Here is a 144,179-nt window from a genome sequence, read left to right as displayed (position 1 = left end):
GCTACCCTGCAGTATACAAAGTCATTCAAACTAGCTGCACCTTTACCAGCTTTGGGAACACTTTAATGATCAATCATTATAAAACATATCGTATATTATTCTGAAATGGACCAATCTGCACAATGACTACTTTTACTGGGGTTATTTTCACTATATTTTGATGCCAATACTTTTATACTTTTACTTGAGGAACATTTTGAATGCAGGATTATTCCTACACTCTGGTACTTCTACTTTGACTCAAACCTGAGTACTTATACTTTTACTCAAGTACAAGATTTGAGTACTTAGATCTTGTACTTTAGTACAAGTATGAGTACTTGTACTTTTATTCAAGTACAAGATCTGAGTACTTCTACTTTTCCTCAAGTACAAGATCTGAGTACTTCTACTTTTACTCAAGTACAAGATCTGAGTACTTCTACTTTTACTCTAGTACAAGATCTGAGTACTTCTACTTTTACTCAAGTACAAGATCTGAGTGCTTATACTTTTACTCAAGTACAAGATCTGAGTGCTTATACTTTTACTCAAGTACAAGATCTGAGTACTTCTACTTTTACTCAAATACAAGATCTGAGTGCTTATACTTTTACTCAAGTACAAGATATGAGTACTTATACTTTTACTCAAGTACAAGATCTGAGTACTTATACTTTTACTCAAGTTGACAAGAGAGCCCACCTCCGAAGATCGTGACTGGCTGAGGGACAGACTCGGGGGCAGGTTCTCAGGAATGTCTTGGCTTCTCTCCCCCGAGCCAGAAGAGGAACACTACAACTTGAAAACACTTACTGTTCCTGAAATTCTCAAATCTGTTGGGCATCAGGGACCTGAGGCAATTGTGGCAAGCATGGCATAGTCTGAGGAGCAACAGAGGGCAATTCAGGTGGCTACCACTGGTCAGCGAACCAACCCAAACTGGCATTTGTTCAGGAAAGAAAGGTTGACTGCCAGCAACTTTGGAGCTGTCCTGAGGTCAAAGCGTGTGACTGCTTCCCTTATTGCCAGGGTGCTAGGCAGTGTGAGAAAAAGTTTTTAGAGAGTACTTGTCCATGGACAAGTGAGTTTGGCAATCTACTTGTCCGAATACATTTTTCACTTGTCCAGAATTGGCAACAATTGGGGCCACTGGAATCTTCTTCTTCGTCATCGTATTTTTTACATTTTCCCACGGTTTTTACGACACCGCTAACGTAAGTGAGCGGTAAGATTTTACTGCATCACACATAGGGTTGGGTATCGTTTGGATTTTAACGATTGCGGTTCTGCTTTTCGATTCTGGTTATTTTCGGTTCTCGATTCCGGTTCTTGGAGAGGGTAAATCAGTCCCATGACAAACTGGGAGAAAAATATATTTATGAAAACATTAAGTCAAATCTGTATTCCTATTTACGAATCACTTCATACTGTTGAATTTCTTACGGTTATTGAATACAATTATATAAAAATAATCTCTGCATTGTTTAGTTAGTCCTAAGTGGTGCAGTTTGAGAATGTACAAAGACTCCAGCTCATTCAAAACTCTGCAGCTAGACTACTAACGAATACCAAAAGGAGGGAACACGTTAGTCCTGTCTTAGCTACTCTACACTGGCTTCCTGTAACTCTTAGAATTGATTTGAAGGGGCTTCTCCTCACATACAAAGCTCTAAATGGACAAGGACCCAGCTACATGGCTGACTCTCTAATGAACTACACACCCGCCAGAACACTGAGATCATCAGATGCAGGTCTACTAGAGGTCACCAGAAAGAGTCCTAAGAAGATCGGTGATGCAGCCTTTGTAAACTACGTCCCAAAACTGTGGAACACGTTACCCAACAATATTAGGAAAGCCAATACATTAGGCATTTTTAAAAGGCAGCTTAAAACCTCTCTTTACCAAAGCACTTGACTGATTTTACACTATTATACTGCACTATTCTCTGTGATTGACATTGCACTATTTCTCTATGTTTTATTCCCCATGTTTTTATTTTTAATTATTTTATCCCACTTTATGCTTTGCTCTTGCTGCTTGTTTTACACTGATTGTATGTCTTATTTTTTACTGATGTAAAGCACTTTGAACTGCAATCCCCTGTATGAAAGGTGCTATACAAATAAAGTTATTATTATCATTATTATATTTATAGCCTATAGGCCTAGCGCTTTTCTACAACTCAAAGACACTTGCACGCTTACACATGTCCTGTAATACACATGCTGGCAGCTGCCCAGCTACTCACTGTTTGTAAAAGTTAATAAATAGTATAAATAGCATTTCAATAATGTACTTTCTATACCCTGCTTCATAAACAATACTGACATCCCTGCTCCTCCGAGTCTGGGGGTCCGGGGATGTGAGGACAGCGCGAGGACACAGACAGGGAGGCTGCTTCACTTCATAAAGGAAATGGCGGTCAATATTAACACAGGAGCTCAAACGCTTAATAACCTTCATTACGTGTTAGAGAGAGAACATAAGTTTGACAAAGATGAGGCTGTTATACGGGCAGCGGATCCGCTGTGTGTAGAAAGAGAGAGAGACGCTGAGCTGCACCGTGCAGCGATCAGCTGATACGGAGCATAGAGAGAGAGAGCTGCAGTCCGCGGGGCTCGGCCTCTCCTCCTGTCCTCACAACTCTTATTAATCCCGGGACCGGACAATTGTTATTTGTTCCTACTCGGAACCGAGTTTTGCTTCCCAGCCCAGCCACTGTGCTACACTTCCCGCCCCGTCTAACTGTACAGAAAGCGGCGAGATGCATTTCCTTAGGAATCGACAAGCAGAACCAAAACTAACACTTCTAAACGAACAATGGCGGACACGGACAATTTGCGAATGAGTTCTGCCTTTTGTAAACTCAATGTATCAATAATTTGTCAATAAATCGGGGCGAAAAACGTCACTTGTCCGCCGGACAAGTCAATTGAAAGATCTACTTGTCCGATATTGTAAATAACACGTCCCGGACGGTGGGACGTGTACTTTTTCGCACACTGGCTAGGGCAACAACAGGCCCTTGATGGTGTTTTGTCTGTACAGTGGGGGACTATGAATGAATGTGAGGGCGTCAGGGCATTCACCACTGCATCCCAGATGCAGGTCCATGAGTCAGGTTTGTGGCTTTCCCAATCAGGAGTGTTGGGGGCATCTCCAGATGGTCTGGTAGGGTCTTCCGCTGTGCTGGAGGTAAAGTGTCCCTACGGAGCCAGGGAAATGACAATTAGTGAAGCATTGCAAATCAAGGGCTTCTGTGCCAGTAAGGAGGGAGAAACATTCAGCCTGTGTGAGGAGCATCCTTACTGGCACCAAGTGCAAGGTCAGCTTCACCTCACTGCAAGAAAGAAGAAGAAATTAAAAAATTGTGAATCGTTTTTAAATTTACATTTGCTCGCCTTTGCAATGTTGTTGTTACATTACATTGCATTTAGCTGACGCTTTTATCCAAAGCGACTTACAATAAGTGCGTTCGACCAACAAAATACAAACTTGAAGAAAACAGAATCATATAAGTACATCAGGCTTCATAGAGCAAAAACATTTCAAGTGCTACTCAATTGGCTTTAGATAAGCCAGCCCTTTATTAGTATATAAGTGCTTTGTTAATAGTTCTATCGCTCGAAGTGGAGTCGAAAGAGATGAGTTTTCAGTCTGCGCCGGAAGGTGTGTAAGCTATCTGCTGTCCTGATGTCAATGGGGAGCTCATTTCACCATTTTGGAGCCAGGATAGCAAACCCACGTGTTTTTGCTGATGGGAACTAGGTGGGCAATAGTATTATAAGTATTTCATACACATTATTCCATTTTTGATATATATAAAACACTAAAAGCCAGAATATAGTGCAGAAGGCTAATTATGGTGCTACATTTGATGTTTGTAAAAACATAGAGAACAGACTAATTTAATTGTTGTTCAGCATCACAAACCGACAAAACTCCTGTTTAGTCATTTCCATTTGGCATCCGACATATTAACCCTTAATAACTATAATTGAATACTCAATCTATTGTTGACAGTTTACAGGATATAACCTTTAAGAAACTAGGCAAGTAGAAAATAAATGTGTATCTTTATGTAGTTACTTATGCTGTTGACCTCTAACTGTGTTGTTTTGAACTGACTCACCTGATGAATTCTCATCGTCCCAAGTACTGCCTTCAGCGCCGGTGGTACTAATTCAGCACTTTTGTTGATATCCTCCTCAGTTATTTTGAACAGCCTTACAGAAGAATTGAGCTTCAGCTGCTCAAAAAGAGTGTTGGCATCGGGAATGCTAGTGCCAGAGGACACGATTCTGTCTGCTAGGTTCTTAAGGGCTCCACCCACTCCATCAGGAGCACCCTTTCCATGTGACGCCTCTGTGAAATTCCACGTCACTTTTTCAAACCCTTGCATGAAGGGCACTGTAGAGGCCAGGTAAAAGTTGGTTCTATTTCGATATTGCGAAGTGGGACCATCAGAGATGAAGTGGATGTTCCTGACATTTGGATGCTCCTTTCGAATGCTCTGAAGCACTGGGATAAGGTGTGCCCATGTGGCTATGGCATCATGCTGAAGACAGGCCGACAGAGATGCAAATGACTCCACCCTGCCACTACCAAGATAGATTACTCCAGTATGGAGGGTTACCTGCTCGTTGCCACCTCCAAAGTGAGTTTCTTTTATTTCCCTTGTGTATTTACAAGCATAGTTCTCACTGTAGTCAATGTGAACCACTACATCATTTTGGGTCAGGGTCTCTCAATTTCCTCAGTCTTTCAAACTGGTGCTTTATGTTGTATATGTGTCGTGAGAAGTTTGAGAGGTGGTCCTGTGTGAGTTCCACTAGTTTGTCAATGGAGGTATGCCTCTTTTCAGGAAACACCTTTCTCACCTCCCTCTCTTGAGTGGACCCATCTTTGCTTTTCTGTGCTACAAGTACAGATGTATTGATCCACTCCTCCCAAACAATGATGTTACCTTTTGTGGAAGGATCCAGTGTTGTTTGTATTGTCTTATCCTTGCAATTGCTGCATGTTCTGTATATGCAGGACTTTTCCTCATCACTACAGACAATAGTCTGTACTATGTCTCTTGGGGATGATGTTCCTATAAACTATAACCCCAAGTTGGTGCAGCTTCTTTATTTTTAAGCCAACGTTTTCATGTATTTTGCAAGCACAAGTTTCTCTGTCTGTAACTTTTTTCTGGCCAATCCAAAATGGTCTAAGTTTAAAAAATTGGGACTTTGAAAGGCTGTGCCTGGGATTCTCTGACAGAAATCGTTTATACAAATTTGCCATTGTGTCTGTTAAGGCTCTCTTCCGAAATATCTGGCCCTTTCTCCTAATCTCCCCAGATTTCCCATTTATAATGATGGTGACTTCATCGTGATGAAGAAAGCGGCTAACCAGAGTGCGCATTAGTCTTCTCTTGCTGTTACAAGCCAAAGTCCTCTGAGGACCTCTCTTTGCAACATTTTTCTGCACCACTCTGCCTTCATTGCTGCAGAATGCCTGCTTTCTCTTGGGCATATTTTCAAGTCTCTTGAGTATTTTCCTGAGATTGACCATCTCATTGGTCCTCTCCAGAAGCTTTTCTTCCGTGTGACGCAACTTTGACCTCAATCTCGAAAGGGTTTTCTTTCTTTTGCTCCTATTTTTGTGCAATTTCTTTGGTGTTGACATCATTTTTTTTTTGCATGCTGAGTTTGTTTCAGGGGCATTGATTGCTGGTTGATGATGTTGTTCATCCTCTTCCTCAATGGGTGGTGTTATATCCAATACAGTGCTTAGCTGTTTCTTTCTTTTGTAATATTGTTCAGAGTTTTTCCTCCACTGTTTTTTCTTCCTTTCATGTTGCTTCTTTGTCAGATCTTGAGTTCTTTTATTTGACCATTTTGTTTTCGTTTTTGATATCTGAAAATGGAAATGGAGCATGACATCAAATGAGCATGTCTTCAAAAATAGGAAAACATTTATATGACACAAATATATAATCCTACAGTCGAGCTGAATGGCTTTCAGACTGTGTGAACATCCTATGGTTCAAACTTGCACACAAACTAGCTTCAATGTGTAGACATGGATATGTGTAAACTTCCTAGCTTTTTTTATATTGACTTCCTAGACTATACTCTTGCTATAACCTCTCAAACCCCTAACCTTTCTCACTCCTTCCTTCTGTATTCTTCCAGCAGTTCTGGGTCGCTGTAAATCCTTTCTCTGAATTTTGTCAGCCTAGCCTTTACTAAAGATTTATTTTTGTCATTTGCTGACGTCTGCAATGAAACAACACATTAGTCACATTTCAAAAGTTGGTAGAAATATTTAAATAAAAAGGTACAACATGTCATTTTTGCCACTATGGGACTGTCAATCCAACCAATAACAAAAGAAAGCAAAGCAGACCCTGGGAACTTGTACACTGAACAACCTAAATGCTAACCTTAGCTTTGCTCATCATTATATTTAACTTAGGCCTAATTATTTTCAGAATAAGCAAGTAAATCTGGTAAATAAATAATGACTCACTTAATAAAGCCCTTTAAAAAAATGTTTAAATACTGTATGGTCAACTTCTCATTACCGATACAGAAGTTCTCTCTACCACAACTGGCCTTAAATTGTAGCGGTAAGTGAGAAAGGTGTTGCGGTGTATGAGGAGCATTAGCATGTCTTGCTAACAATAGGGAAGCCATGATGAGTAAGCACATTTTTACTCAATGTACATTATTGGACATAACTTAAGTATATTTTCATAAAAAATTATAAATGTAACTTTTTTCTGAATGTTTAAAAACAACTGTTTCAGTAATGAGAAACGATATTGTCGTGTACATAGTCTTACTAGAGAAAGTAAGACTTAAGTAGAGAAATGAAAAGAGATATGCTTACCTGGTAGCCATCTTGAATGAACTTGCAGATGTGCTCCTTCATTCAAAATCAAACTTTATTTAAAATGATCTTTGTGTCTGTAAACAGGCACTCAAAAATGTTGCGGAGGATGAGAATACCAGTCATGGACACTTCATGTTTGCACAATATTTTTATTATTATTGTACATGAAATCTTAGTCCATTCTTTTTCTATCAGTTGAAAGTATGTGGTAGAACATGCATGCCTCTTTTTCAGAACATTTTCATTTTAATCAGGTTAAATTAAGACATAACATACATTCAGACAGAGCTGGACGCATTGCGGTAATGAGAATTCAAGGCAAAAATGCAATTATTTACAAAAATATTTCCTTCCTATGTTTAAATTACTCTATGTTCCAATTAGAGACCACTATACTCTTTATAATACTATTTTGTTATATCACTAAATCACATGTTTTATATTTAAAATCATTCGTGCCATTGTATTGTGTCAGTTTCGTGAGAATGACCCAGGCTAAAACAAAACATCTAAAGATATAACCTTGCACTTTGTCTCGTGAACATTTTCACTATTTTGACATTTTTATAGATGAAAATTGAACTAAAGAAATAAAGGTAGATTAATCCATATTGAAAATAGGTGTCAGCTGCTACACTAATTATAGTTATATTTCTTAATTAATTAAGATATTACTGTATTGATCCCAATTTGGGAAATGTTTGTGTTGCAGCAGCATAACAAGAAAAACAAAATATAAGTTATTATATATACAAAAGTATGTTAGGGATGGAATATTAAATTGAATATAAATGTAAAATGTACATGTGATTTTACGTCCAAGAGAAGCTATGGAGCAGAGTTCTCTGCCAGCCAGATTTGTTATTAGTTCAATATGTCAAACTGATTTCCCTGACTACAATCTTTCACATGGTGAAACGTTATGCTGCTTGTACTAATTAGACTTATCATATAAGCCACACAGGTTTTAATAGGATGTATTCATTATCTTTACTTATGTTGCGGTCTTTTCAGCAGCGCCATCTCTAAAACGGCGATACAGTCACTACCCATCATTTATATTTCACCGTGACATGAACAAAAATGTAACGTCAGCTTACCTCATGACACGAATCCAGACTCTCCTTTGGAAAACATTGGCCGGGAAACGATAGAACGAGCACGTTTCATGCAAAGACCTGTGGCTGCAACCCGGAGCAAAGCAACAAACCATTGCGTAGCTAACTAGTAGCGCTAGCTTTAGCTAACGTTAGCTAACGAAACGAACTGCCGAGTAAAATTGGAAAACACTGGTAATTAATTATTCTATAATTTGTAAAACTACGGTGTTAAAAACGACAATTTCAAAAATACAGATTCTAATGGTCAGATATAGATACAGATACTAAAGATAGGCAGGTACTTGCTTTCAAGCAGAACACAGGGGAAAACAAACTTAGCGGGAGTGTTTACGTGTTAGGCAGTCTATGGTTAGGCGTAATGACCTCGACCATTTCTGTAGTCCTATTCAGCCACTCTGTAACAACCATCGTTTTTCAGACACGTAAACTCTTCAAAAATCACCAGTGGGGTCACTGCTGATGGATTTAATGTCGTAGAACAAAAACGTGATTTATCTCTTAAATTTGTGTCAACCACAGACCTGGGCTGAAGTCGAATAGTCCATTTAGCTTAGGAACCTTCCTAAAGGAGTGAAATGACCCGGAAGTGCCGTTCGAATTCTCTAGAATGATGAAAATGATAGGAAAGGAGGTTTCAAACTTCCTTTATAACCTCCTTTAGCTTAGGAACCACTGGACCTCCCTAACCGACAGGAGAAGCGAAAATGCTGCCCCACAATGCCTTGCAGCCGCAGCATTTGCCGTCACTCAACAGTCGGCCGTTCACGGAAACAACCGATTATGACCGAGAAATTATATCATGAAAGTTACGGTGCTTATTAAGCATTTTAAAACATAGGTGGTAAGTTGCCAAAGTGCTTTGTTTTGAACGTTCATCAGTATTATAATCAAAAAGAGAAATATGAACGTTAGTTTTTACTGAAATGATCAAATAAAGTCAACATTTCAGTCTTTACTGAGCTGTGTGGGGTTTGTTCAACTTTTAAAAGATGTTTGAATGGTGATATACACAGTGATAGATGTTAAGGACTAACGTTTATAATAAATACATCTGTATTAATTTTAAGATCTTTAGTTCATACAATCATACGTATTGGGATCATTGGTATTAATGTGGACCGGAGGGAGAGGGTGACAAGCATAAGTTTCACTTTCCTTTTTTATTTCAATTCCAACTTTGGTCATGAAGAATATGTTTCTCTGTTGTCCACGTTCATAAAGCATAAAGCAGCAGCATCAGAGCACGGTGCAGAGTCTCTAGATGAGTTTACAGTAGTCCCTCGTTCTTATTAAACATCCATGTTGTAGTCCGCTGTATAGAAAACTGTAGTTTCCATAGTTCCCCCACAGCAGCAGACGAACATTGATGACGTCCACTGGCGCATCATAAACACGTCGGATAGTGAAAGTGCATTCGGATTCTCTAAAGTACCGCAGTCTCTTCTCCTAAGTCCTTTTGAATTCTCCTGTCCACTATCCCTTAACCCCGTGACGTTTCACTCAGAGGTCAAGGAATAGACGATAGGGTTAGAACTTAGGAGCTGATCTTTGGACTATTCGACTGCAGCCCTTATTTCGAGCTATTTTCCAAAACCCTATGGAGAAAATGCATTGCTTTTTGACGAAGGAACCGGAAGTGCTAAAAATGCTAACTTACTTCCGGGTTTTACGACGCGTATACAGATACAGGGAGAACAAGCGAAACTCATCTTGAGCATGCGCGAGCGCACACACACACACATACCATGTATACATCACTTCAGGGGACATTACATTGACTTACATGCATTTCCTGGAGACTTATCCTAACCTTAACCATAACCAACACATGCCTAACCCCAGGGACGTGCACAGGTACGGGTTAATGTTGCCAGGGCAACGGCCCGTTTGGCCTTTTTGGCTGACCTGCCCCTCTGGAGAGAGCGAGAGTTTATTTTATTTTTTCTGTTTTGGCCGAATTAACATGATAAGCCCACAATTAGTAGCGTCTCGCTGCGGGAACACACTTTGTCAGCGCTGTCATCTGCCGGTGCAGACCACCTCAGTGTCGGATTTTGGAAACTTGATTTTGAGTTGTCTCATGGCAGTATAGGGAATAAGGGACAAACCAGGGGACTTTACTTCCTCTTGATACCGTTGGTTATTTACAAAAAAAACACCTAAATATAGCCTACTTGTTGTGATTGTGTGTCTTTTCATCTGTAAACTCCTTCAACGGGGCCGCTCACTCTCTCAGAGGTCGAGGATCTCATTATTTGACCTTAAGGGATATAGGCCTACACTGTGGCCCAAAAGCAACTGCTCCATTATCTGTATAAAATGCAGACATTGATGCCACCAAATGTCACAATAAAAATAGAAAGTACAAATAAACTAGAATTCATTTACATCTTAAATTATGAATATATAAAAAGGTTTACAAATATCCAACCTTCAAATTGCTTTTTTAAATCAACACTGCTCTGCACACTTGTTAAAGAACATTTGTGTGGAAATCTCAATTCATTTGTAGGGCTGCGTGAGTATGGCCAAAAGTATGGGAGTAAATCTCACTGTAAACTATTTAATCATCACCAAATTCTGTGTTATTATGACCGATCATAACTCAGCTTTATGCAGACATACATTTAGCATGGTGTACAGGGCCGGTTCTTGGCATAGCCTAGGGCGCCAGATCTGTGGGGGGCGCTGCGCTGGCAGCTCTGGGAGGGAAAAAAACATTTTGACTATTCAAATGTAAACCAATCTTTTTCATATGGGTGTTTAGAGTTGTACCCCCTAGGTCAGGTCTAATGTGTGCTCAAAGTGCACCCGATTGAAGCATTTTACTTTAAATGTTCAAACATTTCTTCCTGGGGGGCCATACCCCCGGACCCCCCTAGAGGATGTGACGTCCACACCCCAATTCAAACATGTTCATACAATACCGAATACATTTGAAGCCTTTTTGATGTACATTACCAACATGTCAATACGTTTCTGTTTTTGTAGTATATTGGTCTTTTGTAGAGATTTTTTATTTATTCTTTATATATTCTATTTCCTTGGGTACTTTTATCTTTTCTATTGTACGATTGAAGTAAATGTGGGAAGCGTTTAACAACAGCCATTTACTTCAAAGATTGTTCTCAATGTTATTCTTATTTTTGTTAATCCTGGAAGAATGCCAGAAAAAAATACATTCTCTTCAAGAATAAAAAAAAACATGACATTAGTAATTGTGAAAACAAATTAAATAAGTTGTTAGGTTAAGTCAGGGCCGGTTTTTGGCATAGGCGACATAGGCGGTTGCCTAGGGCGCCAGATCTGGGGGGGGCGCTGCGCTGGCAGCTCTGGGAGGGAAAAAAACATTTTGACTGTTTGCGCTCATCCTAATTTTCGGCCTTGATGTAACAACATTCATAATTAAGTCAAGGTAACACCCTTTTCACCCCGGTTACACTTTTCATTTGCCCTGTACGATGGGCGCTGTAAGTGATGAAAGCGGGGGGTGTTGGCTTATCAGGCGTCCGCAGCTCACAGCCAAAGTGGGTGTGGGATCGAGCGAGAGAGATAAATGCAATTTATGTAAACAAATATTTCCAAGGCACTCTTTTATAATTATTGGGGTAAACAGGTTTGAAATCATTTCAATGTATACTATAGGACAGTAAACCAAACATTTCGTTTAAAACTTGAGATACAAAAATATGCATAAATAAATGTTAACTAGGTAAAATAAAATATGAATGAACAACAAAAATAAAATAAGTTGCATTTATTTGCTATTGGCTATGGTAGGTTATTCGTTATGTTCACATACTTATTTGATTATTAAAATGTAAACCAATCTTTTTCATATGGGTGTTTTACGGCCCGTCCACACAGCGGCGTGCGTTGAAAGCTTCACCATTCACTTTGAATGGGGTGACGTCACTTTGCTGGCGTGGCTCGCTGCAAAAGTTGAGCAATGTTCAAGTTTTGAAGCCACGACAGAAGCGTAAGCCAATCGAATCATATGCCAGTACAAGCTCTAGCCAATCAAACCGCTGCTTGTATGTCAGGGGTGGGAGATTCATGTGATTGATTCGAGCCATCGAATGCAAGTAGTCGCCTTTGCTTATTTTGTTATGAGATGTGAATTACTGTTCAATTTAGTTGATGTAATAATCATTTGGTTTCTTTTACATTAAAAAAAGGTCTTGTGTTTTTTTTCGGGGGGAGGCCCTTTTTCCAGTTTAGAGTAATAGCCCCTCCAAATGTCTGTGCACGTCCCTGCCTAACCCTAATCCTAACCAAGTCTTCACCCTAAAATTAATGATTCCCCTCATGGGGACCTCCAATTTGTCCCCATGGGAGGCGAGTCCCCACACGTGACTATGTAAACAGATTTAGGTCCCCACAAGTATAGTAATGCTAGGCCACACACACACACACACACACACACACACACACACACACACACACACACACACACACACACACACACACACACACACACACACACACACACACACACACACACACACACACACACACACACACACACACACACACACACACACACACACACACTCCGAAGTAAAAACAATAAGTGTGGCTTGATATTGAGTAAGAAAAAGGTTTATAACGCTGTGAGCATGGGTCTGCGGAGAGCATTTCTCCGCGATCCCAACGTAGTAGCCCGAAAAACGTTTACCCATTTAAACAGTCGTGGTCGATACCTTGTTTGTTTTGAACATCATAAATGCACAAACAATTAATACTTACAGGTTGTGAATCCGAATCTCCCGCTGGTCCAAACAAAGTAGGAACAGCATCGTTATTCAGTGCCCTACGCCCAGGCCCGGACTGGCCATCGGGAGCACCGGGAGGTTTCCCGATGGCCTGGCCTGCTAAGTGGCCTGCTGGCCTGAGGATTTTTTTTATGTAGCCTATGTATTGTGAACGCAACGCTGCGTGGGTCTGACTCTGCCTCACAGAGGGTGACTGGCTGTCTACATGATGTGGCCTGCCGACATGGCCACTTTCATACACCATACACTAATGCCCTCGATTGGTCTCTGTGTGTCATTCAAGCTCGGGAGGGTGTGTGTGTATGTGTGGCGCAAGTGAGCAAGAGAGAGAAAGCGCGCGCACCGGTTACGTGTAGGCTATTGTTGTTGTTAGCATCTGGTGCTAGCTAGCTGCGCTAACGGCTGTTTCAACAACAAGGTGGAGGAGAGTCCTCTCCAGTCAGACTGAGAGACTGATAACTACAGCTCAGGTGAGGTAAAGGACTCTGCTGAGTGTTTAGATAGTTAACTTAGTTCTCAGTGGGTCTCACGGTTTGGTCACCATTCACGTAAACACATATTTCCATTTGAAGGGGGAGTGATTAGTAAAATATGCATGAATAATAAAAAATAAAACGTTAACTAGGTGAAAGAAGGTAAGATACACTTTAAAAAGTGTTGAGAGCTAAAACTAGTCTTTGCTGCTGCCTCAAAGAGGAGCAGGGGGAGAGGAGGGAGACAGGTGAGGCTGGTTCAGGAGCACAGACACACTCACAACTATAAATGAACCAAAAACAAATAAATAAACAAGTTTCAATGTTTTTCATATGGGATATGGTATGTTATTGGTTATGGCCATGTACTTATGATTTTATGATTAATTAAATGTATACAGTTCTGTTTCATGTGGGTGTAGTCTCTCTCTTTATTTCCCCCTCAAAGTGAACCAGATTGATGCATTTAAGTCCAACATTAAAAACAAAATCTTACCGGGGGAGAATGCCCCCGGACCCCCCTATAGGATTTGAGGTCCACCCCCACTTAAAATATGTTCACATGAATAGGTTCCTAAATAGATTTGCACATTTTTTTAAATAGTAACCCATCTCCTCCATATGTTTATTTTTTGGTAGTAGATTTAGGGCTATCACGGGCAGCAACGCAGCAACGCTGTAAATATTGACAAATAAATCCAGCAAAATAGCACAAACTGGTAGTGGCCTGGCTGGGTGTATAATTCCCGGCCTGACTTATTGTCCCAGTCCGGCCCTGCCTACGCCAGGGCTATTCAAGTAGTTTGGAATGGGGGCCGGTTGATGAAAATGATCCAAAGCAAGGGGCCGGGAAAAAAATGACTTGAAATATGAGCAATCATATTAAGAGCTTCAGATACAGTAAATACTACAGAAGGTCACCCTTGAAAAAGAGATCAATGATCTCAATGGGATTCACCTGCATAAATAAAGGTTTGCAATTAAATTAAATGACTACAACAGCATAGTGGAGTGCATATATTTTGTTTAATTAAATCAAACATAGCCCCAAGGGCCAAGGCCTTTATAAATGGCAAGTTCAGAACTCAGTATACATGTGAAGCTAATATAACCATCAACATCATTAGATTTAGATTAAATGATCTAATAATTCACACAAAATAGCAATTTAGGGCCATACACAAACAACAGTGCATATAACAATAAAGACAAGTGAGCCATACCACATCAATTGCTTAATTAAAAGCAAAAACAATTGTCAAAAGAATTGTATTAATTACCAAACCACAACACACAGCCTTTTAAAACTCAAACCTTTTTTGATTAACATAGTGTGCAACCAACTTGGCAGATATGTGCCATGAGAGAAATGGCATTTTTTCAATTTAGCAAGAGCAGGGAAGTCGGGAGTATACATTGTCATGGCAATACGCATACAGTGATGCAGATGCTGGTCGGAGAGGGATGCGCGATTATTAGTTTTTATGGCCTTCATGTGTGAGAATGCCGATTCGCACGTGAACATTGTGAGGACAAAAAGTGCAAGACCCCTTGAATGAGGGAATTTCTCGTGTCTGACTTCATGAGTCCAGAACTTTTCAGAACCTGCCAGCTGAAATGACTGTCGCAGGCCATCTGATGACTGAATGTCTATGAGTTCAAGTTGTAAAGACGCCTCATTTAATGTCACGATCAGCTCCTTTGCTTTCAGTGCAAACTCCCCCTCTACATTCACAGAGAAAGGGTCCTTCACAAATCTCATCACTTCAGTCGGGAGACTGAAATGTTCAAACCTCGTGGCAAAGTTGGTTTCAATGCGTCCATAAATCCAGTCATCACCTCGGTGATTTGTAAACCTGCAGTGTTGGAAAATGGATCATTTTGCCTGGACATAAATCCGCAAAAAAAAGTGTGAGCTTTTTTTGAAACGCATGGAGTCTCTCCACAAGTTGTGTAACCATTTTATCTCTGCCCTGCAGCTCCAAATTGAGTTGGTTCAGATGTTGGAAAATGTTGCTCAAAAAGCAAACAGCAGCGTAAAACTCATCATTCTCTATCAGACACAGAAAGGCGTTGGCTTTTTTATGTTTTGAATTGCGGAGAAACGCCATGATCTCCTTCTTAAGTTCACAAAATCGTTTCAAGACGTGTCCTTTGCTTAGCCATCTAATGGCACTGTGCATGAGCAAATCATTATATTGAGCTGACATGTCTGACAACATCTGGCGGAAACTGGAGTTACAACGAATAAAGTTAATAATTGCCATGACAGAGTCCATTGTGTTTTTTAACTCACCACTCAGTTCTGCGCACAGGAGGCTTTGGTGGATGAGGCAATGCAGCGATCTCAGCTGTGGAGCCACATCTGCCAGCCTAGCGCACAGTCCCTGTGTTCGGCCCGACATCGCAGGGGCCCCATCCGTTACAAGCATGTTAATACGATCCAATCCCAATTTGTGCTCCTTGAAAAACGAAACCACTTTCACCGGTCGTGTGTCCATCCAAAGGAATTAATCCAAGGAGATCCTCCCGAAAGCATGCACTCACCATCAAAGAATCTAACAGAGGCACAGCTGTGCAACATCGCTGCTGTCAGTGGATTCATCAATAGCTAGCGACATAACCTCCGCCTTTCACAGTTTGTCCAAGAGAACCTCAAAAACGTCCGATGCAAGGGTCTCCACTCTCCTTGATGTTCACGTGTCAGAAATCGGAATGTTCTTAATTGAGTCAATAATGCTTTTTCTGATTTGCAGACGCTTTTATCCAAAGATACTTACAATACAGGTAAGAGCAATTAACCACACGAACTCAGAACAGCAAGAAACATGCAGGTATACATTCACTTCATCGTAAGTGCCAGTGCATTAGCTTCAAATAGGCTAAACCTTGTAAGTGCTACTAATTGTGTGTTTTTTTATCAAGGCAAGGCAATTTGACTGTCTCTGCGTCCATAAAAGGCCTTTTATTTTTGCCTAATATCCAGGCCACTTGTAGGGACGCTGCGGTAGCTCTCTCTTGGTCAGTGCAAGCCCGAAACAGTGAGCTACGTCTTTGAGCACGAAGTTATCCCCAAAATCTTCTGGCGGCGAGCATCAGAGCCCGCTGGAAAAGTGGCGTCAAAGTTGGCGTGAGCTGTCTTAAAATGCCTTCTCAAGATGTACTCTTTACACACCGATAAACACTCATTGCAGATTAAACACACGGGCTTCCCACTGACATTTACACACAAGTACTTCTCTTTCCACTCGCTGTTGAATTGCCGGTTTTCGGTGTCAACCTTTCGTTTTTTTAACGTAGAAAGAGACATTTTGATATCCAACTATGCTGACCAGGTTTGATTAATCGTTCCATTGGCGCGAAACCGTCGAAGGTGCGCGAGCTTGTAGTGAAGGGCAGCGCGAGCCGCGAGGACGCCCGCAGAGACGCAATAAATGACAGGAGTTGGTAGTAGGTGAGCTCGAAACCCGAGCCCGCCAAAGTTTTCAGGCAATGTCTTCCCCTCTATCTCTCAATGTAACACCCTCTCAGGAATAAAGGCACTCTGGTCCAAAACATTTTTTTTTTTTTTTAAATGTTTTACTTTTTAACATTATACTCAAAGGGCCAGTAAATATCACCCGGGGGCCTGATTTGGCCCGCGGGCCGCCAGTTGAATAGCCCTGCCCTACGCTGTACTTATCCGGCATGAATCGCTGAAAGGTTTGGGAAGCTTTGTTTCGTGAAAGGCCGGCAGCATGGATGTATAAATAAGAACTGGATACAGCGTGGGAGGCGGGGCCTCATTCATTCCTATGAGAGTTGCTCAATAGAGAACCACAGTGACGCGTCGTAAAACCCGGAAGTAAGTTAGCATTTTTAGCACTTCCGGTTCCTTCGTCAAAAAAGCAATGCATTTTCTCCATAGGGTTTTGGAAAATAGCTCGAAATAAGGTCTGTGGTTGACACAAATTTAAGAGATAAATCACGTTTTGTTCTACGACAGTAGATACATCAGCAGTGACCCCCACTGGTGATTTTTGAAGAGTTTACGTGTCTGAAAAACGATGGTTGTTACCGAGTGGCTGAATAGGACTACAGAAATTGTCGAGGCCGTTGTACGTCATTACGCCTACACACGTAAACACTCCCGCTAAATTTGTTTTCCCCTGTGTTCTGCTTGAAAGCAAGTAGGCATACCTGCCTATCTTTAGTATCTGTATCTATATCTGACCATTAGAATCTGTATTTTTGAAATTGTCGTTTTTAACACCGTAGTTTTACAAATGATAGAATAATTAATTACCAGTGTTTTCCAATTTTACTCGGCAGTTCGTTTCGTTAGCTAAAGCTAGCGCTACTAGTTAGCTACGCAATGGTTTGTTGCTTTGCTCCGGGTTGCAGCCACAGGTCTTTGCATGAAACGTGCTCGTTCTATCGTTTCCCGGCCAATGTTTTCCAAAGGAGAGTCTGGATTCGTGCCATGAGGTAAGCTGACGTTACATTTTTGTCCATCTCACGGTGAAATGTAAATGATGGGTAGTGACTGTATCGCTACATAAGTAAAGATAATGAATACATCCTATTAAAACCTGTGTGGCTTATATGATAAGTCTAATTAGTACAAGCAGCATAACGTTTCACCATGTGAAAGATTGTAGTCAGGGAAATCAGTTTGACATATTGAACTAATAACAAATCACCTCTGGCTGGCAGAGAACTCTCTGCTCCATAGCTTCTCTTGGACGTAAAATCACATGTACATTTTACATTTATATTCAATTTAATATTCCATCCCTCACATACTTTTGTATATATAATAACTTATATTTTGTTTTTCTTGTTATGCTGCTGCAACACAAACATTTCCCAAATTGGGATCAATACAGTAATATCTTATCTTAATTAAAGGGATAGTGGAAATCCGCGAATTTTGGGTTTAACTTATGTATTTTTATTAAAAATAAGCATAATAAACAATTTTTTTAAATTTCATACGCCTAGTTTCATTTTATTTTCAATTTTACTGCTCCCGACCACGCCCTCTCAATGAAACGAAATACTTCGGGAATCGTCGGGAATCTTCGGGTGATGACGAAAACAAAGGAAGACGGGCACAAACAATGGCGGACATTCAATAGAATTTTCATGTGAATAGCCGACCTTTATTATGGTGAATAGATGTGTTTTGTATGGCTGTAGTGCGACAGCAAATGCAGAGAATGGCGTTTCGACGCATGCGTTTCCAAGAAACCCAGCCATTCGTCGTCAGTGGGTGAAATTTGTTCAGATAACACGGGCAAACTTCACGAAGCCGAAGCTGACGAGTACTTCGGCAGTCGTGTGCTCCCGTCATTTTACTGACGATTGTTTCGAGATTCCTCTGTCTCTAGCTCAAATTGAAAGTGGAATACATAAGAAGTGAGTATTTTATTATGTTTTCTGGCTGATTTAATGCATCATTAGCCTGTACCATTGTGTACAACACCATTTATTGCCTGTCGATTAGGCGACCGGAGGCCTCGTCATCCGATAATCCGGTACACAGTGTTGAATGTGTACACTACAGTCATCATATAGACATGATAGACTAACAGTACTGTGAGTACAGCCTACACTTGACAGGCAGCCTGGCTAGCCTAGGATTAGGACCCTACTACGTCAAAAGACCGATTGGCTCTAGCTGTATATCATGCTAGTATACAATTCATTTCAATTTATTCATGTAATTAATGCCCATAAGGCTGTTACATATACAATAATAAATGTGACAAGATAATTTATGTGAACCTGACCCTGGTATATTATGAAATGTACCCTACATGCAGTCATCCTCGGGCATAGCCATAGGCCTACAGTACATGCATGCCAACTTTTGCAATATATAATATAGCGCCTAGCGTGAGCTATGCTTAGGGACCTACCAGTCAAGATTATTTGTACGTAGGGGTGCATCATCTGGCGCCTGGTCCTGGTCATCCTCGCCATTGCCCATGCCGTGAACTAACTCCATCACCTCGGGCTCGGGCTCGAACAAATAAGGACGTAATGGTCCATCGTCTGGCTCAATATTCTCACCATCGTCGCTTACTGAACCGGATTCAGATTCAGTTCCTAAAACGACATCTTCGTAGGAAAGCCGAGAGGATGTTTCTGACTCGCTATCATCACTGGATACCTCGTACAATCCTTCTTCTTTGTCTGGTATATTTGCCCTTCCACGTTCATTCTGCATAGACGCCATTGTTTGTTATCGTTTCGTCTTCCTGAGTTTTCCTCACTTCCGGTTTGGCTGAATCGATAATTTCGTTTCTAAAAAAGTTCGGAGAAGCTGCAATAAAGTGCTTCTAACATGCGTAAGGCAATTATTATATTTGTTTAATCAGGTGTGATTGTTTTGGTATGTAATTATGCTTGTATATAAGTTAAAACGAAACTATTTGGGGTTCAATTTCCACTATCCCTTTAATTAAGAAATATAACTATTATAATTAGTGTAGCAGCTGACACCTATTTTCAATATGGATTAATCTACCTTTATTTCTTTAGTTCAATTTTCATCTATAAAAATGTCAAAATAGTGAAAATGTTCACGAGACAAAGTGCAAGGTTATATCTTTAGATGTTTTGTTTTAGCCTATGTACTGTATGTTTTAATGCTCTTATATGTGACGGTGTGACTTCCATGAAACTAATATTTCATATTTTCCAAACAGACGAGCTGACAGGAAGCCTAACACTCTAACAACCACAACATTGCAAAGGTGAGTAAATGTAAATTAAAAACGATTCACAATTTTTTAATTTCTTCTTCTTTCTTGCAGTGAGGTGAAGCTGACCTTGCACTTGGTGCCAGTAAGGATGCTCCTCACGCAGGCTGAATGTTTCTCCCTCCTTACTGACACAGAAGCACTTGATTTGCAATGCTTCACTAATTGTCATTTCCCTGGCTCCGTAGGGACACTTTACCTCCAGCACAGCGGGAGACCCTACCAGACCATCTGGAGATGCCCCCAACACTCCTGATTGGGAGAGCCACAAACCTGACTCATGGACCTGCATCTGGGTTGCAGTGGTGAATGCCCTGACGCCCTCACATTCATTCATAGTCCCGCACTGTACAGACAAAACACCATCAAGGGCCTGTTGTTGCCCTAGCACCCTGGCAATAAGGGAAGCAGTCACACGCTTTGACCTCAGGACAGCTCCAAAGTTGCTGGCAGTCAACCTTCCTTTCCTGAACAAATGCCAGTTTGGGTTGGTTCGCTGACCAGTGGTAGCCACCTGAATTGCCCTCTGTTGCTCCTCAGACTATGCCATGCTTGCCACAATTGCCTCAGGTCCCTGATGCCCAACAGATTTGAGAATTTCAGGAACAGTAAGTGTTTCCAAACTGTAGTGTTCCTCTTCTGGCTCGGGGGAGAGAAGCCAAGACATTCCTGAGAACCTGCCCCCGAGTCTGTCCCTCAGCCAGTCACGATCTTCGGAGGTGGGCTCTCTTGTCAGTGGGTTGAATGAGTTATTGGTTTGAGGAAATAGCTCCTCCACTGAATGCGTACGTTTAGCTGCCTTTGGCTTCTTCCACTGACAGGGGGTGTCAGTGCAGCTGAAATTGTGGATGGCAAAGATGGCTAATGCAGCCGCATGACTGCATTTCCATTCTCCACGTGGGCATTCACATTCTGTGGAGAGAATTCCCTCTTCTCCTGTAGATACCTGTGGTGGTGGGATTGTTTTATTATTTAAAATATATTTACATTTGTAATGCCTCTTCTCTTTAACGTCTACATGCTACCACTGGCTCAGATAATGAAGAACAACAACATAAGTTACCATAGCTATGCGGATGACACATACATTTACGTAACCATTTCACCAGGAGACTATGCTCCAATTCAAACACTGAGTAAGTGCATTGAACAAATCAATGACTGGATGTGTCAGAACTTTCTCCAATTAAACAAAGATAAAACTGAGGTAATGGTTTTTGGAGCCAAGGCAGAACGTATAAAAGTTAGCGCTGAGCTTCAGTCTGCAATGTTCAAAACAACAGATAAAGCCAGACATCTAGGTGTAGTCATGGACTCTGACCTGAGTTTCAACAGTCACATTAAAACAGTTACTAAATCAGCCTACTATCACCTAAAGAACATATCTAGGATTAAAAGACTAGGATTTGGAAAAACTTGTCCATGCTTTTATCTTCAGTAGACTCGACTACTGCAATGGTGTCTTCACAGGTCTCACTAAAAAATCTATTAGGAAGCTGCAGCTGATTCAGAACGCCGCTGCTCGAGTCCTCACTAACACTAAGAAAGTGGATCACATCACTCCAGTTCTGAAGTCTTTACACTGGCTTCCTGTGTGTCAAAGAATAGATTTCAAAATACTGCTGCTGGTTTATAAAGCACTGAATGGTTTAGGCCCAAAATACATTACTGACCTCCTGCTAAACTATGAACCATCCAGATCTCTCAGGTCTTCAGGGACTGGTCAGCTTTCTGTCCCCAGAGTCAGAACTAAACATGGAAAAGCAGCGTTCAGTTATTATGCTCCAAATATCTGGAACAAACTCCCAGAAACCTGCAAGTCCGCTGCAACTCTGACTACTTTTAAATCCAGACTAAAGACTTTTCTTTTTGCCACTGCTTTTAATTGAACTATTCATATCTTAAACTGCACTGTAACTTTTATCCATGTATTTTTTCTTTTAAGATAAGATAAGATAAGACTTTATTCATCCCGAAGGAAATTGTTGTGCCAGAGCAGCAGTAACAGTAACAAAATACAACAAACACAATAAACACAGCAGAAAAAGAGCAATCAAACATCCACCGACAACATGAAACATAGAAACATAGATGGTCACACAATCAATGCAATCATTATTAGCAGTATTCAGTAGTTTTCAGTTGTTAGTAGTGCAAAAATTAAAACGTAGTGGCAGTTACGTAATTGCACATTATCATAGCATTATTAATAATAATACTAATTTTAATGTTTATTTTATTAGCTTTTCTTTTTAATGACTGATTTTAAATGCCATTTCTTAATGTCTTTCATTTTTTGTAAAGCACTTTGAATTGCCTTGTGTTGAAAAGTGCTATATAAATAAACTTGCCTTGCCTAATAAAGATTTCATGTGACACATAAAATGGATTTGTTGATGGGAATTAATGTGAATAAATTAACTCTAGGTTAATGGTACTCTTGCTATAACTACTCACCGACACTCTATAAACCTTGTCCCTCATGCTAGCCCAGTGACAACACCGGTAAGCACACCTTCATCTAGGCTGCACTGTTTTACGTGTCCTGACTTGTAGTGGTTCTCTCCTCTATCTCCAATCTTCTTGTCATCTTTGTAAAACGATATCAGACTGGTAATTGACACAGCCATGACTTCTAGTTAAATTCAGTGTGGCTAAAATGAAAAGCTTTGTTAAAATATGCAAGCACGCGGAAGTCAAAGTCAGCTTTATTGTAAAAAAAATCTACATGTGTTATACATCCAGAAATATCGAAATATCGTTTCCCACAGTGTGACATGTATACATAAAACAAAACGGGCCTAGATAAACGTGGTATACATAAAACAAAACAAAAAGGGCCTAGATAAACGGGGTATACGGTTTAAAATGTTAATATATTTAAAGCGTTCAAAGTGCAGTTTCAGTGCAAGTCAGTTGAAACGATCTTAAGTTGGCGTGACGTTGAAGTCGTGCGACCCTGCTGCTGTACTGGCTTGTAGTTCGTTTATAGCATAACGTTAGCATTTCGCTTTTGGCGACTAGATTTATGATTAAAAAATTATAAAAGTAGGGGAGACATGTGGAGAAGATTATCCGGCTGAACAAAACATGATCCCTCTCTTAAATGTGTGTCAACCACAGACCTTATTTCGAGCTATTTTCCAAAATCCTATGGAGAAATTGCGTTGCGTTTTTGATGAAGGAAGCAGAAGGAGTTTACATCCGGGTTTTAGGACGCGTCACTGCGGTTCTCAATGGCGCATGATGACAAAATGGCCCAACTTTTGAGAGAGCGAAACGTCACAGATTACCCGACATGCCTGAGAAGTACCCGTATGTGCACGCATAGAGCATGCGCAACTTTAACCACGCCGCCCAAAAGGCTCGTTCACATTAAGCACGTGAATTTGCGTACACGTAACAGCATCGCGCGTTCATGACAGCATGGTACTGGATTTATATTAACGAGGCGGCAGTTAGCAGATAGCTAGTAAATTATGCTAAATTACACATCAATCGTTATGTACTTTTATATTACGCTGACATCAGGATCTAGTGATATCCAAGCAACAGAGCTTCATTTAGCATGATACTTGTGTGGGTTGTACATGAAACCACTTGGTAATATATAAAAATGTGTATGTTGAAGCCTGTTATGATCAATTGTGAGTTGAAACTGTATCTAAAAAGTAAAGCTGATGATGGATTACTGTGGTGGAGTTAAAATAACAATAGCCTATTTCTTTTTGAAATGTGATGGAGTACAAGGATAGTAACTGTGATTATTCATGTTAAGTAGCCCACAAGTAACTAAAACAATTGCAAGTGCAATAAGAAGCTACAGGAACGTTAATCTACGTAATATTAACTTTATTTAATACAACATTTACGGTACAAGATGTACATCATACAGCCCATGTAGTAGAATATTTTACAAATGATGAATTACAGCAAACATGTGCAATATATCCAGTGATGTACCTGAACGCGTTCAATGAACGATCGTTCATGAACGCGTTCATATTTTGGGCGAACGTGAACTGAACGTACTGTATTTCCGCTAGATGAACGTAATTGAGAACGCGTTCATTCTCAGCGCTGTATAACGGCGTTCAAACGTGCGTTCATTCTCAGCACTGTATTATAACGGCGTTCAAAAGTGTGCCAGATTTCATATGCCTTTCAGCCGAAAACCCAGTTAAAACACACCGTAAACAGGCTTCAAAATAATGCGGAAAACCACCCAATCTGGCAACAGCAAGCTGCCTGTGACGCGTACGCGCCTGTCACCCCTGGCTGTCGCACTAAAATATAAATATACTAAATATATCAGACTCCTCACAACAAACAATGTGGAACCGCGGAACCGGCGAGCATTGAATGAATGAATGAATGAATGAATGAATTAGTATGGACCAGGCCGAGAGCAGCTGCAGCAGCACTCGCTCAGAGTGAGACTCTACGGCAGGGGTGGGGAACCTCCGGCCTCCGGCCGTATACGGCCAGCGAGACAATTTGGTACGGCCCTCGAGGTAATTTATAAACACACGCAAAAAATAAAAAAATGAAAGAAATCTAGACCGCAAAAAAATTAAACAAGCGAGTACCTGTTTTTCCTGGCCAAGGTCAGGGTCCTTGAACACAACACGAGCCTAACGTGTCATCACGTGGTATATGTCTCGACTGACAGGGGTGCAGTTCTGACGGAGAGCACCAGAACGCCACTCCAGCACTTCAGAAATTGCAGTACCGATAAGTCCGTACACATGCCACAGTTTCTGCGTGTCTGTGTCTTTAGTTGTAAGCCCAGTGGCGATCTGCTCATCTGTCATACTATAATAACTGTGTTGTTGTCATTAGCATCTGGTTAGCTAGCTATGCTAACGAATATAAGAAGCTTTGTCTACAACCAGTGAGGTAAAGGCACATCTTTATATGATCATTATAGTTATAAAAAAAATAAGAGAATAAAGTAAACAGGTATAACATACTATAAGACAGTTATTAATAAAGAAGAATACAGTTTGAAAGGGTAGTGATTTGTCAAATATCCATAAATTAAAAGAAAATCTGCTTACAGTTGTGTTTGGGTGTTGAGAGATGTGTCCATAGATCTCCTAATGTTGCTCTCAAAGTGCAACACATCTTGCCAGGGGAGCATGCCCCCCGGACCCCTCTAGAGGAGGTTAGGTCCCCCCCACTTAAACCATGTTCACATGGATAGGAAACTAAATACATTTGCACACATCTTGTGTCCATAAATTATCTTTCTGTTTAGGTGGTCACGCCACACCCTGCACGTGCATGCATACGCGAGTCATGGTGAGATATCTGGATTAGGAGGTTGCTTTTTCTTTGCACAGAATGAAATGAATGAGCTGTGATTTTAGTTTTTTTAAGCAGAGGTCAATAACTTGTACGGCCCTCTGAGGATATTGTAAAAATTGAAATGGCCCATTAACATCGTACAGGAGACAAATAATAGCTCGCAGCAACGTATTGAAAAAAGAACTATGAACTATAAATTAGTTCATTTTTGAAACCATGAACTTTAGTTCAAAATTTTGAATTATGAACTATGAACTGAACTAGTTCATTTTAAAATATGTGAACTGTGAACTGAACTAGTTCATGTAGAAAGTGAACTTTCCCAACACTGAATATATCCATTATTACAGCTCCGTGGGCTGGCAGTAAGGCGATATGGTCCGTTGTTATTGTGCATCCATGGGTAAAGAGAAACTCATGTAGTACTGAACACGTAACATGAACGTGCCGGGGGGCGCGGTCCCGTGGGTTAGATGCGCGTTCATAATGCAGAGGGAAATAACTCTCAGAATAACGTTATTAGCAGATTTGTACAACTTGAGGAACGAATGTTTTTAATAAGGGCTATATAAACGTTCATACTGGGTAGTTTATTTAGTTTAAAAAAAATTATCCAACGAGTTACAGACCACTCTTTCCCCATGTAAGTCAATGGGAAAAAGTGTTTCCGGGCCCAGCAAACTAAAGGAAGTGTAGTACCGCCGTTTGACCAGCACGAATATTCTCATCAGACTCCGGCGCACTTCCTGGGGGCTTGGGCTGGCAGAGGGTGCGGCCATAGCTCTGGGCGTGGCTACTGGGTATCCCTACGTAGCGATACCCAGAGTCCTAGAGATACTAATCTAATATTATATTACTAATATTATCTCTATGGCTCTGGCGATACCCAGAGCCTTACGGCCCGTCCACACAGCGGCGTGCGTTGACGCTTCCCCATTCACTTTGAATGGGGTGACGTCACTTTTAGCCGAAATGCATCGTGGGATCGAATCATATGCCAGTACAAGCTCTAGCCAATCAAACCGCTGCTTGTGTGTCAGGGGCGGGAGATTCATGTGATTGGTTGTTGGTCGAGTTTCAGACACGCCCGCCGGCAAGCGTCAGCGCACGCCGCTGTGTGGACGGGCCGTTAGTATACCTTCCGATACCCAGGAAGAAAATTAGAAATCTCACATCTCCAACGAGGCGTTTTGGAGAGTTATTTTCTGTGTTAGAGTTTTACAGGGCACGTACTTTGAGGGTTTTTGACTCTGTAGACCGTTTACATGCATACAAACCTTCATAACACACAAGGGGACGGGTAATAACCGGAAAAGCATGACATGGGACCTTTAAGGTGGCATTAATTGAAACATCTCGTCATTTTCAATAGCTTCTGTTACCCAGTGACTCCAATCACTTTTGTACATGTCATGATGGATAAATAGCAACCGTATAGTAAAATAAATCTTTGCATACACTAATTATAATGAACGAAATAGAAACAAACAAGTATTTGGTGACAGGAAATTTTATTGGAAGGATAATGTACCTGATTGAGCTGATAGACCTGTTTAAGAGTGATAAGTAAAATAAAAAAAACCACTTACATTTGGTTTACAACTTGATATGAAGGGTCTAACAAGCCGTATTGACGCAGTTCCACACAATAAAAATAAAGATCAGGCTTCTGACATTCAAACAACTCAGAATCTTTGGTTCTTTCTCAGTTATAAAACGTATTTACAAAGCATTCACAGCAAACACCAGTGCAATTTAAATGTCTCTAAAACCCTTAACCTCATTGTGCTTAAACATAGTAGGAACATATTAAAGTGCGTTCTTGCTCAGTAGTAAGTGCATAGGGGAGTCAGATCTAAATCAACACAAACTTTATACAAACATGTCCGAGTAATTTTTAGGCAAGCCAGTGACTACACTTACACAACTGATCAGCAGGACTACAACTTTCTCTTGAATCATTATGTATTGTCAACAAAAACACAATGTTAAGTATTAATAAGACAACTGAATCAGGTATACACAGAAAATAAAACTACCCAGTGGCTTAATATCTCCCATCTCTTCTGAATTATGATATGAAAAAGGCACAGTGAGTGACATTTTCATCAATCATACATTTTCTTACTTATTTAAAAAGGCACAATCCAATAAAAAACCAAATATAGTTTCTTGACCAGAGTGCAAGCTCTTAATCCAGATAGTTTTAACTTGATTTACTGAGGTTTGAAAAAGATAGATGTTGCTCAGGCCAATGAAGTGCAGCTTAGTAAAACAACTTAAACAATATAGAGAACTCAAAAGCCAAGTTTCTTATCAAACATAATCACACATTTACATTTTACAGTCTTTAGTTTCTTCCTTTTTGCTCATAGATCGGTATGGGATGGGGCATACCTTTGTAGAAAACCAGCTCTCAAACGATTCAGATCTGGGCCGTATTGTGAGTATTTAAACGAAAATTATCTCAATATAAATACAACTCCAAGTGGAAGAAAAACAGGTCTAATATAATTATAGGTGAATTGGCCTTTTAGTCTATTATTGTATTAATTAACTAAAGCCACATTGGAATAGATTGAGTAATGGTATATACAGTACATTATGTTCTGTTACTGATAGCTTGGAGTCACTTATACATCAGTGCAATGTAACCCCTGTTATAGGGCCTGAATGGGAGTGTCTTTTCTGGTTGCATATTTTAACTCCTAATCTTTGTACAATTTAAAAACAAAAACATCGCACTAATGTCAATGATCAACATTTACCAGAGAACAACCCCAGTATGTTCATAACGCTTCACTCTTCATCAACACAATCTAGAGTATCCCAGAAAAGAGTTGAATTGGCAGATATTCACAATATATTTACAGTTTTAGACATCATTTGAGAAAGTTTGCAGGCTTGAACATGATAAATAAATAACTTAAAAAAGGGAAAGGCTGCATCTGCTTTTGCTGAATAGTACTAAAATGCACACAAGGCACATAAACACTCCCTGAGGCTGATACTTATTCAGCTTCTGTGATAATACTGGTGCTGTCTGATTCATCAAAGGTTCTCTTGTAGCGGACGGTGGAAGAGAAGTGGGCTCTTTTCTTCTTGTAGAGGATGAAGCCGATGGCTAAAACGAGAGTGATGATGACCACGATGAAGAGACCCAACGCCACAGGAGAGCCTCCGGACTCTGAGGACGCAAAAGTGAAGTTGATAAGTCATCAATCAGTTTTCAACAAGACGTTTTTGTGTTTCCACTTTCCGTCATGATTCAGGTCATGCAGCTTTTATTTGAGTTTAGACTCGCTGTGCGAGTGTAAGTAATTTTAAGGCCCCTATTATACTATTTTTTAACAATAAATTAAAGGTCTCATATGCAAAACATGTCTCTGAAGTGTTTGGCTCGAAATACCGAACAGATCATGCATTGTAGCATCCCATAAACCCCTGTTTCAAAAGTGCTGATTCTGGATCTATAGCTTTAAATGCTAATGACCTGCTGCTGCTGCTGCTGCTGCTGCTGGCCACGCCTTGGTTGGTTATTGGCTAATGGTTTCACAACCCCAAACACAATCACAAAGTGGCCAAAATCTGATCAGCTCCTATTCAGAGATGTTTTTATATACAGTAGAGTAGATGGATCAGGACAAAAAGAGAGAATATTTTTTCCTGAAACTTTCCGAATTTAGGGGACAAATATTTATATGTAAAATACATGAAAAACAACGCCTGTCAATTAACTTATGTAAAAAATATACTTGGTCAGCTTCATATTAAAGTAATTCTGAAGCTTCAGTGAGCAGACAGGTTAGTTTAGCACAGAGACTTTTTTGTGTACCTTGTACCTTTGCTTGGCCAGGATCAGCAACCTCCTGGCTAACTTTCCTCTTGTTTCTTTGTGCCAAGTTAAGCTAACGAGCTGCCGCCTCGGGATATATTTTCACACACATTTATAATTACCATACACATATGAGAACAGCGTCTTTCTTTCTCTTAGCAAGAGAGGAAATAAGTGCATTTCCCAAAATCGCAATACCTACTTGTTTGAGTTTTGCAGACAACCCGACTGTAGCTCGTGTTGCAGCTGGCGCGGGTCCACATTCCTTCATCTCCTGCCACCATGACGGCACAGTGGGGCTCCGACTTCTTCCCAGCAACCAAAGCCTCAGACTTCCAGTTGGAGTAATCCAGAGCTGAGCCGTCCTGCCAGGACAGAGGCTGACCTGAGAGGAATAAGCAAGATGGTGGGACGTGAAGGGAGAAGGACTAGCACCGCAAATGTCCCAAATAATGTGTTTCTATGTGATGTTGAGGAGAAATATCTGACTAGACTCATCGGATATCACACGGATCAATTGAAACAACATCATTCATTTTTTTGCCACTTGGAGCAGCGTACTTTAAGATTATGATGATGTTTACATTCTTTAAATCAATACAACATTATAATTTGAAAGTGGATTGGAATCAGCTTTCACTCCCACATTAATTAACAGGTTTCTTAATACTCAGATTTGAGTACCTTAAACATTCAAAATCCAAGTAAGTAATGTTTTCAGTTGACCATTTTTTGTAAGCAATGCAAAAAAGCAAAAACACAACATGCTGATTTCTTATCTATAATGCCAGCTCGACCTAAATGATAGGCAATAGAATAATTATTTGGTGGTCAAAATGTCCGTTAAAGTTTAAATCTTCCGGACAAAATTAGAAAAGTGCCGGTCAAAGGTCTTCTTTGTTATTTATTGAGCTTTGTAACAAATTGATATGATTCGATATTAAACAAACTAATTATATTAGATTAATTAACTATTAAAAACGTGTTCAGTAATTTACAATAACACAGGAATAATAAACGGAGCGCTCTCCCTCTCCTGACAGCCCGTCAGTATCATGCAGCTCGAGGATCAGTAATGAGTGACCCGACAGTAAAACTAAACATATCTATAACTAGTTTAGGTAGTTTGAGAGGTCATTAAAATAGCTATGTGTGATATTCTAACCTGAATTTTGTTCCGCTCACCGCTGCGTGTGATCATGCAGAGCTGCGTGTCAACTCGTCAGCAGCAGCTGATCTCTCTCTGCCGTCAGATTAGACTTCACTCGCGTTTATGTCCATATCGATCAGATCCAGCTAGTTCTAGCTAATGATATGACTACCTGCTTATTAAAAGACACCTAAACAATAAGTGTCGCTATGCAACCGGGTGAGGCCACAAAGTATAGTACAGCATTATGCATTTATTTACATGCCCACCGAAACCCAGAGGCATTACCAACAGATCAACGCACAATCAACCCATACAGGACATCTCTTTCTCCACATTAAGTGTTAGACATTAGAATTGACTATTCTTGTCTGTCACATACTCTTTTGTCTGTCACATAAGTGGCGCAACTGATGCAGTATTTTGCTAAGGGGAAATTATTTTTGACCGGACATTTTGACCGGAGAGATTTAGATTTGCCGGTCTTCAGCATATTACCGGCTAACGGGAACTCTGAATAGCATATAACCAGAATTGAGATATGGCCCTGTAAACTATATTTTATGTGTCACTGTCTTTATTCCCTTTAAAGTGCTGGGGTGTACCTTGAGTATCGAGCTCCATGTCGAGCCACACTCGGCTGGTGATTAGGGGGTCATCGACCACGTGCTTCGACACAAAGTCCTTCTCCTCTTTGCTTTTGAGGGTCAGCAGTTGAGCATCTGTGAAAATAATTAAAATCAATAAGCGGACTGCAGTTGATCAGATGAATACGGATTATGACCCTTCATACACAGAACAACGTCTCACCCAGGTTCTGGCAGATGCTCCGTGCCTGCTGCATGCTGTACACGCTGAAGTTGTAGAAGCTCATGTGGAAGGCGTAGCAGTGGTCCTGGTGCTGCACCCACATGGACATGCCGTTGCTCTGAGGGCAGTGATTGGCCACCGGGGAAAACAGCTGTCTGGCTCCTGATTCATAACACAGAAACAACAACGCTCAATGCCACTATAACACAAACAAGAAGATGTTTAAAGCCTTAATATATCATAATATTGCTTTTTCCTCTGAAGGATTTCTGTAGACTAAACCATTCAACACAAATTCTGCATTCATGTAGTGTCGGGAAAAGAGTTTCAACTGGGAAAATTCATGTGAAAGTTCCTCTGAAAACTTAGTTTGAAGTTTGTTAACATTTTGATCATGACTATGCAAGTAAACCTTTATTCATTCACCTGCTGTATATCAATAATAGCAATAACCCTGATAACTAGTCAGGTATATTCATATTTCATTAGTTTTAGGGAGCAGCAACAAGTCGTGGACAAAATAACATAGATCTCTTTTCATTGTTCTTTGATGTCACACTAATATTGTAAACAGATAACATGATGTTTAAACTTTGAGCAAAAAAAACTGTCTTTGTAGAATCCAACAAAAAAAACTTCTTTGGAGAGTCAAACAAAACAAACATTTCAAATAGAAGATCATGAACATATTGAAGTCGTAAGAATGACTTGCCGATTGGCCAAATAAGACCATCTCAGTCACTTCCCTTTTCCTACATAAGAATGTGGCTCTTGTGGTAAAAGTTATTGCTGTCTTACTTTGGGAGGTGGTGGTGATGGAGGTGGTGTAGCAGATGGCTCCTTGTAGCACCGTGCTGCAGCTGGTCCTCACCCAGGCCCCAGCAGGGGTTACCATAACACAGCTGGGCTCTTGTTTGTCTGAGCTGGGGGCCTCCAGTGAGTCAGAGATGCTGGCTTTGTAGTCAAATCTCGTTCCATCGGACCACTCAAAGGTTGATCCACTAACCTGCACAGAGAAAGAGACACTAATGTTATCCCATGAAATATTGCGCAAAAACATGCGAGATAAATCCAAATGAGATAAACTTGGGATGTACTCAGTGTAAGCTATGAGAATATTTGGGTTCAGTAATGTTCTTACTTCCTGGTTCGATAGGCCGATCCAGAGCGGGAATCCGTCTGTCTTGGCGATGAGCTTCACATGAGCGCTATGCTGGAGGTCGTGCACACTGGCCAGGTGGCCCCCCCGCTCACTACACTCCTCCAGAGCCTGGTGCCAGCTCATCTTAAGGGTCAGCACCTGATAGGTTAAGTTGCCGTAATGTTGGAAGTCGGTGGATGACTGGTTGTACTCGTGTTTTGGTTCTTGGGAGGGAAGGATTAAAAAACGAAAGATCATGACGACAGAGTTGGACAGAGAAATAAAGATCATGATTTGAAGTGTTATAAACCAACCGTTGTCCAGTTTGCAGGTCACGATGCTCCTCTGTTTGAACTCTGAGAATAATCTTTGCTTTGAGATGAGAATCCAGTAGCTGTCGACCGTGAGGCCGGCCATAAACGGTCCTTTTACTTCTGGTCTGCCGTTGGCCCAGTTGGAATATTGGACATTGGTGCCATCATACCACTTCATCTGGTTATCTAGAGCGTATCCAAACATGACTATTAACCCTTGCAATGTGACATAAATACTCACAAATTAAAAGCCACTATTAATGTCGATATAATGAATAAACAAGAGAGACTAATAATCCTATTCAAAAGCCAACCAAAACCCTGTAACATAACCTTATGAAGAAAAAAGAACCTGCCATCTGTCAATTATTGCCACTTCAGTTACACTAAGATACATTTCATATAAGTATTGTGCATCGGTACTACAACAAAGCCACCCAGCAGAAGGCTAGAGCAGAACTTCACAGCATCCATAAAAACGTCAACGAGCTCCGTGAGTGATGATGTCAGTCTCAGCTTGCGAACACACGCAAGGAATTTGATACAAAAGACAAAACATATCTCTCTCTGGTGTCAGCCGATACCATCTAGCTTAGGTTTTTGAGATCTGTATTAGAGAAGAATTGTCTTCTTCTGTAACGTAACAAACTTTTTGCAGCCTTAAAAGCAACAGAGAAAAAAGACAAATGTGCAGAAATGACCTACCATTTTCATCTTTGAACATCCCCAGCCAAACAAACTGGACCAAGTTTCTAAAGGGTATGAGTTGCTGCTTAATGAACTCGTTCTCCTCTGCATTTCGAATGGTTACGATGTCTGCATCTGCATCTGGAACATAAATGCATCATCTGCTATAGAAACGTTTCTCCCAACAGATCTCCAAATAACAGCGCATGCCCGATGTTGTTTGAAATTCTTACGAAGTTTTTTGCAGGTTTCCTCGATCTGTCCCTGGTTAAACTGGTCCCATCTGGTGGCGACCAGCTGGAAGGAGTAGCAGTTGTTATTGAAGGGGATCCAGTTGGGACCATTAATCTTATGGGGGCACTTCACAGCGACATCCTCTGGTGTGGTGATGATCTCTTCTGTAATACATACGTTTAAGATAGTTTCAAATGATTGAACTTGCAAGAATAACGATGCATGCCAACAAGGGAAGGAAGAGCTTTGAACTGGAGAGGAAACCTGTGAAACCACAAGACTAAACAGAAAATGGTGTACATGAAGAAGAACATTTATTATGAAGAATTATGAAGTCTACTAACCATCATATGTTATCAAACTTAAGAAAGATTAAATACAAAATATAACAATGGTGACAAAAAGGGATTTGAAAAAAAAGAAAGATAATTCCTACATAAAATCAGTATCCTTTCTTTTTTAACAGAAAACCCCTTGATGTTCCATAGTTTCATATTAAAAGCCTCTATTATCCTAAAACTCCACAACTCTTTCCACAATAACGGCCAAATGTTGCTTGTGCTTTGTTTCGCCATCAGACCGAATAGCCTATGGCTTTATTTTCTATGTTTTAAATGTTCTTTTACAACAGACTTTGCATCCTGTTACCACAGAGGACTCCATAGCAGGGTTATAAAACCATTTGCCATAAAACTAGAGCTAGAACTGGCAACGCTACAGCATAACCTCTAAATGTTGGTACGCCACCACTAGAAGGAATTAGCTGCCATGGTGAGAAACACAGGGCATTTCTGTTTGTCAGATCTTCTCTCACCATGCGGTTTGTGGCAGATCGCGCCTCCTAGCATCTCCTCACACTGGGTGGCTTTCCAGAAGCCATCGGTGTCGAGGTAGACACACGAGCCGCTGGTGACATCAGAGGACCAGCGACTGAACACGGTGTGGCTGTGGTCCGTCCAGCGGTAGTGGATTCCATCCTAAAAACAAAAGAAGTACGATTTCAGTCTAATGCTGTAATGGTTGTTGTATTTACGGCAGCCCTTCGTTGGCACACTCACGTCTTCACTGAAGAGGCCGATCCACATGGGTGTTTGTGCACGGCTCACATGCACAGTGAGGGTGGCCTGCAACAAGGTGTCGGCCACACTGGCCAGGTCCATTTTGTGTTTTCCGCACTGCTCCAAGGCCTCAAACCAGGTGAGATTTTGTGCGAGCAGCAGGAAGGTGTGGTTATTGACGTGGAAGGGCTCTGTTGAGACGTGGGGCCCCTCCATTTTATCTGAAATGAGTAAGCCTTTGTGTTCAAAATTCATCATGTCATGTGAATTGTGCCAGTGAAATATGTTGCTCCAAAAGCTTTTTTTTTATGAAAGAAAATGGAGGGCAGGACATGAAGAGAATGACATGCAATGGTAGGCCCTTTAACACCCTTTAAGTTGTTTAAGCCATGTTTTATTTACAGCCCTTAATAAAACGATAATCAAGAACAAATCTTAAGAGGGACCTTAGCATGCCACTGTGACTTTTTGGTTACAAAGGTAGCATTACTGTAAGTGTTTGAAGCGGGGGTGTACCTGCATAGTGCTGACAAAATGCCAGATTTTGATAATCTGTGCAGGAAGAATAGTCCCAGGTACCGAGCATGGCCGAGTTTGGGTTGTTGATCATAAACACACACAACTCCATACTCTCTTTGTCCCATCTCTGTCAAGAAAAAAACAGAGAATTGTGAATTTAAACGTGTTAAAGGCTTTTTTCTTGTGATACCACTGGCCAATGCTATCCGTAAAGAACAGGCTTCAGCCGTTTGGTAACCTCACTTGATTGTAACTGAACATCCACATATTTTTCAATTCCAAATGTTTCCTTCGGCCTAACACACATCACTTTAATTATATCAGATGTTGTACACCTCCCCCTGGAGGCTTTATACCACTTTTTTATAAACATACAATATTTCCCCCCAATGACCTGTGAAATTAGATTTGTTAAATTCATATTTGATTCTGCAGTTAAGGGGAACTCACGTTGACTTTTATAGACCTGTGCATGCCCAGGAGCAGGGGGTTAAAGTTGATGTAGTGAACTGGGGACTGGTCCGCCCACTCTGGGTCGTCATGTTTGATTTTCAGACCAATCCATGTCCTTGCCATGTTTCTCAAACTTGGCAAAAGGGTGGTGATGAAGTCTAAAAGGAACACATTTAGTACAACAATGCCTTGTGTTCAGTACAGGATGCATTTTGGCTACATGTCTTATACAACAAGCTTTGACCTTAACCACACATAAGGATCACGGTAATAATCATCATCTGACAGGCATGTATGGTTGTCTTGGTGATTAAACAGAAGCACAACTAAAGGTCCTCACCTTGCTCCACCTGGTCTGATATAGTCACCAGGGTTCCCTTCACCGACTGGCAGTCCTCATTGGCATATCCGAACGACACAGGCTTCAGGCTTGACATCACAGTGTAGCACTACAAGACATTATTAGATTCAGATGACTTTGTCATTGGACAACATGCTATTCAATGACCCTGTTTTTACTTGTCACAGAGATAATGTATCTCAAGAGACTTAAATGGAGGTTGAATAAAATTAACAAAGAGATATAGAGCGGGCACATGCCAAGCACATTTTTGTTTTAATGTGGATTCATCTTGCTAAGATATTATTCTTAATTTGCAAACAACCCGAGTGACAAATGAGTGGAGTGTTAAATATTAGATATTGAAACTTCTATTTAACTGCACATGATTTGACACACTATACAAATGGTCTGTTTTCAGCCTTTTTTTATGTAAACTCACAATTATCAGTCTATGTTGAAAGAGTGTCCAGGCTGATTTTAGTTTGAAATAAATTCTCCTAGCCCTAATCTCTTGTTAGCTTTTTTATTTTTTAACGTCATGCACTTACTAAAATGTAGATATCAAATGTGTTCAAGGATCAGACCTTATTTCTGAACAGCTGAGATTGATTTCCGCAGGGCTGTCCTTCAGGCCGAGGCTCCAGAGGGTTTATCTCCACTGACGTGATGTTCTGTCTCTCGCACACAAAAGAAAACCGCTGACTGCAGCTGAGCTCGCGGCCTGCAGGTAAACAGGACAGTCAATGTGTACGTTAGTAAAAGAGTCTGTGGGCATGTCAGTTATCAATCAAACAAGGTATGTGCATCAGAGCTCTCTGAAGGATTCCATTCAGATACAATCGTGTACTTAATGATACTCTTATACTATACAATTACAGAAATATTTAATTATTTAGCAATTTCTCATGTCATAGTTGTTATCCCAGTAACCTACCAATACCTTGTTTTTACATGTTACTCCTAACAAAAGAGCAGTCAAAATAAATCCAAATGTAATGGCCCTAAAAATGTGTTTTCAAATATTAGAAATGTCTTAATAACATGAAATATAGAACTTTAATTTATGTTTTCACATAGGAACCTTTCTGTCATGGTAAGAAACTAATTGGGGAGAATAGGATTTCTGGTTATGTTATTTTAGGGATTAGACCTGCTGGGAGCTTTGTTTCTGGTTTTATGTTGACTCAATCAAGTTTTTATTAAAGTTTCATACTGATCAAGATAACAAAGAATTTGTACATTTGCCTGCTCTTATGTTTAAAGCATATCCTTGACTCCCAAAGCTGTGTGATACTAAAACCAAACAATGACTCCCGAAATGTCTGATAAGCAGTATTATAAAACTAAGGCAAAAGTAGCTGTGACCAATATGTAAGATTATTTTAACTGATGGAAGTTTGAGTGAGTTAGAATTAGCTTTCTTACGTTACAATATATTAAAAAATAATAAAATACAACTTCTCGTCCAAAGCTGTCTAGAAACACTATGATGATGACTCACTTTGAAATAAGGATTCAGAACTCATGTAGGAGCATCTGCCCAGGAAGGCTTTATGATAAAAGTGAAAGGGTTGCCTAGAACACACAGAGTATCAGTTAGCATCAACATGACATTTCATCACATACACACAGTGATGTGTGCAGATATTCTCTTTTTATTGTGCTTGTACAATAACAGATTACTGTATGATAGTGTGACTATGCTGGCTTACGACAGTATCCATCCAGGGTCTTCCAAATCGACCCACCAGCTTTCTTTTGCAGAACTTGACAACTGTTGAAAACACACAAGCTTTACTAGCGACCTTTTTTCACTAAAAGTAAATAATGTCATCAATATAACATATGGTATTCAACAAATATTTTGCTGCTTGTCCGAAGTTCAAGTATGTGTCAGAAACGTATTTGGGAGCCCTCCAGTGATTTAGTATTGCACTTCCATTTAGATGGGGGACTCACAAAAGACAGAATAAAAACATCAACATTTATGCAGCTGAGGCCGAGATGTGAAATTAATTTAACAACGCTTTTAAGAAATTAGTATTTTTTTAAGAGGTTAGCTAGGAGGCAGAAGAAGAGGGTACATTCTTGTAACTATACAATAAATATCAAAACATCACCTGGAGACCACTTAAACCACAGTTTTAGGGTTAGCTTATGCTAGGTGTCTGCAGTTGATTAGGTTTAGGGTTAGTGCCTGACAGTTGTCATAGTATCAGTACAAAAGCCACAGTTAGAAATGAGAAAACATTTGAAAACTTACTTCGCTTATGTGCTTCCGGATCTTTTCAACAGCAGATGAGCTGCTTGGTATAGCCAGGTTACTGCCATTGCCATTGCAAAAGAGCTGTGCCTCGTCAAAAGTTAGCTTAGGCTCCTTTACAAACCAGAACTCTGCTCCATCTATGAAGATAGATGTCTCATGGTGTCCGTCTGAAAAGCACAAAAGACATGCCTCAAAACAAGGACATATCTTAGACCGTGACAATAAACATCATCATACACACAGAAATGCAAGGATGATATAATTTCATACTCTCAACACAGAATCTATAAAGATTTGGTCATTACCTGGATTGTACCAGCTCGGGGTCTTTGGTGTCTTTCCTGTCCAAGCATTAACAAAGACTGAGTTAGAGGAAGAATGTAACCGTAAACGTTCTTCGAGTTCCATGTGGAGAAATCGCTTTCTTAAACTTTGTTATTGTGATTTATAAACCTGTATAAATAAGTCAAATACAGTTTGGACCACAGAATTCTAGTGACATTACACATCCCTCTTGTTAAGCAGCCTTGATGAGAGGTGCCTTCACAAACAACAGCCTTTGCTTTGTGCACACTGAGGTGCTTATTATATGTGTATTCTTACCGCGGGGTATTTGGCAGACCCACTCCAGCCTGGCGTCACAGTGAAACGGCGTGGCAAAGTAGGGTATGGGAGATAAGTCGTGCATCAGGTACACAATGAGGTGCTTCAAGCTGCTCTTCGATGTCTGATGAACACACAGATTGTTTGCACACATTATCAAGAAGGAAATATACAACAAAAGCCGTTTCATATCTGTGACATGGCACATCTTGTTTTTTCCTGGACTTCAGTGATAGTTTGAGAAGAGAGTGTCTTTCCTTCTGACAACACAATCACTAACTGAAACAAGGCATTGTAAGACCTAAAACAAATAAACAATATTTCTGCAACGCAATATCTGCGCAAACTCCGGCTTTCCGGTCATCCGAAGCTGGTTCTCTTTTTAGCAGGCTAGATCTCCATGGTAACTTATGCTTAGCGGCTAACCTGGTCGGGACCAGGTTAGGTTGCAGGCTAAGAGCTCAACTCAGTGAAAGCACCGCCTGCTGACCAATCAGAGCTCAGTGTGCGGAGTTTAAAGCGATCAAGTCATATTACAGGAGAAAGGAAATACAGAAAAACTGCCGTCGCAGGAAAGACGGCCGGCAAAAATCACCGACTGTGTGAACGTGAACATTAATAGAATATCACCTCCATCTTCAGAGCAATCTGACTGTTATAACATTAGCGTTAAGAAAGCTTACTTAAATATCGGCCACAACAAGTAACCGGATCAGAGTACATTAAGTACAGTCCGCGGCATATCACTTCATAATGTATCATATATCTCCTGATCTGAGTCAGCTGAGCCGTATCTGGCCGTGCAACACTCACAGTGTCACATACTGTATGCAGAAGTATTATTTTAAGCAACACATAAAGTTGACGAAACACTCGAGACAAATGTAATTAAAGTCAGATCGTGTCTTAGACGGGGCCGTGATATCATAAACCTGTTAATGTACGCATTCAAACACTTTTTCTGTTCCCAGCTGTATTCACCTTGCAGGTGCAGCTATGTGGCTTTGATCCTGGATAAAGTGTTTAAGTCATGGATGTTTAAAGTTTAACTTCTTCATATGTCTAATATTATAGTTGACTTTTCATTCAGGAAGTATGACGCTGCGCTGTCAGTACGCTTCTCCATGTCTGTGATTGGTCGAATGCTCCAAATACCACCCCTTTTATGTAAACACGCACCTAACTAGATAGGACACGGCTGGCTTGAGCGATCCACTTGATAACCCGCGTCGTAGTACAGTTTAGCGAGAGCGCGTATGTTTTGGATTAGGCCAACCGGCTAACTCAAACATATCCAGGTTAGGTTGAACCAGCTTCGTAGTACAGGCCTCAGATATTACTATACCATAACAAAACACATGCAAAAAGATAAGATAAGAAAAACATAAGTCGTGGGTGGAGAAGTGAAAATATGTTTTTCATAATACGTCCTCTTGAAAGTCTCCTTTTACCAGTAAACATCTTTGCAGCCCACCTTGAATGCAGTGCAGTCCCGACTGTATGCATCATCCTCATGGAAATCTCGTTGTAAAACATCCATAGATACCTGTTGTGAAAACATTCATACAGTGCAATGAATATAAATGTAAATCAGCAATGTTAAGATTAACAAATGTGCAGTTTGAGCTCCAACATTATACACTATGACTCTTGAAAGTTGTTTAATCCAGCACAGAATGTATTTGTTTGACATACCAACAATATAATATTGTAAATATATCATATGATAATATTCTCTTAAAGTTTTTAAAGGCTAAACATATTGACACAAACTGATCTGACAGGACGATACAAAAAAGAAACAGAAACAGACTGGATGCCTGGAACTCCCCTGCTTGGCTGCTTCTCTTCAACTCTACAAATGATACCAAAGTGACTCATTGACCACATTTACATTATTTATTTTTCTAGGCTTGTCTTAGCTTTTTCTTTCCCGTTTGTATGCCATAAAATGTAAAAAGAAAAGAAAAGGGAGGCGTTCAGGGTTGGGTTTACACTCACAGGCTTGCCGTCGCTCCACTGCCAGGAGCGATCATTCGGGTTCCTCCTGTTCAGGCCAACCCAGAAGTACCTATTATCACTGCAACACCAGAGAAAACCAATTATTATTCACAACACGCAAGGTAATAAAACATCCTTTAGAGCACTAACATTTTTAAAAGGGATGTTGGCATTTTATTTTGAGACACAGCTGTTGACTCACGGGTCAAGTGAAGTGTCGAATGTTTATGCCAACAATGAGAGGAGGTTTAGCTCTGCGGTATGCGCTTATGAAGACACACCGCATGTTTAGCATTCATCTTACCCGTGGATCTTAGAACAGCCAACTCCCTTGAAATGGTTCAAAGCAAATTAAAAACCTATCTTTTTAATATGGCTTTTAATTTGGGTTAACTTTCAATTCTCACTAGTATCATTGTCCATGTTTTACTGTATTTTTTCTGTTTTGCTTTTAATTTACATTTTTATTTAATTTTAACATTTGTATTTCTTGTCAGCTTCAATTCACAGGAATTTCATTCGGATCACTGTTGATGTTTTATCTTGTTCTGTATTTATTTTAATATTGTTGTTATGTTTTCTGTAAAGCACTTACAAATACAGTGTATTATTACAAATACAGTGTATTATTATTATTATTATTATTATTATTATTATTATTCTCTTACTGGTAACTTAAGTCACTGGTAGGGATGTCCTTTTCCAGTTTTTTTTTTTTCATGAAGTGTGTATAAAAGTTGAAGCCAAATTAAGGCAACAATGACTTTGTATGTGTTTATGTCACAACAGTCCAAAAACAAACAAGGAAAAATAAATGCTAATAGTGCTTGAAACCAGGAGTATGTGTATACCTGATGCTGTCCCTCATGATGCTGTGCAGGGCCCTCATCTCGTTGTTGTTTGTGAAGCTGGGCAGGTGGGCTCCCAGGGCCTCACAGAACCTGTGAGCCTCCTCCCAGGAGCACTTCCTGCTCAGCCTCTCCTCATGAAACACCTGACAAGGTGAAACAAATATTTACAACAGCTGCTAAAACAATGCCAGTAAAGTGACAGACCGGATTGTAAAAAAAGCCAATTCAACGATCCGCTCGTGTGATTTAGAGTGTAGTTACAATGTTTACGATAAGAAAACCATGGGAAAAACACAAGACGGATAATTGTTGTGATTTGTCCAATGAAAAAGCAGAACATACTCAAAATGTACTTTATATACGACTTTATGGTAAACTGAATACAACAATCTGTTCCCAATGAACACATGATAATAGATTTAGAAACATTAGAGTCAGAAATATAGTCTTCTTCTGTCTTGTCATAACCTGCTGACGACATTACCCACAAGGCAACCCCAAGGTGAATTGTGCTAGTAGCAGCTAATGTTGCCTCGAGCTGCTAGCCTTGAGCAGAGACAGGAGCAGGATTACTTACTTTGTACATTTTAAAACAACACTGACTCAAATTACATCACTTGAGGGATTTTATCACAAGGCTTAACACAACCTTTTTTTGCACATCAGCAAATCTTTAAACAGATATTGATGCATAAAATGTTTGCGTGAACACACATGAACTGTGACAGTACACACACCTTGTAGCAGTGTTTGCTGTTTCGTGTGGAGACCCATCCATTAGCACACGTTGCATTGGGGTTTGGTTCTGGCTCTGGTTCTGGTGCTGGAGGAGGACTGAGGTCTCTTCTACAGATGCTGCCGGCTTTAAAGTTGGTACAGTTCATCGACCTCCACTTGCCCAGCGGTTTTTCAGTTGAAATCACTGCACAGCCTCCATGCTGATCTGAATTACACAGAAAGTTAAATCAAGTGAGTATAGTATTAGTATTGCTAATATAGTTCATTCCTGACCATATGAATTGCATGTCTTTTTGAAAATATACCATCAAAGCACTTGACTGCTAGATTAAGATTTCTAAATAATGCATATTTTAGCTCATTCAATTGTGGGCCTGTTGTCCTGATGCAAGTTAACCTTTAGAGCAGGGGTCAGCAACCCCTGGCACGCGTGCCACCATTGGCACGCTGCACCGTAACCAGTGGCACACTAGGAATAAGGGTGCAAAATATTTAAATTTTATTTTCGGATCCTGAACGAGACCGCCGCCAGAGCGCGTCCCCCCGTTACCTGCAGAAGGAAGCCATGCACGCATCGCAGCCCCGCTCTCTTTATCTCCAGGTGACTTTCTGCCGCTTCCCTCCATGGTGCAGTGCTGATCGTTTCACCACGGAGGAAAGCACTTCACAAATTGCAGTACCCACAAGGAGCTGTACAAATGCCGCAGTTTTTGCGTGGCTGTGTATTTAGTTGAAAGCCCAGTGGCGATCTGCTCATCTCTCATCGAAATAATATGCTACAAAGGGGCGGACTGGCTGTCTGTGTGTTGAACCTTCCTGTCGGCTCCCAGACCGTAGTCGAGGAGGGCAGAAGCAACAAGCTTCAGGTTCAATAACCCACTTTAGCTTCAATGACTGGAGAGAGGCGAGCTCTTCTTGGGAGGCCGTTGCATTTATTTAGCTGTTCTTCTGTTTCACAAAATACATCACAGACCTCTGTTTTTCTGCTTCCTCGTTTCACTTCCAGAAACATACACACGCTCGCTCACTGTCGCTCTACCACACACATCTCTCTCTCTCTCTCTCTAAGGGACAGCGATCTCATCTCACTCTGCATGATCCTAATATCATAACACGTGTGTCCTGGATAATCACAGAACGGACGATCGTCCTTATTATTATGCTTATTATGTTTAAACCCATTATTTAAATGTGTTTGTTAAATTCTGCATCATGTAAGTTGCGCTGACAGGTCCACACACTGCTTCCCCACAGCGAGGCTCCCCCCGCCCTCCTGTTGACAGTTCACGAGCGTCATTCACATGCCTACAGTTAATATACTGCACGTGAAAAAGAGAATGATAAAAGGTTTTTATTGTATGAGTAAATCTGAACCTCCATATTTTTGAGAGCTCCGAATTGAAATGCAGCCCATAATAATATCATTAGCCATGAGTCTCACACACCCAGAATTAACTCTTTATCTGCTTTGTTTTCAACTTGATTCACTAAGCAATCACTAATGTGAGAAGTTACATTTGATGTGACTCTCAAAAGCGACACTTAGTAATATTATGTCTATATGCAGGATAATATGGAGGAAAGCTTCTGTGTGTAATGTCAAGGTGAGAGAGGGGGCAGGCAGATGGAAAATGCCTCTGTTGATTAAACATTTAAATGTAGCTGACGCTTTTATCCAATGTGATTTACAATAAGTGCAATAAACAAAATAAAAACTCAGAACAACAAGAATAATGCAGGAATATTTGCTTCAACTAAGCCAAACTATTGTAAGTGCTGGTGTTAAAGTCTAAACCCTTTAAGTTTCAATTAATACATTCTGTTGAATAAATAAAAGAAACATTATTCTGTTAAACCAGGGCTTGTCCTCCAGTCTTGTGCTATGTATGTAGTATGTACCAAGAGAAGCATAAGCGAGTTTTACTAACCTGGTTCGAACCAGCCCCAGTTGGTGTATGTGACGACCCCCGAGGACCCGTTCTGACCCATCCACTGGTACTCTCCTGAGTTCTTAATGTCCTGCAGCCCAATCCAGAAAAACGGAGGACCCTTGGTGATGTGCTCTCCAAGTAGACGGCTGATAAAGGCCTGCTCAAACCTGGAAAGAGAAGACAAACATGAGAATACTGGAAATAAAGATATTTTTGATCAGGCAGTAGAGTTACCAGCTGAACTCTTACCTGTTGTTTATAGTGACGTTGCAGCGATCTTTGAAAGACACCTGTTTGGTGTTCACTTGATAACAGGAGTTTCCGTGTCGACTCCAACCCTGGGGACAGGTGACAGGAATAAGACTTCAGCTACATTTAATTTACAAGCACGACATTTTCATGCAAAGTACAAGTTCTTATTCACATCCAGTCCTGGTGGTGGGACTGTAATAATTAAGATCAATAGTCAACCATGATAGTTTTGTTTTCGCTTTAACACATTCTTTACGTTCAGGCAATAGCTGCTGATACAGCCAAGATTTATCTATAGCCTCTTTATAACTCAAAAACAGACCATTTGTCATATCATAATGACAGCAAGTAATCCTTAAAATAAACTGTTGGATGGCCACACCATTCTTTAGCCATGACTTCATTATTATTTGCACCTAAATTGCAAGATGTTCATGTGTGGAAGTAAAGATATCACTTGCAAACATCATGGATATGAATTAGGGCTGTCCAGATATCAGATTTTCCTCAAAGCATTATCGTGGCCAAGATAACAATATTATTTCTATATCTTTACAAAACAAGAGAAAAAATAGAAGGCAATCAGTCTGCGCCGGAAGGTGTGTAAGCTATCTGCTGTCCTGATTTCAATGGGGGGCTCATTCCACCATTTTGGAGCCAGGATAGCAAACCCACGTGTTTTTGCTGATGGGAACTACATACCCTGCAGTACACCAACGTACCCATAGGGGTCCGCGTAGCCCCATTTGAGAATCACTGATTTAGACAATACTCACATCCTCAGGACATCCGGCCTGTTTCGCTGATTCGTTGAACTTCCCTTTCTTCTGACACATAAAAGGTAGCCTCTGTGTGCAGTCCCCGACCCGCCAACCATGAGCCTGTGGACACTCATTTCATGTTGCAGGCGTTATACAAACAAACTTGCACAGCACATCTTAAGAAGACAAGCCCCAAGAGGCACTGGCCCGACACAAGAAGCCTGCCACACACACACACACACACACACACACACACACACACACACACACACACACACACACACACACACACACACACACACACACACACACACACACACACACACACACACACACACACACACACACACACCACACACACACACACACACACACACACACACACACACACACACACACACACACACACACACACACACACACACACACACACACACACACACACACACACACACACACACACACACACACACACCTGTCCAGAGTAGAAGACACAGCTGGTATCCACAGTGGGCTGGATTGGTTGGTTCTGGTCCCAGTATGTGAATGTGACGGGGGCCAGGTCAATCCACTTGAACACAGTGTGGTTCATGCCGGCCCCGACCAGACCGATCCACACATCCAACATCTGGCCACCTGATGCAAACATAGCAACATTAAAGGTCTCCTATTATACTACTTTTAGGCATGTATTATAGGTCTCGGATATATAAAAAAACATGTATATGAAGTGTTTTGCTCAAAATACCAAACAGATCACCCATTCTAGCCATGCCTCATACCCCTCTATTTCAGCCCTGTTACTAAAGTGCTGATTCTGGGTCCATAATTGAAAAAAAGCTAAAATCATGTTCAAATCCACATCAAGGATTATTTCTGGAACAGTATGGAGCTCAAATGCTTTTACTTTCACGGGTTTACCACAAGGCGAGTAAACCCGCATAATTTTTACACAAACTTTCTCCAGTACAGCGTCAGCTCTGAGTGTTAGCGATGCTTGCTAATGTAAATAAAGACCATATTACTTCCAAAACACGTCGGGCATTGCTTCTGATAGCGACGTTTCTGCGTTTCTGATAGGGCCGTGGGTGTAAAGCCAGCCATAGAGAATTTTGTTTAAATGTACCTGCGTTGAAATTAGTGCTGATCATCTCTTTGCTGTCAATTGAGTGAAAGCTGGCCAGAGAGCCTCCCCCCTCTGTGTGGTTGCAGTGCATCTGGGCATCGGCAAAGTTCTGAGGGTTATCCTTTAATAACTTGTAACACCAGCCATTCCACGGGACCCAACCTTCTGCACACTCTGTTTCACTGTAATCAAAAGAGCCTGTAGAGAGGGAGCGAGACAGATAGAGGCTGTTAGGGGAAGTCAGGTCGATGTTGTCTCCAGAAATCACAAATTTGGATCAAAGGAGACAAAAGAGTCACAGAGCTATTGCAAAAATGCGGTCACAGGCACATATAATGGAATTTAAAAGAGAGAAAATGCAGCACTGACACTATATAAAGTGAGCAAAAATACAGAAGGCTTTTTGCACCTGATATACTGATATAATTACAAAATAAAAAGGAGAAGCAAAACAACAGCATTTCCTAAAGTATTCATATCAATTTTGCCCTTAACCTTCCAGGGAATGTGGGGACAAACCCACTTTGGTGATGTTGGATGAATTATAGCTACAAGCTGCATGGAACATCTGCATCTGACACAGTGGCCCTGTTGTATTGGACAGTATAATACTCAAATAACTATTGGATGGTTCATGAAGTTGACATTTTATGGCTTTGAATCACATTTGTATTGAACTATTGGACAGATTGCGAGGAAAAAACAGACATAATGACATCAGCTGCACTTGAACATAACATCTGCCTAACATATCAACATTAGCATTATCAGCATGCATTTACAGCCTTAAAGAGCAACTAGCATGATTGTAGACTCCTAATAATACTTATATGATTCAGAAGAGACAGAGAGTGCGGGTGGCAGCTTACTCACCTGTGGTTTCCGGTCCAGAGGCGTTGAAACTCTTCTTGCAGATGTATGGTAGTTGTTGGTTGCACGACTCAGATTCGTAGTTCTGTTTAGAGTTCAGGACTCCGCAGTCATACTCACGAAAGATGGGGAGGTACGGCATTCCTGTGAAAACACAGTCACACACACAATGAATACAAATAAAATCCCAGGACTTGCATTTACATCTGGGTATCTTGCTTTTTTAAACAAAAGTGTTTCACAAAGAGATGTGGAATTAAAAAAGACTAAATGTCACAATAACGGTGACACACAGTGCTGCTTGTTGAGAAACTGACACGTTTCAACCACAATGAGCTCGTATCAGCAGAAGACCAGCTGGCTACCGTAGCCTTCAGGTTCACACTGCAGTGTAAGAACAACATCTTCCCTTTGACAAGAAAACACTAACATATTACAATAGCTAGAGGGCCTTATAAAGCCTTCCATTCAGTACTATTAATGAGTTATTCAGCAACAGTAACAATCCCAATGCCACACTGCGCCCAAAAAACAGGCACAACGAGCTGCTTTACAACACAGGCCCCTTTGTTTCTCTGACTGACACCAAGTCCCAGTTTATAGAAGGACATCGGCAGCAGCACATCACAACACGATGCAGGGTGTAATATCCACAAGTTAAGTTGCTACATCTAAGTAAGTAAAACTTTATTTATATAGCACCCTTCTCAACACGGATGTACAAAGTGCTTTACAGTACAGTACACAGGACACAATTCACAGTACAACTATAAAATGTAGAATAAAAGGTATAAAACAGCAGCAGGTAATACATAGGATAAAACATACGACAAAACACCAATAAAAAAAAGACACTAACTCACCTCCTCCGACGACCCAAAGGCCTGTCGGAAAAGGTGGGTCTTTAACTGCCCCTTAAAAATCTCTATTGAGGCCGAGGTTTTTATTATCTGGGGGAGTTTGTTCCAAAGCCTTGGGGCCACCGCCTCAAAGGCACGGTCACCCTTAGTCTTTAGCTTGGTTCGGGGCACGCTTAGGAGGCCTTGCTCAGAGGATCTGTTCTTGTTTGCAGGACTGTTGACCTTTATATCCGTTCTTTATTCATTTTGTACATCTTAGATCGCTGTGGTTACATGCAATTTATTTAGAGAAAAAAATAGACATTTCCAGCTTCACCTGTTTCCCAGCGCAGGGTGGAGAGAGGGGAACCATCGGACCACTGCCAGCCGTGAGACGTGTCTAACTGGTGCAGGCCGATCCACATCCTCTCAGGCATTCTGTCGAGGCCTTCCAAAACTGCACAATGCAACCACACAGCACAAAGGGAAAGACATTTTTACATAAACAATGATTAGTCTACTTCGACAAAATGAATCATGAAGATCATGCGGTCTGATGATTGTTGAGGAGAAAAGTACATACAGCTAACAAGCCAAACAAGAACATAAAACTGACACTTGTTGATGGATGTTTCAATAAACTTGGGTTGCACAGAGTTAAATGTAGCTTCAGAATAGACAGCCTGATAAAGGGAACTAGTTTGGCTGTGGTTTAACTTTCAGGTAGTTTTCAACTTCCTGAAACAAGTCAACAGCAAAATGGAAATGGAGCATGCTGCTTCCAACTGATGCTGCTCTCTAAACAGTTAAGGGCTTTATCTTAAGAACATGAGATATGTTGGATGATCTTAAACAAAAGAAACAGCTAGTACAGTCTACATGACTAATGATTCAAATGTATCCTTCAGCCTACAACACTGGTTAAAACATTCAACCGATCTAAATTGTTCTCAGCGGATGAGTGAGACAGTGAACAGAAGACAAAAGATAAAAGAAAACTCAAGTCACACAAACACGTGGGTAAAGAGATTTAACCTTATATTTGGAAAACATGATGTACTGTAAAGAAATACTGTAATGAAAGACTATTCACTGAGATAATTTGATATTTAGCAATAATAACAATACATTTTATAACTCATATCATTGCTAATCTTGAACCTGTTTTGTTTGAATAAAAAATATGTAGATCTATTTGACTCTTTCTGTTTTGTTTCCTAAAATAGACAAACAGATGGTGGAGGGGTTGCCTTCAAAATGAAACAATATCAATGAAACCATAAATATAATGTCTCATCTTCGACAGATCGAGGCCAGTAGATATATATAAGATAGGATTTATTTTTATTTTTTAAACCACCAAGCGTAGTAAGGTAGTTTGTAGCCCAGACAGCTTGGAGGTTATTTTTTATAATTTTTACAAAATCTGTGGGGAAGCATTCCTCTCATATCAGAGCGTTTCATTACGAGCCAATTGCTTTGACTATTTTGAGTTTCTGAATTTGTTCAGCTTGTAAGTGGACAAAGAAAAGATGATGACGGTGAAGAAGAAGAAGCACTGAGCAGCGCATCACTCTTACTGGTCTTGGAGTGGAGGTCATTGGGCTCAGACACACTGAGCAGATCAGCTCCTTGACTGCGACATGAATCCAGAGCCTCATGCCAGCTCACTGCCACACTGGAAACAAACTCATAGCAGGAATCCCCTTCCGGTCCGGCAAACAAGGTCTGGCAACCCGTCTCTGCAGGGTCAAAGAGACAGTGAGGGTGTCAATGTGAAGATCTAAGTACTGTTGACTTTCTCTGTAGTCAATGTCTAGTAAAAAGGCCAACAATTGTGAAATATATATAAAAAACATGCCAGGTATTAGACAGTGTCCCCTCTTTTTTTGGAGGTCATAGTCCGGTGAGGTTGCACACCAGGACAGTCCGGGGGAATCTGCATCTGGGAGGCAGCCGTGATGCCAGCTGCCGTTGTGTCTGAAGGGGAAGACACAGGGAGAGCCGGCAGAGTTCCCATCGGTGGTGTGGACAACTGCACAGAGAGAGAGGGGAGCAAAGTCAACCACTAGTTTCTAGCCTCTCTGGTATGGGTGTAATTTCTAAGAAAAAACTAAAACATGTCAGGACAGTGTGTTAAGGGGAAGCTTTGTGTCTTGTTGCACACACACAGAGTTCTAATAATAGGAAATGAGAACCGTCTCTTTCATGCATCGTCAATGCTAGTCCATTTCCCTTACAGTATTAAGGTTTAGTTATAAAGAGCATGCGCCACTTATAATCATACTCATATTCTGGGTCCTCGGAAATTAGTGTACATCTAAATACTGTAAGTGATATTTTCAATGAGTGAGTTTTTTTCAGTTCTTGATACAGACATCAGCTTTAATATTTTAACAAAAAACTATATTTATTGACAAAGAATTAGCAATATAAAGATGCAATTATTTTTATATTATTATAGCTGTCACTTAAAATTCAGCAATTCTATCAAAGTCAGTTAACTACCATTGATAGTAAAAATATGCAGTTTTCAAAAATATAAAATGATTACCCCTCAAACGTTACCTGTATGATCATTTGGAATGTAATATACAGATAACCTACATATTTAGGTGTAGTTGTTTTCATTAAATCTGTTTTATCTCACATTTAAAACATGCAGTGAGCAGTTCAGATGAAACAAAAGCAAAAGGAAGCTTTACAGTTGTGCCACATACACCCTCTGTATAGTTATATCATAAAGCACTGCAAAAGAAATTCCCCAAAAATTCAAACAACACAGATTCACTTCGGTTTCAGAAGAATTCATGTTCCTTAAACTAGAATTTGACACACAATGGGTGTTGACATACAATGGGTGTGTCAAATTCTTGTTACCGAGCATAAAGTAGTACAAATTGACAGGAACGCTAATTAAAATGCACAAGAGCCTGTTTGATGTGACTCAACCAGTCAGTAAAAGCTCAACCAGTCAGTAAAAGCTGTAACATATCACAAGGTTCATATGAGGAAGTGGATTCTGATCAAATGTAATGGAGATTCACATTCAACACAAAGTGCCTTCAACACATCTTTCACCTCTCAGATGATAACTCAGTCAGAGCTCCATTATGGAAAGCAAGAAGCACTTAGGCAGATCTATAGTCTGTAAGCATCTTCTCTCTCAGATGGGACAAAATAACCAGCACTCACCACGGTACGGCTTCTGGCAGATGTTGTCCTGGGATCCTCCCCTTACCCAACTGTCATTAGCGTCCCGTTTGGCTACCACTATCCCGCCGCTGACCGCCAGGCCCATCTGATAAACAGTGTGAACAGCCCCATCCAGGCAGCGCCACCACAGCAGGATGGTGGAGCCACAGTCGGCCAGGTACAGCGACTTGGAGCTCACGTTGAACGCTAAGCAGAGGGACGAGTCTAAGTGGAACAGCCGATGACCTGAACCCCACTTCCAGCGCTGGGACTTGCTCTGTGGGTCGCAGGAGGCAATACTCAATTGTGTCAAATCAACTGTGTCCAGACAGTCGTCTGAGTGCTGGATGGAGAAAGCATCCTCGTCTGCGGTGATGGGAAAGAAATTGAGAACATTACAGTTTGAAATCAGACAGATTTTGTTACCATGAAGATGCAGAGAGTATTGGTTTTCAAGTCTATAGTGATCGGTGCATTATTGTGATCGTGTAAGGCCATCAGGACTCAATCACATACTGAGATCCATAATACAAATTCAAAAAAACTCTAAATACTTACAGCAGCTACAATTAAGTATATTGAAATAATTTATTTTAGGAGGATTTTAGAACATTTAGCAGTAAAGAGGGGAGACCACACAACTAATGGCAATTTTCTTATTTCCCATTATTGTCTTTTACTTCCTTTAAATTGGGAAGAGATTGTCTTGCCAAAGAGATTATAAAGATTATTTGTAATAGAAGTTGGTGGACATCATAAAATAAAATACATGTTAGAGCCACCCTAAGGAAATGTCTGCAGGTTGACAATGATGCGTTTGTCAACAAAGTAAACTCTATGGAGAAACTGCCCATCAATCTGAGGATTTAACTAAATGTAAAACAGTGGAAATAATTGACTTAAACATATGGGCACTATATTAAAAACTCACACTTGAAGGTCATGTGTTAAGGTCAATTCCAATTTGGAATGTAATATATAGATAACCTACATATTTAGGTGTAGTTGTTTTTCATTAAATCTGTTTTATCTCACATTTAAACATGCAGTGAGCAGTTCAGATGAAACAAAAGCAAAAGGAAGCTTTACAGTTGCGCCACATACACCCTCTCTGTATATTTATATCAGATATATTATTATACGACGCGTAAAAACTTAAATGAAAAACATCGATTGCTTGGGTAATCCAAAGTCACTTGAATCAATAAAACAATTAACCGTAAATAGAGCCATATAATAACCTGGGTGAATATGGTTTATAACAGCTCAACGTGGAGCATAAAGACACACTGTAAACTGTATCTCAGCCGACATGATAGACTACACATGACTCCCACAGAGCTACTATGGGGAGGGAGGGATGAGTATGCAATTTGCTTGACCTGTCAAAAATATAACCAAGCTTAAAACTAACTGGGGGATGGGAACAAATTCAAACTTCTAATTAAGTCCTGAACTAAATGCTGTGTTTTGTGTGTGCCGTGTGGCTGCGGCAGGTTTGACGCTATTGTCCTCGGACTCATTGTCGCGCTTCTGTGGACGAACTTAAAATATCATGCAGAGCCGAAAAACTGAGAGGCAGAAACGGCTTTTCAATTAAGAAAAAGGACACACGAAATGAAAGCAAAATGTCGGAGTAGGGTGAGGTAGGTAACGTTACTTACCGAAACCTTTAAGGTTAGCCTCCGATGAGCAAGTTCCCAAGAAAACAGTTCCCAACACAGTCAACAAACAAAGGCAAAGTGTGGATGTGTTCAGCATGGTGACGGCAGAGTCTCTTTGTTAGATTCATAAAGAATCTGCCCTCTCGGAGTGTTGAACTGGGAATATAGGACGATCGATAAATGAACTACAGTGTGAAAGTGTTCAGACAACTAACCTAGCCCAGTTCTACCAACTGTCAGCTGTGTTATCCGGACTCCGGAGTCCCGCTCCGACCCCACCGTGAAGCTGTACCCGGCACGAGGAACACACACTTCCGGTTAAACCTACAAAATAAAATGAACAAGTCATTATGAGTGAGAGATTTAAAAATGATTGTTATGATGTTTATTTGTTTTAGATTACAATTGTTATTATACTGCATCATGTATTCACTTAGTTATCAAAGCAGGCGTATTGGTATAGGTCTTCTGTAAATGATCTGGCTGCCAAGAAAAAATACAAAAATAAAGCAAAAAAAATGTAAATCTAAATTATGACAGTAAGTAAGAAACTTCAGATACTGCTCCATAATAACAACTTACCTAATCAATCTTATGGTTGCAGAAACACAGTTAGGCCACTCAAAATGTCAGTTAATTATGAGGCATTACCATAAGTTAGATGTTAAGGCAAAATTGCAACTTACTGGGTCAAATGATTTTGAGTTAGTAGATACAAATCAAACTAAAATTAAACTTGTGTTTTTAAGTATGTATTTAATGCACCTTGTAGCACGTTTGGATTGCTTTTAGCAATGAAAGGTGCTTTACAAATAACATTTATTATTATTATTCAAATCAGATATAATGTCAAAATTATTAATTTGGACTTCTTAAGCCAATAATGACGTCTTCAAATAAGCATTTTAAACGACATGCCAAGTTTAGGTTTTACTATGGAGTACTTTAGGAAGCCTTTTGTTAAACCTTGGCCAAGGGCCCTCAAACAAATGTCATTTTGGTCAATTCTAGCATTTTAGTTTTACCATGTGTAGGCTTTTATTATGTATCACTGTCCCTTCTTGGAATATAATAGAATTTCTGAAATACTACATCAAAACAACATGAGGGTCAAAGTAAAACTCAGGACATTAAATCAAATTGAAGACTCACCAGGTCAACACAATTTGGAGATATTAGTGAAAAGTATTAATAAAAGTAAAATACATTGAGACACATTTTAACCAGATCACAACTTTGACTTAGTATCTCATTACTTTTTTTACTGAGCATATAAATATTTTGAGTTTGAGGCTATTTCATGAAATATACTTATTTAATGATTTTAACAGCAGATTTCACGAAACGCTTTTATTTTGAAGGCAAAATTAACCCTTTTCCGTCTTTGCATTGTTTCGTACTTCTAGCGGGTGCCTGGGTTCCTCCCCTTGAAATTCCCAGAAAGCCCGGACATTTTCTCAAATTACCCACTTCACGCCCACTCGGTTGTTTCTTTCAACTGAAACGCCAGCACGTTGTTTTTCAAGCACCATTCTGCAGTGAATTGTAGCTGCGTATTCATAATTTATTTTGAAGGCTGCGTAGTGCGTACAACGGCACTTAATGTTTGTATTTGTAAATGTAACATTTTGTGTGAATTATTAATCACCTTGACAGCTATTATTGACAGCAGGGGCGGACTGGGACTACAAATCAGCCCGGGACTCTCGACCGGCCCACTTCGGTACCGCCGACCCACCGCGGTACCGCAAGTAAATACCGCTAGTAAATACCGCTAGTAAATACCGCTAGTAAATTGTCGGGGGACTGGGGGGGTAGACAATTTACTAGCGGTAGACATTAAGGGTAAATAATGTCTACCTCCGGGCCGGTGGACTTGTATTATCACTGGCCCCACCATTGTAACCACTGGCCCGGAGCATTCCTCCAAAAAAAAAATCGACTAATAATGAAGAAAATTAACACATTTGTTGCAATAGTAAAGTATGCACTAACTACATTACTACTTGTAGCCTACTACAACATTTTAATCATCAGTTCTTCCTCATTTTCCTCAATTGTTCATATTTGGTTTATTAAAATAATGATATTGTGGTCATTGTTAAAAAATGTCTGCTATTATTATTATTTGTATAATGCACTTTCTGCCTTCCTGTCATTAGGAGTTAGACATGTAATGGCTATATGTAATAGATTTGATTAGAACCTTCATTATCCTAAACTGGTGGGACATTTGGCCAATACCTTTATATTGTCTACTCTTCACTTACTTGTCAGCATAGGTCGGCATTGATGTACAGAGCCGACAGAAGACCTTGTTTATATTGGCATCATATTGAGAGGTGCAGCCAGTGACGCGTCCTAAAACCAGGAAGTAAGCTGCTGGTTCCCTCGACAAGGGGTTTGGAAAATAGCTGGAAATAAGGTCTGTGGAAAACAAACCCGTTTGATAAATGCACGTTTTGTTCAGCCGGGTAATCTCCACATGTCTACCCTACTTTTATAATTTTCGAATCATAAATCTAATCGATAAAAGGGTTTTAGGACGCGTCACTGCAGCCAACTCCATCGATCAAGCTGGCTGAAACTTTCTCTCCCTCTTCTTCTCATACTCCCTGTCACTCTCCTTTAACTCCTCCGGTGACTTTCTTTTATTTGAAGATTGTTTTTTGCCCGGCGCTTGGCCGGTTACCGCTGGTATTAAAAACATTTGGCGAATGGTTAGGTGGCGCGATAGTCTGTAGTGAAGGAGCGCGCTCCCGCCCACCGGAGCCTGCTCCCGCTGCGCTCCGGAGCAAACAGCTGTTTGCTTTTCACCCAACAACAACGACAACCGACTCACGGAACGCTATGTTGTAGCGTTGATAAACGAAACAATTTAACTAAATTGCTAGTCAAAATACCAATACCACAGGACAATTTTTATATTTTTAGTGGCCCGAGAGGGCAAGTGGAAAGTACGTTATGCTGACCCGGGGTGTCGAAATAGTGCTTCCGGGCCAGCGGGCCATTTAATAGGCTTGTTTGAGACAAGCAAGACCTGCGCAGACCTGCGCAGACCTGCGCAGTTGCGATCAACGTCTTGCTAGTGCGTTGCATGATGGTTAGTCATTTTGTCCGACTTGCTCTGGAGTCCCGCCCACATGAGACTTTGAAATCTCGCGGGACAAAGACGCCCGCAGCCTTGAGAGCGAGGCGAGTTGGCGCAGTTGCTCTCCACGAGCTGCGGAAGCGAAATGCTTGATGGGAAACGGCTCGCTGGTATCTCGAGCTGAGCGCTCATTGGTGGTTTATACCACGTGCTGCTGATGAAACTCTCCAATTGGCTGGCAAAAGTTCTATTTCGTCCCTACTGACCGCCAGAGGCGGTGCTTTAGCACTGGATATGTCCATCGCGCGCATGCGCAGCTCGAGTACCAATAACAACAAAGTCACCTGTGACCCACGTGACACCGGCTACATCAGCCGGTGTCGACAGAGGATCTGTTCCTTTTCATCTTCTCGCTGCGCGAGAGTACCTTGGCTACATTTTTTGTAGCCTACAGCGTTCGTTCGTTCGGAACATTTGTTAAGGATTCTCTGCAAACAGCTGGCTGCGTGTAGCTTCGCGACTCATCCAGTCGGGGCCGCTGGATTACCCATCCTCCAGGAGCTGCGGCTGGCTGCGCAGAGACTTCGTTCGGACAGGTTGGTGTCGGCTTGGTTGGCGACGGCAGTGTTTCTACTCCCTCTTCCAGCCTAGTTGTCCTGATTTCTGTCTGTTTGCTGAGTCTTTTGGTGACGGAGGTGTTTTCGCTCCCTCTCCCAGGAGTATTGCTGTGCTTTTGTACTGTTTTGGCCGCGGCGCTGAGCCAAACGTCATTAGCATTGAGCTAAACCTCATTAGCATTGAGCTAAACTTCATTAGCATTGAGCTAAACTTCATTAGCATTGAGCTAAACTTCATTGGCATTGAGCTGTACTGGCTAGTTAGCAGTAGCGGCTGCAGCCACTCGGCTGACGCCGGGTTGAGCACCGGAGTTTCCCGTGCCGTTCTTTTTTCTTTAGCTACAGCTGGCATTCGCCTTTGATTTAACGTTGCCGTGATTTGCCGTGTTTATCCTGTTAAACAAGTAGCTGGTGAAGTCTGTGTTCCCACACCCGCTCCCGGTTACGCTGCATCTGGCGTTCATCTTCAGTTTAACCAGTGAAGGCAGTGTTTGCGCCCCCGCTCCTGGTAGGCGCTAAACGGCCTGGTTTTTTCCGTTAAGCAGGTAGCTGGTGAAGGCTGTGCTCCCGCACCCGCTCCCGGTTACGCTGCGTCTGGCATTCGTCTGTAAATTAACCAGTGAAGGCAGTGTTCTCGCCCCCGCTCCTGGTAGACGCTAAACTGCCTGGTGTTTTCTGTTAAGCAGGTAGCTGGTGAAGGCTGTGTTCCCGCACCCGCTCCCGGTTACGTTGCATCTGGCATTTGTCTGTAAATTAACCAGTGAAGGCAGTGTTCTCGCCCCCGCTCCTGGTAGACGCTAAACTGCCTTGTGTTTTCTGTTTAGCAGGTAGCTGGTGAAGGCTGTGTTCCCGCACCCGCTCCCGGTTACGCTGCATCAGGCATTCGTCTGTAAATTAACCAGTGAAGGCAGTGTTCTCGCCCCCGCTCCTGGTAGACGCTAACTGCCTTGTGTTTTGGTTTAAGCAGGTAGCTGGTGAAGGCTGCGTTCCCGCTCCCGGTTACGCTGCATCTGGCACTCGCCTCGGCTCAGCCAGTGAAGGGCAGGTAGCTGGTGAAGGCTGTGTTCCCGCACCCGCTCCCGGCTTCTCTGCATCTGGCTACCTACAGAATGGCTCATTCATGTAGCGCCTGTATGGCTTCTCTCAAGCCCGAGGACGGCCACGACCGTTGCCCCTCTTGCCTCGGCCTCGAGCATCTAAGGGAAGCTCTCACAGTAGGGGCCTGCATGAACTGTAGCTGCATGCCCCGGGCACTCAGAGTGGCTAGAATCACTGAGGTGGAACGTCAGGCGGCAGCCAACGGACACCTCTCTTGGTCACATCCTCCCCCAGATCAGTTCGACCGTCCCTGGCGACTTGAGGGAGCGATGGCCATGGGTGCACCCCCCAATAAGAGGACTAGGAACATGCTGTCCTCTAAAGTGGATCAGCTAGCTACCGACATGGACACGATGAAGTCGCTCCTCGTGGCCCTTCAGCCGGGGCCCGGTATAGGGGCTGCTAGCGGGCCGCCTGCCCCTCCTTCGGTTGCTGCCCCTCCTTCGGTTGCCGCCCCTCCTTCGGTTGCCGCACCTCTGTACGAGGATGCCTTGTCGCTAGCGGCTTCGGCTAACCTGTTCAATGAAGAGACGGAGGACGAGGTCCCGCTCGAGGAGTTTTCCCTCTGCTCAGGGGTCTCTGCAGGACAGGGAGGACGGCTCCATGGCGGCCATCATTCGTACAGCCTTGGCGCACCTGCAGATTCCGGTTCCGCAGACCAACTTGGCTCCGGCTAGTGCCTTCTTCAGGCGTAACCCAGCCCGTGTCCCCCTCACCGTTCCTCCTTCAGAGGAGTACCTGAGGGAGCTCCAGGCATGCTGGAGGGACACCAGGGCCTTTAGCCGCACTGGTTCCGATGCCCGGACCTTGGCTGCCATGCAGGACCCGGCGAGGGCGGGGCTGGGTGGCATGCCACCCATTGAGCCTGCCATCGCCTCCCTGATTCTGGCTCCTGACGAAGCTTTAAGGCCTGAGGTCAGGTGCCCTCAGCCTCAGTGCAGGGTCACGGATGGGCTGCTCTGTAGGGCCTACGACGCAGCGGCACGCATGGGTCGTATCGGGAACTCCCTCTCCCATCTAATGCTGACCGTCTCCGCCTCGCTGCAGCAGGCTCCGGCCGAGCCTTCTTTGCTGGGCCTCAGCGATGCATCACTGCAGGCCTTTGCCCTAATGACTAGGGAATTGGGACGAGTTATGTCTTTTCTGGTACAGACTCGTCGCCAGGTTTGGCTGGCCCAGTCACCACTGACGGAGACATGTAGGAGAGTCCTACGTAGCGTGCCAGTCGAGCCAGGGGAGCTGTTTGGGTCAGCTGCCCTGGAGACACTGGAGCGCGCTGCCCAAGCGAGGCAGACCAGGCAGCAGCTCTCGGGTCTTCGCAGTCCCGCGGCCGCTCCCGGCAGGCCCAGGGGCCGCTCTAGCAGCCGCGCTCAGCCACCGGCTTACTGGGGTGGTCGGCAGAGTTCCCAGCGGCCCACTCAACCGGCCAATGACTTTCGTGCCCCAGGTCGCCTGGCTTCCAGGCGGCCTCGCGCTTCAGAGCCTTACCGGCGCCCCCCGAGGGGCTCCAGGGGCCGGGGGGCTAGGCCCTGAAGTCCCGGGGCCGGTCGTCGGCTGTTTTTCCCAGCAGCAGCTCAGCTACTGGGCTGCCTGTATTTCCGACCCCTGGGTGGTTTCCACACTAACCCGGGGCTACGAGTTGCAGTTCCGACGCCGGCCCCTAGCCTTCGGCCGGGTCAGAATGACAGTTGTCAAGGACCCGGCGAAGGCCTTAGCGCTAGCCCAAGAGTTGTCCGTCCTCTTGGCCAAAGGCGCAATCGAGCCAGTGGACCCCCTGCATCAGAGCGGGGGGTTCTACTTGACGTACTTTCTTGTGAGCAAGAAAGTTGGCGGATTCCGTCCAGTTCTGGACCTCAGAGGAATCAACAGATTCCTGAGGGTACTACCCTTCCATATGCTAACCACAGCAGACACCCTTCGTGTTGTCACACAGGGGGAGTGGTTCACAACCGTGGACTTGAGGGACGCCTACTTCCACGTGCCAATTGCATCCCATCACCGGAGGTTCTTGAGGTTCGCCTTTCAGGGTCGACATTATCAGTTTCGGGTGCTTCCCTTTGGTCTCTCCCTCTCCCCAAGGGTGTTCACCAGGGTTGTTGCGGCAGCACTCGCTCCCCTGCAGGCACAGGGCATGAAGGTCCTGCCATACCTGGACGACTGGCTGGTTTGCGCGCCGTCCCGGGCCCAAGGGGCCCAGGATACGGCGCGCCTCTCATCCCACGTTGCCCGGTTGGGCCTGACAGTGAACACCGGGAAGAGTTGCCTGGACCCTTCCCAGCAGGTCACTTATCTGGGGATGGTCCTAGATTCGGTCACCATGAGGGCCTACTTGACACCTCGTCGTGTGGACGACATTTCCCACCATCTTCGCATCTTCAGACTAGGCAAGAGGGTGCCTTACATACAGTTCCTCCGGCTCTTAGGCAGACTGACAGCTGCCTCAGCCGTCGTGCCCTTGGGCCTGTTGTCACTGCGCCCCATGCAGATGTGGCTGAACAGCCGTCACTTGGACGCCAAGCGGCACAGGCACAAGAGAGTCAGGGTGTCTCAGCGGTGCCTCCACTCTATGTCCCGCTGGAGGGACAGGGCCTATCTCCTGAGGGGTGTGCCCATGGGCACCATCCCATCCCGCCGGGAGACTGTCACTGTGGATGCGTGTCTCTCGGGGTGGGGTGCGGTGTGGCAGGGCAGGACTGTGCAGGGTCAGTGGTCTGCCCAGGAAGGTGCACGCCATATCAATGTGCTGGAGCTTCGAGCGGTGTTGCTCGCACTCATGCACTTTTTACCCCAACTGGCGGGCAGGCATGTGCTCGTTCGTTCGGACAACATGTCCGCAGTTGCCCAAATGCAGTTGCATCAGGCATTCGTCTGTAAATTAACCAGTGAAGGCAGTGTTCTCGCCCCCGCTCCTGGTAGACGCTAACTGCCTTGTGTTTTGGTTTAAGCAGGTAGCTGGTGAAGGCTGCGTTCCCGCTCCCGGTTACGCTGCATCTGGCACTCGCCTCGGCTCAGCCAGTGAAGGGCAGGTAGCTGGTGAAGGCTGTGTTCCCGCACCCGCTCCCGGCTTCTCTGCATCTGGCTACCTACAGAATGGCTCATTCATGTAGCGCCTGTATGGCTTCTCTCAAGCCCGAGGACGGCCACGACCGTTGCCCCTCTTGCCTCGGCCTCGAGCATCTAAGGGAAGCTCTCACAGTAGGGGCCTGCATGAACTGTAGCTGCATGCCCCGGGCACTCAGAGTGGCTAGAATCACTGAGGTGGAACGTCAGGCGGCAGCCAACGGACACCTCTCTTGGTCACATCCTCCCCCAGATCAGTTCGACCGTCCCTGGCGACTTGAGGGAGCGATGGCCATGGGTGCACCCCCCAATAAGAGGACTAGGAACATGCTGTCCTCTAAAGTGGATCAGCTAGCTACCGACATGGACACGATGAAGTCGCTCCTCGTGGCCCTTCAGCCGGGGCCCGGTATAGGGGCTGCTAGCGGGCCGCCTGCCCCTCCTTCGGTTGCTGCCCCTCCTTCGGTTGCCGCCCCTCCTTCGGTTGCCGCACCTCTGTACGAGGATGCCTTGTCGCTAGCGGCTTCGGCTAACCTGTTCAATGAAGAGACGGAGGACGAGGTCCCGCTCGAGGAGTTTTCCCTCTGCTCAGGGGTCTCTGCAGGACAGGGAGGACGGCTCCATGGCGGCCATCATTCGTACAGCCTTGGCGCACCTGCAGATTCCGGTTCCGCAGACCAACTTGGCTCCGGCTAGTGCCTTCTTCAGGCGTAACCCAGCCCGTGTCCCCCTCACCGTTCCTCCTTCAGAGGAGTACCTGAGGGAGCTCCAGGCATGCTGGAGGGACACCAGGGCCTTTAGCCGCACTGGTTCCGATGCCCGGACCTTGGCTGCCATGCAGGACCCGGCGAGGGCGGGGCTGGGTGGCATGCCACCCATTGAGCCTGCCATCGCCTCCCTGATTCTGGCTCCTGACGAAGCTTTAAGGCCTGAGGTCAGGTGCCCTCAGCCTCAGTGCAGGGTCACGGATGGGCTGCTCTGTAGGGCCTACGACGCAGCGGCACGCATGGGTCGTATCGGGAACTCCCTCTCCCATCTAATGCTGACCGTCTCCGCCTCGCTGCAGCAGGCTCCGGCCGAGCCTTCTTTGCTGGGCCTCAGCGATGCATCACTGCAGGCCTTTGCCCTAATGACTAGGGAATTGGGACGAGTTATGTCTTTTCTGGTACAGACTCGTCGCCAGGTTTGGCTGGCCCAGTCACCACTGACGGAGACATGTAGGAGAGTCCTACGTAGCGTGCCAGTCGAGCCAGGGGAGCTGTTTGGGTCAGCTGCCCTGGAGACACTGGAGCGCGCTGCCCAAGCGAGGCAGACCAGGCAGCAGCTCTCGGGTCTTCGCAGTCCCGCGGCCGCTCCCGGCAGGCCCAGGGGCCGCTCTAGCAGCCGCGCTCAGCCACCGGCTTACTGGGGTGGTCGGCAGAGTTCCCAGCGGCCCACTCAACCGGCCAATGACTTTCGTGCCCCAGGTCGCCTGGCTTCCAGGCGGCCTCGCGCTTCAGAGCCTTACCGGCGCCCCCCGAGGGGCTCCAGGGGCCGGGGGGCTAGGCCCTGAAGTCCCGGGGCCGGTCGTCGGCTGTTTTTCCCAGCAGCAGCTCAGCTACTGGGCTGCCTGTATTTCCGACCCCTGGGTGGTTTCCACACTAACCCGGGGCTACGAGTTGCAGTTCCGACGCCGGCCCCTAGCCTTCGGCCGGGTCAGAATGACAGTTGTCAAGGACCCGGCGAAGGCCTTAGCGCTAGCCCAAGAGTTGTCCGTCCTCTTGGCCAAAGGCGCAATCGAGCCAGTGGACCCCCTGCGTCAGAGCGGGGGGTTCTACTCGACGTACTTTCTTGTGAGCAAGAAAGTTGGCGGATTCCGTCCAGTTCTGGACCTCAGAGGAATCAACAGATTCCTGAGGGTACTACCCTTCCATATGCTAACCACAGCAGACACCCTTCGTGTTGTCACACAGGGGGAGTGGTTCACAACCGTGGACTTGAGGGACGCCTACTTTCACGTGCCAATTGCATCCCATCACCGGAGGTTCTTGAGGTTCGCCTTTCAGGGTCGACATTATCAGTTTCGGGTGCTTCCCTTTGGTCTCTCCCTCTCCCCAAGGGTGTTCACCAGGGTTGTTGCGGCAGCACTCGCTCCCCTGCAGGCACAGGGCATGAAGGTCCTGCCATACCTGGACGACTGGCTGGTTTGCGCGCCGTCCCGGGCCCAAGGGGCCCAGGATACGGCGCGCCTCTCATCCCACGTTGCCCGGTTGGGCCTGACAGTGAACACCGGGAAGAGTTGCCTGGACCCTTCCCAGCAGGTCACTTATCTGGGGATGGTCCTAGATTCGGTCACCATGAGGGCCTACTTGACACCTCGTCGTGTGGACGACATTTCCCACCATCTTCGCATCTTCAGACTAGGCAAGAGGGTGCCTTACATACAGTTCCTCCGGCTCTTAGGCAGACTGACAGCTGCCTCAGCCGTCGTGCCCTTGGGCCTGTTGTCACTGCGCCCCATGCAGATGTGGCTGAACAGCCGTCACTTGGACGCCAAGCGGCACAGGCACAAGAGAGTCAGGGTGTCTCAGCGGTGCCTCCACTCTATGTCCCGCTGGAGGGACAGGGCCTATCTCCTGAGGGGTGTGCCCATGGGCACCATCCCATCCCGCCGGGAGACTGTCACTGTGGATGCGTGTCTCTCGGGGTGGGGTGCGGTGTGGCAGGGCAGGACTGTGCAGGGTCAGTGGTCTGCCCAGGAAGGTGCACGCCATATCAATGTGCTGGAGCTTCGAGCGGTGTTGCTCGCACTCATGCACTTTTTACCCCAACTGGCGGGCAGGCATGTGCTCGTTCGTTCGGACAACATGTCCGCAGTTGCCCAAATCAACCACCAGGGGGGCGCCAGGTCCGCACAGCTGCTCCGCGTTTCGCAGAGCCTCTTGCCTTGGGCGCTCCCCCGCCTCACCAGTCTGCGGGCAGTTTTTCTGCCAGGGGACCTGAATCAGGTCGCAGATTTCCTCTCACGGCGCAAGCCTCCACCGGGGGAGTGGAGGCTTCACCCGGAGGTGGTGGAGATAATTTGGAGCCTCTTCGGCAGGGCCGAGGTGGACCTCTTTGCCTCGGAAGAGTCGAGGCACTGCCCCCTCTGGTTCTCCTGGTCGGAGGTGACCAGCCCATTGGGTCAGGATGCCCTGGCGCACGACTGGCCGGACACTCTCCTGTATGCCTTCCCGCCGTTGCCTCTGATACTTCAGACGCTTCAGAGGGTCCTTACCCAGGGGCACAGGCTCCTTCTAGTCGCCCCCCGCTGGCCGGGGAGAGTCTGGTTCCCACTGCTACGCAGTCTCTGCGGCAGCCCACCGTGGCGTCTCCCCGACAGGAAGGACCTCCTGTCACAGCTCAAGGGTCAGATCTGGCATCCCGACCCTCGCCGCCTTCAGCTCTGGGTTTGGCCTCTGCAGGGCCCAACCCACTGTTGAGCGGTGTCACGGCATCTGTCAGGGAAACTATCCTGAATGCCAGAGCTCCATCCACTCGGGCACAGTATGAGTGCAAATGGAGGCTCTTCTCCCACTGGTGTGTGAGTAAGGCTGAGAATCCGGGACATTGCTCCGTGGCCACCATTTTAGAGTTTCTGCAGTCCCTTCTGGATAGTGGACGTTCTCACTCCACTTTGAAGGTGTATATGGCTGCTATCTCTGCCCGACATGTCGGAGTCGATGGCGCCACAGTGGGGCGCCACAGGTTGGTGTCCCTCTTTCTAAGAGGGGCTCTACGGCAGCGCCCCCCTAGCACCCCAAGGGCCCCGGCTTGGGACCTGCCCCTAGTGTTGGATGCACTATCATCTCCTCCCTTCGAACCCTTGGCCCAGGTCGGGCTTAAATGGCTGTCCCTGAAGGCAGCATTTCTGCTTGCCATAACCTCAGGGAAGCGAGTCGGAGAGCTTCATGCCCTCTCCGTAAGCAGTACATGCCTGAGGTGGAACTCCGATGGCTCGGGTGTCACCCTCTGGCCGAATGTGGCGTTCTTGCCCAAGGTGCTTTCACTAGCCCACTCCAATCGGCCTATCCAGCTGGCACGCTTTAACATTCCACAGGAGAAGGGCACACCTGAGTTGCTGTGCCCTGTGCGTGCCCTGAGGGCGTATATTGATGCTACGGCCTGTATACGACAGTCAGAGCAGCTCTTCGTTTGCCATGGCGGCACTAGGAAGGGTCGTGCTCTCTCGAAGCAGCGGCTGTCCCACTGGGTGGTGGATACCATCACATGTGCCTATGGGGCCAGTGGCCGCCCCCCGCCATCAGGGGCCAGATGCCACTCTACAAGAGGCGTCTCAACATCGTGGGCTGCCCTAAGAGGGGTGCCCCTGGAGACCATCTGCGCCGCGGCGTCATGGGCGTCTTCTGGCACATTCTCCAGGTTCTACCGGGTCAATGTCGCCACTCCTCACCCCCTGGGGGTGGTCTTATGGCCAAGCTCCGCTGCTTCCAACTAGGTGAGTAAGTGCTTGGATTCTTCATGACATGGTTGGTATAGGTCATCCAGTGCTAAAGCACCGCCTCTGGCGGTCAGTAGGGACGAAATAGAACGATAGTTACGGCTGTAACTACGGTTCTATGAGTCCCGGATGACCGCCAGAGTTTCCTGTCACTCAGAATTCTTGTGTGCTCGCGAGAAGATTCTGGGAACAGATCCTCTGTCGACACCGGCTGATGTAGCCGGTGTCACGTGGGTCACAGGTGACTTTGTTGTTATTGGTACTCGAGCTGCGCATGCGCGCGATGGACATATCCAGTGTTGCACCTGGTTAGAAGCTAAACTGCATTTCGGTGTCTCAGTACCTGTAATATGTGCAATAACAATAAAGTTTCTCTATAAGTTAAACCAAATCATTAAAATAAAATCTATTGTAATGTAATGATTTGGTTTAACCTTATTTATTGAATACATCATTTAAAATGGCAAGATTAAATCAAATTACATCCATGTTGTACACATCATAAAGCTTAAAGTGGCAGCTCAAGAATTAACACAGTAGCAGGTCTGTTAAATTCATGCTCATTAAGCTTCATGTGTGCGGATCTGAAGGGACTGATCATTTGTAGCCTGTCACCTATCAGTTTTGCAAACATTAAGAGGGAGGAGCATTTCTAATTATGGAACCCAGTCACTGGTGTGGTTCCTCATCATGACTGAATTAACAAACCTATATAAAGCAATGGAGATCACCTTTGTCTACAGTGGGTAAAATGGAATTTGTGGTGCTTACACTGCGTGATGGACAGGGAGACATCACTGTAAGAGTCTCACAAGACATTTCCCAAAGACTACAAAATGGTGAGTAAACAACTAAATTGCATTCCAACAATCTGGATATGATTTTAAATGATGTAAATTATTTTTCAGATAACAGTTTAGCAGCTGCACTTATGCAGCAAGCAAGGGCTGCAACAAATGCAAAAAGTAATCTATCATTTAAATCAAAAATGGTATTGTCTTTTAATGCAAATCAAACAAATGACATATTCATGTTTATTGTAAACACATATTTAATTTTCTCTCAATCACAGTCCCTTTAGATCATGTCATTCTCCATACAATACATGTGGGATTTATATTGCATCCACTTCATCTGCAACGAAAAACGCCAACGCAATTTCCGCCATTGCAAACCCAGCCAGTCAAGCCGACTCCGAGTCCGAGCTGTCCGACTTAAGACGAGCTTTTTGACACCCGGCTGCGATCGGCTACTCTCGTCTACTTTCGAGGCGAGCCGCAATGTGTCTTAAACAAGCCTCCTGTCGAGCCCTGCCGGTTACCGGCCGGCCCACATCGTCCGACCGGCCCACTTCAGTACCGGCCCATCGGGATTCGTCCCGAACGTCCCGATGGCCAGTCCGCCCCTGATTGACAGTCTGTCATTGTCAGGATGTAAGGCAATGACAAACTGTCAATAATAGCTGCACTTTGCTCTCATTTTCTCCCTTTCTATATGATGTCCAGCACTAACACCTATTTAAGACAATCTAATGGCCTGCATATCCAGATCAGCATTAGGTGATTTATATAGTTTTACACAAAGGTCTTCAAACTCAACATTATTTCCTGGTAGACTAGGATCCACTTTATTTAGTTTTGTCTTGTCAGTGATGTAGGCCAAGTAACTGCAATGTGAAGATGAAGCACTAAGGATAATATTCAAGGTGCAAAGATAATTTATATAAATTTCAAAGAAAAAATATCTTATTAAATGGAGCTGCTTAAACTGAACATAGCAGTCCAAAAAGCTTTGTTTTAAGTATATATTATAGTTTTTGTTCACAAATGTTTTTTAGTGTCTCTTATATCAGAATTGATATTCGACTTTATAGTGATGATGGTAAAACAGTAAAAGCAAGGCGGTATTATTTGTACCATCTCCATTAACGACGAGTGGCCTACTGTAAGTTGTTAGCAAATGACTAAAACTGCAAACAAAAATTACCCGACAAAGCCTAAGAGCTATAGTAGGCTACATAGTTCAATATCCTTAGTGATTTCATATCTGTTGTTTTTTTAATAAGGAATAAGGATGTTCTAGGAGGAAATGGCCCCTTTTCAGGTTTTACTTTGTAGACATTCTGCAGTCCGACTCCTATTGGAGTAAAAAAGTGAAGTCGTTTTATGGTCTGAAAATGGGAAATGAATTCAATGAAGATTTCCTCTATTCCTCCGAATTTTCTGTTATGCACACAGTGATGACACATGAACTCTTAGGCCTAACTTAGATTTATTAAAACACAAAGAAAATTGTGCAAATATACATTACATTTTGCATCAGAAGACAAAAGTGAAAATGAGAACAAATCCAATCATCAGTTATGCCATACACATTTTCTGTTAGTCTTTAACATATAAAAGGACACTTTTTTGTATCTATATACAGCATGGTTACTTAAAAAAATAAAATACAAAAGTAATACTGACAACATTGCTGTACCAAGTGTGCAGCTCCAACAACTCCTGAATTCTAAACAAGATACACAAAATTGCATCACAAATATGACTAATTTCTATTTTGGCATCAATCTGTCTCTTATTTATGCCAATGGAAAATACATTTGGCAAGTAAACCAATATTTTCTTTTACAGTACCTGTTTGAACCTTGTTGAGAAAACCTTTCTGCATTATTCAAATCATCATTTTCCTTTATACCGTTTTTACCAATTGTAACTTATTTAAATTCTTATACAATTGAATTATAACAAGCATAGAACAAGTGTTCAGTACCTCTTCTAACATTTGTTAAGCTCTCAAACATCCCTTCTTCAACACACTCACGTGAACTTTGCTAGTCTTGACATTTCAATGTTGGCTCTTCAGTGTCAAACAACCAAAATCTTCTCATAGGTTTGTCTCATTTAAACGTTTTGAATAATTGCAAACTGTTGAGACCAACTGTGGTTCCTTCAAGCACATTTTCTAATTACAGAAGGAAAAGTCAACATGTCACCACTGTCCTGAGGATTCACAGCTGTACAGAGTCATGTGGCATTCATACCTGATGGTGAAATTGTGAGAGACGGACAGAGACCTAAAGGAAATCATTGAGTGCTATTCTCCCGAGGGAGCCTCCAGGTCTGTAATAAGCACATTTCCATCCGACTCTGTGGCCTGTGAGCTGGTTTGTCTGTAATAAGCGCTGCCGAGTGTAGGAAGCCTGCGAAAACGTGAAGCGCTCCTCTTGTACACAAACCACATCGCTCCTACCAGCAGGGCAAAGATTAGAACAGCCACTAGCACCGCAGCGGGGACGACACCATGGTGTAAACCTAAAACACACAACATGAGAGCTTATTTGAAGTCATATTATTGTTCTCAAATGTAGTCTATTGGAACTACACTTGGCAGTGGTGGAAAAAGTATTCAGATCCTTTATTAAAAGTAAAGGTAGTCATTGTGAAGCAAAATGTTCCCCGTTAATGTTGCACGAATATATACTGTACTTTAGTAAATTACACCACTGTATATTTGTAAAATGCATCACATTTTATAACAGATTATGTTAACAATGAATTAGCACATTATATCAGACTGTATTCTCACTTAGCTTCTACTGAGCACAGCCCCACAATGTGAAACTAAATGCTCATGGCCCCTAGCCAGAGTGTAAAATGTTCACATTGAAGTGCATTTACCATTCAGCGGTTCCACTTCCACCTCGGTAATTATATCTGCAAAGAACACATACAGTGAAGTTCAATTTTTCTTATAATGTATCAACTTGAGCAATCAGATCACAAGATCTGAGCACAGATGAAAATCGAGTCAATGCTATCAAAAATGGTGCAACCACAATTAAAACCTGTTTAAAAAAAAACAACCTTATTATGCCAACTCGTATTTCCAGCTATGTTGTCAAACCTGAATGTGTGTGCAACTGTGAAAGTTGACATACATAGCCATATTGTAGATCGTATCTTTCTGTGACAAGCACATACTTGCTTTTCAGACTGTTAAACTTAAATCTAAAGCTCTAAAAAGGTAATGAACCTTACACATCTTTGTGCATACAGTTGCAAAATGAGTGGCATTGTTGAAATATCTTCCGGGCCTTTCTGGAATGGTAATTTTTTTAATTTGCACTGTCCACTTTGTTTCAGTGGTACCATATAGTCAAACAACAATGACACATCACCCTATAATCAATTTGGAGAGCTACAGCGACATAAGCAATTCATCAAATATTCCAATATGTTGTACAAGTTTAATAAAGGGCAACAAATATTCTTTCAGATTCCGTATGAACCTACCTGAGGTGGTTTTGCATACAAAGCCGAGCCTCTCGTTGCACTGGGACAGGTGCCACACTCCATCCACCACCCTGGTAGTGACACAGGCGTCAGCGGTCAGCAGCTTGGGGTCCGGGGCCTGGTTGAGCCAGTTGGTGTAGTCTATGGGTGACCTGTCTACCCAGGCCAGAGAATCAGCTAAAAGCAGAGGCAACAAATAATTAAATGGGATTTTGGGGGATGTGATCACTTGATGGGTACGAGAGTTATAGATTCTTACTGTCGATATTAAAGTACATCCCCAACCACACGGTGTGGTGGAGGAACCCCGACGTCCACAGCTGCTCCAGAACAAAACGATTCTCCGTCTCACTCTCGATGGTCAGGACATCCGAGGTGTTTACTAGAAAGAGAGAAGCACAAAACTCACAACTTCTGTGCAGTTGAAATAAACAGTTTGACATTTTGGGAAACTCTCAACAAAGGATAGAATAAAGCATATTTCCCAAAAAGTCTATTCATTTTCTTTACCAAATCACAGACATTTGAGATTTTCTATTTGAGCATATTTTGATAGGTAATGTAATAATGAATGTAATATTTATTTTTCACAAAGATTTTAATTTAGCTGCACTTGGAAGTCCTTCTTCCCGCTTTAAAATGAAACTCTGGTATAGAGGATAAAGTCTAAAGCAGGATTTGACCATATACACATGTATATTTCCACTAAGTGACAGTGAAAATTACACTAAACCACAGTTTTTTAAACCCTTCAAATAAGCTCCTGTATTTGACCTCTAGGGGGAGTATGTATACCATCCTGCAGATTATACTGACTTAATATATTTTTCACTTTTTCAATCATAATATTGTCTACCAATTTCTACGAAGATGAGGATTACGGAAAATGCACACCTCATAAATCCTTACCTTTCTGCCTGCAATGCTCTCTTGACTCTTCAAATGTGAGTTTCTGCACCACAGGCTCGAAGCTGTAACAGCCATGTCCGAATTTCACCCATGTTGAGGGGCACTCCAACTCATATGAGATAAATGGTTTACTGCCTGTTAGAAAGCAAGAGAAATGGTTTCACACACTCTGAAAGACAGAAACTCAGCAGCTAAAGAGGTGCAGTGTCAAGCGATCAGATTTTCATTGAAGATGCACTGACTTGGTGGGGGAACATGACACAGGGCTCCTGGTAGCGGAGTTTCACAGTCAGCTCTGCGCCAGCCTCCGGTCACGTCCATGTACACACACTCTCCCGTCACAAAGTCGTCATCGTCTTCGTCCGCGTCCCAGTGTGTGTACACTGTGTCGCTGCCATCTGACCACTGATAATTGATGCCACTCTGTAAGGGAGTCAAAAGTTACACTTGTGGTGGCACTTTAAAACTCAACACTTATTCCACACGGACCTCTGATTGTATTTGCTGTATTAAATATTGTGCAACTATGCTTACGTTAGGTTATTATTTCAATGTATTGTACTGTAAAATACCTGCAAACAAATATTACAATGTATCAAATGGAAACATTGAGGATACTTAACTATGACTATGATGTCACTAAACTATGATAACAATACTATAGATGTTTGTTAGTGTTAATGGTTACTGTATTATTAAGTGCGATAAAAGTGAAAAGAGTAAGATGATTGGTTCATTAGACAGACATAGAAGAAGATCAAGGCGTAATTTAAAAAAGGAAGAGAGAGGCAGAGAGGGGAATCTTCTCCCTCACTTCCCATGTTCATTTCTCTCCATGACTAAGACATTCCACGGGGGCTCAGCGATACTTGAATCCAAATGTTAACACTCCGAATGTCTGCTGGGAAACCAAATGCCTGCCAGTGGCATACCTCTTCATGGGCAAAAGGCCAGGAGAAACCCCTGAGGCATGTGAGACAACTGTTACTATCTATTGGCGGGCTTCTATGTAATACAAATAAAACTGGAGCACAAAGTTGACATTAGGTGTCCATTTAAAGAATCTTTTAGGACCTTGTATACTTTTTAACTAAGATTACCATAAAATGTGTTCACATATTAGGATAAAATGTCAAGCTTTTTTGGTCTTACTGTAAGCTTTCTGTGTATCTTTTTCTTAAAATAAACAAAATGCTTTTGGTGAGGAAGACAAAAAGCACATTCAAAGTAATAAATACCAATTTATACAATTCATGCTAATGTTGCAGTATTAGTTTAGGGAAATATGTTTGTGTGCTTTCTTGATAAAAATATAAAAACCATGCTCATGTCTGCCTGTTAAATATTAAACTACAACTAGTAGATGATTAGCTTAGCATAACATAAACACTTACAGCAAGACAAAACGGCTAGCTGGGAGTCTTTTCGTCCACATGACAGTGAAAATAAGAAAGCAATTATAGCTAAAGTGTGGCACACACCTCCCTGTGAACTACAATGTGTTGTTTACATTAGAAAATGTCAGCAAGGCTAATAGTCTCCCCCTTTTCCAATCGTTATGCTAAGCTAGCTGTAGCTATATTACATTACAGAGATGAGAGTGCCAGCAATCTTCTTATCTAATACTGAACTTCAAAAGTGTATTTCCCCCAAAAAAGATTTCCTTAAAAGATTAACTGTATATATCACACACACACACACACACACACACACACACACACACACACACACACAACACACACACACACACACACACACACACACACACACACACACACACACACACACACACACACACACACACACACACACACACACACACACACACACACACACACACACACACACACACACACACACACACGAGTATAGTACATATAGAAGATACATACGTCTTGACTATATAGTCCAATCCAGTGGGGGACTGCCAATCTATTGACAAGGACAGTAAGGAAAGCCTGGTGGTAGGCATCTGTAACGCTCACTAGGTCAGAATCTTTCTCTATGCACATATGCATCGCGTCGTACCAGCTCATGTTGCCAGACACAACTTTGTAGCTGCGGCTGCTGTAATCAATATTGTCAGGGAGAGGGTGAAGATAGGAATGGGTGGGGGGTTTGGATGTATCTGCAACAAGAAAAAAAAGAACAAAACTAAAGGAGTGTGGGAAGAAAGGTAGAGTGATTACTTTAAGGTGTTAATATTTTGGGAAGTACACAATTAAAGGATGACTGATTAGCTGTCACTCACTACTCTTATAGATGAGTAGTAAGAAAGATTGTAAAGGCATAAGTATTTGGAAATGAGAGAAGGAAGATTTATTTGCATTCGAAAAGGAAGCTAGAAAAAGTGAGAATTAAGTAGATGTTTTGTTACTAAATCAAACTAATAGCATTACATTTATTTTAAAATTTCCAAAAAATATACTCCTAAGAAACAGTTAAACTTATGTATTTTTGTTTTCACATTTCATTTTCCTGACAGGTATAAGAGTGGTGTTGAACTTAACAACTAACTTTTGGCAAGAAAAATAATAGTTTATAGTGAATTTTCACAAATTGTCAAACTATTTATTTAATGTGAAGAATCAGAGCTATCAACTTGCTCGATTAAAGTTATATCACAATACACTTGCAAATCACTGTGACAAGGGGAGAAGTTAAACTACTGGAGATCAGCAACAAAAAAAATGATTTTCTGATAAGTTACTCATAACTGTCAGGAACAAAAACACCAAGAATTTATTTAGAAATGATAGAGAATAAGTCATAAGAGAAGTGCATGAGAGAGAAATCTTACAGTAAAAGACAAAGACAGACATGCTAAAAAGCAGTCAGAGAGGCAATGAAAGACAGACAGTGACAGCATAAAACCAAAGAGAAAGACACTGAGGGATTCTTACCTTGAGATTTCTGACAAATAAAGCCGTACCCTCTCTCACTGCACTTCTCATCGTACCACTTCCCTGTCAGGTGAAAGTTGTGATTGTTGGACAGCACAGTGCACAACGGCTCATCAGTAAATCCGCTGAGCCACTCATTTTCCTGGGGTTCAGAAAGCACATATCAATACACAAGAACACATGCAAAACCATATACAAAAGCACAATTATGACACAGGACTCTTTTCATTTACACTGCTTTTTCACCCAAATACTTGTGTGTTTGCACAATGGTGGTTACACATTTGATCACATTATATTGTCACCCGATACAGGTCAACAATTGTATGTGATTTATGTGACTTGGATGAATTCAAACTTTTCCCAGTTCCTTGTTATGCAAGTGTAGCAAAGTTGGAGGAGTTATTTGAGAAAACTCATGTAATCATCACTTAGAGCACTTAGTAGGCTTGGATGTATACAAAACTCTCCAAGTTTAATTACTTGTTTTTGTATAAAAAAGTATAGGCTTTTGGATAACTCTAGCAACAGTGCTTTATTTCTGGTTATAATGCCACAGGACTAAGCTATCTTTTATATAAAACTGACAGAAAAAACATGGTGATAAACCAATGTTATTTTTAACCATGCTTGATTCTTGTGTCACTGGGAATTTAGTCTTAATTCTTCTGTAAACAATGGCTTCTCATATATCAGTGATGCATTTTCTTTTGTATACAAACACACATTTGAGCCCAAAGATTAAGACTACATTAAGCAGTATTCTCAGAAGCTTACAGTGAGGTAGCTCTTTGGTTCAATTGGAGACCAGTTGGTGTAACTGACTGTTTTCCCATTGGTCCATTTCATGGTGTCCTCATCCCGCAGACCAATCCACACACCTACAGAGCTTCCCTGGAGCAACATGGTGATGTATGCTGCAGAAATGACGGCATAACAACAATAACAAAAAAACAGAGCAGTATTCCTTTCTATTTTCCTACCAACATTGCTAGAGAGAAAGACAAAAACAAAGTGATGTGTTTTTATGTGAAATTAGCCGCTATTCATTGGATGGTTGTGCAGCCCACTTTACCTTGTTCAATCTCGTCTTCGATAGCCACCAACGAACCATCGAAGGAAGAACAGATGGACCGGGCATCCTTCCAGCTCTTTCCCTCCTTTGGGCTGTCAATGATGTGAAGCAGGAGACACTGCCAACACACACACACACACATATTCATCCCACACAAAACATGAATTTCACAAAAAAATGATTATCTTATGAACACCAGGACTTGTTTGGTGAGGTCAGGATTCAAAGTTTGAAAAAAAACTAAGCAGCTTGTTTTTCTAGGATAGACAGAGAGTTATGTCATTTCACTATACTGGTGAAACATGAACAGTGTGAGACTGCTTTTAGGACGAGAAGAGATGAAGCAAGAGCTAATCTTATGATTACATGTTGAGGTAAATTATGTAACTTAACACAAAGCATTACCATCTTCACTATTCAAATCCAATGATGTTGAGCTTAAAAAGCCACTGATATTTAAACCAGTTAGAAATTGTTCTATTTAAAGCGTAGAGGTTTGACTTGTCAACCGTGAACAAAATACACAGTTAAGGTATGTATGGGGATTCTTGTTTTATCCACATTTAAGTAATTGATTTGTTTTAATCGGGGTTGGCTTAAGCATTATCAGCAGGGGGTTATTCTTATTGTCAACCTAACTATCTCAAGAACAGTGAATGTCAACACAAACATCCTGCTTCAGCCCAAGAGGCAGCTGGGAATTTAGAGGAGAGACAGTTCAAGAACTGACTTTTGGGAGAGAACAAGACAAACTTAGCCTCTGTGACCACAGAAGAATTACAGAACAAATAAACTAACAAATGCATTTATCTGATGTGTGTTTCAACAGAGTCTGTGTCCAAGTATGTTTCTGAACCTTGTGTCCAAAGTACAGCCATTTCTCCGGACATCCTCCGATGTAGTGCGGCTCCCTGGGAGTCTCCACCACAGACACAGTCTTTCTCTTGCAGACGTAGCCGTTGATATCGCTGCATTTACTCTCCGACCACTTCCCTGTAACGTACCAGGACAAACACATTATAGTATGTGCAAGTAACATGCACCATTTGAAGTTTTGAATGTGCATGTGTTTACCTGTTGAAGAGGACATGGTGACACACATCCTGTTGCTTGCGCCCCCACCGGCTCCCCGGTCTGCCCAGTTCTTAAAGTCTACCTCTGTCTTGTCGCTCCACCTGCAAACAAACACACTGGTTTTATTGAACTTGCCACACAAGGCCCTATTGTGATTTGTTTGGGTCGCAATTCAGTTTAGGGTCATTTGTATTTATCTTTTTGCATTAGGTAATTTTGTTATACTTCTTTGTTAAGCAACACCTGGAAGCCCTTTTTCTTTTGTAGCTGGGTTCTATTTCTTATTACATTGTATTCAGTTCAAGTTAGTTTAAACAATTTGGTCTTCAGTTGGCATTTTCTTGCGTTCTCTGGGGGCTCATTTTACCAAATTGCTAATATGCAACATGAGATAATTTTTGAGTTTCCCTGCTCAAAACACTACCTGCTTAATCGTGCATGAGCATCAAAAGCCGTGAATGACCTCTTCAATTTGTAAGTGCTGCCGCCATTCGAAACGGTATTCAAGACGTGCTGCAAAAAATGTTGTTCTGATCCAGGTCTCTGGGTTGTAACTACATCAATGTGTACTCGACATGTTGAAAAAAGTGTAGACAGCTCAAATAGAATCAATGGCAGCAACCAGAAGAGTTTAACAAAGTCCAAACAAAACCCACCTGGCCCCCTCTCCAGGCTGCCCAGTGGACAGGCCGATCCACCACTCTGTCGGGCCCAGGGAGAGCTGAGGAAAAACAGTAAAAGGAACAAAGATGAAAAAAAAAAACGTACTTGACTTTTATCCTCCCTTCCAATCCAGTCCTCACTAGGCCGGAAGACAAGCTTTTCAGAGCCTCTCTTAACATGAGCAGCCATTCAGGCGCTCTCCTTTGCCCGTGCCTTGCCTCTTTCATCGCCTTGTTTTGTTCTTTTATCCCCTCACAAGCCTCAACACCACAAGAGACTTCTTTAATCTGGTCCGAAAGGCTGCAGCTGAAAAAACAGCCTTTTTCTTACTCCCTGTGTGTGGGAGCACTCGAGCATGAATGTGTCAGCACATGAGGTACATTTTAGCTCGGTCTGCAAACACTCAAGTTTGTATGAGTGTGTCAATTGTGTTCACGCTTGTTCTTGCACGTGTTTATTTTTCACTGTGTGTGAACTGTTAGGAAAGGCCTATTTGGCCATTCAATGGAGAAGGCTCTATGGTTAAGTGCATTGCTTTGGCAAGTTTACTCCTGTGCTCACTGAAAACCAAGAACACAAAGTCTTTATGTCCCACTGCCCCTGGCATCATTTTGGTCACAGCAATTGGGTGGGATATTTGTACTGGGAAAAAGTAAATGTTAAATGCATTTTTTTGATTATGTTGTGAAAATGGTGTCACTTTAACCAACCTAATTATACTACAAATATATACAGTATACCGTTTTTAAAAGGGGATGGTGACAAAAAGGTATATGTATATAATAAAATGTAAAAAATAAGATTTTGGTAAAGTAGAAATTATCATCACAGTAGTGTTGTATGCTTCCATCTCAAAGTGATTATAAAATAGATTTGATCTTCAAATCAATTTACTATATGGCAATACTGAAATTCTGCATGAGCAGGGGTGGCAGTGACAGACCCTGTGCAGGCGCTCCTTGACGAAGTGCAGCTCCTCTCTGGAGTGCACGGACAGCAGGTAGGCTCCCATCATCTGACAGGCCAGAGACACGGAGTCCCAGTCAAAGGGCTGCTTCGCCAGCAGGTACTCCGCTCCATGGTAAAAGACCCAGGGCTCGCTCTCTGAGGGGCAGCAGGGCAGACCACTTTAATACCTTACACATTACAAGTAATGAAGCGTAGATATATTGACAGATATAAAATGAATGAATACATTTATAAAAACATGACATCTAATAATGTCATTCCACTTTGTGTTGACAGAACTAAAGTGTCATTGTTCATAAAGCTTGTAGTTGCCAGAAGTAATTAATTACATTTAAATTATACTTACGCTCATTGTACCAATAGGGCTTCATCAGTTTATCCCCTGTAAAAGAAATGAGTTAATTTTATTTTAAAAATTCAAAAGTTCTAACATTAGAAATTAATAAAAACATTGCTGCTCTGGCTTCAAGCATGGCCACCCCACCTTTTGGTAAAGATGGCAGTGATGGGTGCTGTTTTGATTAACAGGATAATGATAAATTATGCAAGTGTGACAGTTTTTACCCCTGGACATCTTGCAGATCCACTCGTGTTTGGCCTCACAGGGCTGCGGCATTAGAGCGTTGGTCAGGTCGCTGTACACAGCACAGTCCCTCCGGTCATCCTCATCGTTCTTATCCTCTATGAAGGACGTCTCCACCTGCACCGAAACACACAAGACAAAACCATATGGCATGCATCCTCTGCTAATTAGTGTGTGGTTTGTTTTTGAACATCTGTGTACTTACAGGAGAACCATCAGACCACTCCCAGGCTCCGGGATGTTCAGGGTCTCTCTTATTAAAGCCCACCCAGAACCAGCGACCCTCTGTTCTAAAAAGAGAGGAGCAGAACAAAAACACTGCAACATAAGTTTATCATAGACAGTATTTTAACATTTTGGCTTTGACAATTGTTGCTAATTCAATTCATGCCATGTCATTTTGATTTTGATTATATCCTGAAACACACAGGAGGTGGGCAGACAAAGAAATATCTCTCATCACTTTAAAATAATGTTAATAGTATTTCAATTTTAATTGGAATTATGGTGAATCATTTCACACGGGAAATAAAAAGAAGAAAATGCAATTTTTTGGGCAAATCCAAGTATTATAAAAATAAATGTATTGTATATGCTTCCCCATTGTGTCCCATCACACACAGATACCATGTGGCCAAATAATGCTTTTGATCTGTCCTTTCTGGTTAGATAACAGTATTAATCATCAAACCTAACACTTACTTGGTTGAATGATATGATCTAATAACTGTTTTTAACTGGAGGCGTCCTGTATAAAATTAATCCTTGGTCAGATTTGAAAAAAAACCTAACCAAATGTAATCTTTAAAAGCCAATAATCAAATTCTGTACCTGCTGCTCTAAAAAAATGCAATGACAACACCTCAACTGACGCACTTAGCAGATCCTAAACATTCCTGCACTGACGAGGCCCAGAGGGCTGTACCAACCCTTGAAACATGGTACTGAGGAGCAGCTTAACAAACACCTGCTCCTCATAGTGGAGGAAACTGGCCAGCTGCGCCCCGAGGGCCTGGCAGAAGAAGTCCGCCTCCACCCAGGAACGCTTCATCAGCACTTTTTCATCATGGAACACCTAGAAGAGCAACACTTACTGTCAGCCCAGGATTACAGATCACTGCCAGTAACACTGTCGAATTACATCATAGTATTATACACAGGAAATGCATGCAAGTATATAATAGACATATTTTCTTAATTCAAATGATTAGTTGGGGCTGATCTTTGTAGTAGTTTTGTAGTTAGTACTGTCACTTTACAAACCTGCCCTGATCCCCATCTAAAGAGTTGAATAACATGTGGATTAAGGTATTTGCCAATCAATTAGAATACACATTTTGAAAGAAGCTCAGGTCGAGCTTCTTGAAAGCAAATGTTTATTTAATTTCATCATTCTGAAGTAGTACATTTTAAATATATTTGGAGTGCTTTCTTACTTACTTTTAATGATCAACTGATTATTAATATATGTTTACAAAATAATAGACAGTAGAACGATAATGAAAATAAGATGCAGACTTTGTGGACATTAGACATTTTGGTGTGAATGTGAATTCCAATCCAACATTTACAGTGTTTAAGTTTAAGTGTGTTTCTGGGAGAGTGAGGAGCACAGAGAGAAAATGAGGATGGTCCAACCTTAAAACAGTGGAGCATCCCAGCGTGTGATTCCCACCCTGGAGGGCAGGGGGCGTAGGCATCAATGTGGTGCTCTGGCAGCTGGACATCGTGGTAGCTGCTGATGCTCTGCTTGCACACTGACAAGGCCTTGTGGGACTTGCAGTCATGTACTTCCCAGTGACCCAAAGCAGGGCCGCCTGACATAGCAACACATCCGCCAGTACTTACTAAGGAAATGAAAAGAAAAGGATTTAAAAGAGAGGAGGGGTGGAGATTTCTAATAAACCAAACACCCAACTAAACACAATCAAAGTATACTGTGTTTACCTGGCTGGTGTTTGTTCCAGTTTGTGAAGGTGAGAGGCAGCGAGGAGCCATTGAGAGGAAGCCAGCTGTACTCTCCCCCCTTCTCCTGGTCCGAGAGGCCGATCCAGTAATACTTGCTGCTGTTCGTTGCACTCTCACTCAGCAAACTGTTGACAAACGCCTGTTCAAACCTGCCAGCATGAGCAAAAATAGATGAGAGGTGAGGAGAGAGTCAATAATGTTACCACAAATAAAACAGAATAAAATATTTGCTCAATAAGCCACCTGTTTTCCACAGTAAGGAGAGGAGCCCTGCAGTAATATCCCATCACTGCATCCTCATAGTTCTGTTCATGGCTCGTCACCGTGAAGCAGGAGTGTCCATGCCGTTTCCAGCCCTGACACATCAACAAAAAATAACCAACCAATCAATAAATCTTTACATTTGGTTTATTTCAATACTATACATCAACAAATATTGAACAAAGGAGAAAAGGATTTCACAGACTGAAGAAACAGTACTGCAAAAAGGAGTAATATTCAGCAAAGAACACAGAGACAAATAGTTTGTTTAGGCAGAGGGAGAGACAACATTTCATATTTGATTTAGGGGTTTGTAGTTAGAAGACTTAGAATCCTCAGCTATTCTAACGGCTTTGTGAGGCCACAGTTACATACAGTGCTTTTTGTAACATCAGCATGCTAACATTGACAATGCTCATGTTTTTTTCACCCACTTCATTCTTAGTTTAGTATGTTTTTATGTTGATAATGCTCAATGTCCTAAAAGTTTATTTGTTATGATTAAAGGTGGGGTAGGTAATTTTGGAGAAACCAGCTCGAGTGTGCTAGAATTTGAAAATACACAGCCGGTGTAGGTACCATATCTGCACGGCCTACCAGATTAGCACGGGGTCCGTTACGCTTACTAATGACGTCACGCATTGGCTGTACGGCAACCCAAGAGGACATTTTACACGGCCAAATTCCACAAAGAATATTAAAAAATAACAATCGACAGTGAATGTATGTTAGTGGAACTGTGTCAGGAAAGTGAAGTGTTAATTAAGTAATGTTATTGAAGAACTGAAATGCATAAAATTGAAAGTTAATATGTATCATATCCCTCCGAAATATGGTCGTAGACTTTACTGATGATTTAGAATTTATTGAAACTCCAGACTCAACGTAAGAGCTTGTGCCTCTTCGGGGGTACTAACATTTAAACAAACGTTATTCTTTACTTTCTCCGTCTTTATGATATCAGATACCGTCATGTTGTTTCCAAAGCAACAACAACTTTCTGTCAACAGCTCCCGTTTCACCTGCTTAATACAGTCATCATCACTGCTACTGTGGTCACATCGGGGACCCGTAACATTTACAATAGTTGAGATGAGAAGGGGGTTATGTTTTTTTGTCTGTGTTCTGGGTTCCTGCAGTTTTTTGAACAGACAGTACACGTTCAGAGGATGAACGTGTGTACTGTCTGTGGGAGTTTACGCTGTTGACAGGAAGTTGTTGTTACTATGGATTGGAAACACCAAATACCATTTCGGAGGGATATGATACATATTAACTTTCAATGTTATGCATTTCAGTTCTTCAATAACATTACTTAATTAACACTTCACTTTCCTGACACAGTTCCACTAACATACATTCACTGTCGATTGTTATTTTTAATATTCTTTGCGGAATTTGGCCGTGTAAAATGTCCTCTTGGGTTGCCGTACAGCCAATGCGTGACGTCATTAGTAAGCGTAACGGACCCCGTGTTGATCTAGTAGGCCGTGTCACTACCCAAGCGGCAAACTCTGGGGAACAGCCGGGATGCCAAAACGGAAGTGCCACACACTGCAGTTCATACATGGGCCGCTAGGGACTGGCTGCAGAAAGGAGCAATTTCCATAGACCCCCCATGTTAAAATGACCAAATTTACAGCAAAAAAAAACATGTTTCTACCCCTGGATGCAATACATATTATTATCGATATAGTTAGATTCCACCTTCATGATTATGAATCTGTGAGTGAATTGTTTTCTAACACGACCCTTTTATTTATATTAGGTCTTAACGTTTTTGCATAAATTAGGGCGTGGTCACTTTGATGGACAGGCACGTGCCTCACTGTCAGCTAACAGCAACTTGTCCACTCTGCTAGGCTACAACCATAGAGGCTACAATGTTAGTTAGTCGTAGTTACTGTACTTGACCATTTAGCTTTAGCCGTGTTCGTGGTGATTGTGGGAATATTGTTGCAACTACCAGACAATTAAGATGTCGTGCTGTGCGCTTGAATGTACTAACAGAACTTCCAAGAAGTCTACTCTCAGCTTTTTTCGGTGAGTAAAATGATATTATACATGTTTGTTAACCCCGTTAGCAGGTGTTTGTGTGCTTGTTAGCTTAGCTTGTGATGTACACTGAACACAAACATAAATGCAACACTTTTGTTTTTGCTCCCATTTTTCATGAGATGAACTCAAAGATCTACAACATTTTCTATATACACAAAATAACCATTCCTCTCAAATATTGTTCACAAATCTGAAAACATCTGTGATAGTGAGCATTTCTCCTTTGCCGAGATAATCCATCCCACCTCACAGGTGTGGCATATCAAGATGCTGATTAGACAGCATGAATATTGCACAGGTGTGCCTTAGGCTGGCCACAATAAAAGGCCACTCTGAAACGTGCAGTTTTGCTTTATTGGGGGGGTCTGGGGGGGTCCGAAAACCAGTCAGTATCTGGTGTGACCACCATTTGCCTCACGCAGTGCAACATATCTCCTTCGCATAGAGTTGATCAGGTTGTTGATTGTGGCCTGTGGAATGTTGGTCCACTCCTCTTCAATGGCTGTGCGAAGTTGCTGGATATTGGCAGGAACTGGAACACGCTGTCGTATACGCCGATCCCGAGCATCCCAAACATGCTCAATGGGTGACATGTCCGGTGAGTATGCTGGCTATGCAAGAACTGGGATGTTTTCAGCCTCCAGGAATTGTGTACAGATCCTTGCAACATGGGGCCGTGCATTATCATGCTGCAACATGAGGTGATGGTCGTGGATGAATGGCACAACAATGGGCCTCAGGATCTCGTCACCGTATCTCTGTGCATTCACAATGCCATCAATAAAATGCACCTGTGTTCGTCGTCCATAACATACGCCTGCCTATACCATAACCCTACCACCACCATGGGCCACTCGATTCACAACATTGACATCAGAAAACCGCTCACCCACACGACGCCACACACGCTGTCTGCCATCTGCCCTGAACGGTGAAAACCGGGATTCATCCGTGAAGAGAGCACCTCTCCAACGTGCCAGACGCCATCGAATGTGAGCATTTGCCCACTCAAGTCGGTTATGACGACGAACCGGAGTCAGGTCGAGACCCCGATGAGGACGACGAGCATGCAGATGAGCTTCCCTGAGACGGTTTCTGACAGTTTGTGCAGAAATTCTTTGGTTATGCAAACCGATTGTTGCAGCTGATGTCAGTTGTCCGAGTGGCTGGTCAGCTGTCCGAGTGGCTGGTCTCAGACGATCTTGGAGGTGAACATGCTGGATGTGGAGGTCCTGGGCTGGTGTGGTTACACGTGGTCTGCGGTTGTGAGGCCGGTTGGATGTACTGCCAAATTCTCTGAAACGCCTTTGGAGACGGCTTATGGTAGAGAAATGAACATTCAATTCACGGGCAACAGCTCTGTTGGACATTCCTGCTGTCAGCATGCCAATTGCACGCTCCCTCAAAACTTGCGACATTTGTGGCATTGTGCTGTGTGATAACACTGAACATTTTAGAGTGGCCTTTTATTGTGGCCAGCCTAAGGCACACCTGTGCAATAATCATGCTGTCTAATCAGCATCTTGATATGCCACACCTGTGAGGTGGGATGGATTATCTCGGCAAAGGAGAAGTGCTCACTATCACAGATTTTTTCAGATTTGTGAACAATATTTGAGAGAAATGGTTATTTTGTGTATATAGAAAATGTTTTAGATCTTTGAGTTCATCCCATGAAAAATGGGAGCAAAAAAAAAAGTGTTGCATTTATATTTTTGTTCAGTGTAGCTTATTAGCCAGCTAAGGACGTAACCCTTTATACATGTGTATATATATATCGGGTCACTACCCGATCGGGCAGGGGGACGTCCCCTGCCCGATCGGTACTGCGCATGTGCGAGATGGTCCGCCATATTGGACATCGGTACCTACCTACACCGGAAAAAATCTGCCACTTCCTTACAGAGCCCCTCCTCCAACACACACGAACACGCACATGACCAATGAGGGCACGAGATATATTTGTGCACAGATGGAAGGCTGACAGGCAGGTAGGCCATCCAGTTATTTTAGCCGGGCCGGCTAAAATGATTGGTCGTGCTTTTTACAGTACTACGGCTTCCACAGATGACATTTTTATGGATTTTTTGTCAAAGCACTTAAGATATTCATTGCTATCGGGATGTTAAGAGCATTCCATGGAAAATAACAAAAAGTGTATCTCGAGCCGGTTTCTCAAACTTACCTACCCCACCTTTAAGTACCAAAACTCCTGCTTTATTATTGGTACCCCTCTCGAAAACGTTTAGATCCGATTCCTCATCTGGAGCAAAGGTTATTTTATGTGTGAGTGTATGTGTGTGTAAATTATATGCCGGTCTATGTGTATGCAAGTCTTTCTGTTGGGGTGTTTTGACAAGTGGTGTCAATTTGCCCCCCCCCCCTCACCCCTAGATCCGTCTAGCCCCCTATCTTCGCACACTTAGGCTCAAAAGGTCTAATCAAACATGTACATGAGACAAAACACAAGCTTGCTTTAATACTTTGCATGTCTGTAGTCATTATATCAACAAAGTGTTACTACCGTACACATACAATGAAAAAAATAGAAAATATAGTTTTGTTAGCAGGAATCATCATAGACTCGCCGAGCATGTCCACTGATATTGTGCCTTCAGGGTCATTCTTGACCTCATGTTGGAGGGTATAAACTAGCCTAATGACTCAGGAGTCTGATATTCTTGTAAACAGAGTCAAGGAGCAACATGAACGCCAGACAATACGTCAGCATTGGAGTGAATCAGCTCATTGTGCTTCTGAACGGGCACATTTCTCAGAAGTGTAGCTGGTGCGGGCGTGTGGCTCCGCCTGGTGCACGCCCTGATCTGTATGGAGCTATTGTGACACTGCACAGCACATGATCTGCTGGAACATTTTTAAAATAAACCACTTAAGATTTAGGGGAAATAGACTATTTGTTTTGTCACAGTGGTCAAACCAATAACATTTAATTGTACTAACTCAAAAATCTTATTTTCTTGCAAATGATTTCTTGATGTAAAAAAGGCTGAAGAAATGTTTCACTGTTCTTAAGTATTGCCTTATGCTTTTAAGTCACAACTGACATCAGCACTATTTGTATTCGTCTTAAAAACAAAATACATGAATATACAAATACAATAAGTGTAAAAAAACTGAAGCCAGAGTTGCGCCACATGATTTGTAAAGTATAACAAAATACAAAAATAAGTGCTAGTCATTTAATACGTTGTTTTGTTTTTTGTGATCAAATGTTTTTATTTATAATACGTTGTTTTGTGATAACTTTCTCCTACAAGGTTAGGGTAAAGTTTAAACGACACCAAAGTGTGGCACTGAATGGCAGTTTTATTCTATTGCACCAGCTAGTAAATGTTGATCTGCATGTAGTTGTGCATTTCATGTTCCTACCTCAGGACATCCTTCATCCCAGGTTCCAGGCTGATGATTCGGATTCTGGCTTTCTTTTCTACACACAGCTGGCAGCCGTTCATCACATGACCCTATGAGCCAGTTACCCTCCTGTAAAAGGGGTTAACACTTTACTCTCTCAACAACATCAGATAAATGTATACAAACAATAACACATGTATTACAATGGACGATTAATTACGATTAATTAATTAATTATTATTAATTACGATTAATTAATTCACAATATTTCTTGATAAAAGATGACGAGGTATTTGATGGTTCTGGCTTCTTATTATTGACAGGTATGGAGCTTTATTTTATCTGAAATTTAAATAAAATTTGAATATTTCGATTGTTGCCAAGACAAAGAAGGACATGTGAAGACATACAGTGCGCACCCATTGGGCTTGCATCTTTTCCTGTTACACTGTTCATGTTATTTGGAGATCAAACAGATTCGGGATTTGTACCAGTGACATTTTTTACAATGCGTGACCCCCTGTCATAACTTCAAGATAATATATTACATAACAAATGTGTAATGTGATCAGTACAGCAATGTGATGGCTTTGAAAGTAGTTTGCAGGTGCCAAAAGGCTTAAGAAAAGTGTGATTGGCAAAAGAAAACAATTAAATAATCAAAGGTTGAAGCCCTAAAAGGACTATTATATTCTTCCTTAAGGACCCACCTTCCTGTCTGCTTTGACACAAAGGGATGCATCCGTCAGATTGGGAGGGGGGTGATACTGGTGCCAGAAAGTGAGAGTTACTGGTGAACCATCAGACCACTCTACAGTTGGAGAAAATTCCTGTTTCCAAAGTCCAATCCAAGCCTCCTCACTGTCACCGGAAGCTATGAAACGCACACAGAATAGTATTTAGTAACCCATTGGTATTTCTTATTGTGTCAATGACAAACCTAACTTCATATATCTTTGTAGAATGACGTTCCTTACAGTTAGTCAGAAGGCTGAGCAGCATTTCCACCTCTGACAGGGAGTGAAGGCTGGTGAGGTTTGCCCCCTGAGAGACACAGGCCCGGGAAGACTCCTCCCAGCTCCCTGCTTCAGTCTCTGACAGCAGCCGGTAGCAGAAACCATTATGAGGCCACCAGCCATTAGCACACTCTGTTTGGATATACTGCCAGTTCTCTGAAAGAGGAAGAAGAATTGGGAGAGGAAATCAGAAAGGCATATTCTAAGACCAGAATAACACAACTTCACAGCAGACATTGTTTTGGTCTAGCCACCAACGGGGAAAAAGAGAGAAAGGTCAAATGCTCACTCCCCAGGTGCTGTGCAGCTGCTCAGGCCAAAAGCTCCCAGATGTAAAAAGGCTTGTCGTACATGTTTCCTTCTGCTCATAATTCATCCCTGAAGTCTGCATGTCAGGTATATATGCAATGTGTGTGTGCACTCACCCAGTGGCTCGGCTATGCGGGTGTCGTTAGGCGTCTTCTTACAGATGTAAGGCAGAGCAGACTCACAGGACAGACTCTGCCAGTGACCCTCCGTGGCGGAGTTGTACACCCCACACTGTCGGTCGTCCTTCAGCGGGCTGGCAGGCAGAGCTGATGGGATATGATGTTATTAGAGATTCAATATGTAGAAACATCTTGAAGTGCAGACCCTTTTTTCTTCCACAAACGGTACTCGGACATTATATTAGGAAGAGAAAACACATATATAGCATACACACATGCATATTTATGTCTTTTTAAATCCACTTAAATTGTGTCAATCAACACTCAACATCACATTTTGGATAAGCAGCTGATGTAGTTTCTCTGGCTCATTTATGCACTATGGAGTGGCCATGCACTGTACAATTTAAAGATGATCAAATCATCTCTTATCAAATGCAAAAAAATAGAAATGTCAAATATAACCTATTCAATACATTCATTACAAATCTTCAATCTTACTTGGCGCTGAACAAATAATAATCCGTACTTTTAGTGAAATTGATCAGTGATAGAGGTGCTCCATCAGACCACTGCCACCCCCGTCTATCCTTCAGATGGTTCAGCCCGATCCACACCATCGCTCCAACACTTGCCATTCGATCTAAGACAAGAAACAAACACAGGAATGCTGTAAGAGTTGTCAATAAATCTTTTCTGATTTCCTTAGTAATTGAAAATATCCATCTCACAAGACAGCAAACAGATATAAATACAGAGCGATATAACCTGAATAAAATAGCTGATAAGAAGGGAGAGCAAAACCCAATATGAAGTAGTATGAATTAAAAATCTGTGTGGTGTAGTTTCAGTGTAGTGTTTGTCGATGTAATACATGTTTTGGTCCCTGTATATGTTTTCTAGCAGATGCCTACCTGTGATGTACCTGTGCTCTGCCAGGCTGGTGATGCTGAGCAGATTTCCCCCTTGAGCCTGGCAGGTGGACAGCGCCTGGCTCCAGGTCAGGATGGTGTACAGGTTGAACTGGTAACACGCACGCAGCTCCTGGTTTGACTCCCAAAAACGCTCACAACTAGTATCTACAAATAAAGCCATGAATTAAAAAAGGCATCAGGAAAGAGATCATGACATAAGTCGGTGTACACAAAGTCTCATAGGAGTGAGTCGGGGTTAACCCAAAGGTTTTGGATGGGGTTGAGTTCAGCGCTCTATTCAGGTCAGTCAAGCTTCCACACAAAATTCAGAAACTATTTCATTGGAGACATAGCCTTGGACATGTGGAAATAACAAGTTTGAAAAAGGACGCGTCCACTTACTACAGGACATAATGTTTATTTACTCAGGTTCCCTTCTTACTCTTTCTGGTGCATCTGTGTATGACCAATTTACCTTGCACCGGACAGAAGCCCCATCTTTCGGCCTCATCATAGCGAGTGGTGGTAGCACACCAAGGAAGATGGTCCTCTCGCCCCTCAGTTGTGCACTCAGAGTACCATTTGTTGTTGTATTTAAAGGGCAAAGCGCAAGGCATGCCATGTGCATTTCCCAACAAAGTGTGGATATCTGCAAACAAAAATAGTCTAATATGATGTTAAATGTGAAACATTCTGTGCAGACTAGTCAGATAGTCAGCCAATGTTGGAAGTCAGAAGACAAGCAGGATGCGTCAGGTGTTTACCTTCATATGGATATGAGCAGGGCCCTCCTTTGGGGGTGTTGTACCTTTTCCACTCATGAAAGGTGTTTTTCTTTACCACCACCAAACGTCCAGCCACAGCCACCTTCCACTGTGAAGCGCCGTACAGCATGTTTCCACTGCAGCGCCACCACAGCACCGGGAGAGCCATGTCACACTCAAACGTGCCCAGAGGCTGCGTTGTGTCGGAGATGTTGAGACCCAGGCACGTGCTGGTGCCCAAGTTAAAGAGGCGATGTCGGGACACCCACTTCCACAGCATGTGACGCGTGGGCCGCTCGCAGTCCTCTAGAACGAGGTTAGAGCGATCTACTTTGATGCAGCGTTTCAGAGGCTCACTCTCCAGAATAAACATACCCTTTTCTGAAAAGAGGAGGGGAAAGTGTAAGGGAAAAGATGGGTGAGACACATAGGGGAGGAAGTGAGAAATGGATGTGGAGGGTGGGTGGATTAATCTTGTGAAACCAAAAAGGATAGATACATATACTGTTGGGATACCCCCTCAGCGGGAAGCAAAAATGTCTAAAACAAGTTCAGAAAGTAAAAGGAGACTTGAACTGGGACCGTTTCACAAGCAGCTTTAACATTTCACCTATTTTTTCCAGATGTTTCTCCACCAACATGGAACAGTATTCAAGCGGGGTGAAGGCCTGAAGGAACCTTTTTATCTTCCAAAATTAATAATTCATATAAATTAATGTTTTTCTGTACCTGGATACTCAACCAAAACAAGCGGATGTCAAATGAATGTGTTCAAATGACAGTGATGGAAATGGAGGTAGAAATAATTTTCCATACACTATTTATAACCAGGGAAGAATACCAAGACTGAATTGGTCTGAGGGGCATATTTTCAGTGACCGCATATCCGTTGTCTGTGTTTATTTATACTAGCAAAGACTAAACCATAATATTAAAACACACGCACAATTAATTTCAGAATAATTCTGAATTTTGTATATCTTTTCAAATCTGTATAGATTTTAGTATAGCATATACAAAGGCTTTTTGCACAAGCTGCCATATAAATAGCTTCTTTTGTCCAACCAACAGTACCAAACGTAAAAATATTAACTTTAACAACTGTATTCAATAAATAAACGAAGGTCTTGAGCCAGTTTTGTTTGCCTGAATAACAGTAATGATTAATCGGTTTTCAGAATTGTTGCATATTAATCTGCAATTCTTCTGTCAATAGATGATCCATTTCATCAATGGTTTCAAGTCTAATTCAACATTGAAAGATATAAATCAGAGAAAGTCAGTGTATCCACACATTAAAAGGTGTAGTCAGGGAATGTTTGACGTTTCTCCTTATAACTCAATTGATTAATTGATAAATCGACCAATTGATAAATCGACTAATCATGTCATCCCTTAACATGATCACATGTTCAATCATCTGTATGTTTCCTTATTCAGACTGCACCTTAGGATGTTTAAGTGACTTTGAATATTAATTTCTCTTAGGGCCAAAACCGTGTACTGCACGTTGAGTTTTTTTTTATGAGATACATAAAAAATTAAAAACCTGTTGCTAAAATGTGAGCAAATCTGCAGCTAGCAAACTTCAATACAACTTGTTACTACAATGACAGCATAATGCTTGTTCTTTACCCATGCTAGCCTACTCAGCAGTTATACAATTATCTTCCACGTTATGTAAAAGCATAGGACACAAGATGCAGTGATGGCTTATTTTGCAGGACGTCAGTAACATTTAAACACGGAAAACCGAGCAGCCGGATGATTTCACTTACTGTAGAACTCCATAAGCTGTTTTTTCTCCAGGACCTCATCGTCTTCCTCGTTGACACACATGCAGCCTCTCGCCAACAACACTGCTACAAAAACAGTCGCCACGACAGTCACGGAGTCGATTAAATGAAACGGTGCTAACATTTCGACGGCGGGATGCAGTGTTGAAGTGCAAATGTCCGCACATTCCGAGGCTCCTGGTCGCAGAGAGTATTTTGGGGCTCGTTGTTTTCTGAAAACTTTGTGCCGAGTGAAGTTTTTCAGCGGGGGACCAGCGACGTCACGTCTGACGGAGGAACTACTGCTGCTCTCCGGCCTCAAAATGCATTACTGCCGGACTGTTCTCAATGAGAAAGAGCCAAGCACATCTTTATTTAGTCTGAACAACAGAGTCCAAATAAATAAACAGAGGGTCAAGGGGTTCTTTACTTCCTTAACCAGACCCCCTGCTAAAAACTCCAGTACTTTTACATAAAATAAATAATCTGAGAGAATACCAATGAGATAGATAGATGATGATAGATAATAGATAGATATAGATAGATAGATAGACAAACAGACAGACAGGCAGGTAAGTGTAGGATGCTTAGGTATTTCCATGTTCTGCTACTTCTGTTCTCTAAAATTCAGAGCTTTCATTTCTCGTTACTTTGCAGTTTTAGATTATTGATAATAAAATACAATCAACAAAGAGATGTATAAATTAGAATAGCAGCCCTACATTCAGCAACTGCTTTAATAGTGATTAACACATTATTGCTTCATTCATTTATAGTCCAAAATTATATTTAAAGGTCCCCTATTATACTGTTTTACATCAATATATTATAGGTTTGGCTCAAAATACCAAACAGATCGTGCATCGCAGCATCCCATAAACCCCTCTGTTTCAGCCCTGTTTCAAAAGTGCTGATTCTGTCTTTTACTTTAGATGAAAATATGTTGCCACTCCCAACGCCCCTCTGCAATGTGCTCTAGGAGGAGATTCAGGTGATTAGGTGTGTGTGTGTGTGTGTGGGGGGGGGGGGGAGTTATTGGCTAATGGTTACACAAGCCCAAAAATCGTTATGACATCATAAGTCGTCAACATCTGATCTGCACATTTTCAGACAGGTTTTTATGAAATAAATGGATCAGGACAAACAGTGAGTGAATATTTTTTCCTGAAACGTTCAGAATATATTTACACAGAGGGGACACATGTTTATGTATAAAAGACATGGAAAAGTGGAGTTTTGCATAATCGGTGACCTTTAACATTTTTCAGAAACGGACCACTCTGCATAATCTACATAACGTTTTCTGATGCTATTGCAGTTTTATTCAAGTAAAATTGAATTAAATGCAGCATTGTTACTTGTAACATGTTACTTTCAACGATCGGTACTCTTTCACCAGAAGAATTATCAGCAAAGGTTTTCTTTATGTGGTCAATTCTCTGAAGACAACTTTATTTTTGCACCATGTGAGCACAATAAAAGACACATTGATAATGTTTTTAAAACTACATTTCAACACAAACTCTTCTCAAACACAGGGCCAGCAGAGTGTGTAATAAAGCAGGATCCATTTAATAAAGCACTTTATTCTAGTGGTGCAAGTTTGCAAATAATTAAATGATTTTTAAAAAATCAACCTCCCTTCAGCATACTTCACTGCTCTACTATATACAAATTCACTTTATTTTGGGTTTCTTGGCACTAAATCTAATCAATAGTTGTCATCAAAACAAAGAAGTACAGTTAAATAATACACCTTGATTGCTAAAAGTATTATGTAAGAAACAGTCAAAGTTCCACTTTATTTATGTGCCATGCCACTTAAAAAACTCAATTGTCAACATTAAAGGCTCAGCCTTATTTTACAATAAACAAACAAACACAAAAACACAACATGAAAAAAATAATCCACCTGTATAAATTTAGAATAGAACAACAAATGTTTCAGTAGTAGTCACTTGTAGCATAGACTCCTCCTTCCCAAGCTGAATTGTACAGTAGACAAAGTTAAAGTTTGTAGGATCTTGCATCAGGAAAGTGCAGTGTTTGACAGTACATCGACAGTGCACGTTTACAGCAGCAAATCATCACGTTATGTTGTCTGTTCACAGTGGTGTCTACTGTGTCACTTAGAACATCTCTGATTCAATACAACATAGAAATTCAAAGACAAATTTAGTACAACATTCTTTCTCTCTGTGTCAAACACACACACACACACACACACACACACACACACACACACACACACACACACACACACACACACACACACACACACACACACACACACACACACACACACACACACACACACACACACACACACACACACACACACACACACACACACACACACACACAGTGCACTCATCAGTAGTGACCCAGCGTAATGATCTTTTCTCTCTCTGTTTTCTTATAAGTTACATTTTTGAATGTAGACGTTGAGCTTTTGAACAAAGGGTTGGTCCCCTGAAGAGAGACAAAGAAAAAACACAAAGATATTCATAGTCGCTTTGAGTTATGAATAATTTAATTATTGTCACAATAAAAATAATGCTAGAATATGTTAGATCTGTTGTAGTTCGATGGGATTGTCCTACAGTGTCGGACTGTGACAATCATTGACATGGACTAAGGTTTTTCCCAATGTTTTTTACCAAACTGCTCAATAAAATGTTGACAGTTTTGAACATCATTGTAAGTTCAAATTACAAATAAACTCAAATGTATTGGCGTATCACATAGACAATACTTCATCAATCAATTCATTGTGAGCTTCAGTGTTTTATCAGATTTGTTGACACTAAGATAAATAAAGAATACTATCAGCGTTATCCTTCAAACAACATGAAGCTCTTACCGTTTGCCATTTTGCCTTTGCCCTCTCGGCCTCAAACTTAGCCACCTCTTTGCGATCGTGGACAGACACGAGCACCTTCCACACTGCCAGGAGGATCAGGCCGATACACACAATGGATAGGGAGACGCCGAGAATAATCATGGGGATGTTAGGTGGCTCCGGGCAACCTGGGACAGGGCAGAGGAGGAGATGAGACTCACACCATAACCCCCTCTTTTGATCATATTTTTTCTGTGTTTTTGTGAAACTTACCAAACTTCAGGAGATCATAGGCCGTGATCCCTGTCTCACCTCCTACCACATTAAATGATACCCAGCACTCATCCTCCATCATCAGCTTGCATTTCATAGAAGGGCTCTTGTCATAATCTGAGAGAAAATGTGAACATACATAAGCATAAGGATGAATCCATCGTATATCATCTTCCCTTTCAGTATTGTGCGGAGAATGTAAAAGGATATACTCGCCTCTGTTGTGCTGTCAGTGTGATTTCCATATCAAAGACTACAATCTGGTGTGTGTGCATGTGTGTGTGTACCACGCCATTGTATTTCACATCTGAAGCCTAAAAATTCTCTGTGATAATCAGATATACCTCTCCGCTTGCACAAGTATAGCTGGTTTAAAATAATCTCCCCTATAAAGGAGGACAGGGTCCTTTGGCTATTCACATGCAGTACAATAGCTCTGCCTGTACGACAAGGTAAATAATATGTTCCCCATTGTCAGATGCTGCCTGAATGGGCATGGATGGTGTTGTATTAGAGAGGGGGGTACAGGCTTCAGAGAGACACCGGAGTCGGTGCAGGTCAGCATTCCTCCAAATCTCTGACCCATGGGGAAACTTAGCATGGCCGTATGTTTATACCACTATCAAAAACACTGAGCTGAGCAAGAAACACACTCCAGCAACAAGAAGCATTTACAGCAGAGTTATATGATTGTGGTAAAAGGCTAAATATAAAGATATGTATTATTATTTTCTGTCAATTTACAAAGCATGACACATTTTCTTTATTTATTAGATCAAAAACGATCTGATGTTAGGATCTTTTTTCCATCTTTAAGAGGTTCAATCTGATTTTGCATGTTTTAGCTCAATACAATCATATCATAACTTCCTTCCAGGTATCCAAAGAATTAATTTCATGCATTATTCCTTGCATAAACTTGCTTAAGGTCCTTCAGAGAGGAGATTTAGTGACTTTGTTTGCTGTCATTGTTTTATTTTTGTCGAGGGCTGTTTGTGAAATTCTTCCATGTTAATCTCTTCCAAGAAACCAATTCAGGTTTGGCTGCCAAAAAGCCCCTACTGTATGTCATCATCAAACATTCAATGGTTGAATGTGAGGGTTATTTACTAGGTTTCAGATTACAAAGGTTAGCTCTTGAAGGCACCCACGCAAAAAATTGACACACCCAAACCGCCATTATAAGTTAATGTTACCTGAAGAGAACAAAACTATTTCCTGTGATACATGAACTATCTGAGGTTTGAAGGATCTGAGAGCAGAATTTCACACTGTACTGACATGACCTGTAATACGTGGCTGCTGCTTGTGAATGGGCAATTTACATTTTAAAAGATATGGCATTTTGTATGGCATTTTAAGTATATTGTGGCTGTGCGATAATAACTTGATTAATTATCAAATTACAGCAATATCATTTCCATTTCTGCTTTCCAACCAATGATTAGAAAACAGTTGCTCATTAGATTTTTGTAATGCAAAAAAAATGTAATGCATTACAGCCGCAACACTTTGTTGATTAATGGATTATTTTGTAGACAGAATATTAATCAACAACTTAAAATAAATGACTAATTGTCAGAAATGTTTTGTTCTTAGCCTCTGAAATAAAGAGATTTCTTGCTTTTCTCAGTTTTTTTTACTAAATTAAACTGAATATCTTTGGGTTTTACACTGAAAACGCAACACACCCAAAGATATTACTTTGGAATGTTCTCAAATCCTGACATGTTAAACCAAATTAATCGAAAACGAAATGTTGCAGGTACATTTAGGAAATACACATTAGTTGCAGTCCTGTAATGCATAAAAGTCAAAGAGTTTGTTCGATATATTTTACTGTCCGATTGTTTGCAAAAAAGAAGCGTAAACTGTAGATTACTCAATGGAGTCCTTTACCTGCAGTCGTGTTGATGGATATTTTAGGGACGCTGCACTTTTGATCACACAACTCTGCATCGTCGTCATCTTGCAGATGGCACTCAACACAGTCCCTGGTGTTAAAACAAGTGAAAAAGTCAGGTTTTCCTTAGACACGATAGGGTACCCCTCCGGAAACTAAGGTTTGATGAGGCTTCAATCAGTGACACAGTGAGCACAAAGAAATCACAGTTTTGGTCACTTATCACAGTTTTCCCAAGTCTTCACTGGCTCCCTTTCACCCTCGGCCTGCTCTTGAACAGTGGTATCAAATGGCTGTGACAGCTGCTTTACAATGGAGCAAGACAATCTCTTAGGGCTGTGTTGGGGACATTAGCTGTCTTTTGATGTCACATTGAAGGTGTAGACACATGTGAAAAAGGGGACCAGAACCTGATCCGCCTGTACTCAAAGGAACAGGCGGATCATGTGGCGCGAGGAGACAACATCTTATATCTTTCAGGTAAAGAAACAACAATTACAGAGATAAATCCGACAAAAGCCTCTACATTACACCCTTATTCACATTGAATGGCATGACTATGTTCTCACCTTGCAGAGGTACAGGCGTCTCCGCATGTTGGGCACTTCTCACACTTGTCCCCAGATGCTCCAGTTACCGAGCACACACAGTGGCCACACTCGCACCTCCCCTGCCCGCTGCAGAGAGCTCCATCCTCTGACATGCACGCATCAGTGCTGCTGCTGCAGTTACAGTACTCCCCCGTCCATCCGCTTTCACAGTGACACTCCCCGCAGTCACACACCCCGTGGCCTGCAAGCAGAAAGTCACTATAGCAACAGGCTCAACTTAAAAGCACGTCAGGACTCTTCATGTGTTATTACTCACCTCCACAGAGCTCCCCCCGGAAACGAACACAGGAGTAGTTGTTACACTCGCAGTAAGGTCCGTAGATGCGTCCAAAACTGGAAGCATGACACACACACTCTCCGCAGTAGCACTGCCCCTGACCACTGCATATCTCAGACTCATTGTTTGCGAGGCAGTTGCTCAACAAAGCGCTTTCCTCATTGCATTCACACTCTGCTCCCAGGAACCCCGGGTGACACACACACACTCCACACTGGAAAGCCCCCTGGCCCTCGGTGCACTGGCTGCTGTTTGCTTCAGGAGTATGCCTACAGTCACACGAGCAGAGAGACTCCAGTTCCACCTCCAGACTGTCCTGTAAACCCACCGGCTTCAGGGAGAAGTGCCGAACTCCGGACAGGCATTCAGGCAGCTCCACAGTCACGTTGAACACTACCTAAGGTGAGAAGAAGAAGTCCATGAAAAGACCAAACTAACAATTAATTGATCATGACAAGTTTTGCCTGAGTACCCATTGTGGTCTAAAATCTATGAAAAACACATTAATGAGTCGCACGGTTGAACTGAATGACATGTTCCTTCAATATAAAGATGTTTAGCAGTCTAGTTTAGTTTGCCTCCATCCAACAGATGGAGGCAAACTACTACTACTAGGAAATTATTTAGCCTTTATAAGAAAATATACAATGTATTCTTGGTCTAGTTGCCAATACCAAAAATAAATCTTTATCATTTTATGTTTTTTAAATCTTTTTATTTATTTTATGAATTAGTTTTAATCATTCTGTCTATTATATATCAGAAAATCAGAAATAGTAATTTCCAACAGCCCAAAGCGCTTCACTAAGTTTCTTGTTTTATTAAACAGCAGAAACAACCAACATCGTCATCAGGTACTAGCATTATAGGAACAAGCATCAAATCATCACATTTATAACCAGAGAATCTTTTTTTAATTTTGTCATTTTTATGACTATTAATTCCTCTGTTAAAATTGTATTTACATGATGTATCATCTTATTATTGTTGTGTCCAAATATTTTACTGTTCCTATTTGTCTATAGTCAAACCTATTTCAGATTGTAAGTCAGTTTGAACTGCACAAGTCTGTATAAAAGCTGCAAAGCAAAAACAGGAAAGAGCAATCTACAGCAAAACAACTGACCGTTTCTCCAGGTTTGATGTTGGAGCAGTTCTTCTGATCATGGAAGACGGTCCCATTTGGGCAAATGGCTGTAAAAGACATGTGGAGCTCTTCTGTGTCTCCAAGGACCTCGAGCTCGATCTCCGAACGCAGTTCCTAGAAAGAAAGTACACGTCTATTTCAGCAACTCTTGTATGGAAATGCAAATGGAAGCACAAACCTGGAACTGAATAAAAGATTTTCCTCCCCAAAATCACATAAATTATTAATAATAAATCAATAAAGAGACTTCTGTTATCATGAAGGGGGTTTCCAGGGCTTTAAGTGGAATTACAATTTCACCCTGCGTTGACCTGTGGCGTGCTAAAACAGTTTGAAAACACATATCTAGCTCTCTCTTTTAGGTGAGTCATCCTCCCAGGTGTGCAGGGCTTTATAAAGCACCTGAGGAGAGGGCGACAGATAACCTCACCGCAGGTGAAAGACTGTGTTTGACTGACTAATGAACTCAGTGACGGACTGTCTAGTGCTCACACAAGGTCAATTGTGTGTTTCCTCTAGGCCTGTAATTGTACTGCGCCTTCAGTGTTGCTAAGTAGGAGAAAACACAGGGACGTTTATAGGATACACCCAATAGAAGATGCATTAAAGTGCGAGTGACAGATTCAAAAGACTTAGCGTTTCAGTAAATACATCGCAGTGACTTGGCTTGGCTGGCCAAAATATATGCCCACTGAGATACTCACAATTATCCAAAAGTCAGTTATTTATAAATAATAATCACATGTTTTCTATCACTTAATATGTGTTTTGTATTTGATTTAAGAACCACAACCGCAATCAGTGCAAGGCAGAGACTAAAAGAGGATTTAAAACAACATAACTGATTAATTAATTAGAGGACCGCCACCAGTTATCCGCCAGGGGGGATTTACAAAAAGGAGTAATGGAGTGATAAGACAGAGAAAGATAGAGAGAGAGTGGGGAAGTAGAGCGAGTCAGAGTCAGAAGGGACGAGGAGATCAAACAGCCGGGACAAGCAAAGACTTGCTGTCAAACATGCTGATGCAAACCACCGGGTGGTAGAGGGAAAAACGTAATAGAAGAAAGAATGAAAGAGGAAAAGCAAAGAATGAAAGGAAATGGTGAAGGCAGAGATACTGACTATTGACTGTACGGAGTGTTCGCTTGTGCTTTCTGTTCATAATGTGATGGTTAAAACACAAAGATATACATTAACTGGATTCAATTAATGTGACAGGCTTTTATAATGACAGGTGTGTTCTGTCCTATGACTTATGACCAGTGCGTGCCCACACTCAGTGTATCATCCACATCACAAAGACTGTTTATTTACTTTGTACGCTGTTACAATCAGTTCCAGGATGTTCCGCGAATCCTTCGCCACAACTCCAACTGTGGCGCCAGGTATGAGATCTGCATAGTTCTGTGAAGAAAAGAGAACAAGATAAACATTAAAGTCCCAGTAAGAAGTTTGGGAAGACTTGGCTCACGGTCCTAAAAAGAGAAATACAGAAGGAAAGAGGGCTAGTTTGAACAGGTTGAATGAGAATGCAGCTCCATGAATAATCAGGCTAACCTCAAACATCTTCAGCTATCTAGTTTTGATCTGGGAATTAATACATTTATGGAAATAAGATGTTACCTTGTAGTTATTTTGTTCTCCTTCTGTTACAGCAAATATCAGTAGGATGTTGTTCTCCACCACCTTATCAATCAGCTGACCAAGAGTGGGATACTCCTGGGAAAAAATTGCGAAATGTCAACAATGTGCTGTACGGCAGTGATAAATCCTCAGAGATGATACAGTATTACTCATGAAATTGAATCAAATCGAATATCAGGAAACTGCTGGGTTTACATTTTAATAAGAACAACTACTATTGCCCCATAATGCAGAACAAAAAATACAAACTGCCATGGACGTACCAGCACTGTGGACATGGAGTATTCGTTGTTGACATCCAGGTGACACTGACCATCGTTGGGAATCACGATGCCAGCCATCTTACTGTCCATCCCAAAGTGTGAGTCAGCATCACTGACAAACACCAGCAAACGCATCGAGTCATTCCTCCAGCCTATTTTGTCCTATCAGGAAACACATGATGTTGCTCATCCTTCTCTCTATACCATCAGGGTGTAACTCAACTGACTAATTAAATAATGAAGTTAAGCACAAAGAAAAAAACTAAGATCTAAGTGAATATCTTATTTTCGAAAACAAAATCTTACCCCACAAACAGCTGCCTGCATGACAGCGTCAAAGCCACACTCTGGCACATCAATGTTTGCTGAAACGCGCTGTATTGCAATTATTTCGTTGAACTTGTCAGTACTGCTCGTCAGAGACAAGACGTGTTTATAGCCAAATGTTGGCAGGCAGTGCAAGCCTACACCCCTGCAACACAACAGAAGCCAAAAACAAGGATTTGAAATATAAGATTCCCACAGATACCAAATTACTTTGCTGAAGTTTCAAACCTTAGAAATTAAGATGTTGTTGAAGAGCATGTTTTGATATGTATTGTTTACCTGCAGGGGTTAGCCAGCTCTTCTTCTGTGATCTTGATGAAGGGCAGGACGGGTTTCTCCACAAAGGAACCAAAGCCCATTCGGAATTTACTGGTGAGCTTGGCCATCTCTTTAGATAGAGAGGTGCCCAAGTCTTTGATCATCACAAGATCGTCGATCATGGACGCCGACAGGTCCATCAGGTAGTAGACGTCCACAGGATAGTCCTCAGTGTGTTGAATCTTGACCTGGAAAGTCACCTGAGTGCCTGTGCAGAACAGACAGGGAAAAAAACAACAACGATTTCTCGTCTGAATAAAATGACCTTCATCCAAGCAGATCATCAAATCAAAATGTGCTGTGTCACATACCAGGTCGCAGCTTGAGGGCCATTTTCTGTGGGGAGATCTGGGTGGTGTTGTCGTTGATTGTTTTCTTCCCAAGTGGGTGATCTTGCAAGATTTGACCCACGGAAACAGGGAACTCCAGCTGGTCCCTGGCACATCCCTTTTCTAATAAGTTATCCAGCGTGTCACATCGCTCACTGACTGAAAACCAGTCTGTGAAATTCTAAGAGCCGAAGGAAAAAAAGTCAAATGTTGTGGGATAGAAGATTTCCAGTATGTCTTTATATCTTAGCATCACCGGGTGCAACATCCAAAAAGGCGATGGCATTTTTCTCACCTGCGACCCTAGAACCATTATGCATTACGCCTATCTACCTATATGTTATGTTTTCATACATGCAACCCAGGCTTACCTCCTGTGTGCACCAGGCACAGTGAGAGCTGAGCTGCAGACACTCATCACAGGTCACTGCAGCGCTGCCAGCTGAACATGATCCTGCAGCAACATGAACATCGTGCACAGTTAGAGAGCATGTCACCAAGAACAGAATTCTTGCAATATTTAAAGGCCTCTCAGGTACCAGATCTGAATTTGTAAAGTTTGTTTGAGTTAAATGTGTTGGTTATATATTTATTAACATGTGATAAAGTGCAATTACATTTTTTTTTAAATAGCTTTGTTTGCATTTTCACAATAAAACACCAGTCATAAATACCAACGCAGCATTTATGGTCTTGCTCTTGAGTAACTGTTACTCTTTGTTTGCGCATTATAAACGTGGCCTTGATGTTTAAACCGAACGACAGTCCTGCTTACCCTCCACGGTGTTGATCCAGTACAGGAGAATCAGGCTCAGCAGTATAAGCCCCATTAGTCCGTGAGGTTACTGGTTGTGAGGAAACAGAAGAAGAATATTTAAAGTTGTCTCATATTTACAGGAGTGAAACATATCTAGCGTCATGCCTCGTCTCCTCAGCAGAAAGTAGACTACAGAAGGGATCTACCGTCCCGCACTACCTGAAGATAGAAGGAGGAGGAGGCAGCCTTTACCTATGCCTTTTATGTTCATTTCCGTCCAGGTGAGAAGGGGAGGCGGGCGCGAGGAGGAGAAATCAAAGCCATATGCTGACAAGCTGACAGGTAACTGATTTGTTTTCCACTGAATTTCCGGATACAAAAACCGGCTTGTTCCCAAAGTATTGTCTTGTCAATAATACACTTGATTTATCAGATCAAGTTCAACACCAGAAACCAAAAGTGTGGCTACAGTTCCGAAAAGGGTCTAATGTGCGCAGTTTGTATGTGTAGTAGCCTAATCGAATGTGGCACGACTGCAAAGGTGGAAAGTAGCTTAGTATGCTACATTAATTCAACCTGCTGATCTTGAATATCTTTGTTTAATTCCACCTAATAGCTTTACCAATCCAAATGTTCCCAAAAACAGCTGGTACTTTAGTAGTTTACTGGTAGTTTACAGTATACAATTCAATGCAAAGATAAAGAAACAGATGCAACCCCTTTGTTTCACAAAAAGATGCAGATTTATGATGTGAGCTATTGGAGGGACATGACCCCTGGACTAAACTGCAAGACTTTAAACTAGCTCATGATCAAAATCAGTACTTTCTTTTAGATAATTTAAGTGCATTTAGCTGATTCTCCAACTACTTAGCTATATGTGAGAATGCAGGAGTTGTTGAATTTGTACTTTTACATTATTAAGGAATCTGAGTTTCTCTGTACTAGATAGATAGACTTCTACTTAATCTTTTTTATATATTTTCCTCTTCAAACAAATAATACCTACATCTTAACAAACACAAATCTTTGTTTGGGTATATATCCATCCATGTTAACACATTTAAGTCCAATACAATAGGTTATTATAATACAGCTAACTAAAGCTCTACTGTAATAAAATGGCTTAATCATTGAACTTTGGTCGAAGAGGAATAATAAAGTACAGACAGGCCACGCCATACGCAAATATGGCCTGTATACCTCTATCACGCAGACACCATAATAGAATACATGTTAATATTTAACCACACAAGAACATGAATCAGTGTCACTGTCTCAAAGGAATGTTTTCAACTTGTTAATTGACTCAAGACAAAACCAAGCATGAAGGTCTATCACAAGATATGAAATAGGAACTTGAGTGTGTGCATGTGTTGTGTGTATCATACGAGGGGGAGGGGGTGGAGCTCCATAGGTGTTGAATCATTGACAGCTGCAGTGCAAATATCGCTGCTTGTCCCAACTCAGAGCAATCTCACAATTCAGCACCACACCCCTCTGGATCTGGGTGAGTCCCATCTGTCACCCCAAACCCAACCCCACCTCCACCCCTGCCCCTCTATTACGGTAATCCCTCTCACCCCTTTCCTCCTTTCTTCTTTCAGTGACACGCCTCTCTCCTCAGCTCTCTGTATTTAGATCCACCTTACAGAGTAACCTTCTTGAAGTGTTGGTCTGTGAAATTTCCCTTTAACGTGTACCTCCTCTGGCCCACAGCATTTCCGTTCCGTTTTACGTATGCCAGTCTCCTCTTCTTCCCTCTCTCTCCCCTCTCATCTCCTCTCCTTCCCTCTCCTCTCCTTGCTCATCCTTTTCAGAATTTCTTAAGAAATATTTCAGCATGATGAAATCCAACACCACTTTTTTGTAAGCTCTCATTTTTCAGTGGATTGCATGTCCTGTATGATCAAGATATATGCTCAAGGTGTCATAATGTGTTTCATTTGCACCATACTCAAATTAAAACAGTTTGGATATCTGACAGTAGCATTAGAAGCACACCATGACATGTTTTTAATCAGTCTCATAACAAATGTATGCAATCCATAACTTACTCTCCCACATAGCTGTCTCTCAACACGACATGTTTCCTATGCATACACATGAAAATACACATGACATTATCACTTCAATGAGCCAACTCACCTTCAGGGGCATCCTCTGCTTTCATGCTGTCTCGTCTCAGTCTGTCTTCCTTGAAAAATAGAGAGAAATGGAGGAGCATTAGGCCAGCACATTCAGTCCTATTGTATCCCGGCAGTCGTCAGAGTAACAGTAAACCTATTGTAACGGCGCCCTTTATGAAGCATGGCGCTAGGGTGACCCTGCTGCCCATGCTCCTTGGCTCATGTGTGCTTTTGTGTGTGTGTGCGCGTCCTGAAAGAGGGTGAGTGTGTGTGTGCATGCATACTGGGGTCATGTGTGGGTGTTTTCACAAGCTCCAACTCGCTGGTGCCTCTGTGTGTGTGTGTGTGTGTGTGTGTGTGTGTGTGTGTGTGTGTGTGTGTGTGTGTGTGTGTGTGTGTGTGTGTGTGTGTGTGTGTGTGTGTGTGTGTGTGTGTGTGTGTGTGTGTGTGTGTGCGCATGTGGGTGTGCAGGGGGAGGCTGTGATGATCATGAGTGACAGTAACAACTGCCGGCTGAGACCTCCACAGGAGCCAGCTTCTTTATTAAGAGACGACTTGGCTGATGTGATAGTGTTGCACTCTAGAGGCTGAAGCAGGTGTGAACTGCAGCACAACACTCCTGACTCAGAGTATTGGTTGTGATTAGTTTGGATTGTGTGTACAATATGTGTGCGTGTTTGTGTGTGTGTGTGTGTGTGTGTGTGTGTGTGTGTGTGTGTGTGTGTGTGTGTGTGTGTGTGTGTGTGTGTGTGTGTGTGTATGGACACATGTTTGTTCAAGTTCAATTACTTCCTGCAGTAAGGAGGAGGAAGAAGCCAAGCGAAGGAGTGTCTTACAGAAGTATGGCTGGAATGCAGGTGTACACATGCATGTGAGGGGAACAAAATAATAGAGCATAAGCCTACACTATAAAATAATTGAACATTAGACGGTCCCTTAATCACGTGTATTACCACAGAGGGCTTTACAATTTGTGCAACAATTTCCATCCTTACACACTTGGTTTCGTTAAAAACTAATATTTAACAGCATGCTCGTGATTCTGTGGCTCTGCTGTAGCTACATGTTCACATGCTAACATGCTCACAATGACAACGCAAGCATGCTGATGTTTAGCAGGTATCATGTTTACCTGTTTACCATGCTTGTTTTAGCATGCCAATATGTACTACTTAGCACTAAACATCTTGCAGCTAAGGACCAAAGAAAAAACCTTGACTTGAAATGCTTTTTTTTCTCAAAGAAAAAGGACAGCATTTATACACATTTTTAAGATTTGTTTAAAACTGACATCAACACTGAGTTATTTTTAGGTCAAGAAACAGTATTGTTTACATTTTCCTATACTCAGATAACAACATTGAAGCAAAACAATAAATTGCAACAGACAATATTTTGTTTCAAAGTGGTTTCTCATCAGGCAATGTTCTGGTGCTGTTCAGGTCAGAGGCAAATGTTTTAATAGCAATCTGTCCGCAGTGCTAGTTCTGTCTTAACTCTAGTCCAAAACTAAATGATATTTCCACTGTCCAACAATTAAAATGAAATAAACCAAATCCTAATGATGTTGGATGGTTGGATTTATTACTAAGCTTGTGTTTAATAGGCTCTTCTAATTATCTGTAGTTATGTAGTTGTAAGATCTTTAGAAATCATAACGTGTTGAATTGCTAGCGTGTATCACACTAAATGAAGGATATTGGATACCAGAACCAGGCCTCCCCTCTTAATGTCTGTGCCCCCAGTCTGACCTTGGGTCTTCTCAAGGGATCAGTGCCATGTGTCCCCTCAGCTGTGGAGAATTAAAAGAGAGACAGGGTGGATGAGAGGAAAGAGCGAGGGACTCCACTTGGCATGTATCTTATGTTCAAAGGCTTGATGCCCTTACAATAGGCATTTGATTGACATGTGTGTATGCTGCATATGAGTATTCCTGGAGTTTGGACTGAATGGGTGGTGTGTTGGGGGGTTTCAGAGGGTGTAATGGCTAATCTTGATCCCTTTGACTGGTCAGAGTTGGGGGCATGGTGCCTTTATGTCTCTGGGATCAGCTGCGCTAAGTCTGAGCTTAAGGCGGGAGATCCGGTGTGAGAGTGAAACTACAAAGGCTGTGTGCCTAAAATAGTGCAGGACGGGCAGGTGCATGAACACACACATGTTGCTCATCTGATCCGTCATAAGTTGCACACATGTGATCAGACATTTGAAAGATATCCAGGCTTAAACATTAGTTCTGGTTTCAAATATGCTGGACAGCTTTGCCTAACAGTGCCCTCTGTTGCCAGGTAATCAGTACAACCCATTTATCATTACAAATACATGACGGTGACTTTAAAGGCGTCTTGTTGATATTTATTACATGCTCAGAGGATTTTAGGTTGTTGGAGCCAGTAACTCTTTGTTTGAATCAATATGTTCTTGTTTTACTGTTTATTGTGGCTTATTTAAAAGTGGTACATTCATTTCCAGTTTGAAGAGGCACATAAATGATTTAACACGTGAAGATCAATTTTCTACAAATCAGCATGTAAAAAAAAAAGAAAAAAGAAAATAAGGTTTACCAATACTCTGGAGTGAGCCAATTCTGATCTCTTGAGAATTTGTTTGTATTTATTACAAACTTGAGATGCAGAGATTTAAAGTTGGAAGCTCCTGGAAGAGGAGAATACATTTTGAGATGCATTATATTACATTACATTACATTTAGCTGACGCTTTTATCCAAAGCGACTTACAATAAGTGCGTTCGACCAACAAAATACAAACTTGAAGAAAACAGAATCATAAAGTACATCAGGCTTCATAGAGCAAAAACATTTCAAGTGCTACTCAGCTGGCTTTAGGTAAGCCAGTCCTTTATTAGTATATAAGTGCTTTGTTAATAGTTCTATCGCTCTAAGTGGAGTCAAAAGAGATGAGTTTTCAGTCTGCGCCGGAAGGTGTGTATCTGCTTACACATTATAGAAAAGTGAAGGCTTTATTTAGCTTTAAAAACGTCAATAAAAGAGACAGAGTCGCATCTGAGAAAGAGAAGAGCATTTTATTCAGCACTGTTTTTATTCCAATGTTTCAAAGGAGAGAGGAAGGAGAAGATTGTTTGAGAATCAGTTGAAAGTGACAGGGGAGGCAATGAGGATAACATGTACAATTCTTTTTTTTTCATTTTAACATTTTTTCCAGCAACAAATGTTCAGAATGGGAAAGTTCACGCAGTAAAAACAGGTAACTGCTTGTGTTTTCCTAAAGTGAGCATTTACTGTTACAGTACTATCGGGGGATCTGACCCGATGTAATCAGGGAAAGCACCGCGACCATACAGATTTACCATTTTTCTTGTCTTATAGAAGTGTAAAAAAAAGCAAAGCAAACTCACTCACTTATTTTTCACTTTTGGCCCTGAATGCATATAATTTACAATTTTAAATCTGAACAAGCGCATCTAGATTTGAGATCCAAACCGTTTTGCATGTACACTGTTCTGCTGCTGTATACCAAATATTGGGTATATCTCAGCATTACTTTTGGAGAACTTTACAGTAGTAGTGTAACCAACTCTTAAATGAAAAAGAGAAAATGTAAGGGAAAGCGGTGAGTCATCTAAGATGTTTCTAGAATGGCAAAGGCAGAAGAATGTACAAAATAAATGCACGTAGCCTGCATGTATTTGTTTCAAGCCCATTGTAAACCAACTATTTCAACGAGAAGCTAGTAGGCTAGTTGTCTTACATTGAATCTCTATAAAGGAGCCTCCTAACCGAACAACGCTCATCATGTTAAGAACAAAAACACGGGAACAGAAGCAGTGACAAACGAAGAGGAAACAAAGCACAATGTTTCTTTGCAGTTCAGGAAGAGAAACGCTGCATGTGGGAGACAAACGGGCAGAAGTCCTATAGCCAGCTCCTGAGCGTGGCTTTGTTCTGCTTCGTCCACTCTGGTGAACAACGGGGCTTTACCTGCAAACCCCACAACACCAGCAGACTGCGGCAGAACCATGAGGTAGATCACTGGTCAAATTGACCACGAGAGAAAAAAAAACCCTCCTAAAAGATGTCCATTGGGTGTAAAACTTGTAATTTCATAAAAGTTCTGCTCTTTTTTTTCAGTCACGTCTTGAAGATTTTTTTTTAAAAAAGGATAGAGGGAAAATAAGGAATTACCTTGCTTTTTTTCTCAGTATTGCCTTGGGACTCTCAATGTTTTATTGCTACCAGAAGACTAGATAGCGAAACACTCAATGGAAATCTCCATAATTTCACACACACGTTTGTTCAATCAGAAATATGACACCTGATTAAGTTTGATGAAAAAATGTTAGAGAATGTTTGATGTGGCGTAAGGAAGGCACCTTTTCCAATAATAAATTCATAAATTTCCTAATGAAATGGTCACCTGTATCAGCTGTCATTGCAGTTGAACATGAATTGATTTTGTGAGCTATTCTGTGGCAAGATAAATATTCTTTAAACTTCAGTGCAAACAAGGTTTTGCAAGTTTTTCATATATCACAAATAAAGGAATTATAAAATCATAGAAACCTTGGAGGGGGGGGGGAACTATCTCAATCTCATGCATGTTTAATATCACATCATACTGGGGTAGGAGTGAAGAGGGGGAGGTTAAGTGTGGGGGGGGGGGGGGGGGGGTCCTCTGGCATTTGTTTGAGAATCCTTGAAAAAGAGAAAAAGAAGAGCATGTTGTTTCTTATCAAAATAAATCTTTTCTTTCTTCTTCTGTGATTAGCCAACTGTTTGAGTCCATTTACACTGTCCTCAATTTCCAACACAAACATTGGGGCTGTGCAAAAAAGTTCCTGTATCTGGTCCAATCAGAGAAGGCGGTGACTGTTACCACGGTGATGTCATCGGCAACCTCCCACCTGCCCTCTGGCTCACAGAGCAGCAATCTAGCCTGATAATAAACACAGTAAGCAAAGGCATTGATATTAAACCATAAACTAATATCAGCAACAGTGGGATCTTGCTATCATTGACCGACAAATGCACCCTGTATAAATTATATAACTTTTTAACAAATTGTAAACCCAGAAATTATTGGTATTCATGTCTTTAAACAAATGTATAAAGACGTGAATAAAGCAGGTACTTATAGTCAATTAAACTGTTGGCGTCTTATTATATTGTGCTACCAAAACTGGTATTAGGAGGCAGTGATGTTGCTGAAACAAACATTGTGCTTGGGTTAACGTCAGCTTGCTTACATTCAGAAGCTCCAGCGTACCTGTGGTTACTTGCCGAGTTGACTGTAGGGAGACGAGTTGTTGGAAGAATCCACTTGTTGCGGCGTGCCGTTTTCCTGAAAAGCAAAAACAGCATCTCTCATTTAGAGCGTGATAATAGCTGTCTTCACGGTGTTTGCACTGAGATAATTGATAGTTTTACAGGACTAACTCTACAAAAACAACTCAATGCTGTATGACTCCCTATTTGATTGCATAAGATATGGGATTGGAGTGGCATGGGCTGGAGTAATATCCTGTAACAATTTTTGTTGAAGATTTAATGACAGTTTAATGGACACCAGGTGGAAACGGGAGTGTTTTGAATGAAAAGCTGAATGAGACAAAGAAACATTAAACTTACAGCTGCTGCCTGCATGGGCGGATACTGAGGCATGTATGCTCCCTGGACACCAGGGTTGGCCGACATATACTGAAAGATAAGAAAACAATGAATACATCTCAATTAGTAAATGGTATTACATTTCGTCCAAACTGAAATACTTGTTAAACAGGCATCTTGTGTTACTCAACATGAAAAGAAAAGACATAAGAAAGCTGAAACCACAGAAACTAAAAAAATAATAATAATAATCATCATCATGTACATAGAGATAATACATTCCTAGTGAGGATTCAAGAAAGTTATAAAAGAAAATTAGGTACAACTACGGTACATGAAAGTGTGAAAAAATCTGTTTCAAGTTTAATTATAAAAAGGTACCGTACTTTTCGGACTATAAGCCGCGACTTTTCCCCCCCATTTTTTTTGTACAGCTAACGGCCACTAGGGAACCTCCTAAATCTATGGATTTTACAGGTAAAATTAACCACCTTTAACACTATGGGCTCTATGACCGGTCCGCGCCCGCCACCTTTAAGCGGCGGGCTCCAGCAGGAAAAGCTGGAGGCCGGAAAAGAGTGAGACAGGTAGCGCGCCAAAGTAAAAGTGGAACCGCGAGACAGAACGAGAGCAAGACAGACGGACAATTTAGCTGCTGCGGCTTATATGCAGGTGCGCTTTATAGTCCGAAAAGTACGGTATAAGGAAAGGAATTCCATAGTTTGGGACCGTTTCAGTAATTTTTTAGGCATTGAGAAGAAATGTTGCTTTACATATAGCATTAAGTATTTTAGAGGGGGCTGTATTCATCTAATATGTCCTGCACATATAAGTGCCCAGCCCAAACAAACTTATAAGATAAATAAAATGTTCATATATCAATATACATTTTATTTTATTCAGATAATGGTGCAGATCTTAAATTATGAGCTAATGAGCCTTAAAACATGAAATAGACTTAATCTTTAACCTCCCCTATATGACTTATAAAACAGTGTTTTTTATAAAAACTAATGTTGAGATATTTAGTAGAAACTGTGTGAAATATTCACATTTATGGTTAAATTATGCTTCACACAATACTTTACATTGTAATTGTTTTTAATTAGACAATATGCTTGTAATTTAACATACCATATTGAGTGTCATGCACATTTCACTGTAATTTAAAAATAATATAATACAATAAATGAATAATGCAAAATAAAGATTTCACCGCACTGATCCAGGGAAGTCCATGCAAAATGTCCACTGTTCAACCATGTTCACAAGTCTGTGTCTAGTCACTGTTATACACAGATTGCATGAATTGAAACCAACATGTTTCCCAAATAGCTGTGAGTGTTTTGTATTTAATTATACTTTACAGGTTTAATTTGATTAGTGCTGTGTGATTTTCCACTCACCGCTCCAGAGTTTCCCAGTGACAGCTGGCCCATCTGCTGAGTAATCATGGCTGAAGGGTGCAGTGACATGGAGGGATCCACAGAGGGAGACATCACAGCAGCCTGTAATACAAACCAGCTGAACCTTCAGCGCACATCACATGATTCTGCACACTAAATGGACAAATTCTGATGAAATACCTGATAAAATAGAAAGCACAGGATGCAACAACAATGACAGGCAGTGTGTGTGTTGAGTATTACACACGTCACTGTTTAAAACCTAGTCTGAATAGATATGTTACAGCACATATGCAGCATTAACGCTGTTGCGATATATTACTCTGAGGTTAACATGAAGTATTTGACGCTCCAGGGTTACAGGATGAAAATATGTAAAAGGAGTGAAGTTGCCAGCGCTAGTCTGTTTTCAGATGTGGTATATTCCTTTAAACATGACGCCTTTAGGGAATAGTCCATACAAAGTGGGGGAGGGGGGAGATCAGCAGAGACACTTGTTCCACTGGAAACCATCTGTTGGAAGAGTCAAAGAGTCACAAGACTGTCTCTGCTCCAGGCATTTCCTGCTGGATCCAGAGAAAGGCGGGGGGAGGGGGGGCGGTGGTGGCTGAATGTCTTTTTAGTTGTTCCCATTTTTCTTCCATATACACTCAAACACACATACAACGTTTAATACACAGTGGCTATTTCCCAGAACTGGCATCAGCTCTGGCCTTTTCCTACATTTGGGGACATTTTAGATGATGTTGGTTTTATTGTGTCAGCAGAACGGTCTAATTAAAGTAACACTCTGCGCTCAGAGCTGCAGCGGCGCCACACACCCATTTCCTGTACACAGAATAGGAGGTGGTCTATACAAAGAAAAGGGCAAATGCCGTTGTTAACTTACCGGGTGTTGCATGATATATGGTTGATGTACCCAAGAATGACTCTGTACCTAATGGAGGATCAGACAGGAAGGGAGAGGCAGAACAAGAGACAGATGGAAAATAAGAGTTATTGACCTGTCTGGAATTAAACTTTTATGTTACAAACGAACTTAACAATCCTAATAACCCTTGTTTTCCGCCAAAAATAACTCTAAATGTAACATTTGATTGAAATAGCATATACTGTATCCATCCATCCACTATTTCTGCTCAGGGACCTTAATCAGCTATGTAAATCCAGAAATAGTGTTCAGCTTTTGATCGAAAACTTAAACTGCCCTATCATCCTACTTGGTGTTGTCAGAGATCATACTGGACATGAAGGGAACCTGCAGGGGAGAACCTTCCCCTTTATCTAAGTGAAAAGGTGAACCTTTGTGAGACGTCGATACTAGTTACAGGGTTCATACACTTTTTCACCAATGATTTTCAATGACTTTTCCATGACTTCTCAATGACCTTTACCTCATTTTCCACGACCAAAAAAAAATTACCACTGAAAATGGTTTATTTGAACATGGAACAGGAAAATAAGGTCTGCATATGAAACATGTAGTGCCTATCTAAAACAAATCAAATAGTAGGCTTACTAGCTTCTACACGCTAAAGCAACTGTAGTCAGGGAGGCAAAGTCATCAGGTATGAAAAAGGTGACAAGGACCCGACCCCTGACCCCCTGAAAGCAGCAGTGTCAATAATAACAGAAACGCCAAAGAGTCACATCTAATAGAAATATATAAAAGCATTTATTTTAATTGTGTAGCAGTCAGTTTATAATTTTGGCAGCACTGTTGAGCATTTTGGAAATGTATTGTCATGCCTCTGTGCAAGGCTTAGTCTTTCTATCTTTATAGCCACTGGTGTAAAGTAACTAAGTTCATAAACTCAAGTACTATACGTGGGTACAATTTTGAGATACTTGTACTTTATTTAAGTATTTCAATGTTTTGCTACTTTGTACTTCTACTCCTCTACAGTTCAGAGGTACATGGTGTACTTCTACTCCTCTACAGTTCAGAGGTACATGGTGTACTTCTTCTCCTCCTCTACAGTTCAGAGGTACATGGTGTACTTCTACTCCACTACAGTTCAGAGGTACATGGTGTACTTCTACTCCTCTACAGTTCAGAGGTACATGGTGTACTTCTACTCCTCTACAGTTCAGAGGTACATGGTGTACTTCTTCTCCTCCTCTACAGTTCAGAGGTACATGGTGTACTTCTACTCCACTACAGTTCAGAGGTACATGGTGTACTTTTCCTGCACCTCCATGTATTTAATACCTTTAGTTACTCTACAGATAAGGATGAATGATGTGAAATCTAATCAAGTGTTAAATCAGACTTTAGTTCCACCTGGAGTAAATTCACAAGCTACCCTGCAGTATACAAAGTCATTCAAACTAGCTGCACCTTTACCAGCTTTGAGAACACTTTCATGATCAATCATTATAAAACATATCATATATATTATTCTGAAATGGACCAATCTGCACAACGACTACTTTTACTGTCGCTACTTTCACTATATTTTGATGATAATACTTTTGTACTTTTACTTGAGTAACATTTTGAATGCAGGACTTTTACTGTAACAGAGTATTCCTTCACTCTGGTACTTCTACTTTTACTCAAGTACAAGATCTGAGTACTTCTACTTCTATTTTTACTACAAGATCAGAGTACTTCTACTTTTACTCAAGTACAAGATCTGAATACTTCTACTTTTACTCAAGTATAAGATCTGAGTACTTTTACTTCTATTTTTACTACAAGATCAGAGTACTTCTACTTTTACTCAAGTACAAGACCCGAGTACTTCTACTTTTACTTATCTGAGTACTTCTACTTTAACTCAAGTACAAGATCTGAGTACTTCTACTTTTACTCAAGTACAAGATCTGAGTACTTCTACTTTTAAGAACAACATCTGAGTACTTCTACTTTTAATCAAGTACAAGATCTGAGTACTTCTACTTTTACTCTAGCACAATATCTATACTTATACCACCTCCGTTTATAGCCTATGAAAAAAACTATTAGAAAACGAAGGCTAAAGCTAACGGAGGCAGATAGTGACAATGTATGCTAGCTAGCTAGCTCAACGATTCCTTAAATGATATTGTGACAGAAAAACGTTTCAGTTCACATCACGCTCTGCCGCTCTGCTCTGAACACCTGAACGACCCGTTCTAACAGCTGTTCACCAGCAGTGCAGTCTGTGCCACAGTGACTCCGCACAGTTACTGTTAACGAACGCACCGTAGCTAATGTAGCTGACCCTCATCCCAGAGCAGCATAGATCAGCCGACAGGCAGGAAGACTCGAGCACACAGCTCGCGCTTCATATATTAAAAAATAACACCATGCGCGTCATGATGGCACATAACAGCTCGCGACCGCAGATTATTTCGGCGATTAGATAACATGTAAATTATATTTGACGCAACTTTAGTTACATTGTTTTCCATAAGTTTTCCAGGGCCTGGAATTTGCATTTTGAATTTCCATGACTTTTCCAGGTTTTCAATGACCGTACGAACCCTGTAGATATGGATTGGTATGAAAAACTCCTGCCTCAAACACAAGACAGCTCATACAGTAAGTGTTCACAGAACCAGAGGCCTTGAGGTGCCAGGTCGAGGATCGAACCTGCAGGTGTTTCATTAAATGTAAGGGCATTTCCAACCGCACAAAGAGAACCTCTGAGCTTATTACTAAGAGCTAAATACCAAGTATCCACATGACAGGAAAGTCTAGCAGAAAGGCTTTGAAGACAGGTCCAAAACACGTCGATGATTTACCTGAAGAACACCTGGTGAGGGCTCTATTCTAAAGTGCTTCATCACTTGTGCACATTTATTACAAGCAAGGATCTTGTTTCTGGAAAGTATTGAGTCCATACGAATTATTACAAAACATTGAGCAACATCCCAATTTAGGGAAAATGTGACTCAGAGAAGATGTACCTGCTGCAAATATGAGGTTATTTTGCCCACTTTACTCTAGAAGTGTCATATTACATGATTTCTGGTTTACCAAACTCTTCCATTTTTAAAGGATTTGAATATAAATCCACAGGCAATCTGAGCTGCCACAGTTTGCAGTGGCCCAGGGCAGCTTTAACACCTATTGTTATATCTAAAGCACTTGTACAACCCACACACAAGCAAAGAATAAACTATAAGCCACATATACAAACCGATACATCAAATGCAAAGAGAAGGTGAAGAGAGAAAGAGGATATCAATTCAGTTAGTCAGGATCTTCTGCAGTACCTGGTAAGCAGAGACTGGAGACATGTAGGGAGACATCGCCGGCTGCACAGCCATTATCCTGTTGCTCACTGGATATGGAGAAGGATAATACCTAGGAAACACACAGTATTTCAAATGAAAGCTCAGCTAATATTTATTTAGTTAAAAAGGTAAATGGTGCCATGACCTGCTACATGTAATGTGACTTACCCATTCTGTATAGCTGCTGAGGAGGGGTCATAGGTAAGAGTCATTTGACCCTAAGGTAAGGAAATAAACAATAATTAGAAGTTAGATATGTGTATGTTACTACTATATTATCAAAATACGAAACAAATCAGTGCCTCTGAACAATTTATTAGTTATAATGGGTTTAGATGGGAGCAAGTTAAGGAAATATGTCTTTTGATTTATCATTTATCATTTTTTATACTGTACAATTCCGAGGAAATTGCTCATAATTTGGTGTGCAGATGTAAAAACACCATAACTGTTATCACTATCTTGACATTCTTCACAATGTATCCTGGAAAAGAACAAGATTTACTATTTGTGCCGCTATTTTTTCATGTGTATCCAGTGACTTTATTTATTCTGTAGTAGACAACTAAGGGGATAAGATTTGATTGTAAAAAGACTTGCATAATAAAAAAATACAACAATAACAACTAAAAAGTATTAAAGCAGATACATACTAGTCTGAGATCTCCTGTCTGTCCATTGGGAATAAACCCGCTGTGCGCATGTTTCTTCCTCTGACTGTCTGCAAACTTACACAGCAAGGGCTGAGAGGGAGCTGGGGGCAAAGCACGAATAAACAACAAATTAACCGTCACTCAGAAATCCATCACCAGCACTCGCCGTTTTCATCTGAGCAAGAGTGAACAGAAACGTGAAATTCTTTCCTACCCATAGCTCCAGAAGCGATCTTGATAAACTTTCCATTGAAGTGGGAGATGACGGCATTACACTGCTCTGTGGTGTCCATCCTGACAGTGGAGAAATATAAAGCAATGAATCATCACAAAATCACACAGGGACGATCTACTGGGAATTTCTATTGTGAGGAGTGACACAAAATGGGATAGTTTGAGAATAATTGTTCCTCCTCATTTAATGCCATTTCTCATTCAATTATGAATGACAAACCATGGTAGACGAAGATTCACAAATGGCTGTGTGTATATGAATTGAGACAGGAGGTAATATTATTTTTCATTTGCATTGAAATGTAAGATGCTGTGAGAGAATGACGTCAACAGAAACGTCAATACAAACACAACCTTCATGTGTATTAATATGTACACTGTTTGCTATCATTAACTCACTGACAGCAGTGTAAAAACAGAAGTCCTACAGTCAACAGGGCCGACTTCCAGAACAGCTTATACAGTAATACGTTTGACTGTCAAGTGCATGAACAGTAGCTACATGGAGCCATTGCGGCACTTAATGCAATCATCATCACAAGTTTATAATCAAGCTGAACGATTTTTTTCTACAACTGATTTAATATTCAATCTTCTGTGACTGACCTGGCAAAGCCCACGCCTCGGCTGTTGCCGCTGTAGTCTCGGAGGATCCGTGTGGAGACTACCTGGCCGAAGGGCTGCAGCATGTTCTCCAACTCTTTCTCGTCCACAGAGAGAGGCAGGTTGGAAATGTACAGATTAGTGGGGTCCTGCTCCTGTTGCTGCTCACAGAAAAGAAGATGGAAAATAAGACGTTCATTACATGTCATGTGTTTTATAGTATATTTCGTATTTGACCTGAGAGCATGCTGAAATACAAAAACAATTACTCATGAAGGAGACTCATTTGCAATAAATATATATGCTAATAAACTAGAGATTATGGTGGTTGTGTGCTATTTCCTCATTGACACATTAAATACTGATGGATGTTTATTGTCTGTATGGAACATGGTTTGTTATTTAGCTTTAAGGGTCAAAAGAAGACATTACTTTGAACAAACATTAATGAGCTCTCCTGTGTGCACACCCACCCACAAATACACACTTCATCTGAGCTGAGCAGCAGCTCAGCGCCTGTACGGTCTTCCCTAGAAACAGCAGGAGAGCAGCGTAGCCTAGCTACCACAACACACAAACTGTGCTCTGCGTGTTTGTTCCGAACAAAGCAGCGAGATGCAGGTCCCCCGAGAGCACCTTTCATCAATGAACTCTCAACCATGAGTTTAAGCACAACCACACAGGCCTGGCTGGGAAAGGGACTGAAGGAAATTAACTGATTCAATTTCCACTGCTCTCCACTATGACATAAATCACACATGTGATGCAGAAAAACCCTGTTTGGGATCTAAAGATATTTTGGAAAAATGAAAAACTGGTTACTTTGAATTAGTCACAGAGGATCAAGAATGGCTTACAGCAGCAGTACTGTTGCTACAGTGCTTCGCTGCAGAAATGCCTACATCAGTATGCATGAACGATAATTGTTAACACTCAGTGACATAGTAATAATACTGGTAAAAACATCTCTACACTCTCTACAGCCAAGCCTAAGCAGGAGGGTGTGTTAGTGTGTGGGCTAGTGGTCCTGTGTCACACTGACTGACAGGTTATTTGGCAGGGAGGGATGTGACATCTGGTTTCTACAGTGAAAGTAAATGGGGTCACGGGAAGAACAGCTTGTCAGCTGAGGTCACGTGACCAGTCTAATGTCAGACTCTAACAAACACCGGACACACACACACACACACACACACACACACACACACACACACACACACACACACACACACACACACACACACACACACACACACACACACACACACACACACACACACACACACACACACACACACACACACACACACACACACACACACACACACACACACACACACACACACACACACACACACACACACACACACACACACACACACACACACACACACACACACACACACACACACACACACACACACACACACACACACACACACACACACACACCTCACCTTGGCCATCTGGGCCTGTATGCCGCTGGTCTTCAGAGCATGGACTGCCTTTAAAGCTGCCCCCGGGCTGTCAAAGTCCACAAAGCCGTAACCTGTAGTCGGAAGAAGGATGGTAGTATCACCATAAATGAAAAAAGCACCATCTTTTATTCATGTTGTAATGTGTCACTATTACAGAGTAATAGATCATATTTATTAATATTTATTGTTAAGTAGTGTAAATATATAGAACATATATTTAAAATAATCAGTCACGTCAAAATTGTTATCTTAATGTCTCCTATTAAACATAAAAGACTGAATCTCTCAGTGATTTCTTAAACATTTTTGAAAAATAGTTAATCATTTTCAGTAATTATTTAATATATTCCCAAGAGTTATATAAAAAGATTGATACAACTCTCATATCTGTCTAAGAGCAACTATAAAGCTCACTAATTAACATGTTATATATTGTTGTGTTTAATCTGTACATTTCCCTTTGCTATGCACAGCGACTTCCATCAGTAAGTCAAACTATTCCTTTAAGAACCAAACTGGCACCAATGTTTAACCAGATGTACAGTATGATTTAAGAACACGTACGTTGCGTTCTTTTCCAAAGCCTACCATGATGTTTCTGATTTCTTAATGTGTTTTCCTATCACCCAGGTTTCAATTCATTTCTTTAAGTGTGAAAATATGTGTGTAGAGACTGTAAATCAGCTTGAGTTAGTTAATCCATCATAATCTGCTTTTGTTTCATTCAAATCTATGCTTTCGATGCATTGTATTGCAGAGTAGACTTTGCGAATCAAGCTACACTTTCAGCAGTGATGTCATGCAACAACACAACCAGTTTGACAAATATATAATGCTTTTAATGTTTTTTATAAATAAAAGCAGACACCTTCACAATTCATCTTGACAATGGTGAATTACCCAGCACAGGCAAAGTATCAAATTGCCGCAAAACAATATTCGTACACTATGGAGAAAAATTAAAACCAGGAGCTGCATAGAAGGTTTGGAAATTCATTCTCAAATCTAAAATCTTGTAGTATTTGTATATGGTTTACAAGTGTGCTGACATATAAGTAAATAGCATCAAAAGGTAGTTCGACATGCAAAAACCCTGGTGTGATACTTGATGAAAATAAGCTCTTGAACATGCATTGGAGATTTGGAGGACTGAAGTTATATTGCTTGCTACATTTATTTATTTTCTAAATGTGCAGCCCGGATAAGTGATGAGGAGTGGTAGTATCCTTACTGACCTTTACATTTGTTGGTTGTCTTGTCCAGGATTGCCTTTGCTGACTGAATCTTGCCATACCTGTGCACACATCAACATGCAGGTTACTTTAAACAATTATCTTCAGAAATATATAGAAGTGAGACTGGTGATATTTAGAAGGTTTCATAACCGCCTGGACTTCTTCTTGTGTATTGGTAATATCAAGTGTCTCTCTATACATATCTACAGGACATTACAGTTTAATAAAATCAAAAATAGAATACAACACAAGCAGAAAAGGAAATATTGATTGAAATACAAAATGGTCGTATTTCAGAGGCACATACTGAACATCACCGCTCTCCTTCATGTTTCCTAAAATCAAGCAAAACGAATGTTTCAGGTTTTGCTTTATCTTTGACTTTACACTAAGGTTGAACTGTGACACGGGCTGCGAGCACACACAACATACACACTGAATGCCTAGCTTACATCACCATTCAGACCTTGTTGCTATGAAAAGCACTTTCATTTCTGCTTTGTGCTGGCAAACACCATTGGGAAGATGAACAAAACACAAGCAAACAGGACACAAACAGCTGCTGCAGCTGCTGGTTACATGGGTGAATGCCTCGCTCCATATGCTTGTGATTCAGAGGGAAAGAGAGGAGACAAAACTCCACTAATTACGGCATTCACCACACTAACCACTCACAATGAAGCCTATGGTATCAGGTATCGGACATGTTCACTGACTTGCCTTTTTTTTTAAACAATCATTTTAGCAGTCTGCTTCACATACCACGGTTGAACTAAGAATTGTCCATGTGCCTGTTTAAAGGGGTATGGTGATGGGAACATTTTATGTGTCAGAATACATTATGGTTTACTAACATTTCTTTTTTAATGCCAACAATGAGGCACTAAAACGGCAGACTGTATTGTCAAATGTCAATTTAGCTATGGTCTTTTACATTTTAAATATTTCTTTTGATTCTGAACATGAACATTAAGAATAATGAAACCTATCAGAAAGAAAAACATCCGAGGAGACATTTGTTGGGATTAACCAAACCTTGTTGCAACCCAGATGAATGTTCTTTTTTTTTAACTGGACATATTTAGCATATTTCCATTACATGAAACATTCCTTTAAATAATATATATGTATATATATATATATATATATATATTTAATTATTATTACCTAATAGTTTCATTGACTTGAATTTGCAACATGAATTTCACAGCCAGTTTTACAGACTGTATTTTGGTACATATTATGGTCCTGTAAGAGACCATAATCAATTCAGGCTGGAATGACATTGGTATGTGATATATTCAGCACACTTTGACTCTTCAGCGAACTAGAATATCAATGACAAAACACTGGTGTGCACACACATTAGCATACTGGTTACGCTTATACTGTCCATGTTTGTGTACTCACTGGTGACAGAGTTTGACCAGGTCCAGGTCTGTAGTGGCGGGAGGCAGGCCACGGATGTACAGGTTGGTTTTGCTGAGCTGCTCCAGGCCTGTGCTGCTGCTGTTGCTGCTGCTGCTGGGACTGGACGGAGTCATGGGGTAGGACTGCACACAGGAAACCCACTGTTAGGAAGGGTATGGGAGCTAGAAAATCTAATTTAAACTCAGGTCAACAGTGATCACAAGAACATCTCATCATCTGAGTGAAACAAAAATGCATGAGGGCACGACCAGACATTGTCATTTTATTATCATGCTGCATTAAAGGTCATCCCTTGTATTATTGTTAAGATAATGTAAACTGTTCCCCACATTAGCCAAGACAGCTAATGTCCTCCATTGTAATGGGCCAGTGACATTTCAAAGTACTGTACTTAATATTTCTATTTATTTCGGTGAGAAATGTGGAATACACATAATAATTTTGTATGTTTATAACAAAAAACACATGCTGAGCTTAAAATAGAAGGCAGTGCTTTAATAATTAACTACAGTCATGTATTGATACCTGAGATTAGCAGCAGACCTATGGGTCAAAACATATAATGTTATCATTTTTCTTTTACTGTGATGAGAGTAATTCTAAAGCATCTGAATACTTATTTTGTCGGTGTTTGAGTGGTAGCGGAGTTTGACTTTTAAGCTCAAGGATGGTGTAAAAAGGTAGTAAACCATAGCATATAACAAATACCTAATCTTGTATGTGGGCCTTTGTGAATCACAAAGTGATTAAATCTGCGTTCACGTCGTACATCCTGCAATAGTGTTTATCACAAGCCTACAGTTTTCTTCATACTTGTGAGCCAAATCATGCAAAGCATTTCCTTCCCCTTACTCATTCATTAAAATAGCTCCCAGCCACCCCAAACCCACTCCAGATCAGATCAAAGACAAAGCATGGCAGAATCGCACCATCTGTCCATAACCAAAGGACAATCCACTCCAAGAGCCAAAGCCAGGGATGGATACAACTACAGCCATGCCAACAGGAATCACTGAGATATCCTTCCACGGTCATTTGATGGATAAATGTTCACGGCAGCTTCTTTTATAGATGAAATATTGATCACTGTGGCAGTAACCATCGGCCTGTTGTGTCTCCAAGCAGAGGCCTTACATTTTTCTTGGTGTGCAATTACAATGCTAACTGTGTTTGAGACCATCAAGGGTTCACATCAGTCCTCAGAGACAGTACGCCTACTCCATTAGAGGGCAGCTACATTGGTACATTTCACAGAGGCATCATCACACCTTATAGCAGACTAAACCTGCATTACGCCTACACTTAAAACTCATGTTCCGCTTCCCTGCAGGGTTTCATATGTGGCTGGTTTCAGATTGCTGCCCTCAAAGTCATATACTGTGCCTTCTGATGAATACATATTTCAGTTTCAGCTGATATTTGGGATCTCATAAAAGCTGCAGGCTCCATCCAATTAATCTGAAACAAGGCTCACATTATCACCATCAGAGGTGAGAATAGCAGCTGCTTCCCACCTCTGTGCCTGCTTGCTTTCTATTCCCATCTTCCATCTGAATTTCGAGGATGTGATGGGAAAGCAAAGGGCCACAACCCTGAATTACCTTTTTGTTCACCTGAGAGGTCAAAACGACAATGCAGGCAGCACAGTTGACCCCAGCAGATTGACATACATACATTACACTCTCCCTCTCTCATTGGATTCACCCAGAATGCATTCATCTATAAAATGGACTACAATAACCGTCATGCATATTGACCAGAGGGGGTGAGTGACTGGGCAAACAAGGTTATATGGACACAATAATGAAAGTATCGGTTGTAGAGCTATGGATGGGGTCAGCAGCTGGTTTTATCTCTCCCTTCAGCCTATCAGAGGATCAGCTTCCCGTTTGACATGTCTATATATTTTTTCCTATATAATTTCATTAATTTAGAACTAAAATTACGAGATGTACCCGCATTTGTGCTATATGAAAGCCATAAATGATTTCCAATGTCATCTATATCAGTCTGTACATTCAAATGTTGCCTCTCGAGTAGGGGGGGAGTGTAGGGGGGTTGGGAGGAAGAAAAAAAATACATACAAATAATTATAATAAAATAAACCGACGTGTGTGTTTGTGGCCTACCTGTTTGCGAGGGGCTGCCTTCAGCGGGTTGCCTGTGTTTGCAAAGATCATCCTGGAGGTTACAGATGGGATATTTTTTAATTTCCCAATAAGAAAATCGCAACGAGCAGCCACTAGAGACGGAATCCGAGCCGTGTACGAAGCCTGTGAAATAGCCAGTCGGTTTTAAAACATCCGCATACTGAAAGGGCTGATTAAGAGTAAAAAATAAAGCCTTGGTCCTGCATAAGTATACTGACACATCTATACAGTCAGATGCACACCAGGCGATGGACCAAGCCTTCGGTCCGGTTCATTGATCTACGACGTCCTGCTGCAGACCGCTCGGCAGTCCCACCTACTACAGACCAAACCATCTCCGCCTCTGCAGGGTGTTCCACATCAAAAAAACTGCGTGGCCGCCTCTTACAAACTAGCACTAGCGGTTTGTTTTATGTAACAAAGGCACGTATAGACGTCTGGTGTCTGGGGCTTTTTTTTATAATCGCATTCAAAGTGTTTTAACGTTTGATTTGTAGGCTCACAATCAGTTGGGCTGAACACTCGTCGCCTTTCATGTTGTTGTCGTCCGCACATACCAAGCATTCTTCACCCCCTCCTCCTCCAACCACACACACACACACGCACACACACACACACACACACACACACACACACACACACACACACACACACACACACACACACACACACACACACACACACACACACACACACACACACACACACACACACACACACACACACACACACACACACACACACACACACACACACACACACACACACACACTCTCTTCCTCTTCCTACCCTTCCCCCATCCAACACACTACATGTCAGAGAATCAGGATGCAATGAAATATAAGCAGGGACTGGCCTGAGCTGGAGGTCACACTCTGCCTATATAATCCCAACTATGGGATAGAGTGAATTACTGGGGAAGAATAAAGGACACAGATTTAAAGATAACATGCCTTTTTTGTACTTAAAATAAAACTAGTTCTCTTAGGCATACTGGCCTATATATGCTCTATATACTACTACTGTATATGTATATCATGTGACGAAAGGTTTTAATGGTGAAGTAGAAACATATTGACTCATTGGCGAATATATCGATCAAAAGAGGCATTGATATTTTTCACTTTTGAGTGCATTCACAAGATTGATTTGCTTATATGCAGTTTGATAAAGTGTAAACTAAGCATTTTTGCAAACACAAATAACTCACGGTGCTTACTGATGAACAAAAACAGGAACTAAAGCTTTAAAGCTTCTGGTTGAATGTTGCTTATTAGTAGGGGTTTGCTGTCGATGGTTTAACATACGCTAACCATCTTTCTACATTTCTGATCTCACATGTTTGACCTCTAAGACCTATTTCAGTTCATCAGACACGGGCTTACAAAAAGCTTTTAGTTGTTGCACCCAGATGGAGGAACAGCCCCCTTCATTAGAGCAGGCCAACCCCCTCAATGGAATCAATCAAACCAGCTCTTTTCTTTATTCACAGCCTGTGTGCAAGTTTGTGTTTTTAGGTATTTTGCTTCGTAATTCTTATGATAGGTTGAGCCAGGGCGAGAACTGGAAGACACTAAGATCATCATCTTTTTCTCTCTCGGGATAAAGAGATTTTTAGTGTCTCTTCAAGACATGATAAACATACATTTGAAAACTTCAATAGAATAACAATCTATAAAAAAATGTAAAAACACAATAAGTTTGATCATGGATCTTATAACAATACAATGTTTCAACCGTTGTTTTGTTATTGTGTCAAACAGCAGCCTCACATATACTTAAATTAAGGACCCTAATATGAACATAATGTAAAGTATGACATATTTTATGATCAAAAATGTGAAGTGATGTACCTAATTGTACAATGTTAATGTTAGTTAATTACTCGGGGTAATTATGAACCTAACTAACTAATTAATACTCAATGCCACAGATACATTTCAGTCGATACAGCATGTATCGAGGTTGAATATGGAGTCATATGAGGACATGGTACATCTCCATCAGAAATGTATTCTTTGTGGACAATTTAAAACAATATTTAGACCTTACATTTTACAAAAAATATTATTGAGCAGTCAACAGAATATATTACATTACATAACATTGCATTTAGCTGACGCTTTTATCCAAAGCGACTTACAATAAGTGCATTCGTCCAAGAAGATACAAACTTGAAGAAAATAGAATCATAAAGTACATCAGGCTTCATAGAGCTAAAACATTTCAAGTGCTACTCAACTGGCTTTAGATAAGCCAGTCCTTTATTAGTATATAAGTGCTTTGTTAGTCATTTTATTGCTCGAAGTGAAGTCGAAAGAGATGAGTTTTTAGTCTGCGCCGGAAGATGTGTAGGCTTTCTGCTGTCCTGATGTCAATGGGGAGCTCATTCCACTATTTTGGAGCCAGGATAGCAACCGACGATGATATATACAATAATTAGGAAATATGCAAATTGATATCTCAATATTTTTACAATAATGATTCAATCTATTTGTCGTGCAAATATTGGTCTTTCTTTGTTAATTTATCGAGTAAGTGATCTTAACTTAAGTTACAATGCAACAACATAACAATATCATACAACACATTAACAATACGTTATGGTCCAACGCATAAACTTTTCAAACCTAATTGAGGAATTGGACTGGCATGCAGTGCGACCATACAAAAGATTTTACCTAAAGGATATAAAATGATACACAGCTTTTATGTAGAGTATTTTAATGTAATGAATTGGTGCAACACATACACAACACACACACACACACACACACACACACACACACACACACACACACACACACACACACACACACACACACACACACACACACACACACACACACACACACACACACACACACACACACACACACACACACACACACACACACACACAATCTTCAGGGCTTTATATCAAGTCAGTGTCCTTGTATGACATTTTTTTTTAATGTAACCTTTTCATGTTATGCTGTATTTCTATTTTTGGGTGAAATCTGGCCTTTCATTTTATACATAAATGACAGAAAATTAGACGGAAGAGTCGAATGATGGGCACCAAATATAGCCAGACAAAATTAAACCAAGACAGTGCATCACAGGGAACGCAGTTTAACCACTATAAACGGATTGGTAAAGATGCAGCAGAGAAAAAAATGCAATTTAATTACAGCTAGACAGACATGTGTGTGGTCCTATAGAGATGTTGTATTTAAATGTCTAGGTACACATTTCCCTTTCACTGTTATCTAATTAAACTCATTTTATATTCACATACGAACACTTAAGCAGTGCTTGCCCCTAGCAGCCATCCTGCTGGAGATTTATAAAGCGAGCCTAAGTCCAAATCCCATCAGGGTGCTGGGAAGCTCTTAAAGCATCACATTTCTCTCGCTTATTTCCTCCGCTGGTAGGATTACGGTTTCATGCTGGTGTCGTGTTACAAGCTACCTCTGATGTTAATTGAAAAGTCCAATCATTCCTATCTGAGTAATCAGCTGCAGTAGTATTTAGATGGTTTCCTGTGCTTGTTGTCACCCAGTTTGGGAGTTATTGTTTGATTAATCCATTGGATCAAATGTGTTGTAAACTGCCCTTTTTGTGGGATTTTATATAGGATTTAAACGGAAATACACTATATTTTACATTTAAGCTGCATACATTGTATCATTTTGCATTGTACTTTTAACCAGCTCAGCTTCAAATTAATCAAATATTGAATCCTTCGATTGATCTGTGGCCTTTGGGACATTTATCCATTGTTTGTCTGGGTAATTTATCAAAAAGCTGCCTCTCTGTTTCGAGCAACAAAGTGAATAGGTTTCAAATTGTACAACTGGGAAAAAGTCAACCAATCACAGGCAGAGCTGAATTCATTGAGATAACCCAGTCAGCAATAATGATGCACACTTTGTCTACTTTTGGAGGGAAGAGAATGACAGTTTTTCCTGTATTGTTTTGGCTTGGATCAAGTTGTTGCTTACATCAAATCCTTTATTGGTGAAGTGTCAAGATTGCAATCATACAACGTTTATTATATACAGAATTACCTCTAAAATCAGATGTAATATTAATAGGTTACAATTAATGAGGAAAAAGTAGTTGACAGATAAAAGCTCATAACATTTATCAAGTTTGTCTGTTCCCATCTTAACAAAAGTTACATTTAAAAAATAGAAATAAACGTATGAGAATATAAAGTGTTAAATACTGAGGCTCTAAACTGTCTGGTTCAAGTTTATGTTCTTTAAGAATGTGTTAGAAAACTAATGTTAAAGTAATAACGTTTAATAAGTAGGATTACTTCGATTAAGTAACTGGATAAGTTATGTTACACATTACTTTTTAAGGAGGGTATATGTAAATACCAACCAATTGCATTTCCAATAATACCTTATTAACTGATTATTATTACATATATTCATAGGTTCACTCAGGCTGGATCTCAAAGGCCATAGAAATGTTTCAAACCTATACGTCAAGGAAGTGCATCCTGGTTACGACTTCTGAGTGGTGTTGAGGTGGGGAGAGGTCTTGTGGGTGGGGAGAGGGAGGGGCTGAGGAATGTGGATGATTATCTGCCCCTTCTTCATCCACTGAGGAATTAGGGAATTTGACATTCTTGTAGGTGAGCTGTCTGTAACCAGTCACTACTGGTGGAGATTGTCCCAGCTCCTCTGCTGGAGTGGCAGCTGTCTGGCTGTAACACTTGAAGACAAACAGAGCTGCTTTTTCTCAATCCTGTGATGGTGTGGTTCCGCTCATAGTTTGTGGCTCCTCAGGGAATAATGAAATGCTTGCATGTTGAAATATGAGAAACCTTACAAACATCACAGCCATTTTCATTCGCTTTAGGATTGAAAGAGCGATGCTGTATCAGTGTTTTTTACAGAAATGACACCAGTACAGGAAGTGCTAGAAAGAAAAGTCAGGGTGCATCTTTACATTGATTTAAAAATATCCGTTGTGTCCAATCCATTGATGCACTTAAACTATTAACAAATAAAGCACATTATGTTAGCTATAAAGATATTTCACTTTATAATAAGTGCAATGATTTCAAGCATGTTTGACCAAAATAAATAAATAATGAGGCATAGACCCAACAGAAGAATATAACCCTAAGGTAAACTCCAGACTGTTGTCATCTTTTACAGAAACAATATTATAAGTATCAAGATAAACTGTTATTTTACATGTTATTGTTTATTCTGTTTTATTACGATGTTAAAGCTTAACTTCTTCTTATGTTTCTAATTTCAAGGCTGCAGATGTTTCACTGCTATATAAAATTAAACCGTACTTTAAACACATAATTTAAAGTGCCTATTTGTAGAGAATAATAACCTAGAACCTAACTAATAGTGATATAAGATAAGCTAACTTAATATATAACGGGATCACTTAATATATATACAAATGTTATCCTGTAGTTTATTGTTGTGCAGCAGTTGGAGCATAACGTTGGATAAAGAACAAATATATAAAGTGTCTAAAACAAAACATAAATAACACATTATTAAAAAAGTTCTAAAACAAAATGTAAAATAGGTCAAACATTTAACAGGTTATATGTAGATTATACATAAAAACATGTATTAACATGTGTCAGCAGTTACATAAAAGCAGTCGTTGGCAATGTAAATCGCAGTGTTGGAAGATGAACTAAGATCCTTTTCTTAAGTAAAAGCACAAATACTATGTACTTAAGATATTCCACTGCAAGTAAAAGTCCTGATTTCAACATTTGCAGAATGGATCCATTCTTTTCTTAAGAGTATTTTAGTGTTGTTGTTGGTCAATGGGTCATTCTACAGAAAAGGTGGAATCTGGGTGATACAAATCTGCTGAAATATATTCCTTCTAAAAACATCTAAAACCTGTTAAATAGCAATAACTAACTCTTAACTTGATGAATCCACAACAAGTAGAGCTTACAATATTTTTATTATTTTTATACTTTATAAGCTTATTTGTATAGGAATGTCACTGGTGTTACGTGTTACCAGGAAGAAGAGTAACACCAGTGACAATTTGGAGAAAACACTACCATTTTAACAAAATGGCTGCAATGTGTCTTCAGTCAATATCAAAATAGTTTAACTCTTCAATACAATACATTTTCCCATTCAAATGTTCACCCCTAGGGCTATGCAATGAGTAACACTAATGACAGACAGACTTGAAAGACGCATGTACATTTTGAAGATAAAATGACACCTTTAACAAACAAAGTAAGAAGTATCTGACTTTCCTTATGTCTTTGTCCACTGAACTGCCTCAAATGATCTCTTGTTACAGGAGGCACTTCAGAGACAGTACATTATTTCAAAATAAAAGCGTTTTGTGTAGCAGTAACACCAATGACGTAATGTTGAGTGACTGACATTTATTTTATATTATTAATAGTAATTTAAGTTTTTTTTTTTTACCATTTCAGTGTTATATTTAATGCTTGTAAATATAAATTAGATTTATTTATTGAAAAAAAAATCTTTTAAATTAAAACTATAGGATCCACTTCCATGTATGATCAAAGTGAACTTGACATTTTAAATAAATTGCAATTTACGTATAAAACCATTTTTTATTTAGTACCATTGCAAAGACAATCTCTATTTATTCAATATATATAATGAATGTGAGTATTAGGTCAACGTCATGTATTTTGGTGTCTGCAAAAGTAAGTGACAGCACTTCCACCTTTTCTGTAGAATGACCCGTGGACAAAATGTAGATACTCAGTAATTTGTAGTACACGACTGTATTATACCATAGCATATTGTGTGCTTTAATACGTACTGTGAGTGCGAAAATAAATGTAGTAGTGTAAAAAGTATGATATTTGCCTTATAGCAGAGTAGAAATATAAAGAAGCATCACATGGAAATACTCAAGTACCAGTAGGCTACCTCAAAAGTACACTACACAGTTAATGTACTCTATTTCATTACACCACTGGTAAATCGTGTATCTCAGGCTACACCAGTTTATATATAAAGAGGAAAATCACGCAAATAAATGCAAATGTAGACTTTATGACATAAAATAGTGCAAGTTAATAGTTGTATGACAGTGGCGTCCCCTTGTGTTTGGTGTTGCAGTTAGCAGTCGGGCGACAACATCATCCGTGCGCCGGAAGTAGTTTCTGTACAGGACGACAGGAATCTGGCTGATTCATTGTTGGTTTGATTTGACTGAAGAAAGAAACACAGACTTTTCTAAAAACCCGAAATATCTGACAACAGGCAAGTAGACTTATATCTTAAAACAGCCAGTAGCCTTCATAAAAGACGGTGAGATGGAGTCAGTGTTGGTCGTTGTTGCTGTGTTTCTTGTGCGTGATGACAGAGGCATAGCATGAATAAGCTAACTTCAAGCTAAATGCTAACTGCAAGTTAAAGTACCGAGCGATAAAAGACCCTCGTTTGCTAAATGTACTTGTAATTTTTGAGCTGAACAGGATAAGTGATACTTTAAATGTTAGATCATTGATGCTGTCGGACCCTTTATACCGTGTTTGCGTGACTACGGGTAAATTAGCCAACTGAAGCTAACTAGCGGCTAACGTACATTATATTTACGATTTATTTGGGTCCTAAAATACTCCATAATGTCTCTAAAATGAATTAAACTGCACCAGGACTTAAAAGACACAAATAATGAGAATTTATATAAGTATGTCCAATATAATATCCAATCTACTAGGCTATAATGTAAACATATTTTAGGGAACCCATCTTATTTATGGATTCCCGATGAAACGCTTGTCATTATGAGGTCTAGGACAACACTATTTCAGTCAATTTTAAAGAGAAACCAAAGAAAATCCTAGCACATACGACATACCCTTAACCTTACAAGTCATTCTTTTATTTCTCTTCTGTTTCTTTTGCACCGCATTTGTATTGTTCTATTGTTTTGTCTTTTATTTATGTTGCATTGTTGAATGAGACTGGGGCTTAAGGTTTTCACTACTATAACAGCACTAGCTACTGTGCATATGACAATAAAGCCTTGAATCTTTGAAATCATAGCTACACATTTAGTTAATTGTTTAGTAAAGTAAGTGGGGTATTTGACATTTATCAAGCCACATGTTATGAAACTATGATATATTTCAAAAGAAACAAGCTAATTCTGGCTTGTGCCATGAAATCTTTGTACGGATGTGTTCTTCTTTAAAATGCACTTTTGATATATTAATTTTCTTACACTCTAAAGTCTTGTGAAAATTAAAGTTATCCTTCTAATAATTGCAGATTGCCTGTCAGCTGTATACTTTAAGGAAAACTCATGACCTCATTGTGTTTGTTCATCAGATTTCGATATGGACCGGCTGCTGAGGCTCGGAGGGGGAATGCCAGGGCTTGGCCAGGTAACACAATTTGATTTGTCCATACAATAATACAAACATCTGATGGTTTCTATCAGAACTTCGGCAGAAATTAGTCCTGGGGCCCGTGCTTGTTTACCTTTTTAGATTTGGTGCTCCAAGTCCAAAGATGTCCCCAGTGCAGCCTGGTTTAAAATCTAACGAGTTTTCCTTAGTTGCATTCAACTTGTATACCCTAATACTACATTTAAGCATAAATGTATCAATGTTTAATATAATTAAAATAGGTTAAAGAATATTTGTGGGCCAGACAAGTAATGTCCGTTATATTAATAGTAAGATCAATGTATATCTGCTTCAATCCCAAGTCAGCTCACATCTTGACACACATTTTGTGTCCATGCCAGGGTCTTTATGTAGTGAATCAAACCATATCAATGTAAACGCATTATACATGACACAAATTACAATTCTAAACAATAGTAGGGTTGTAGTGATTATCTAAGCAAGTGCTGTATTTGAAAGGCCTCAAATAAACTCTGCTCCTCCCCTCAGGGCCCCCCAACAGATGCCCCTGCTGTGGACACGGCAGAGCAGGTTTACATCTCCTCTCTCGCTCTCCTCAAGGTAATCCCACATCATCTGCAATGATCATTGACTTTTATTAATGGTTATACATTTAATTGTTTGTATTTAAAATAACACTCCTCTCTTTCTCTGTTGTTTCTCTTCATTAGATGTTGAAGCATGGACGTGCTGGTGTACCAATGGAGGTCATGGGACTGATGCTGGGAGAATTTGTTGACGACTACACAGTGCGAGTGATCGATGTGTTTGCCATGCCCCAATCAGGAACAGTACGTATTTTATTTCATGTTGTGGTTATGCCCCTTATAATGTCATTTAAAAGTTGATTTATTCTTGTTTGATATGTAGTTGTGCCTTGTGTGTATGCATGCTGATTATGACAATTGAATACAGGACAGTGTATGGTGCACACATCTGCCTTGGCGCTTTATTACAAAATGAACGTTTTAACCTCTCAGGGTGTGAGTGTTGAAGCAGTGGACCCGGTGTTCCAAGCCAAGATGTTGGACATGCTGAAGCAGACTGGAAGGTAAAACTCCATCACAAACCTACAGTCGCAGTAACTAGAAAGATACTTTGTCAGTGATGTGTACATTATTTAACAACTTAAGTGTAAATCCAGAGCTGTTTTAATAAAACAACAATTATTTTTGAAATGACATGTCTTTTGCCTACGTAAACCCTTCTGTGGATACCTTTTTAAACATATTAACTTTTTTTTTCCACCCTTGTGGCTCATCAGACCAGAGATGGTGGTGGGATGGTACCACAGTCACCCTGGGTTCGGCTGCTGGTTGTCCGGTGTGGACATCAACACACAGCAGAGCTTCGAGGCCCTGTCAGAACGCGCCGTCGCTGTGGTGGTTGATCCCATTCAGAGCGTCAAGGGAAAGGTAAAGATGGAGAAGAAAGATTTTGAAATTACCTACTTTTCGGTAAACTGGTCTAATGTGCACCCCCCCCCACTTCTTCAGGTTGTTATTGATGCCTTCAGATTGATCAACGCCAACATGATGGTGTTGGGTCATGAACCAAGACAAACAACATCCAACCTGGGTCATCTGAACAAGCCCTCAATCCAGGTAACGCATTGAACACAGCACCATCCCCTCCGTTCAGGGTGGATTTCTTCTAAAATACCTGGATATGTTCCCCCCCCACCCCCCTCTGAACAATACTTGATAATCAACAACGGCCAGATAAAAACATTTGACTTGTTTTGTTGCCATCAGCTGTCAGATTAACAGCATATCAGGCACCATATCGTTATGAGTACATTTGGTCTCATTTCAAGCCAAAACTAAATAAATCTTGAATCGGACTATATCCTTCACTACTGCTAAAGATACAAACCGCATTGCATCACAACAAAGTGGAATATGAATTGTAATGTTGTGGATTTTACTGTCAGACCCCAGAGGTTATGCATGTTATTGCTTAATGTATTTACCTTGAGGTTCCTTATGTTTCAGGCTCTGATTCATGGACTGAACAGACACTACTACTCCATCACCATCAATTACAGGAAAAATGAGCTGGAGCAGAAGGTTTGAGAAAAACTTATTACAGAAACATTTATTATTATTACTTTTATTAACAGAACATAACCTCAGCTCTTATTGTTGTTCAGATGCTGCTGAACCTGCATAAGAAGAGCTGGATGGAGGGCCTGACCCTGCAGGACTACAGCGAGCACTGCAAGCTCAACGAGACCATCGTCAAGGAAATGCTGGAGCTGGCTAAGAACTACAATAAGGTACAACTTTTTAGACACCCAGCAAACAAATATATGGAAACTACAATATATAAAAAATATTCAGAGGGCTTGACTGGCCTTTAAAACGGCACACAACACATGCGGTTTTGTTTTTATTATCTAATGTTTATAGTACATTTGACTTTAAAATGTTAACATACAATTTAATAAAGTATTCATTGAGCTTCTTAGGACCAACTAGAAGTATGTGGCTGTTTCTTTCCTTTTTGCTGTTTTGGGTATGTTTCTGGGTGTCTACTTTATACATTTATTTATACATTTTTTACTTTATAAGCTTAAGCCAGATCAAAAGCAAGCATACAAGAAGAAACTGCTAAAAAAGGTGGACACAGGTCTAAAAAAACTGCAAATAGCGGTGAAAACGTGTGTTTACAAACCGCACCTGATGAATCCTACTCATTGTGCCTTTTAAGAAGGCTTAGTATTCAGTGGTTGAATGGCAGTTTTGTGACCAAATAAAATCACTGCTCAATCATTTAATTCCACCCTGGACTCCGGTGCATCGGCCAGAGGATCAATGAGTGACTTTCTGTTGTGTGGCTTTACGGCTATTAGACCTAATGCAGTTAGAATCCCATCATACTAATGCTGGTACACACACACACACACACACACACACACACACACACACACACACACACACACACACACACACACACACACACACACACACACACACACACACACACACACACACACACACACACACACACACACACACACACACACACACACACACACACACACACACACACACACACTGTATTGTCTTTATACACGATTCCTAGGGCATTGTAAGACCTAAAACAAATAAACAATATTTCTGTAACGCAATATCTGCAAAAGAGTTACAAATAAGCATGCATGGGATGCTCCTGGTGTGCTCCCACAACATATGAAAACATCTTCGTGTTTCCACCTCAGGCCGTTGAAGAGGAGGACAAAATGACCCCAGAGCAGCTGGCCATCAAGAATGTTGGAAAACAGGTAAAGATGACATTTTAATCTTCAGATAAAAACAATCATTCATAGTGTGTTTCTTTGTTTCAATATGTGTCAAACTGCTTCAATGTCAGTGAAAGAGAGTCTAACACTTCATAACAAATCCCATTGATGATGTTTGTCCTAATGTTCTGTCCCTGCAGGATCCCAAGAGGCACTTGGAGGAGCACGTAGACGTTTTAATGACTTCCAACATCGTTCAGTGCCTAGCTGCCATGTTGGATACCGTAGTTTTCCAGTGACGGGCCCGTGTGTACAACTGTTAATATTGCAACCCTTGTTTTCTTTTATATAAAATAAATGTATGATTGAAATGAAGACCTTGGCATGAGTGATTCTTTTATTTAAACGTTACAAGCAATAAGTTGCATAAATCTGTCAGTGCACATCATTTGTGCTTAAACCAAAATATAGTTTAAACAAATGCACAATTGACAGAATAATTTCACTTTAATCTAGTGTTTGTGTTTATCTGAATGCTCATACAATTCTTAAAACACGGGGGACTACTTTTTCTTTCTTTCTTATAGAATCCAAATATTGTATAGGACATTTTAATTAAAATCCTCTAAGAGCATCTTCCTGATGTAATACCCGTCATAACCACTAGTGGGTGCAAGAGTTACAAACTGACATCAGAATCAGTTTTATTCCCAAGTAGGTGTGCACATATTGGGAATTTGCTTGGGTATAAGTGGTGCATACAGAGACACAGAAAGAAGACTACGTAACCAAAAATAAAAAGAACAGTACAATTATAAAAGCCAATTGCAACAAATGAAGAATAATGACAATATTTACACTAAATATGGTTATGTAGGAAACTGAGTGCAGTAAAACGTAATAAAATATGACAATACTATAAAAGTTGTGATCATGTTGTTTTTATGCAACTCAGGGTTGCTCAACTAAATGCTGTTGTAGCTTAGTCCATAATTCTACACACTAAAAAAAACTTCACTGAACAGAAAAAACGTTATGCATTCTCGAAGTGCATTTCATTAAGTTCAATTACATCAAATAACCCTTTTATTCTCATATAGACTTGTTCATTTAATTAAAATGTGATATTATAGGAACATTTGATGTGTCCTACCTTATCTAAATCACCTCTACAGACCTTTTTGTTATCTGAATGTTGTTGCGTAACAGATGGCAAGACAAACTTCAGGGGCAAACATCAGAAAAACCCATCCTCTTGTTTCCTGTTTCCACTCTAGATGTTTATGTTCCACTTTGACCCTATTGTACATTGACGCACTGTTTGCTTGTTCCTCCACTGATCCTGTCTAAATATGAAAACAAGGACTTTCTTGCACTTTATTTGTCCCTGACGTATGCAGACATTTGTGATGATACCATCGGAACATTTAGGGAAAAAAGCTTTTCAGCAAAGTAAAAAATGTCCGTGAAGTTATGCAACAAATGAAGAGGTGAGTAATCAGCAGCGAAGACCTACAAGAGCACATTCTAAATATGTCTACTGAATTGCAATGATGGCAGTTTTGAATTAGTTAATTTCATAAAGGATGGGAGGGTAAAGATTTTAACCTGACACAAACATTCCTTACTTCTGGGGATCTTTCTGAACAGAATTCTCTGCACGCAATATACTTTGAAAATGCTCCGGGACACCCCTCATCCAAATGAGCACAGATGATCAAAAACAGTTTTTCCAACGGAGTGTTTTCTTGTGAGAGAAGTCGTGTTCTCAAAGTGGAAGCAGAGTCAGCCAATATCCCTCTCACTTTATTACAGTTTGAAGGGGGAAACGTCCATAATGGGTTTACAGGACCTCAGCCAGAGAAGCAGCTCAAATTGCAGTCACTCCTGAGAGCACGGAGCATATGGTCTTTCTCCACCCTGTCCACTATATACTCACTGGACACAGAGTTAGGACAGATGTGGCCCCCTGCCATTTCATCAACCTGAAAAGTCTTCAGGTTACATCATTTACAAAACATCTTTGCAACCCACACTGGAGGAAATTGGGTCTCTCTTGGAGCACACTGAAACATGTAAAAATGAAGGGCTGTGAAATGAAACACCCTTCTTCAAGCCTTTGGGAAAAGCAGGCCCCACCATAGTCCAATTCATTACTTAATGTGGAGACATCACTTTCAAAAATATGTCATTCTAGATCATATTAAATGTATGCTAGAGAGGACTGGGTTGTAACTTGGCGTTTTGTAGCATATTCAAATGTTGATTTGAAAATCTGCCAAAACTGTTTTCGTAGAATGGTTTTAAATTAAATAAAACATGAAAAACAAAGCTATTCTGTAAAAAGATTAGGGTGTTAGGCTCATGTTTATGATACCTTACACGCTGATATGATAGACTTCTCCTCGTTGCATACATTTTAGAATATGAATCAAGCAATTTAAGTACTAAATTACAAACAAAAGTTATGCATTTAACTTTACCTTTGTAAAAACAGATAAGCGTTATCTGAAAAATCTGAATTTACACTATTAGTGATATTGTGACAATATTGTATTGAAACATAACAAGACACAACAAATACAAAAAAGTGTTTTCCACGAAAAAACGTATAAATGATTTCCTTCTCTACTTCCTCCTTCCACTGAAGAATGTCATGTTTTCCAAACGTATTGCTTTATGGTTTCACGACTAAACATAAGATCTATTCTCAGTGTTTAAGCACCTAGAAGCTTCAATTTCCCACATTACACTTTGTGAATGTTACAAAGTGGACCACATCGCCTTAAACTAGTTGTAGTGTAACAAAACAATGCCTGCATGTAGATGTGTTGAACTCAGATTTGAGGTGAGCACAGAAACCTTCCTCCTTCAGCAGATGAACAGCTTTATTGTGTCAAACTCTGCACATTAATCTTTATGCAGAGTGAAAGTCAAACACCGAAGTGAATTAATAATAAGCATTACACATTAGTAAATAGATGGGAGTAGTTTGGTTTAGCTCATATAAATAATTACGTGTGAGTTACTGTGTATTAAACTGTATATGTTGGACTCACTGTATACATGACAGTGGACATTGAAGCAAAACATTTATGAACACTTTAATGTAATGGATTTTTTAAAGATTGAATAATAGATGTTTTAGAGATGACCTCAAAACACCAAGAAGCTTTGAAGGGCCTTATGAAGCCTGTCTGTATGTGCATGGCTCTGTATTCATACCTCCATTGTGTGACAAAAGTGCTGAATCATGAGAGAAGTATTTCCATTCTGGCCAGCTGAAATCATGGAGACATTTTCAGACATGGTGTGTGCTGTTGGAAAAGGCACAAGATGTCTCACTGAGATTAGAGACTCAAATGAAACCAGCGTGCGTCCTGCACAGGAGCCGTACGGGACAACAGCAACACAATGTTATCTGTCCGGGCCGTGATAAGAGACTTCCTCTCAGAAAGCTTCAGTGCAGCACTCGAGTCTGAACCAGCTTTTCTGTGCTGAAAGCAGAAAAACAGATAAGCTGCTTTTTTCTTCTTCTGAAAGTTTGCTGCCAATTGGTTGTTAGTGCATGTCCAGATGATCATTTATGTTATGCTATTGTTCCAACATCTTTCCGACTTGGTCCTTTCTACTCGTGGAGGCCCGCACAAGAACCAACTCATCTCTTGCTCCTTCGTAGCGCCCATTTACACAACACTACGGTATGTTGCTCCCTGCTGTCCCCCGCCCCGCTAACAACTTCCAAGCAGATGAGTTACAGGGGGCGGCTGTAAACAAGAAAGGGTCTTTAATAAACGTTGTCTCGCTTGGTGTGGTCTCAGAGGTCAGATCACTCCCTGGAGGCCGAGTAACCACAACACTCTGCCCCACCTCAGGGCCGAGAGCCCGAGGATGACTGAGTTTAGGCTTTTCAAGTGCATGCTCTCATAACTTAAAAGGTCATTGTATAATAAATTGTGGACAATCGCAGCTTAACAAAACACACATTGTTGTGTTTCTGAAGTACTCAAAATTCTTTGTTGATGAGTTAGAGTTGGGACCTTTCACGGTCCATTTCTTAGGCTGTTAGCTGGAGCATAATACACTCCCTACCTGCTAAACTTTAGCATATTTTATTGTCAATGTGATCATTTTAAGCAACGACAACACATTAGCATTTAGCTCTAAACATTGCTTTAACTTGGTAAGCTACAGCCTCGTAGAGCAGCCTAACCCCTCGCTTTCTACAACTGGCAAACTCTTTCTGATACATTTTTTTTTTGTAACAATCAAAAGCTCAAAGACAGCTAACAAATGGAGGGAGAGTGCTGTGCAACTTTCTGTCTTTATTCTGCACACTCATTTGGGTGAAAGGAGTGTGACTCTACTGGACTGTGAGAAAGTATGTTTGCCTGTTTATAGTTGCACATGCATGTGAATTTGTGTTTATGTTGTACTCTGCACATCTGGAGGAGCATCTCATTGGGGTGATAAACACTCAAGCCCGATCTGCTTTCACACAGTCTCCATGGAGCACTTTCTCCATCCCAACTATATTTCACCTTTCCTCACTGCCCATTAAATGTAACCAAGCAAAGTAAATGAGGATCATTTGGACATTTTCTTGTAACACAATCTGCCAGACAGCTGCGTTGTATCAGCTCAGTCTGACTCCCTTCTTCTGTACCCTTTACCGTCAGTCAGAGTGCCCTTAACCAGCAATGATCTCCCCTCTCTCAACACATCTGCCCAGCCAGAGGATAAACAGATCTGCACTCTCTGCTCCAGGTCAGCTTAGGGCCGGTGGGCGGTTAATACCTGCAGTGTTTTCTGGCAAATACTAATATACACAACATGTGAAAAATGGTGCCTGCTACTGTGAGAGGGGGCATGGCATGTGGGAGATGTGGAATGTGGACTGCATTTATATTTGGCTCTGAATCAAACTCAGAACCAGAGAGAAGTCTTGGAACAGAGTTTGAACAATCAGTTCCTTCCTGGCAGAGATGACGAAGTTGTCTCTTAAATGCCAGTTCTAGTGCATTTCAATTATTTTGGTTTGACATTTATTTTAAATGAAAGCATGTGGATTTCCTGGAGCTTTGTTACCAGGCAGAATATTTTAGTATCTTCAAACTTTAGGTTGAGACAGTTCTGTCAGCTGTTGTTGCCAAAGCTTAAAATGGTTAACTTTAGTAAATGTTGTTGTTGTCTGTTGTAAATCTATGCATTCCAAGACCTGTCAATTCATTTGAGAATGATAGCAAGCACCCGTCCTGGGTGGAGGCGGCACCGTTTTGTTTACATAAGAATACACATGCTGTTGCATGTTGAAGAGTTGGATACATTGGGGTTAGGCGTGTCATGGGTAAGGTCGGGGGTTACACCTTTAGCTACAGTTTAATAATGAAACAACAATATAGGCAGCCTCTCTATAACAACTCCTACAGTGGTGACATTTATGCTGACATTTTGTTCTTGAGAAGTATTTCCGCCTTTTCGTTAGTCTTCCGTCTATACTAGTCAAATAAAAAGGAGCCAAAAGCAACTGCCACTTCAGCTCTAAAGCTTTTTTTTAACAAAACAAATAATGTATGGCATTATGAAATAAAGAGTGGGTTCTCCATTTTAACCTTAAGTGGAGGCTCTTGTGTTTTCAGGAATACTGATTTGTAAAAGCAAAATGAGAGAGAGAAACTTCGATCCCAGAGGCTATTTAACATTATAACTTCATTTTTTAAATGATTATTATTTATAGAGCCCATGTTTTTACCATGTTTCATTTGCATGCTTGAGTTTGCACACATGCATACCTTGAACGATTATTAAAGTAAAGTTAATCAAGCTCTACAGATGTGAGTTTAATGCAGCCGTGTGGATGGGGAACTCTGGGTTGTTTCAAACTGTGTTAAACTGCTGATTCCTGGGAAAAGGAAACACTGACTAACACTCCGTTTGTTTTCAGGCATGTGCTAAGGAGCTTGGGTTTTGCAGGGAAGGCCGGTGGCCAAAACTCCGAGCTGTAGCCCCACAGGGGAGTCTATGCCGACATACCATTTATAATAATTATGTGAAGTCATCTCTTCCCTGTTTGCCCTCTTTGTGTGTGTTATGTAACAAAGCCATATGCTTCCAATCGGCAGGAGAGAGTCAAGAACAAATAAGCAGGATAATTGACCAGAACCTCTTATGTTCCACAGCTCGGACAAACACTTCAGGGAACAGCCCCCCCTATGAGTGTTTGTTTAAAGTTGTCTCTTAGATAATGGAGAGATAAATTATAAAAACAAATCAGTGCTGGAATGTAACTTAGTACATTTACTCAAGTACTCGAGTATTTTCACTTAATGCTACTTGATACTTCTCCCCCACTACATTTCAGTGAAGAATATTTTACTTTCCACTCCACTCAGTTATTTGACAGCTTTGGTTACTTTGTAGATTTAGATGATACAGCTTTTTTTTTTTTTTAAAGAGCTCCCTAACCAGCTGTAACATTATAATGCTTCAATTGTGGTCCAGTATAATGATTTATAGGATTCTGAAATGGATCATCCTGCATATTATGTTTGGTGATTTATGTCTCAAAGTTTTAATCATGAAGCAAGATGTTTTGGGAAACCGACAACATTAAGGAAAATAACTGAGCTAACTTTGTCCCACCAGAGAGATGCCTGTTCTCCTCTCTTGTGTGTGTGTGTGTGTGTGTGTGTGTGTGTGTGTGTGTGTGTGTGTGTGTGTGTGTGTGTGTGTGTGTGTGTGTGTGTGTGTGTGTGTGTGTGTGTGTGTGCACATCCTTTGCTCTTGTGATTGTGGCACAGTAATGACAGTAACACGGATCTGCGGTGTTGTGATGGTAGTCGTTGGCCGGGACATTTCCTCTCTTCTCTGTTCTGTTACTCAGTGATCTCGGAATTATGATATCACCGTCTGCAGAGTTTCCACCAGAGCAGAGGGTCTGCGGAGATTTAAAGTTGTGTGTGTGTGTGTGTGTGTGTGTGTGTGTGTGTGTGTGTGTGTGTGTCGTTCAGTCAGACCGGCTGCGTTTGCACAGGGCAGAGGGGTGTGTTGAGTACGACCACAAAAGAGAGGTGCTGTTGTCATTGGTCTGGCCTTCAGGGACTCACCGCCTGGGTCGGTGTTGTTTAAGTCAACAATGAACTCTACTCCTGTACACACATAACACACTACTAACACACACTAGACAGTAAGCAACTATCCATGTCAAATATATTTTCTCTTCCTTCATGAATGTATGGTTACATTTAAACATTTGACCTCCTAGATTGGTTGTAATGACATAGCAAAAATACTTTCTTAAATTCTGTATTCGTGCATGAAGTATATTATGCCATAAATGAGTTTCACATTTGAACTATGGGGAGGCTAAAACCTGTGGGAGAATATTGGTGGGAAATTATGTCAAACAGCTGTTTTGCTTCGTTTCCTCCTCCTTCCTTGCAGACAGTTGGGAAAAGGCACTAGGTACATCTAAAATGTCAGAACAGGATATTTAATTTGTCAAAAATGTTCTGCCAAATGATGACATTGTGCTGTCTGAGTCAATACAAATAATATGTTTGGCAGCGGTGGTGGCAAGGCACCGTTCCCCACACTGCTCCCCGGGCGCCGTTCAAAATGGCAGCACACTGCTCCTAACACTAGGATGGGTCAAATGCAGAGAAACAATTTCCCCACGAGGGATTAATAAAAGTCCATCTTAATCTTAATGTTTGATGAAGACAAAATAAAGTAAATGTCGATGCAATTTGACTCAGAAAATTGAAGTCGGACTCTAAAAAAAGAGATCAAATATACAGTAGTGGATTCGAGAAATCTAAACAGCTCTAAACTTCATATGGATTAGAGATATACCTAAACTGCTCTGAATGAAACAACCCACACATGCCCTGAAGAGACTCATGTGAAGTGTCACAATTTGTTCTTTGAGAAACAAAGAGAATCTTTTCAGGCTCCTGCTTGATTCCCAATATGCCATTTATGCACTCCAAATTCATTCCTATGATACTTTTGTATTTTCTCTTGTTGCAGACTTATAACAGATGTATCTCTATATGAGGCATGTATGCATGGAGACACACTTAAATAAGCCGAAACGCTCGCTCATTCTTTTGGATATTGCAAAGGGCTTTTATCTGAATTTAAATCAACAATGATCTGAAGAACCAAATAAATATTGATTGGCATATTTGATCTACTCTCCACTAGCTGTCTGAGGCTAATATGCTGCTAATAGTATACAGTCAAAGTATGGCTATTCGATTGAGAAAGTATGATGAGAAAGTCCAGAGATCCATAAACAGTTCTTTAAGATGATAATAAGTTCATATATAAAACAAATAGTTTTACTTCCTGTTTTTATACAATTTCACAATTTTTCCTAAGAGGTCAGGCAATGTGACCTCACCTCAGTAACTGCCAGACTTCCTCTTTTGCCCGTAGAAACTAACCACTGACCATAGTATCTCCACAACAAACACAAACTTTCACAATGCCTTCAATGTATTTGTCACATTTGCAAAATCAGAAGTTATATTTATATTTCACTTTGTGATTTAAACACTTCTGTGTCTGGAGGTCTTATGAAACCATTTACAGTATCCTCATAAATATCAGGAGAGATTGAGATATTTTGTTTATACAGGCCGGTATTAACAGGTGGTTATTTCCCCCTGCCCTAGCTCTGTGTGCACTTCACATCTTCTGTTGCATCACAGTCTGGATAAGTCACATACACCTCTATAATGTGGGAACATGATGAAGATGTTCCCATTTTCACCTTGAATAAATAACTGGCTTTTTTGATGTCATCTCCTTCAGGGGACGATGAGCCGTGTAATTATAGGGTTAGAAAGGGAGAGACACATCATCTGACAACTTCTGATTGTGTTTTGGGCCTCAGGTCTTTTGTGATTTTTGCAGTCTCTCCTTTTTCTTGTGAGCATATCATATATCATACATTTCTGTTACCGGCACTGCTGAGTAATGAAATAGATTTATTACGAGAAAAGTTTGTCTCCAAGAGTGTTTTTAACAGGCTTGTTACTCCACTCACCGTGGTGAACTATGGTCCGTACGGGTAAAGCTTCGGGAAACTCCTTCCACTTCATTCTTAATGTTTTCTGCATGCAGAAAAGTGTTCTGCTGGGAAATAATGTAACAGGGTCTGTCAGTGTGCCCTTGCACATACTGTGAGTCACTTTCTCACAGCCTGGTTATGATTTGATTTGCTGAATTGCCATACACTTGAGTCACAACCAAGCTGGAGTATTGACATAGTCAAACGAGTCCCAGAGTTTATTACAACAATAACTTTGCTTTATTTGGCTGTCCGTCTGAGATGTCAAAGATGCACCATAGTGATCCGTTAACACTTTCATCCAAATAGCAAACACAACGTTTAAGTGCTGCGCTCTCTCTGGCTCAGTCTGTTAAACATTTCCTTCTGAAAACAGCTCTGTGGCAAATGGTGCGAGGAGGGCTGTAGTCAGTCTCATGTGAAGCCAAATGGAGAGAGGTGCTCATACTAAGACCAAAAAAGGTAGTGGAGAGGAAAAGGAGTGTGGGGGGGGATGGTGCCCTGACAAAAGAAGGTTGAATAAAATCCAAGATAATATGATATCCCTGTAAAGGTATTCTTCAATGATGCTGCTGTGATTTAACGGTCTGCACGTTCCCTTTGCCTGTAAACAGTTTTGATCCAAGATCCAAATGAACATTGCAATGTTTGTTTTTGACAATTTAACTTAAATATCATGAATCTATCAGGTGTCAAGGCAATCAGTCAATATTGTGTGAACCACCAAAAATGATCTAAATACTATTACTTCTTTAAGAATTAGACGAGTTAGAAGAGGATTGAGGTTGGGGTGGTAATTGGGCATTTAACATGGGAAGCTGATGTTGTGTTGTCTTAAAATTAACTATTGTCTTTTAATTAACTGTCATCCTTTCCCTAAACATAACCAAGTGTGTTAGTTACCTAACCATATCCACAATTTAACCATTTGCCACAACCATAATTTTTTCCTTACATTAAACAATAAAAAAATCCTTGGCTGGGTGATATAAAATAAATTCAGGCTTTGCAGAATCTAGGTTTCTCTCTAGCAGCTTGTAATATCAGTATTGTTCTGTCTTTGCAGGACAAAGGCCACAGTCCTAACATTATCACCCCCTAGCAATGCTGAGGACGTGCTATTATAGCCCTCCTGTTAGCCACTGCTAGAATCAATGTCCGGGTGTGAACTGTGAGCCACTCAGCAGCCACAGCAGACTTCTCATCCTCAGCTGCTCAGCCCTTCCTCCACCATCCCTCCTCTGAATCAAGCCGCTCCAGCCCACTGTGCTCATGTTGGCACGGCAGATAAATAGGCCAGTGAATAATTTCTAGTAGTGGTGT

At 41.2% G+C, this 144,179-nt stretch overlaps 5 protein-coding genes across 7 annotated transcripts; 1 reads left to right on the top strand and 4 right to left on the bottom strand.

The window, feature by feature from the left end:
* Nucleotides 1-26,790: 26,790 nt before the first annotated feature.
* On the bottom strand, nucleotides 26,791-53,207 carry ly75 (lymphocyte antigen 75). Its single transcript, XM_034108448.2, has 35 exons — nucleotides 52,938-53,207; nucleotides 51,274-51,639; nucleotides 49,940-50,113; nucleotides 49,659-49,820; nucleotides 48,416-48,535; nucleotides 47,243-47,383; nucleotides 46,370-46,567; nucleotides 45,719-45,879; nucleotides 45,259-45,363; nucleotides 44,480-44,568; nucleotides 44,228-44,397; nucleotides 42,299-42,504; nucleotides 41,562-41,704; nucleotides 40,711-40,789; nucleotides 40,184-40,255; nucleotides 38,710-38,833; nucleotides 38,412-38,447; nucleotides 38,104-38,273; nucleotides 37,553-37,614; nucleotides 37,342-37,415; nucleotides 36,425-36,561; nucleotides 35,838-35,946; nucleotides 35,495-35,655; nucleotides 35,042-35,171; nucleotides 34,526-34,746; nucleotides 34,282-34,444; nucleotides 33,467-33,631; nucleotides 33,252-33,374; nucleotides 32,547-32,732; nucleotides 32,233-32,456; nucleotides 31,890-32,097; nucleotides 31,092-31,253; nucleotides 30,887-31,003; nucleotides 29,334-29,516; nucleotides 26,791-28,483 (listed from the first exon to the last, which is right to left on the bottom strand). The coding sequence occupies exons 1-35, from the start codon at nucleotides 53,032-53,034 to the stop codon at nucleotides 28,308-28,310; spliced, it is 5,214 nt and encodes a 1,737-aa protein (XP_033964339.1). The 5' UTR covers nucleotides 53,035-53,207; the 3' UTR covers nucleotides 26,791-28,307.
* Nucleotides 53,208-67,547: 14,340 nt separating this feature from the next.
* On the bottom strand, nucleotides 67,548-90,632 carry pla2r1 (phospholipase A2 receptor 1). Of its 2 annotated transcripts, XM_034108460.1 has the most exons (30): nucleotides 90,314-90,632; nucleotides 88,536-88,916; nucleotides 88,247-88,420; nucleotides 87,772-87,936; nucleotides 87,387-87,500; nucleotides 86,855-87,004; nucleotides 86,391-86,585; nucleotides 86,124-86,287; nucleotides 85,432-85,542; nucleotides 79,966-80,078; nucleotides 79,702-79,871; nucleotides 79,393-79,601; nucleotides 78,684-78,829; nucleotides 77,960-78,044; nucleotides 77,736-77,871; nucleotides 77,518-77,553; nucleotides 77,146-77,306; nucleotides 76,196-76,260; nucleotides 75,540-75,640; nucleotides 75,322-75,458; nucleotides 74,466-74,583; nucleotides 74,168-74,307; nucleotides 73,391-73,532; nucleotides 72,380-72,615; nucleotides 70,730-70,910; nucleotides 70,488-70,622; nucleotides 69,838-69,960; nucleotides 69,579-69,755; nucleotides 68,964-68,999; nucleotides 67,548-68,597 (listed from the first exon to the last, which is right to left on the bottom strand). In XM_034108460.1, the coding sequence occupies exons 1-30, from the start codon at nucleotides 90,453-90,455 to the stop codon at nucleotides 68,380-68,382; spliced, it is 4,461 nt and encodes a 1,486-aa protein (XP_033964351.1). In that variant the 5' UTR covers nucleotides 90,456-90,632; the 3' UTR covers nucleotides 67,548-68,379. The 2 variants fall into 2 exon arrangements, with proteins under 2 accessions (XP_033964351.1, XP_033964362.1); XM_034108471.1 differs by lacking the exon at nucleotides 90,314-90,632 and having other exon boundaries at nucleotides 88,247-88,437; nucleotides 88,536-88,614.
* A 2,014-nt stretch (nucleotides 90,633-92,646) lies between these two features.
* itgb6 (integrin, beta 6) lies at nucleotides 92,647-103,371 on the bottom strand. The gene is made up of 16 exons (XM_034106263.1): nucleotides 103,151-103,371; nucleotides 101,021-101,090; nucleotides 100,617-100,699; nucleotides 100,228-100,426; nucleotides 99,878-100,124; nucleotides 99,578-99,743; nucleotides 99,272-99,433; nucleotides 98,988-99,083; nucleotides 98,679-98,768; nucleotides 97,343-97,477; nucleotides 96,196-96,613; nucleotides 95,898-96,120; nucleotides 95,325-95,419; nucleotides 93,426-93,542; nucleotides 93,174-93,340; nucleotides 92,647-92,782 (listed from the first exon to the last, which is right to left on the bottom strand). The coding sequence occupies exons 2-16, from the start codon at nucleotides 101,073-101,075 to the stop codon at nucleotides 92,684-92,686; spliced, it is 2,352 nt and encodes a 783-aa protein (XP_033962154.1). The 5' UTR covers nucleotides 101,076-101,090; nucleotides 103,151-103,371; the 3' UTR covers nucleotides 92,647-92,683.
* A 4,401-nt stretch (nucleotides 103,372-107,772) lies between these two features.
* On the bottom strand, nucleotides 107,773-122,510 carry rbms1a (RNA binding motif, single stranded interacting protein 1a). 2 transcript variants are annotated; one of them, XM_034108436.2, is made up of 14 exons: nucleotides 122,109-122,510; nucleotides 119,959-120,101; nucleotides 118,549-118,607; nucleotides 117,293-117,384; nucleotides 115,839-115,996; nucleotides 115,213-115,292; nucleotides 114,999-115,099; nucleotides 114,514-114,563; nucleotides 114,325-114,415; nucleotides 111,008-111,055; nucleotides 110,119-110,220; nucleotides 108,734-108,802; nucleotides 108,352-108,446; nucleotides 107,773-108,041 (listed from the first exon to the last, which is right to left on the bottom strand). In XM_034108436.2, exons 1-13 carry the CDS (start codon nucleotides 122,157-122,159, stop codon nucleotides 108,378-108,380), a joined length of 1,113 nt encoding a protein of 370 aa, XP_033964327.1. In that variant the 5' UTR covers nucleotides 122,160-122,510; the 3' UTR covers nucleotides 107,773-108,041; nucleotides 108,352-108,377. The 2 variants fall into 2 exon arrangements, with proteins under 2 accessions (XP_033964327.1, XP_033964321.1); XM_034108430.2 differs by having other exon boundaries at nucleotides 108,372-108,446; nucleotides 122,109-122,508.
* A 6,743-nt stretch (nucleotides 122,511-129,253) lies between these two features.
* psmd14 (proteasome 26S subunit, non-ATPase 14) lies at nucleotides 129,254-134,152 on the top strand. Its single transcript, XM_034102452.2, has 11 exons — nucleotides 129,254-129,379; nucleotides 130,454-130,509; nucleotides 131,023-131,094; nucleotides 131,205-131,324; nucleotides 131,514-131,584; nucleotides 131,798-131,948; nucleotides 132,030-132,137; nucleotides 132,528-132,602; nucleotides 132,686-132,811; nucleotides 133,757-133,819; nucleotides 133,978-134,152. Exons 2-11 carry the CDS (start codon nucleotides 130,462-130,464, stop codon nucleotides 134,074-134,076), a joined length of 933 nt encoding a protein of 310 aa, XP_033958343.1. The 5' UTR covers nucleotides 129,254-129,379; nucleotides 130,454-130,461; the 3' UTR covers nucleotides 134,077-134,152.
* The last annotated feature ends 10,027 nt before the right edge of the window (nucleotides 134,153-144,179 follow it).

This window comes from Pseudochaenichthys georgianus, chromosome 3, assembly GCF_902827115.2.
Source record: "Pseudochaenichthys georgianus chromosome 3, fPseGeo1.2, whole genome shotgun sequence".
NCBI lineage: Eukaryota > Metazoa > Chordata > Actinopteri > Perciformes > Channichthyidae > Pseudochaenichthys > Pseudochaenichthys georgianus.
This window is presented reverse-complemented; position numbering and strand designations above follow the sequence as displayed.

Bases quoted from the DNA above. Each gene is read 5' to 3' on its own strand.
- rbms1a (XM_034108436.2), bottom strand. From the start codon at position 122,159: ATGATCTTTGCAAACACAGGCAACCCGCTGAAGGCAGCCCCTCGCAAA. The intron at 110,221-111,007 runs GTAAGTTAACAA...TTTGTATTACAG, and splicing joins CATATATCATGCAACACCCG to GCTGCTGTGATGTCTCCCTC. The intron at 108,447-108,733 runs GTAAGTTTAATG...TTTGCTTTTCAG, and splicing joins CGCCCATGCAGGCAGCAGCT to GAAAACGGCACGCCGCAACA.
- itgb6 (XM_034106263.1), bottom strand. From the start codon at position 101,075: ATGGGGCTTATACTGCTGAGCCTGATTCTCCTGTACTGGATCAACACC. The intron at 97,478-98,678 runs GTAAATAAACAG...CTTTCTTTCTAG, and splicing joins TGATTGTAACAGCGTACAAA to GAACTGCGTTCGGAGATCGA. The intron at 93,543-95,324 runs GTAAAGGACTCC...ATTTTCTCTCAG, and splicing joins ATCCATCAACACGACTGCAG to ATTATGACAAGAGCCCTTCT.
- ly75 (XM_034108448.2), bottom strand. From the start codon at position 53,034: ATGCTGAACACATCCACACTTTGCCTTTGTTTGTTGACTGTGTTGGGA. The intron at 42,505-44,227 runs GTTAGTAAAACT...TGTGTAATTCAG, and splicing joins CTGGGGCTGGTTCGAACCAG to ATCAGCATGGAGGCTGTGCA. The intron at 35,947-36,424 runs GTCTGATCCTTG...AATGTCTTGTAG, and splicing joins CTCAGCTGTTCAGAAATAAG to TGCTACACTGTGATGTCAAG.
- pla2r1 (XM_034108460.1), bottom strand. From the start codon at position 90,455: ATGTTAGCACCGTTTCATTTAATCGACTCCGTGACTGTCGTGGCGACT. The intron at 87,501-87,771 runs GTAGGCATCTGC...TTCTTGTCTTAG, and splicing joins AGAGCACAGGTACATCACAG to ATCGAATGGCAAGTGTTGGA. The intron at 69,756-69,837 runs GTAAGAATCTAT...CTCTGCTTTTAG, and splicing joins GATGTACTTTAATATCGACA to CTGATTCTCTGGCCTGGGTA.
- psmd14 (XM_034102452.2), top strand. From the start codon at position 130,462: ATGGACCGGCTGCTGAGGCTCGGAGGGGGAATGCCAGGGCTTGGCCAG. The intron at 131,585-131,797 runs GTAAAACTCCAT...GTGGCTCATCAG, and splicing joins ATGCTGAAGCAGACTGGAAG to ACCAGAGATGGTGGTGGGAT. The intron at 132,603-132,685 runs GTTTGAGAAAAA...ATTGTTGTTCAG, and splicing joins AAAATGAGCTGGAGCAGAAG to ATGCTGCTGAACCTGCATAA.